At 42.4% G+C, this 100,932-nt stretch overlaps 2 protein-coding genes and 1 long non-coding RNA gene across 5 annotated transcripts; 1 reads left to right on the plus strand and 2 right to left on the minus strand.

Annotated features, from left to right (window-relative positions):
• Positions 1-8,975: 8,975 nt before the first annotated feature.
• FECH (ferrochelatase) lies at positions 8,976-45,025 on the minus strand. 2 transcript variants are annotated; one of them, XM_047765581.1, is made up of 11 exons: positions 44,841-45,025; positions 38,770-38,890; positions 31,110-31,229; positions 28,825-28,973; positions 24,806-24,940; positions 21,515-21,621; positions 17,705-17,803; positions 14,205-14,312; positions 13,607-13,771; positions 10,748-10,807; positions 8,976-10,279 (listed from the first exon to the last, which is right to left on the minus strand). In XM_047765581.1, exons 1-11 carry the CDS (start codon positions 45,022-45,024, stop codon positions 10,145-10,147), a joined length of 1,383 nt encoding a protein of 460 aa, XP_047621537.1. In that variant the 5' UTR covers position 45,025; the 3' UTR covers positions 8,976-10,144. The 2 variants fall into 2 exon arrangements, with proteins under 2 accessions (XP_047621537.1, XP_047621546.1); XM_047765590.1 differs by lacking the exon at positions 38,770-38,890 and having other exon boundaries at positions 44,841-45,024.
• Positions 45,026-45,139: 114 nt separating this feature from the next.
• On the plus strand, positions 45,140-48,704 carry LOC125121150 (uncharacterized). The gene is made up of 3 exons (XR_007133390.1): positions 45,140-45,378; positions 45,480-45,626; positions 48,406-48,704. It is a non-coding gene; the product is annotated as an uncharacterized LOC125121150 (long non-coding RNA).
• Positions 48,705-58,205: 9,501 nt separating this feature from the next.
• NARS1 (asparaginyl-tRNA synthetase 1) lies at positions 58,206-74,495 on the minus strand. Of its 2 annotated transcripts, none has more exons than XM_047765601.1 (15): positions 74,310-74,495; positions 73,204-73,283; positions 71,062-71,127; positions 70,873-70,965; positions 70,690-70,779; positions 69,642-69,720; positions 68,071-68,141; positions 66,479-66,565; positions 64,804-65,025; positions 64,513-64,712; positions 64,139-64,274; positions 63,110-63,223; positions 60,537-60,668; positions 60,106-60,237; positions 58,206-59,335 (listed from the first exon to the last, which is right to left on the minus strand). In XM_047765601.1, exons 1-15 carry the CDS (start codon positions 74,350-74,352, stop codon positions 59,204-59,206), a joined length of 1,677 nt encoding a protein of 558 aa, XP_047621557.1. In that variant the 5' UTR covers positions 74,353-74,495; the 3' UTR covers positions 58,206-59,203. The 2 variants fall into 2 exon arrangements, with proteins under 2 accessions (XP_047621557.1, XP_047621563.1); XM_047765607.1 differs by having other exon boundaries at positions 73,204-73,286.
• Between the last annotated feature and the right edge of the window lie 26,437 nt (positions 74,496-100,932).

Genomic DNA, 100,932 nt, shown 5'->3' on the forward strand with positions numbered 1-100,932 from the left:
CTGCCAAGTTACAGATGAATAAGGATTGACAGCTTTATAGCCTGTCTCTTCTCCCTCTGCCTGTGACCTTCTCAGGGCAAGTGACCAAGAGTAAAAGCTGCAAAGAACATAAAAGCCTGGACCAGAGAATTGATCCCTGATTCCCGGAGGCTCTGTCAGGGCTCTGAACCTGGAGGATAACATCCGTTTTGCCATCACACTCTCTCTGTGGGGAAAAAAAAAAAAAAAAAAGGCAGTAAAATTCCATCTCCCAGAATAAAGTCACACTAAGAATGAGACAGCAATTGTCTGCTAACCAAGTGAATAACTCAAGTCAATAACAGCTACCATTTACTGGGCCTTCAACACACACATTGCACCTTACTAAATACGTTATCCATGTGATCTCATTTAATCTTTAAAAAAATCTGCAAAAATACACTTTGATCCAGAAAATTCTAGGAATTTTTCCAAAGGCAATGATTGAGGATATCCAAAGATTTTGGTCTATAAAGACGTTTATCAAATATAAGCAAAAAACAAACATTTCCAATTATAAAGAGGTGGTAAACAAATTAGAATATAGCCATACATCATAATTGTGTTTACCCATTTAAAACTACACCATAAAAGAATATATAATGACAGATAAAATAGGTCCATGAGGTAGTATTCAATAAGCAACACAGAGCATAGAAGAGCAGGAACATTATACTTTTACAAATTTAGTGTGTGTGATATATGTGCATAAAATACATGAGATGAGATTCATCAAAGATTATGGGTGATTCTTAAGTTCCCTTCATTTTATTTATCTTACTTTTGAATTTCTTATAATAGGAAATAACTTTTAATATGATGACTTAATTAGTATGTTCAAATATTCATAGAAGTTAGTTAAATAATAGCCCACTACACACACAGACCCCTTCCGAGTTGACCACGCGGTTTTACACATATTGTCTCAGCTGACTCTCACAGAAGCCTTTTTGGGTGGGCAGAGCGGGTATTCAAGAAATTCTGGGGGTTTTCAAACATACAAAGAAATGAGAGAGAATGATACAAAGAAGCCAGAGCCTCCCTAAGCCCCTTGGCAGGCAGCACATAGGTCTCCCTGGAGAAGGGCTGCCCAGGCTGTGGTCCACAGACCTGCTGCCCCAAGCCCTCCCCATCCACAGCTGCATCCGAAGGCTCTCAAAGTAACCTGCCTCATTCCTGGTTTGGCTTTTTCCTCCATGAGTGCTTGGATTCTCCAGAATTCTGGTCTGCTCAGAATAGGTAAGGTGTATATGGTGGGGGAACATTCCAGAATACATGGTAAGCAAAGTCTAAGAGAAGGAACAGAATCAGGAGTGTGATGGAACTGGCTCATGCTGGCTCAAAAGCCAATTATTGGCATCTCTGCCCAACTCAACCATCAGTGATATTACAAAGGTAGCTTGGGAATTGACTGAGGTGGGGAGTATTTACACCATGGAAATGGGCAATATACAGGGCCTCCCCCACCCCCAGAGAGCCAGTTAATTAACTATTAATACAGTTTCTAGCACATCACTGGATAGTCTCAGAGATAGAAATCCATATATTGAAATGAAGGTCAACTATCCAGACTTGCTTTAAACAAGATTATGCCTACAGAGACTACAGCAAGATGTAAATGTTGTTTTGAGATGATGTGACATTATTTTGAAAACTATTTCAATATTTACAAACTTGCCAGTTTGCTGACTCTCCACCCTCCTTGCAGCCACTTAAATTTGTTTCCTATAAAGAAAGGCCCTCTAGTGTCGTGTCCTTTTTAAATTTCTAAATGTGATGGTCCCAAATGATGGCGGAAACAAGGAGAGCGTCCTCCTCACCACTTAGATGCCATGTCTGGGACAGCTCCATGGCCTTGGCCCTGAGACTCCCTGAGGGGCCCATAAGTGTGACGGCTTGCTGGCCTCTGCTCTAGCTCCCAGTCCACGGGCCACCTCCACTGGCACTTCATGAACAGACTCTGCTCTTTCTGCACTTGGGAGTGAAACTTGATCAGGAAATAATTTGGTCCAGATGGTGCTGATGCAGACAGAGATAACAGGCAGAAGCATTCGGTGAGGCGCATCCTTAGTCTGGGGGAATCCATTTAAATTTCTTTGCAAAGTGGCTATGCAAAGAGCTGCCACATTCCCTCCAAATGCTACCTCGTGTTGCACAGCTGCCATCACACATCTGAGCATGCTCCCAAAGGGACAGTTTGTCCCCACGAAGGCAGGGCTGGGCTGACCTTCTCTGTCAGGGAGCATTGCCACGGCTCAGCTGGATACTTGCTTGGGTAGGGAGGTAGAACAGATCAGGCATAAAACCCTGAAGACGTCCCACCTCCTGGGGATGGAGGGATTGCAGCAAAGGATAACACAGGACTGGGTTGGCAAAAGAGAGCATCCCAGACAGGCAGGAGGGTGAAGTGACTGCCAGAGCAACTGATTCTATCTTGATCTAGTTCTGAGGCATAGAAGAGGTTGGAATTCACCATTTGATAGTCTTTTTTTCTTTTGTGTCACAGACTCAACATAAGAAACACAAATGAGGTGTTCCCATCCTGGATCAGCAGAAATGAATCTGACTAGTATCCGTGAGGATGCAGGTTCTATCCCTGGCCTCATTCAGTGGGTTAAGGATCCAGCATTGCCATGAGCTGTGGTGTAGGTTGCAGATGAGGCTCGGATGTGGTGCTGCTGTGGCTGTGGCATAGGCCAGAAGCAACAGCTCTGATTCGACCCCTTGCCCAGGAACCTCCATGTGCCGAGGGTGTGGCCCTGAAAAAGAAAAAAAGGAAGAAAGAAAAGAAAGAAAGAGACACAAATGAAAGCCCAGCCCCGAGAAAAGATCACTTTGCTTCAGGAAAATGGGATGCATGAAACAAGAGGCCCTATGGGTGTGACGCCAGCACTGTGGGGAAAGGGCAGCCTTGGGCTCAGAGAATCAGCACTTGCCTGGTCCTCTCCACTATCATGGTCCTCGTGGGGTGGGGGAAGGGATGCACAGAAAGGCCCCCGTGAAACAAGGGCAGCTCTCAGAGCCACTGCCCACCCTGAATCTGCTACAGCCCGAGGTCCGAGCTCCAGACAATTCCCTGGGGCTGAGTGAGACTCAGAGTGGAACAAAGCCCCAGTCTCCAGGCCTTTGCCTCTGGAAAGCCTCCTCCACCCAGCCCACCAGCGGCTACTGATCCAGAGAGAGACACTTTCCTGTTTCAGGGCCCCTGTTAGTAAAGAGCCCATGGGATTTTGTTGGAGACAATTGGAATCTTCCCGAAAAGATTAAAATACCTAGTCACTGTGGGGTAGCCTCCACTGTAGAGACAGTGACCTACAGAGCAAACTGCCTCTCTTTCTCTAAGAACAACACGAGTGTGCCATCCACAGAGACCATCTCCATCCTCCCAGAAAGTTGTTCCCTTTTAGGCAACAGTGTTTTGGTAAATGGCCACCAACCAGTTCTCTGAAAAGACAGTCTCTGTATAGGTGTGTGTGCTTATTGTAAATTTTACCAGCATAAAAGATAGAGATATACAACTTGTCAGTCATAATAAAATACACAATACTCTACTGTAAATTCCTCATAGTCAACTGATTCTCAAAGAAAGCTTTCGTTGATTTTTTTACCAAGTTCTTGTATCTGTAGTCAACCTATGTAGTTCTGACATGGATGCTGATGTTTTTATTTACAGTAATGGGTAATACAAATGTGAAATAACCTCAATGTATGTCAAAACTTCACTGGGATAAACCAGACAACAGTTTCCACATAATGGGAAGATATTTCCTTGAGCTTTCGCACTAGTCACAGTAGAATGGCTGCAGACATGACAACTTTCACCATTTTCCCCATCACTTCCTTAATCAAGGTAATCAACAATATAGTCAGGCTAGTGTTTGCTGATTTCCAGTATAAATGGCCCTACTATAGCCAATTTCAAGCTACCAAAACAATGTTACTGAACAAAGCTGGAAAACAGGGTATAATAGCTCATCATTATATAGTATTTTCACCACACAGGCATCATGGATATAAATAACCTCTAGAATAAATAAGATAAAATGCAATAAAATAATTGAGAAATGATTTTTGAATATGCATTACTTTTGTTTTTATTTTAATCACAAGGTATAACATTTTTAATGATTGTTATGTTTAACAACCTGAAATTTTAACAATTGGCCAGGAAATCCCTGCTTGTATGCCTGTGCAATTAATCCCCTCCCAAATATAAATTTCTTTTTAATGGCTGCACCTGCAGCATATGGAAGTTCCCAGGCTAGGGGTCAAATTGGAGCTGCAGCTGCCGGCCAGCCTATGCCACAGCCACAGCAACACCAGATCCAAGCCATATCTGTGACCTCCACTGCAGCTCACGGCAACATGGGATCCTCAACCCACTGAGGGAGGCCAGGAATTGAATCTGTATCCCTCACAGAGGCAATATCGTGAACTTAGCCAGCTGAGCCCCAATAGGAACTCCTATAATTTTTTTTATAAGGAAAAAGCAAAAATATAGACTACCTTGGCAAAAATTAACACAACACTGTGTAAATCAACTATACTTCAATAAAATGTTTAAAATTATAGAGAATACCTCATGAATTCTTGGGGTAAAAACCTCTTGTTTCTTAACATGAGAGGAAAGTAAAGCTTCATCCCACTGGGGAGAGGGGAAGAAGAAAAGCCAGCCTGTGTATCTTCATTTCAGGAGCATGTACTGAGAGGGCACCTGGACATCAGAGTGACAGCTGTCAAATAGCCTGGAACAGGACCCAGCGATTCCTGCCCAAGGGCTTTTGATAAAGGTTCCAACCGGGCTTTTTTCCAAAAATGTTTTTAATTCCAACATCCCTTCTAATGGCTTACTGCAGACTAATTTAGCCAGTAGCTGTTATGCTAAAAATGGAAGCTAATGATTTCAGCTAAAAACAACAAAGCCGGTACTATTGGAGTATATTGTAAGAAACTGATTATCACGGCTGCATTTGTTTTCCACTTCCTTTTCCCTGTAGAAGGGCTTAATGAGACTCCCGCAGCAAAAGCAAAAGCTTCTCTTCCTCTCCTGGAAGCCTCGATCACAGATGTGTTCTCTGGAGGGCACCCACGGCCCACAGCCCTTCTCAGCCTCCTCTCACACTGGGAGCTGCGGTTCCACTAAAGGGCACCCACTGCTGTTGCTCATCATATTAGTGCCATTCAGCAAATATGGACAGAATCAGCTTATTTCTCTTGAGTGCCCACCAGTACCCGCTATTCAGCTCAGTGCCATACAGATCGGCCCACTTTATACTTTCCAAAATAAGTGCCTTGCAAAAAGAAGCATGCCTTTTAAGGCAAAGGTCAGCTAACAGACCCACACAGCTGTCCAGGTGGAAGAAATCCAACACACAAAAAAGAAAGTTTTCAGGTGCCACCATTTAAATTAATCAAGAATGTTAGAAAGTAAGCACATAAAACTTCAACAGAATTATGATATGATTAAATATTTCAACCAGCAATGATTTAAGCAGAACTCAGGTTTCTTGAGCAATCTGATATTCAGATTTAATCCACTGAATGTATGTACCCCGAAATCTTATGATGCTAGTTCTAGCTTCTATAAAAAGGAATCTGAGTGTGACAGAAAGCCGCCTGGACTGGGAGAGGTTACTGAAGGGGCTTCCTTACAAAGGAATCTTAATTATTAGGCAATTAGAACAAAACTGCTAGGAATGATATACACAAAGTCTGGGACATGATCTAGATGAAATGTTTTTAATTTTTTAAATTTTAGAAATAATGAAAAATGATAGCTTTTTTCTTCCTCTGAGGAGTCCCATATTAAGACCAAGAAACTTGAATGATATTATCTAAGGACACATGTTTTAGGGTCAACTCAGAATTTTTTTTCCAGCTTGTAACATCTCAATGAATTTCCCATTTCTACCCAATGTTGGGAAGCATGTTCCTGGGCCATCTTCAGGATCCTGATAGAAAGGGTTCTGCAGCTCGGGTAAAGAGCTTAGTGATGCAGCCAAGGATGCAGTCAAGGGCTCCAGGCTTACACCAGGGCAAACACATGTGCACACCGGTGTCAATTTTTTCTTAGGGCCACCAGCTTTTAATTCTGCCCCCCAGCTCTAGCTACACAAGCTGTCTCCTTACCCCATCCGCCCTCAACCCCACAATGGAGGAGTGAACACAGCAGAGTTCCTGGGGCCACAGACCCATGGGGTTTCCTCCACTGTGGGATGGAGAGAGGTCTTATCGCTGCTCCAAATCAGTGGTGCACACTTACCCTCATAGTATAATAGCCTATGTGGGAAAAATACAATGGTATTGGGTGGACCAAATGATCTCCCCTGCATACCTTAAGTGGGGGGAGGGGGGCTTATCGAATTAAATACCCAATTTATCAGATTAGCTGAGGGGAAAAAAAATGCAGTGACTAGTCAGACTCAACCCACCAAATCAATCACTGTATTTTGCCCCCTGAGAGAAATCAAGAAGAAAAATCTATTTTTTTTTTCTTCTCCTTTTAAGGCAGCACCAACGGCTTATGGAAGATCCCAGGCTAGGGGTCGAATCAGAGCTGCAGATGCTGGTCTACACCACAGCCAGAGCAACGCCCAATCCAAGCTGTGTCTGTGACCTACACCACAGCTCATGGCAACACCGGACCCTTACCCCACTGAGTGAGGCCAGGGATCAAACCCACATCCTCATGGACACTATGTCAGGTTCTTAACCTGCTGAGCCACAATAGGAACTCCAAGAAAAGTCTATTTTTAAGATCAGCTGAAGGCGTAAATGACATCACGTAAATTTACAACTGTTAATACATTGCACCTTCTGACAGACTTAGTTTGAGATGCTTGATGCAGAAAACTCACTTTCTCGTCATACCTACATAACCATCATTTTCTCAATAATTTCAGCCATAAAGAAAAATTTGACAGAACCCTAGAGAAATGTTACATTCTATTTATGGGATTCCTTGCACAAGGATGTGTACTCTGCAGTACTGCCAAGAAAAGTCATGGGTTTTTACCAGTCAGCATCAACAAGCCACAGATGTACACGTAAGGGCTTTTAGGGAGTTCCCTGGTAGCTCAGTGGGTTCAGGATCCAGCATTGTCACTGCTGGGCATGGGTTTGATCCCTGGCCCTAGAACTTCTACATGCTGCAGGCCTGGCCAAAAAAAGAAATACAAAATAAAATAATGGGTTTTTAAATTTTAACAATGAATTTCATTTCTTCTGATATAAAGCAAATTTTCTTTGAGTGGATAAATTTCTTTTAATTTTAAAAGGTAGTTCCAAGTTCCCGCCGTGGCTCAGTGGTTAACAAATCTGACTAGCAACCATGATGTTGCAGGTTCAATCCCTGGCCTCGCTCAGTTGGTTAAGGATCTGGAGTTGCCGTGAGCTGTGGTGTAGGTCGCAGACATGGCTCAGATCCTGCATTGCTGTGGCTGTGGTGTAGGCTGGCAGCTATAGCTCCGATCAGACCCCTAGCCTGGGAACCTCCATATGCCGCAGGTGCAGCCCTGGAAAAGACACAAAGACAAAAAATAAAAAATAAAAAAATAAAAATAAAAGTAGTTCCAGAATGCACATTCTGTAGTTCCCTCCTTCTGTGCTAAATATACAGGGATCTGAGCTTTATAACAACCCTAGCAAGCTCAACTGCCTCACAGTCAGACCTCCTGCAAGTCTGCTATAGAAGTTGATTCATCATTTAAAGCCAAGCCTGTATGTAAGCCGTAGCTTATAGAAACTGCCAGCAGTGCGTTGCTTATTACCAGGGCAAATGTTTGTATTTTAAAGTTGACAAATAAGATAACAATTCTCAAAGACCATTAGCTCTAAAAATAGCAACTGTTGATTTCAACCTCCAGAATGCTACCACAGGTACTTACCCATCTTTGGTTAATTACAGTCAGAGGTAACACTTCTTAGAACAACATATGCCCTGGGCAGTGATCCCCATGAGTAAATCCCCCTTGAAAGATATTACTGCAGAGAGCCCAGGCACTGCTGATTCAGAAGTTTCCTTAGCAGTGGGAGGTTTCAGATACCCCAGCAAAGAGCTCCTGAATTGGGGAACTCTTGCAACATCTCCAAGATAACATATATTCAACTCTACAGCAGTCAGAGTAAGCAGGCCCTCAGCAAATTTCCTGAAAAAGGATGAAAGTTTGCAAGAACAACCAGCCTTTTGGTGCCAACCCAGAGTCCTTTCACTGAGGGACAGTCGCTCAGAGTCTAACTTGAATCTAGTCTCCCCACAAAGAGGATGGTAACAGATGGGGAAAATTCTAAACAACTGTCTATGTCCTGTACCCTCTTCTAGAAACCCAATCTACTAATAAGAAAGCCAATTTAGGAAAAAAAAAATATAGATGCTACTCAAATTTCAGAGCTGTTATCAGCGTGGAAAAATTATTAACTAAAGTGAATGGAATGTTTCTTTTCTTGTATTACTCTTTTGTATTAACTTCCTCTTATTTAATAATTTTGATTATTAACTGATTTGAACTGTTTTCGATTTAAGAGAGCATGAATCAAACTCGTTAAAAACTTAATGGTGTCATAATATCTATTAATATTGTAAATACTGAATATAGACGATCTATGAATCCTCTAATGCTTCCACTTTATGAACTTATTTTTCACTTATTTTTTTTTAGGGCTGCACCTGCAGCATATGGAAGTTCCCAGACTAGGGGTCAAATCGGAGGGGTAGCCGCAGAGGCCCACGCCACAGCAACACAGGATCCAAGCCGTACTGCAACCTACACCACAGCTCGCAGCGATGCCAGATCCTTAACTCACTGAGCAAGGCCAGGGATCGAACCCACATCCTCGTAGATACTAGTTAGCCACAACAGGAACTCATATGAACTGGGTTTAAAAAAAAATCAGAGAAACACTCTGAAGAACAAAGTTGTAAGGCTTAAAGGAAAGAGAAAGTAATCATTACAAATTCATTATGGATCCATCAGAGATTTTTAACTCCATTTAATCCAGGTGTAGAAGATGCAAGTCTGATCTTATATGATTTCTACATTCTTAGAACAACTTTTCACTCACAAAGTTACAATGGCATTTAACACATCCACAGGAAAAGACGGATATGAAATACAATAATATGATTAATAGTTGTTGCATTAGAGTGGTTATTTTCCTTTATTTCCAGATTTCCTATAGCATGGTTATATAAATTTTATAATAAAAATTAAAATTAAGAAATAATTTGACGTTACAAAACAGAGTTGACTTTAAAAAATAATTCTTCAAACGAATACGCAGAAGGGGATATTCAACCAAGACAAAGAAGATGCTCAAGGTCCTTAAAGTCCTGGGACAAAGGGCTTTGAACACGAAGCCCTTTGTCAGCGTTTTCAGCTTCGTCGTCCTTGCAGGCGGGAAGATGGGGCGGGGGGACACCCCTCCTGTGGCACCGCCCATTCCCACTAAGCGGGGAGGCCAGCCGGTGACAAACGCAGGATTGCCGAGTAATCCGCCCTGAGGGTCTGTGGAATCTCAGAGCGCTTTTGGAATCTACACTTGATTCCATCTGATGGTGAGGAAACTGAGGTTCACACGAAAGGACCAAAATGAACAGTGACATCACTGGCAAAGCAGCCACCTTAGGAACCACATCACCTGACCAGCAATCTGTAACCACAGGCTCAGGGAAAGATTAGGTATCCTTTCTTTTTTCAAATTATAGTTCGTTTACCCAACTATGTTCACTTCAAAAAAATACGTGTGAGACTGTAAATAGATCTCATTCACACTGACAGCCACAGAGGTGGGGGCTCTCCATACCCCTGCAGGGTGTTTTGGGCGTAATAAAACCAAAACATGAAAATACATGCATGCCTCATAAAATAAATTTTTTCAAACTCCTTTTAAAAATAGCCTCATGGACACCGCAAACAAATAACTTTACCCAGAACGTGGGAGTATAAATTCATATTGTATTGGCCTATAAAAATAGAAAGCCCTCAATAAGGATTTCTGAGTCCCTTCCTCAAGAAATCAGACAATTGCGGCAAAGGCCGTACCTACACTAATGTAACTTTCTCCCTTGATGGCTAAACGCGTCCTCCTCCACCGGGGACGTGTCTGACCCCGGCGGTGCTCTGGCGGGTCACAGCTGCTGGCTGGTGAAGAAGGATTTGGTCTCCCTGCAGACGGGGTTCACGCAAAGGGGACAGCTCAGAGTCAGCTGCGTGGAGCACCGCTCATTGGACTGGATGTGGGAGTGCACCAGGTCGGCCAGGGCCTGCGGGGCGGACAGAGGAGCAAAGACCGGTTAGAAGCTGGACCCCACAGCTCCAAACCCGCCCCGCCCTCGGCCCACACAAGCACTACGATGGGGAGTATTTTCCTTCGATTTATGAACCCTCTGAACCAAATTCTACAATCTTTTCCTTCCCTAAGGATTCTCTGCTCAGAGAAAAGTTTCAAATCAGGTTTTAGGAAATGAAACCTTCTTACCCCACCTACTGACCCTTGTCTCTGAAAGGCACTCTATAGCAGCCACGGTTAGAGGTATAGAAATGAGAAAACGGGGGCTCTCTCAAGGAAAAAAAAAAAAAAAAAGCAAGAGGATAAGGACTTCACTTTTATTTTTGTAATTAATTGGAACTCGAAATGTTCCAATATGTGAGAAAACCAATATTCTGTAAGAGTTTCTCAGAGGACTGCTCTCCGACATGTTCTACTAAAATGGTTGTAACACGAGAGATACCTTGGAGAACAGCGGGTTTCCGTTAAGAGACTCTGCTCTTCTGATGTTTTCAGCTCCACACTGAATCAAATGAGAAAAGGGAGGAAAAACACACACGTCTTATTTTTCTTTTTTTTTCTTTTAAGAAACTGACTGCTACAAAAAACAAATAGACATGCACAGAGATGCACACACAACACAAGTCTTCCTACCAAAGCATTCCCAGACTGCTCTCAGAAATGAAAACTGGCCCTGGGACTGGGCATAGATGTTGATTTTCACCTCTTTATCATAAAACTGCTCTTCAATTTCTATTTCTTCCCCATCCCATTACCTTCCCATGGTGCTTTGTTTCCAAGCCATTTTTGAGGTTGTATCTGATAGAATACTCAACTAATTGAAATCTGCTTACCATTCTCTTTTTATTCTACCCTTCAGACGCATACTTTTACAGCATCTACCTAAGCAGAATGTTGCTTTAATTACGCAAATTTTTATACATGTTTTGATTCCAAGTGCCCAAAGAGGTAAATTAATGTATACTGAACCTAGATTGGATCCAATGCAGAGCTGGTTTTCTAGATATATTCTTACATAGAAAAATCTAAATTAAACAAAATTGTTCCACAACCGTTCCTGCTCCCCTCTCCAAAGATATCCAGTTAATTCCAGCTAATTATGCCCCTAAGTGAGAAATATCTAATTATCATTTACTCAGGTCACTTTCCCGCTCTGAAACGTTGAAGGCTTTTCAGTTGTTTTATCTTTTAAGTAGCACTAATGTCAGAAGACTGGAAAGGGGAAAATGGTGAGATTCAGCAAACACATGGTTCTCAACCTGAAAGGAGACGGTATTCTAAAACTTCAGGTAGAAATAACAGCAGAATCACAAGTGCTGGCCAGTATTCTCCAACACTGTCAATGGGAGAGTTAAAGGATATATTCCTGTAGGACAAGACAATAAAACATGCAGTGACATTTATACTGCATTTCTAGGAATTTTTCCTAAGACAAAAATTGGGAAAATAAAAAAGTAAGTGACGTTTATTACAAAGCAGTTTATGAAAGCAAAAAATTAGAAACATCTTAAATGTATACCAATCAAAGGTTTGTCACAAATAATTATATAGATCTAGTTATATTTGGATCCATAATATATTTTTAGAAAAATTATAAAACAGTTTGAATAAAATATTGTTTTTACTAAATGGGTAGAAGCATACCATTTTCATTAAGATACACATACTCAGAGGGAAAGAGGGTCTTATTTTTATCAGAATACTAACATATCTCACAGGGCTAAGATTCTGAGTGAATTCTTCTATGTCATACTTTTCTGAATTGAGGTCTTTATTACTATTTTTTGGCTGCACCTGTGGCATGCAGAAGTTCCCGGGTCACGGACTGAACACAAGCCACAGCTGTGACAACACCAGATCCTTAACCTACTGAGCCACAATAGAACTCCTCTTTATTATTTCATTATTATTTTTATAATCAAAAAGCGATAATTTCTATTTTGGGCAAAAAATCTCAAACTACCTTTTAGAGATAGTAGTTTTAAACACAGTATAGTCTCCCATCAAAATAACGAAATTAATTGTGGCTAGAAGGCTTTCTCTGACCTCTATAGGGACTAATGTATTAGTCACTAATAATCCATTTGATTACTATGGAATGACCTCAGTTTAGTAATATGAACGAATGTCAACTATCATGCAATACAAATAAAAATTTGTTTTCCAAATACACTGGTATGAACTCTACTTGCACTTCAGTCTTTTTAGCAAGGTCTCCATTACAGAAGGTCATGCTGGGATACAGAAGGTATTATTAAGTGAAATCCACAGACAACCCTACAATCTCATTTTAGCCATTACAACTTGCCCATAAATTCCTTATCCGAAGTACTGACAAGTAACTTAGGTACCTTCTACCTTCATCAATGTGACTGATGACTAGCACTATATACAAAACACCTAGGTAGGGTTTGGTGCTGCTAAAGCTCTCCCCCTGCCCATGCTCCCCCCTGCCCTGCCCCTGCCACCAGGTTCTGGAGAGGGTGAGGTGTCTTTGAGGCCAGGCCCCCATCCATCACAAATCAGATGACCAGGACCAGGAGTTCTGGTCAAAGATGAGTGAGAAGGGCTCCTGGGACCCAAGGCTTCCACAATTCCCACGGAAACCAAGCTATGAAGTGGACTCAGGTTTCAGGCCAGCCCTCAGAAGCCATAAGATGGGTCAACAATAGTTTTTCTCCACTCTGAGTGACAATTAAATCCATCTTACATTATAAGACTCTCGGGATGGTATTTGCTATTTCAATAATCAGATTGATCACAACACAGTAGCAAACCACTAATTAAGAGAGGCCATGAAAGAGATGGAGAAAATGACAACACACACAGCTCCCGTGTTCATCTCGTGCGCTCCTCTTAAATGGCAATGGCTCCTATGTGCCTCGAAACCCAACCAGAAGCAATGTAACCGCCTGAGTGATGGGCACCATTTGGTGAAAAAAAGAGTTCTAGAACAATAAAATTCTCTTCCTCCAAACTGGTGAGAAGGACAATTATTTTTCCTTGCAGTTTTTAACACTTTCAAGGAGTACAGTAGCTCAAACTAAACAAAACGATGCTGCCTGCAGTGATCCCTGAGCCCCCTGGTTTCACAGAGGCACCAAAGTGCTTTCCCACTACTAACACGGAATTAAGCTGATGTGTTCAGATCATTACTCAGATGAAGTATTATTCAGAACAGTGAGGCCACAGTATATGCAAACATATATTCCACACAATATTTTTGAATGACACAATCAGATCATTACGGAGCGAGTTTCCTTTTCAGACAAATCACAATGGGATTAATGACTACACTCACCTCACTGCCTAGAACTTGAGAGTACTCGATGTCCAGCTCATACAGCGTTTCAATGTGGTCACTGGTAAATGCGATCGGAACCAAGAGGATATTCTTCCTCCCCCTCTCACAGAGCCCTTTGATGGCCTCTCTTGTCTGAGGACCCAGCCAGGGCATCGGACCAACCTATGAGAAAGCAGGATGCATGCAGACAGGGACCCCATCTCCCTGTGCCTATGGCACAGCACAGCCCACCGCCCCGGGCACGCACACCCCTCCCTGTAAGAGCAAGGGCAGTGTTTTACACTTGCTCTAATGGGTTTTGATATTTCCAGTATGAAGCTGGAATCCTCCTAGAAGGTGGAAAAACCTAAAAACAATTTCTGTGACTACAACTAAAAATAACCTATTGTTTCAACGGAATCAATGGAATTCAACTAGTCACTTGATTTCCCTTCCATCTTATCTGCTTGCAGAGTTCTTTGTGCTCATGTGAGCAGTCAGGTCACAAAACATTCTGGCTATATGAAAGGGCCAAATCTCATTGTCTTATAACTCAGTCCTAAAATTGACATCCTCAACATTGCTGACTGCTGACAGGCGTGAGAAAGCCACCTACCTTGGACTGCCAAACCAGTCGGTAAGGGTTGGAGTAACCCAGCTTATCCATGACTCTCTGGACAGTGGCACCCACCTCCTGAGGATAGGGGTCCCCTCTGTTGACCACCTGTAGCAGAGACACGGGTGTCCAGTCACCAAGACTGAAGGCCTTGGGCTATGTGGTGAGATGGCATGAGCCCTGAACTGGAGCCGACCCCTTGTCTTCTGCACTAATGACCACGCCACTGGAGTTCAATGCAGAACTTCCCTGGAGCAAGTTCACGCCCAAAGGACAACGCTGTACTCAATCATCTCTAAGGTACTTAGGAATATGTCAAATTCTACTTCCATGCTGTTCATGGGAGATTGACAACGCCTGTCAATGGAGGATGGGTTTCTTTGATCCCCCACCTGAAACAGGGCAAATGACACAGAAAAGCTGGGAAGGAAGAGGCAACACGGGATGAGACTTCACTCTTGGTAGTCCCCTGAGGGGCTGACTTTAGAAATGGATTTGAAAGAGTGTTGTACAGGCTGTGTATAGAACTCCTGAGTCTATGGGGACCACTGAGTCAGAAGGGTAAATACTCGTGGGATAAGAGAGAGCAGCACGTGGGTCCAGGCTCCTTGAGAGTATGATCTGTGCCTTCTAGTTCTTTCTTTGCAGACTCAGTGGACTGCACACCATGCTTTGTACACAGCTGGTATATGAGAGATGCTATTCATAGTCAGGACAGCTTATTCCCTTTGAAAGTGTTGAACAGATATTCTACTTTTACTGCTTTAATATTTAGTAGTGTACTAACTCCCTAACCCCCTTATCCTGCTTTATTTCTTCCCATAATACTTACTACCTCCTAATATCTGATGCCATTTTCTTATGGATTATGTTAATTATCAGTCCCTCCAGCCCTACATTCTGTGGAGGCAAAGATTTTTGTCTATTTTGTTCACTCCCATATTTTGTGAGAAAGGATAGAACAGTACTTGGAATATAGGTGTCCAATAAGCATTGTTGAAATGAAATGATGAGCTATGCTATGAAATTACTACAAGTTAGTTAAGCTATTAGGAACAGAAATATGGAAGGGATGAGGGGACTATAAAGTCACAATTAGAGCAACACAGAGATATCCGCAGATGGAGGCTAAAATTCATGGGCAAGAGTTTGAGGAACAAGATATTTGCACAGTTCCAAAGTAGCTCACCTAAGATATTTTTACTTACAAAGAGAAAAATAGTAGCTTTATAATGGATAAATCTGGCAGCCACCACCTTAGACTAAAGATCAGGGCTCACATCATGAGTAGTAGGACGTGCTGCCACCACGTGGCCCCGATATGACACACTGAGCATCCCAGGGGGGTATTCTTCCTCCATGATACACAACCTCAGTCTAATCACAAGAAAATTCCAAATGGAGGCGTGTGCTACAAAATAACTAACATTCTACAAAATCACTCTTCAGAAATGTCAAGGTCACAAAAGATAAAGAAGGTATGAGGAACTGTCACAGAGTGGATGAACCTGAGGAGATGTGACAAGTGCCACTGAAGATCCTGGATTGGATCCAGAGCATAAAAGGGGCCATGGAAGGATAAGCGGTGAACTCCAGGCGACGTCTTTGGGCAAAAGCATTGCCCCACTGTCCGGCTCTGGGTTTCAATCACTGGACTCTGGTCATGTGAGATATCAACATTAGGAGAAGCTAAGGGAACTGTATTATTTTTGCAAATTTTCTGTAAGTCTAAAGAGATTTTATGTCTTTTTTTTTTTTTTTTTTTTTTTTTTTTTGCTATTTCTTTGGGCCGCTCCTGCGGCATATGGAGGTTCCCAGGCTAGGGGTCGAATTGGAGCTGTAGCCATTGGCCTACGCCAGAGCCATAGCAACGCGGGATCCGAGACGCGTCTGCAACCTACACCATAGCTCACGGCAACACCGGATCCTCAACCCACTTAGCAAGGCCAGGGATCAAACCCACAACCTCACAGTTCCTAGTCGGATTCGTTAACCACTGTGCCACGACGGGAACTCCTAAAATAATATTTTTTAAAAGAAGTCATTAAAGGGGAAAAGTCATTAGAAGCAAATGCAGGGGAAAAGAGCACTCAAGTTTTCTTGCTCGAAAATCACACTATGTTCCCTACCCCGTTCTTATCCTCCCGACTTCCTGGTGTTCCTCAGTACCACCCAGGACCCTGGGCAGCAAAAAACCCCTAAGAGCAGCGTGCTTGGTCCCTGAGGGGACAGGAGAAGAGAAAGCAGCATGCGGAATCGTTCACATACAAAAATGTTTCCTCCTTTCTCAGCTCAAGAGCTTCCTTTCCGGCACTTGAGCCTCAGCCTCATCACACACAGGATGGTTAGAAAAAGGATGAGGGCGGAGCAAGAGGATGGACCTGTGAAGAGGACTGGCGTGGTCCCAGAAAAGAGAATATGGACCTGTTAAAATACAAGAGAGGCAGGCTTTCAGAAGAGAGAAATTTCTCTCCAGAGCTACCTGCCGCTAAATCAGCTGTGGCTTAGGTGAGATGGAGAGGAAAAGCTGCAAGGGGCTCGCCCCTGATGACCACCAGGTGGCAGCACAGACCAAGCAGAAGAGCGGGCCCCAAAATTTGGGTTTACTCTATCAACCTTGGAGTCAAAATCTTAAGAACCCCTAAGAAAATGTAATTCTCCACCTCTCCAGCTTTGAAGGCAATGTTTTTAGGATACAATGACAGTTCTGAGCGGATGAAACTGGCCGCTTATCCCAAGCACTTCTTTGTATCATATGGCGCACCAGCTCCATCATCCTTGTCTCCAAAATTGCACCAGCTATGGCACAGATGCAGTTTTTGTTTTTGTTTTTGTTTTAATGGCCACACCCACAGGACGTGGAAGTTTCTGGGCCAAAGCCACACCACAGCTGTAACCAGAGCCACAGTCGTGACAATGCCAGATCCTTAACCTGCTGAGCCACCAGGGAACTCCCAGAGGCCATATTTTAATGGCTACCCAGTGTAATGTGAGAAACTATGGAGCAAGCCGATCATAACTGGATACACTCTATATTCGCCTGCCAAAATGTGGTCCCAAATCTTGGCAAATTAAAAACCTAATCACTTGCTGATATTCAGACAGCCCCTGTCAAGTCTTCAGGACAAAGGAATGGGGCTGAGAGTCTGAATATGGAGGTGCACATTCCGACACCCTGAAACATGAGGCGAAGCTCCTCCAACAGGGCAGGCAAAAGCAGTCTTCTTTTAACTGGCCCACTTATTAAAATTCTCATATAGGAACATATCTTCAGGTTATCATTTTAAAGGGATTTATTAAGACAACGTCTATACACAATATCATCGTCTGAATTGTTATTAGGTTTCAAGAAATGAGTCTAGTTAAATTAGCACCAAGTTCAGTTTGAGAAATTAAGAATTCCTCCTTGCACTAGGCTTAGGCTGAATGGAAGCTGGGTCCATGTTGCACATTTCAAAATCCTCTACCACTGGGTCATCCAACAAAATGTTCTTACTTACAGACATTGGCAGCGAGTGTGCGGAAAAGAGGATGACCACCTCGCGTCTCTTCTCCGCTGGAAAATGTTCCAGTTCTTTGAGAATGTGGTCTGTGAAGCACTGCAGAAACACCAAGAAAGGGGGATAAAGAGGAAGTGGGAAGGAAAAGAAAATAGTTTAGAAATGAGAGCAACACCAAAAATCTCAAGAGAGGCTTTCAAACACCAGAACTGTCTCTGTAAAAAAAAAAAAAAAAACTGCAAACTATACAGTCTCTCTTGCTTTGGTTCAACATCAAAATGGCTCATAACAGTTTCAGGGGCCTAGGGAATTTGATGGGAAACTTCTAAAGCTCGCTAATGGCTCACTGAAAATGAACGCTCTGGATCTGCTGCCCCTCGGGAGGCACAGGGCACACTTCCAGATGGAAAGGAAACACAGATGGGAAGGAGAAGTTGTTTTAAGGCCTCTCACTTGCTCCGTTAGCAGGAAAACAGCTTACAGGGTCTTTCTAAATCTCCCTTAGTTTGGCTTTCAGGCGTCTCGCATTAAAATACATTAGACAGAAATAGGAGAATAAGAAAATACCATTCTATTTTTACAACCTTTTCTTTTCTTCAGTGAGTTGGACTTCCTAACAACCTTCATAACAACAGATGAGAGGTTGTACAATTCTCATTCAATTCCTGGGGTGGGGGGGAGGGGGAGGAGGCGGCGGCCAACTGGGGGGCCCTTCAGTCACATCTGTAACACCTGGGCTAGAACGCAGGTCCTGGCTCCTCCCTCAGTTAATTCCCTTTGTCTAGTTGGCACTTTCCGAGTCGCATCAATAGGTGCTGAAATACCAGATCTGAAGAGGCTTTCTTTCATCTCACTCTTTAATCATTCTGTCATTTAAGTTATAAAGCAAATGCTACAGAGGACATTAATGGGTCAATGGACAAAACTGGAATATGAATGTTAGATGTGCTGAAGTTGAATATTGTATCATCATTACGGAAAAGAATACCCCTACTGTTTAGGTGTAAAGGGTGGTTTTATGTGTGTATGTGTGTGTGTGAGTATATATATCTCTCAAAAAGTTCAGGAAAAAATTATGTATACATAGACACACATACATATGCATACCCTTACAGAGAGCATGCAGATGATAAAGCAACTGGGATAAATGTTAATAATATGTGGATCTAAATAAAGAGACAAGAGTTCTTTATATACTATTCTTAGTCTTACAACTTTTCTGCATGCTTAAAATTATTTCCAAGTAAAAAGGTTTTAAAAACATTATAAGAGACAAATTTACCAGAACCATGTAAATTTGTATTTGTTGGTATTTTGATATATCCAGTGGTTGATACTATAGGATGAGCAAATTATTCCCTATTGAATATTGAGATATTATTTACCTTTCCAGAACCTTCAAAATTTGATAAATTAACACTTTAAGGCATGAGACAGTGCCTAGAGAGTTAGCTCCCTTTTCAAAATGTATAATTTACCTATACAGTCAATATGACTGGACTAAATACAAACAAAAACATTTTCTGGTGGTCTCTGCAGTGTTTGGAGACTAAGGATGCTCAGAAAAGATTATCTGGAGACAAAAGCTTAGATAAGGAGGCCACTACAAAGTTTACATAGGAGCCTAGAACATGCATTTACTCCAAATAGTCCAACAGCTAGATAACAGCAGTAAAAGGACTATTTTGAGTAATTGCTACCGATGATAAGTAGAAATGTAGACTAAAATCACAACTTTTAGTTTTAGTTTTTAACTACAGTTTGAATTTACTTTGGGTTTTTTTCCATTTCTGCTAAACATCAAATCTTCTTTTCATGTAATCTACATAATATTAATAAAATCTAACTAGAAATTTCTGTTGTCCCCAAATTTCAGTAGTATTTTTTCCTTTTCTCATCTTGCAAAACTGTAAGAAGAAACACAATTTGTCACGGCTTACAACAGACTCTAAGCCAACGTCAAAACCGAGGAGCCGTGGGTGAGCAGAAGTGCTCCTTGAACCATCTAAAATCCATCTGCGGTCTTTTCTGTGCGCAGTCCCTCTGCAGAATGAAAGAGGCAGGCGGCTCTCAGAGCCTTCAATCACACATCCAGGAGGTCAGATAAATGCCTCTAAAATTCCCTTTCATTTTATGAAGGGAGACTTCCTCAGTTAAGAGACCTTTCCATCTTTCTGCTTCCCCCCCTTTCAAAGGGCTGAATTTTAATGCAAATCTAATTACTCACTCGATCAGGGCAGGCAGATGCTGTGCAGATCCCTCCGTTCTCTGCTGCCACATGTCAGTGCTGACCTCCTTTCCAATCGCAGGCCCCCAGAGCAGAGCAGGCAGGCCAGGCTGGGCCTGGACCCAGCAAGGAGCAGACCAGCGGGGGAAACCCGCTAAAGCTACACCCAACCCTAAGGGGTGCACCTTCCTTTCACGTCTCACTTTTTACTTAAAACTGGATTTCAACCGAAGCGTTAACCCTAGACAACACCTACGTGCCTAAGGAAAAACACGGTCTACTCAGGGGCAAGCTGCCCAGCTTTTAATGATGTCTAGCGCCACTTAGTGGTTATTTATTTTAAGTGCTCCAGGCTTCAAAATTTGACAGAGAATGCCCAAGTAATGGATTATAAACTGGATGCGATCTAAATCTCTGATTATTTCCCTTACCTAAACTAACTCAAAGGGAGAAACTTCCACAAACAGAATCAAATAATAGTTGTATGATTGAGGACAATAAGAAATAGCACTCCCATATTCAAAGGGTAAAAAAATATATACCACCACCAATTTAAAGCTTTAGAATTGTAGGGGGTTTTTTTGTTTGTTTTGTCTTTTTGCTATTTCTTTGGGCCGCTCCTGCGGCATATGGAGGTTCCCAGGCTAGGGGTCGAATTGGAGCTGTAGCCACCGGCCTACGCCAGAGCCACAGCAACGCAGGATCCGAGCCGCGTCTGCAACCTACACCACAGCTCACGGCAACGCCGGATCGTTAACCCACTGAGCAAGGGCAGGGACCAAACCCGCAACCTCATGGTTCCTAGTCGTTAACCACTGCGCCACGACGGGAACTCCTAGAATTGTAGTTTTAATGTATTCTCGTAAAATCAAGCATCTATTACTATAAATATTGTAAATATAAACTATGTAGCGGAAATTTGGATTTTTTTTAATGGCCACACCCACAGTATGTGGAAGCTCCCAGGCTAGAGATCGAATCCAAGCCACAGCTGTGGGCAAGGTGTGATCCTTTAACCCACTGCACCGGTGGATGGAACCTGCACCCAGCAGAGTCCCAAGCCACTGCAGTCACCTTGTTAGCCCACTGCACCACAGTGGGAACTCTGGAAATTTCTTTTAATATATGAAATTTTTCTCAATTGAAATGTTAAATTTATTCTGTCTGAGAACATGTAGTTTTATTACCTTTTGATATTTTAAAGGATTTAGAAAACAGAGGATCTATTTGTCAGTTATTCTATCTATGAACAGAGATTAGATGAAACACCTTGCATAATCTTTTTTTTTCCCTTGCATAATCTTTAACAGTTCTTTGGGTCATTGTGAAACCCAAAGCTCAAAACATAATTCTGCTATGGTCTGTAACTAATGCTATTAATCCAAAGAGTTTAACCTTTAATCTTTAAATTATTGTCTCTTGTCATATTAAATCAAGACTAATATCTTTTTTTAATCCCCAGCACACAATGTAAGTAAGAGAACAGTAAAGCTCAGAAACACGCCCGCTAACCAGGCAGGGCTAAGACCCTGACCCACTGCAGAAGCCGGGGTGACAGGGACAGCAGGCAGTGGCTGACTTACCTGAATGAGGAGGGGGTGTGTGGGCCACCTGTCAATCGTGCTCCACTTCATTGTGGGCTTCTTTCCCACTTCATTATAGTATCTGTAAATGGCATTCAAGCTGCTGCCTGAAATATACAGGGACCACTTAGTACATGCATGAGGATTACGGTGAAAATAAAAAACTGACTAGTAAAGGCAGTAATTACAAGTTCAAAGTAGGTAACTGCTTCTATACTGAATCAGTTTAATTACAATCATTTCAATACCCGAAAAGGCATATAGATTTAACTACCTTGCAAATGAAGATCACTAAAAAAGCAATCAATTCCAACGGCCTTCAAGGATTATCAAGGCCACTTCTCTAGAGAAGCACAATGGCAGCAGTTATGAAATAGAAGCAGTGGTTATTTGCAAGGACCAATTCTTACAACTGAAAGCATGCTAAATTTTGCTTCCCATTAGGAAGGTAATCAACCCCATTTACAGAAAATGAAGGGAGTGGGAAAGAAAGGAAAAAAGACACTGGCCAGGACTCCAGGATGCTAATACAGTCATTGTTTCATCCTAATGCAGCGCTTTCCAATTATTTTTCTTTACAACTGTTTTGTTTTACACAGTTGTAATTTTGGTATATGTGCAATTTTGCATCCTGAGTATTTAGGGCATCATTTTTATTAATGTTGTCAGATGAATATTTTCCACATTACAATAAAAGCTTTATAACCATCCTTTTTAATGGCTTGTTGATAGGGAGAGCAACTTAGCAAGGTTTCTATGAGCATTCTCTATTTTTACCTGCTTTATAAAATTATCATCATTCCCTGGAATAAGTTAAATGGATACCAAATCCTTGCAGGTGATCTAACAAAACTATTGTATTTCTAAGCAAGGGATGGAAATCATGAAAATTCAAAGATTAAAGGAAAGCAGATGGTGTCAACCTAGTGCATCCCTCCCCCCCTCGCCAGCCTAAAGGAGCTGGCACCAGAGCCAAATCTTAACCCTATGACTCTAACCCTAACACGGGGCCCTTTCTTCAGTCTTCGCAGAGAGCAGATGCTCCAAAACACTGCCATGCTTCCCAACAACACTGCTTTCTCTAATATGAGCACCATTAATCAGCTAGGTCTCCAACTTAAAATGCTAACCAGGACAAAGCCATATTTAAATCAAATGTACTCTCAGGCTAAGACTCAATTTTCAAAAAACTAAATTGAGTTCCATCTTGCTGAGTAGAATACAATGAATCAGATAAATCCAAATTGAGTCCATTCCAGGTTCAAAATTCATCTCTCCAGAAATTGCAAAGGAGTTGCCACCACCTTCACTTTGCAAACCTTATTTTACAGGCAAATATCATTTTTAGATATACAAATGAACTTCAGGAAGCCACAGCAGGTCTCCTGGATCACTCAGAAACATTCAACAAACTACTGAAAGTGGCAATTAAGGGGAAAATATAACTAAAAAACTGCCTGATTTAAAAAAAAAAAAGTGGGAGTTCCCATCCTACTCAGCGGTAACCCAACTAGTATCCATGAGGATGTGGGTTGGATCTCTGGCTTCGCTCAATGGCTTAAGGATCTGGCATTGCCATAAGCTATAGCGTAGGTTGCAGACGAGGCTCAGATGTGGTGTTGCTGTGGCTGTGGTGTTGGCTGGCACCTGCAGCTCTGATTCAACCCCTAGCCTGGGAACTTCCACATGCTTCAGGTGTAGCCCTAAAAAGCAAAAAAAAAAAAAAAGTGATTGATACATAGAGTATACTGTCTCTGCCACAATGTGTCTAAGTAAACAACAGATAAGTGACACTCTAGAGGCCTCAAAGAATGAGCTTGCCTCCCAAAGGCTTTCACGTCTCTCAAGTGAAAATGTACCTGCCCTCCAACCAGATGTACTAGAGAAAAACTGCACAGACATTGGTGTTTTAAACACATCAGTAGAGTCAGCTATGAAAGGATACCCTAGTCAATCTTTTGTCATATAAATAACCATCTTCTTAATTTTGATTAAGAAGTTTGATCCTGAGAGCAGACATTTACATGTTGAGGTATATTTTTTTAAAGCTGGGCAAAGCTATAACTTAGAAATTTATAAAATCTGTTTTTATTCTTCAATAACACATTATCAGATATTTTAAAGTGGGAGAGGCACATTTCCAAAAGAAATCACAATTTGAACTCTTGAGGGTGTCTGAGAACTCGGGCATTTTCACAGGTGCTCTGAACAAATATTTAAGGCACACACCAGGCTTACAAGATTTCTTCCAGTAGCCTTTGGTTTTCTCCTTATAGTCATAAAAATAATATGTACTAGGAGTTCCCGTTGTGGAGCAGTGGTTAACAAATCCAACTAGGAATCATGAGGTTGCGGGTTCAGTCCCGGCCTTGCTCAGTGGGTTGAGGATCCAGAGTTGCCGTGAGCTGTGGTGTATGTTGCAGATGTGGCTTGGATCCTGCGTTGCTGTGGCTCTGGCATAGGCCGGTGGCTACAGCTCCGATTCAACCCCTCGCCTGGGAACCTCCATATGCCGTGGGAACGGCCCAAGAAATGGCAAAAAGACTAAAAAAATTTTTTTAAAAAAAGGTACTAATGTCCAAAAGCAATAAAATGAATAAAAATGAATAAAAATGTCCTGACCGCAATCCTTGACAAAGATTGCAAACAAATGTATTTGTGGGTGACAGTGGAAAACTTACCAAATGGTACAGAGATTGGCAAAACAGATTATTCACCAGCTTCAGTTAAATATATAGGAAACAACACCTAGTAATATTTTCCAAAATCTAGACTACTGAGAGAGGTGTGCAAAGGAAACCCCAAACTGGGCTTTGGTTTAACTGGGAACCAATCCATAACTGAAGCAGAACCAGAGTTCATACCAACACTTCCAGTGTCATATGTGCACCTCTGCCTGGCCAATGGAAATAGCAATCACCTGTGGTACGTTAGTAAGAATAACAGGGTAGCCATAAAAATAAGGTTTATTACACAAACGTAGAAAGTGGCTGAAGGTTGATCACTGATCCATTATACAGCTGCACTGAAGCACTAACGCTAGAAGGCACCGCTTTTCACCCACCATTTGTGATTCTCAGCTGACTGGCCAATAACTCAAGGGCCAGGTAAACCATGAGATTTCAAATGGACTGAACTGAACTCTTCTGTTTCAAAGACAGGCTGGATGTGCCATTCAAATCAAAAATGATTTATGCTTTCCTCCATACCGAGGTTCCTTGGTTATTCTTGCCGGGCCCATATCCACCCCCACCCACCCCACCACCTCCTGCCGTCGGAGAGAAGCCTTACCTGTGGTGGCACAGCTGTACTGTGGATACTGTGTGAAAGCAATCGCCCTTTCAAGCCCATCCCTCTCCATCTCTTGAATTGCTTCTTCCGTTAAAGGGTGGACATACCGGAATCCAATATAGTATTTGTGAGGGGCTATTAGGAAGCATGCGTAGAAGGAGAGAGTATTCATCTTTATATAGACTCCAAACATAATGCAGTGCCCAGAACAAAGAACAGTTAACCTAATTTCCTAGGATGCTGATAATGTGGGAAAGTTTAGAATATGCCTTGGATCTTAACCAGTCTTCTGCTAGTATATGGATTTTTAATCACTATTTTCTGTGACCAACCTCCCCCGGCCCACCGCCCCCAACACACACACATACAAACACCTTTGCTTAGCACATGGTTTTTAAAACTTAAACTTTTGGGAGTTTCCTGGTGGTCTTGTGGTTAGGACTTGGTGCTTTCACTGCTGCAGCCAGGGTTCAATCCCTGCTCTGGGAATTGAGATCCCACATCAAGCTGCTGTACATCACAGCCAAAAAGAAATTAGTTAATTTTGAAAATAACCCTCAAACTTCTGTGTCTTTCTCTCTGCTCTTGGCTGAGATGAGAGATACTCCAGAGAAGGGAGGAAAGAACTCGCATTTATTCATAAAGTATAACCTCATTTTAGGTACCAGGTACCACAGTAGACATTGGGAGGTTTTATTCTCATTTAAATTCCATTTTTCAGATAAGGAAACAGACTCTGAAAGGTTAATGAACCTGCCCAAAGTCACACCTAGCAGATGTTCCAGATGAGATTATAACATGGGTCTCCCCACCCTAAAGCCTGTGCTCCTTCCACGCTCCCCCCACCTCTTCCAGCACCCAAGACCCCTCCTCTTGTTCCCTCGGACCCCAGGCCACCTAGTTTATATAAAAGCTCTGGGATACTCAATAAGAATTCACTGATAACAAATGACTGAAATGATTCTCTTCACTTAGATGAAAAAACAACAAACACTTAAACTGATGGCACTCAGTGGATTTTAAAATCATTGTTCTGACACCTAAATGGCCCAAGGTAAGGGCACGTCTTTGTGTTCCTTCTCCCATCATTTCACCAGTTCCTTCTCTTACTTCCTCTTTATCCTCCTCTATTTTAAATGCATCCACAACCACACAACTTCTTAGGCATTTATAAAATAATAAAACAGGGAGTTCTCGTCATGGCTCAGTGGTTGGAAACTAGTATCCAAGAAGAAGCAGGCTTGATCCCTGGCCTCACGAAGGGGGTTAAGGATCCAGCATTGCTGTGAGCTGTGGTGTAGGGCACAGACAAGACTTGAATCTGGCATCGCTGGGGCTGTGGCAGAGGCTGGCGGCTACAGCTCTGATTGGAGCCCTAGCCTTGGAACCTCCATAAGCCACAGGTGCAGCCCTAAAAGGACAAATAAAATAAAATTGTAAAACAGAAAGTTTCCTAAAGTTACCCAGTCTTGTTTCCTTATCTTTCCATACAATTACACCCAATTTATACTCAGGGACGAAGTTGAAACTACACTGTTATAAACACTTAGTAATCGTAAACCCAAGATGATGCTACTTGTCCAGGCATTAGCAGGGGCTGCAATTAAGAACATGAAATAAAACTGCCACAAGAAACATTAAGGTTAAAGTGAAGGAAAAGATAATACATTTACTGTGTGCATCTCTATATATGTCTATGTATCATTAGTTTATATGTATGTATGTATACATGTGAGTGCTTTATATATCTGTAGATAACCTGACCCTGGGGACTGAATCAATGGAGCACGTTGCCAAGAAGAGAAGCAGAATGCTGGCAGGGAGAGAAGCAAGTCTGTGCATGGCAAGGACAGTCTGGTTCGATGCTCTCCAGTTGGGGACCACAAAAAGAGGAAGGAAGGGGCACAGATGAAATCATTTTCAGTTGTCTGTCCCTTCCAAGCTACCAATTTTCCAGTCTCTTGCATAAAATATGGTGAACTACTGTTAAAACACACCAGAGGGCCTGGCCCTGTAAACAAACTCCAAATGACTGATTGAACTGTTCAAAGATCACACACACAGTTCATGATAATCCTGCCAACTACCATGATATCATCAAGTCCATCTTTAAGGAGCTCTTGGTGCTCTGAGCTGAGGCTGAAGTGGAATTTGCTTTCTCATCTATTTGGAGACATGACAATGGTCAGATTGACACAGTCAACCAGCTTCTCATGTTTTCATAGCTGCCCAGTAGTTGAAAGTTGCAGCCTAAATACCTGGGATCTGGGAGTTCCTCAAATGCTACAGACTCAGAGAGGTGCAGATGCTGCCCTCACAGATAAAGGCAGGGCGGTGACCACTCTTGGAAGTGAGAGAGAGTAAAATACTCTGGAATGAAGAGATAATGCTTTCTGAACTGTCCAACTTCAGATGGCCTGCAAAAGCATATTTTAGAAAAAGTGAACAATGCACTGTTTCCAACTTAGTCTACCCTGAGGAGCTAACAAGTGTTCACAAAGGTTCCTGGCTACCCCTGCAGCAGCACAGGGAGAGGAAGGGGTTACCTGGCTATCAACCAGCAGCACATCTGGTGGGCACCACCCCTGGACAGTGTGAGCCCCACACACAGGACTCTCTGGCCCAGCCTTGTCTCCTCCCAGAGCCACTGCCCAGTGGAACACACTTTGTGAGAACGGAGAGGGAAGAAATAGGTACAAATGGGAAAATTAGATTTTTAAATTATTCTCCAGTCCATTCATTTAGCACATGTGATAGTTCAAATGCCTGATCTGTACATTTGAGACGAAGGTGTGAAGTGTATTAATGCTTTTTAATTTGTATCAGATCACGAACCCTATTCCAGCAATGAATAATAAAAGCTCACATTTCCTGAATTTTTATCCTGTCCCACACACCAGGTATGAGCGGAGGTCAGCCAAGTTTCCCTTGCCCACTATTTTTAAAGATACATTGTGTCCTGTGTGGCTGAACCATAAGAAATGCCCTGCAGCCATGAGTGAAGGTAGAGAGCAAACCTAACATTCAAAAGCACAAATGGAACAATTTTCCAAGTGAGAGGATCTGCCAAGGGCTGGAGCCCTTAGTTCCGTGTGCCACGCAAACAGGGGGCCCTCAGAGTCACTAGAGCTGATGCTCAATGAAACGCTTTGGTCCTGCCTTGTGGGGCTGCTCTCCTTGAGGGTCCCCACTGTGTCACACTCCTGTCCTGATCCTGAACCCCTGCACATTTTTTGTTTGTTTGTTTTACCACCTTATGCTGGTCCACAACAGACTCTGTCTTAAAAGTAACTGGCAGAGCTTTTGTGTCTTCGTGATACATAAAAACCATGGGACTTCCTACAATCAATGGTGTCTTCAATGCAATCAAATATGGCACTTAGAGTTCCTTCATGTAGTTAATACTTCATTGTGCACATTATAATTTGTGTTAGAGGTTCTCAGAGAACCGTCACCAGATGTGTGCGATGCTCTGTTTAGTGCCATGCCTGATGAGGCCCTTAAATGCCTCTTGATGATGGTATTGCCAAGGGCTGAAAGCAGTTGCTGGAAGTTGCTTAGAGCCTCATGGCTATGATGACATCTAGCTAATCCTGCTCTAAGTGCTGAGCCAAACAGCATCCACACAGAAAGAAACAGCAGTCAGACCAGGCTCCACCCATTACCCAAAGGCGTCCTCCCAGGACAATGACATACACATCTTTTTCCATGGTATGCCACCTTTTCCGTATAATCCAGCTCAATTTAACACACACAGGCAACTTCCTTTGGAGACTAATCTGCCAAAAATTAAGTTTTTAAAATTTGTAACGTAAGGAAATCACAGAAAAGGCTGTGCAGCCTAGGACAAAGGATAACACCACAGGAACTGAGCACAGTGGCTGGGCATCACAGAGGAACCCCCGCAGATGGAGAGCTGCTGGTACCCAGGAATGTATTTGGTATCCAGTGGTGTTGTGAATTTCATAACCACTTCAAAAGGACAAACCCAGTGGGATGTCAGCAGAGAAACATCATACCTGTGTGCGGGGACAACTCATCCAGCAGCTTCACCATGCCCTCCGCTTGCTTTCGAGTCCACATCCTGATGGGGGACCCGCCTCCAATTCTGCGGTACTGCTCCTGAATTTTGGGGGTGCGGCGTTTGGCGATGAATGGCCCCAGCTTACTAAATCATTGAACACATAGGTAGGTAAGTGGATTTTTGTTTGTTTGTTGCTTTTTAGGGCTGCACCTGTGGCATACATAAGTTCCTAGGCTAGGGGTCAAATCAGAGCTATGGCTGCCGGCCTACACCACAGCTCACAGCAACACCGGATCCTTTAACCAACTGATTGAGGCCAGGGATCAAACCCACATCCTTATGGATATTAGTAGGGTTCGTTACTGCTGAGCCATGATGGGAATTCCAGTAAGTGGATTTTATTCCAGTTAAGCAACCTCAGAAACATTTTCTACTCAGTAAAAAAAGGAGATAAGCAAAATCTTAAGAAGAGCCTATATAATATCAAGCTTTAAAAACAGAAGGTCAAAGTCATTGACACCAGCCTGCTCTTTTGGTCCAGATTAGAGAGAAAACCAGACAGTCTCTAAGAAGCAGCAACCTCTGCCCCACAAGTTGTTCTAGCAGTAGGCCCTGAAGATTCAGGACCCCCAAAACCCATGCAGAGCCCCTGGCTGTGTGCTAACTCCTATCTAACACCTCTTGATCCTGTATCTAATACGAAGTAGGACATATAAGACATTAGGACGTGTAAGGTCCTTTTAAGTAAATGCGTATTAATCTTGTAATACACTTGCCCACATGAGCAAAGATGTGTGCAAGAACATTCACTGCAATGCTGTAAACAATCTACATGTCCATCGGTGGGCACTAGTTCAATAAATTAAGGCATGACCATACAATGCAATTTGGTACAATTCTGAAAAAAAAAAAGAATGAGCCAGAGTATTACCTTTTATGGCATAATCTCCAAAATATTGTTAAGCTTAAAAAAAAAAAAAAAAAAAAGCAAAGACCCAAATAATGTAAGTACATTCACATCTGTGTAAAAATGGGTTGGCTAGAGAGTTCCCTGATGGCCTAGCAGTTAAGGATCCAGTGGCTAGGGTTTGATCTCTGGCCAGGGAAATCCCACATGCCACAGGCACAGCCACACAATAAATAAATAAGTAAAAACGAAAAAGAAAAGTAAAAAGGAGGAGCTGTATATAAGTGTATGGAAGTTCACACATACATACACTATTTCCAGATGTAACAGTGCTGACTTCCAGGGAGTGGAGGCAGGAGTCCAAAGAGAAAGGGAAACCTGTTTTTTCACTATAAACACTTTTTAAATATTTGCATTTTTTTATCATGTACCTGTATAAATTTTATTTTAAAAAACCTATTTTAAACAGAAAGGAGGGAGTTCCCATCGTGGCTCAGTGGTTAAGGAACCCAACTAGTATCCATGAGGATGCAGTTCCATCCCTGGCCTCACTCAGTGGGTTAAGGATCTCGAGTTGCAGTGAGCTGTGGTGTGGGTCGCAGATGTGGCTTGGATCCCGCGTTGCTGTGGCTGTGGTGTAGGCCGGTGGCTACAGCTCTAATTAGACCCCTAGACTGGGCACTTCCATATGCCGTGGGTGTGGCCCCCAAAAAGATAAAAATAAATAAATAGCAGTTCCTGTTGTGGCGCAGTGGAAACAAATCCGACTAGGAACCATGAGGTTTCAGGTTTGATCCCTGGCCTCGCTCAGTGGGTTAAAGATCCGGTGTTGCTGTGAGCTGTGGTGTAGGTTGCAGATGCGGCTCGAATCTGGCATTGCTGTGGCTGTGGTGTAGGCCAGCAGCAACAGCTCCGATTGGACCCCTAACCTGAGAACCTCCATATCCTGCAGGTGCAGCCCTAAAAAGACCAAAAAAAAGACAAAAATAAATAAATACATAGATACATAAATAAGTAAATAGAAAGGAGGAGGGAGGGAGGGAAGAATGAAAGGAAGAGAAGGACAGCAGGAGTCCATGTCACAGCACGAATGAATAATACTCATTGTTTCCCCGAGGGCCAAGTACAAATCCGCTGCAGCTTCCAGAGCTGTGGGGAGGAAGGGGCCCAATGGGAATCCCCACTGACTTCTTTTTCTCTTCCCCACGATTCCTCTGATATCATGGCCTTCTTATATCTAATAGAAAAGAATAATGCCCTACCAGATATGAACTAAAACCTTCATTTTTTTGAAACTATAGAACTGAGATACATGTAAGGCAAAATGCACTGCACAGGTTACAAGGCAGTACCAGCATTTACATGCATCTTACTTTTGAATAGGAAGTGACATGAGATCTTGGTCCAAGAAGAGCCTCCGAAGGAAGTCTTGAACTTCTCCGACGGTTTCGGGGCCTCCCATGTTGAGCATTAATATTCCAGTTTTCGGCTTCCTACATAAAACAAGAGGTAACGGTTGATTCATTAACACTTTTCATTTTCCTCTGGGGTAGATCTTGGTTCAACTAGCAAACTCTTATCTAATCTGTCTGGTGCAAAGTTTAAAAACTTACACATCTTTTCACTGCCATCACATGGACATCGATTTGAAAACACACAAGGTCTCTAGCTCCGCACGGTCGAAGAATCAGACCTTTACCTCCAAGCTCCATCTCTGGCACTAGACTTCCCTGAACTCCAAATGTAATTCTTATTAAACTGTCAGCCCTGAACAAAGACCCCCATTCTTTGGGGACTGAGAATCAAGGTATAAATCTAAAATTGTCCTGAGGCTGAAAGCACCTGTTCACATGACTGCCTCATGAATACATAGGTTACCTGAATCTCTCCAAGCTTTGGTTTCCTCATCTGTAAAATAAAGAGTCCACCAACTACTTCAAAAGGTTATTTTGGGACCCAAGTGGATAAATGTACTTAGTCATTAGCCTGAGCTGGCACAAACAGTAAGTTCTAGTCCACATAGAGAAGCCGTGGGTTTCCCTGTAATTCTCCTAAACCTCCACAGGAAAACACAGCCCAGCTCTCACTGTCTTATTTACTCCCTTGTCTTTAGCTAATTATTAAATTATTACTGACTTGAATTATTTTTTTGCTATTCTGCTTCCTCCTCCAGAGCCTGCCTTCATTCCTTCTCAGGGTCTACTGCTGTGCTAAAGGACAGTTCTCACTTTACACTCACCTCTCCACCCTTCGGCTAAAATCCAGGGTTTAGGTAATTCCTGAAAAACATTGTTCTAAATTATTCAAATTAGTCCCAGGCTAAAGAATCAAGCATTGAATGAACAATAAAGAAACAAAAAGAAGAGTTCCCATCGTGGCTCAATTGTTAAGAAATCCAACTAGGAACCATGAGGTTGCAGGTTCGATCCTGGTCTTGTTCAGTGAGTTAAGTATCCTGTGTTGCCGTGGGGCCGTGGTGTAGGCTGGCAGCTACACCTCCGATTAAACCCCTAGCTTGGGAACCTCCATATGCCGCAGGTGCGGCTCTAGAAAAGACAAAAAAAAAAAAAAGAAAGTCAAGCAGCTTCTGGGAAAATTTAAAAACAAAAGGCCTAATCAAAAATGTAAACCTCTAATACCCAGAGCCTCTGTTCCTGAATCGGCCAGGGGGCAAGATGGAGCCAGGGCAGGACTGGGTATTACCCTTGTGCTTCTGGGAGCCACCAGAAAACCAGGACTCTAGAGAGAACCATGAGGTCAAAACCTGAGACAAAACCAGGGCGAACTAGGGGCTTATGTATTCCTGAAGAGCTGGCCATGTGACAGCAGTGAAAGAGACTGCAGCTGGGGCAAGTTAAGGACAAGGAGTGTTTCTTCCATTTATTTTATTTTATTTTTTTTGCATTTGTAAACATTACATATCATAAAATTTGCCATTTTAAACTGTACAACTCAGTGGTTTTTAATACACACAAGTTAGGCAACCATTACAACTATCTAATTCCTAAACATTTTCATCACCCCAAAAACCCTTATGCTCATTAGAGCCAATCTCTCTTCTCCCTCCCCCTCACCCCTGGCAACCACGAATCTACCTTCTGGATCTGCCTATTCATAGAAAAAAGAATCAGAATGTGTGGCCTTTTGTGTCTGGTTTCTTTTACTTAGCATAAAATTTTCATTTATGCTAAGTTCACCCAGGTTGTACTTTGAATCAGTACTTTTTTCCTTTATATGGCTGAATAATATTCCCTTGTATGGATATGCTTTCCATTCACTCTTGATAAAGCAGCTGAGAAATAAGCAGGCAGAGGTTTATTTAAAACACCATTACAGGGGAGTTCCTGTCATCACTCAGCAGTTAAGGAATCTGACTAGCATCCATGAGGATGCAGGTTCGACCCCTGGCCTTGCTCCTTGGGTTAAGGATCTGGCGTTGCTGTGAGCTGTGGTGTAGGCCGGTGGCTACAGCTCCAATTTGACCCCTAGCCTGAGATCCGAGCCGTGTCTGTGACCTACACCACAGCTCACGGCAATGCTAGATCCTCAAGGCCAGGGAACAAACTCGCATTCTCATAGATACTAGCTGTATTCACTTCCCCTGCGCCATGATAGGAACGGGCAAAAATATTTTGATTCTTGGGATTATAGCATGGCTAAAGCAAAAATGAAGAACAAGCAGCTTCCTCCCACAGCCCCGGATAAGACAGAGGTCACTGGTGACCACATTCCCACTCCAGAGGCCCTTCCTCAAGGGAAACCATCCATCTCTTGTTGCTAGCAAGCTAGCTGGCTGATTAAAAGAGCTGAACTGCATGAATCTTCTAATCCCATGATTTTCCCTTAATATGTTACTTCTCAGCTTTTTATTTCCCCTCATTCACTAAATCATTTAAGAGTGATGGCTTTGCAGGTAGCAGTAGTGTGTGCTACTACTGAAAGGAATATACACGTGTAGAGTTTTGATTAGTTTAATGGTACACTGATGAGAAGAACAGGTTAAGAGCAACATAAAGTAATCTACTTGAAAATAATTGCATATATTATGTAACTCCTAGTGTAAGGCTGTTCCAACAAGTAACAAGCAAGTTTTATAGTTTTAATGTTTTGGCTTCCTTTAATTCATCTGAAGTATAGCTTTATATGTTACTCTTATTTAATGTAACCTCTATTGTATTGATTTCTTCTGTGGTTTCCTTTTGAATTTTGTAAAACACGTTTAAGACCACAAGTTAGAAGAAGGTGACCTATTTCAAACACAAATAGATGGGGCTCCAAAAGATTTGTACCCTGTGCTTGAACTTGAATGGCCTTAAATCTGTTTCAGCTTTAACAATAGAGTTTTACTTGGGCCATATTTGCCCATTCTGGTGTAACTTGGGTGATTTTCATACTTAACAGCTGCTGTCGAAGTGAGCATTCTGACTCAGTTCTGTAGCGTTAGAAGACCTTTTGTTGTTGAAGATGTGAATGAAGTGTGCCTGTGCATCGACTGTTGAATTCACTTGTATGCCATTCTTGTAAATACAGTAGTTTTGCACAATCTCTCAAAAAAAAAAAAGAAAAAAAAAGATTAACAGAGTTCACTTTTCATATCACTGTCTTAGACCAGTGTTTCTCAAGCTCTGCACTGCTGACACTGGGGCGGACGATCCTTTGTTGTGGGCCTGTCTTGTGCATTGTAGGAGGTTTATCAGCAACCCTGGCCTCCACTTACTAGATGGCAACGGCACACACCCAACCCCAGCTGTGACAACCAAAATATCACTGGGCATTGCCAAATATGTCTCAGGGGACAAGAATGGAACCCCCCCTCCCCCTCCCCCATCAGAACCACTGTTAAAGGAAGAAATTTAATCGTCCTTTCACTAAACCAAGTAACTACTTTGAAATTATTTTTCCATAACCTTTCCAACCCCTCTGGCCTGAAGTCCTATCAATGAATTAATAAACTGGTATTTAGTTTTCTTGTTTTGATACCTGAGAATTCCAGGTTCATTATGTTGTGAAATTGTAATATTCCTTAATCTTTCTACGAGGCCACCAGTGTTCTCCCAGGATTTAGCCTTTCATCCTCAAAAGCTGTGACTCACAATAAATTAAGTGCATTTTTCCATGGATTGCTGCCAGTTAACAGATTACTGGTTAAGAAACCCCACGCTAAGAGACTTACCTAAGCCATAGAGGGTATCAATGTGCAAACGGGATTTAGAGCTGCTTTTCATCTATAACACCTGAGCTCATAACAAGAGTCCCTTTAAATGGGACATGACTCTACCCTGCAAACCCACATTTTGCAAACCATGTTGATCTCACACATGAGAGAGACACACACAATTTGAAAATACCTAAATACATGTGCACTTAATTCAAAACTGTGTGGTGCATGATGAATGGTGCATTAGTAAGCCCTAGGCCGACACCCCTCTATTCTCTACTGTGAAGTGCAAAGCTTTAGTCAAGGGTCGCTGTCTCATCTCCCCTCCAGACAGAGCACATCTGAGACCAAGGTCTGAACGGTCAAGTTCCCTTTGTCTGAGCATAAAAGTGTAAACAGCAAACATACTGAAAACTCATTCGAAAAGGTTACAACATTTTGTCATTTATAGTCTTAGACTCTCAAAATATGAGGTTCTTCCTTTGAACCATGAATTGTCCATAACTGAAACTTGAGCTCATAAATTAATGATTCTATTCTACTATATATATCAGCATCAAGATAAGAAACAAATTCCAGCTCTTCATTAAACCTCCAAGAGGTAATTGGCCAGAGGATCGATGCTGCCTGTAGAACGGGGTTTGGCAAACTCCAGCCCATGGGCCAAATTTGCATGTGCACACACACACTTTGGGCTGTTTTTGTAAATAAAGTTTTATTGGAACTGAGTTCCACTTGTCTGTTTACATATCACCTACGGCTGCTCTCACACTAAGATGGAAAAGGTGAATAGCAGCAAAAGAGACCGAATGGCCCACAAAGCCTGAAACTGTACCATCCAGCCCTTGGTAGACAAATTTGTTGTAAGCATTGTCTGGTCTAATCTAGTCTGAGCACTGAGCAGCACAATGCTTTCATCAAGTCTGGCATCAGAATGACTCACAGACACACTCACCACTTCATCACCTCTAATATTTAAAAACTAGAAATAACTGACTTATCCCATAGCATGAGACTGGGATAAAGAAATTATGATTTAATGAAATACTCAGGCTAGTAAAAACATAGACTTTCTATGTTTATGCAGTAGACATAGTATTAAATAAAAAGAAGTTATGAAAATAATATACACAGTATTGTCACATTATGGTAAACAAATACTGAGTAAATATTAAATACTCGGTGGTGAGATTTTCATTTTTTTTCTTATTTATATTTTCTAAAATGAACCAATTTCTTTTGTATAAATATGATATAAAGTTACTAGAATTTGGGGAGCTTTTTACATTTTAATTCAATCTTAATAATTTAATTTTTTAAGTGTTTATTATAGTTGATTTACAATGTTCTGTCAATTTCTGCTGCACAGCAAAGTGTCCCGGTCATATATATATTTATATATATACACACACACACACATACATACATATATATATATATATACAGTCTTTTTCTCACATTATCCTCCATCATGTTCCATCACAAGTGTCTAGATAGAGTTCCCTGTGTTATATAACAGGATCTCATTGCTTATGCTAGTAATTTAATCTTAAGGCTATTTATATTATTGACTTTAGCCACTAGGATAACATAGTAATGAAATCATTTTTCTCCAGGGTTCTACATCCAAGCAGTTCTTCAGGTTACACCAAATACTCTAAACCCTAAGTACTTAAAGCACTCTGTACTGTGGCTGAGGTGAGAAGAGAGGGGCTGTGGGGAGCACGGAGAAATGGCATCCTGCTGGGCACGCCCCAGAACATAGATAGCATCTGTTCCTCCTGTCTTCCTCCCACGGGTGATCTTTTAGGAGGCCCGAGAGTCGAAAGGAGATGATTTGGGATCCCACCCTAGGGCCCTACACTCAACAAGCCTGTTTGCTAAGTCCTCAATCATCACTCCCAGGATTACACAATGAAAAGTAGCAAATACAAAATAAGCCTATTTTCATGGAGCTGTAATTCTCAGAGAACATCAGGTCTACCAGAAAGGTCAAGGCATTAATGGTTCACAGCCATTCTCTTTCTTTCACTCTGCCCAGTGTTACAGTGCGCTACTCCTGTCTGTGTGCTCATCTAAAAAGGCCCTTTAGAGTCTTCTGTTGCCTCTGTACCAGAGGAAGACTTGAGAACAGCTATAGCTTCTGATATTAAAGAGGGCACCTAGCAGCAACGCCATACCTACTGAGGTCCACCTGCAAACAGCAGAGGTGAGGCAGGGAATGTTCTTTGTTCCTTCAATAAACTATAAATCATATTATGTCATTTACAATTATGTTCACTGGGTTAACAGTTTACCACAGAAATTCTTGGTAGATTCGTTATCCTTTTTCCTGCATAGGACATGTATTTCATAAGTATAATTATGTTAGGTTTATAAACACATTTCTAGCATACACATAATTTGTATTATATGACATATTCCAGAACCAAATTCCCACATAATTTACAGACTGTTTGTACCCAATTCTGTGTCCTTTAATAATAGCCCTGTGGGATTTTTATTTATCAGACCTCAAGAAAGCCAGAAAAAAAATTTTCATCAAAAATTTTTAAATGTGGGAGTTCCCGTCGTGGCGCAGTGGTTCACGAATCCGACTAGGAACCATGAGGTTGCGGGTTCAGTCCCTGCCCTTGCTCAGTGGATTAAGGATCTGGCGTTGCTGTGAGCTGTGGTGTAGGTCGCAGATGCGGCTCAGATCCCGAGTTGCTGTGGCTCTGGTGTAGGCTAGTGGCTACAGCTCCGATTAGACCCCTAGCCTGGGAACATCCATATGCTGCGGAAGTGGCCCAAGAAATAGCAAAAAAAGACAAAAAAAAATTTTAATGTGGAGCTCCCATTGTGACTCAGTAAGTTAAAAACTTACTGTGAGGATACAGGTTTAATCCCTGGTCTCACTCAGTGTGTTAAGCATCCAGCATTGCCACAAGCTATGGCATAGGTCACAGATGTGGCTTGGATCCAGTGTTGCTCTAACTGTTGTGGAGGCTGCAGCTGCAGCTCAGACTCGACCCTTGGCCTGGGAACTTCCAATATACTGTAGGTGTGGTGTAAAAAGAAAAAAAATAAATTTTTTTAATGTGTCAAAATTCGGAGCTCTCTTGTGGCTCCATGGGTTAAGGATCCAGTGTTGTCACTGCAGTGGCTTGGGTCACTGCTGTGGCTCAGGTTTTATCCCTGGCTCGGGAATTTCTGAATGCCATGGGTGCAGCCAAAAGGGGGGAAAAAAAAATAGTGTCAAAAAAATTAATTTCTTAAAAAAAATTTTTTTTTAATTTAAAAAATAGTAAAATAAAAATAAAAGGAGTTCCCATCATGGCACAGGGGAAATGAATGCAACTAGGAACCATGAGGATGCAGGTTCAATCCCTGGCCTCGCTCAGTGGGTTAAGGATCTGGCGTTGCCGTGAGCTGTGGTATGGGTCGCAGACACGGCTCAGATCCTGTGTTGCTGTGGCTGTGGTGTAGACTGGCAACTATAGGTCCGGATTTGACCCCTAGCCTGGGAACCACTATATGCTGCGGGTGCGGCCCTAAAAAGCAAAAAAAAAAAAAAATTAAAGGGAGTTCCTTGGTGGCCTAGCAGTTAAGGATCCAATATTGTCACTGCTGTGGCTCAGGTCACTTCTGTGGTGCAGGTTTGATCCCTGGCCCAGAACTTCCGCATGCTTTGGGCGCAGCCAAAAAGAAAATTACAGCTTTAATCGGGAGTAAAATCTGTGGTTTAACCGCTATTGAAAGGAAGCCAAGAAAATAACATACCATTCCTTACATACTGGGTTTTCCCAGAACCTCTCTTCCTAGGTAGCTGGTATCCACTGGTATTTGCGTCAAGAAAGAGAAAACCTTATTAGTACCTAAAATTAGACTCATACCTGTTCCCTGTTTGAACTTGAGGTTTGGGGCTTCTGGCATGCTGGACTGCTTCTGCGGCGGCGGCGGCCATACCCGACTGGCACCTCCATGGCTGACAGGCCCTTGAGCCGCCATATACCACTGTGACAAAATTAAAGTGGGAGCATGAAATCTAGCTGGAAAGTAATTTCTTTTGAAGAGGTACTCAGCGCATAATTCCTGGATTTAAAATTTAAAGAGATGCTATCGCAGAGGTGATTTCCCCAGCATTTCTCTGCAGGTGGGTGAAGGCTCTTAAGACCACTCTGAGGGGATGGGGTAGTGTCCCCTAGGATGGCTTATCAGCACCTGCCTGGACCCTTTTTAGAAGCCACAGACATCTCCTCTCCCTGCTCTGGCCGCTGATTTTGACAGTTCCTCATGAGAATCATTGTGTATTACGAAAGTTACTGATGGCAGCATCGCATTCATATGAAAGGGGAAGAGGCTGTAGAAAAGGTTAAGGCCACTGATTTCAGGAGTGGAAAGTAGGCCAGTGAATTTGCAGCAGTTGCAAAGATCTTCTATCTGCCTACAAAACTTCTCCAATAAGGCACCAATGCCGAGAACCCCAGCACTGCCCTTGGACCCTGACAAGGGGGGACTCTGCTTTAGAGGACCAATTCTGGCCCTCTTCCTACTGCACCCTGCCCCTCAGGATAGGCCATCTGCACAGCCAAAGATTCATGGACCCCCAGAGTCCATGCTTCTTCAGGCTCCCAGTACCCAAGACCCCAGAAATCCCTGGCCCAGAAGCCTCACACCCACTTCCAAGGTCTGAGTAGGCCTCTTTCCTGGATCCATCCTCCTGAGGGCAGATTGTACCATAGTATAAGCAATTTTGACCTGAAGGATTGTCATTGGGTGGCTATTCATGGGGTAAGAAGAGAACTTGGGCATACACACTGGAGTATGTACCAGACTCTTCATGCAGAGCAGGCCAGGAGTAGGAAGAGAAGCAGGGAAGTTTGCTGGCCTGAGGCGACTTTCTCAGGGCCGCAGTGTTCCTGGAGGAACTATGAAGAGTTCAAGAGTTCACCCTTCCAGGCCACTAGAAAGGTCTATTTATCAGCATAGGAGAAGAGAACATATCTCACAGCCTGTTAGCTTGCTCTACGCAGATCTCTGTTTGCCCTCTTGTCCTGGGCCCCACGAGAGTTGGCTGCGTTCTTAGAGCCTATGTGAGCTGAGGAGTCTGTGGGCCACACCCAGGCGTAGCACGAAGAGTACTCATCCTTAACACAGAATAAAAGGGAACTGAAGCCACAGAGAAGACAACAGTGTGGGACAGAAGTTCCTACAGTACTCACAGTATATACATGACCTCTGTTTCCCATTCTCAAACCAGCAGGTCTGAAACCAGTTTAAGAACAGTCTCCATCTACCCTCCTCCTATCTGTGAGTCAAAGGTGTTCTGGTAAGGGACTCAGGCTGTGGACAAGCTGATCTGACTCTGAATCCAGTTCTGCCACTTACTAGTAATGAGACTGGAGCTGGGTTACAATCTTTCTGAGCCTTAGTTTCCCCAGATGTAAAATGGTGAAACCTGCTATCTGCCTCCTTGTAAAGATTACAGGAGATAAGACCAGTGAAGCACTCACTCTACACAGGGCCTACCACATGTAATTAGTGCCGGTATCATTTTCCTTTGTAAGCGTCTAGAGCATAGGGACTATTGCTTTGATTTTTTTTTTTATCACCTGGCATAAATATAGGCGGATGTTTCCAGGCCACTTAGATTTCCAACTATCCAGATTGTGCACATTCCCAACAGAGCCAATTACGTGAGCTTGAGCTAAATAATCCTTATTAACTCAAAGCGGAAGAGCAAAGATTGACATAAAGAAGTTCAATTCCACTCAAATGAAGTTTCAAACCAACCCACATCTCCTTGTTTTAGACGAGTTCAATTCTGAACTGCATGATGTGATCTAGCCAGGTTCTCCATCAGATCATGCTGCAGTGTCTGCAATTCTTTACATCGATGAGATTATATCAGATTCCATGGGGGATCAGAATAGAACTTTGGCATTAAATAATTTGACTGCTGGTGATATAATAAGACTTTGTCTTGCAAACCTTAAAAGGGGGTGCAGGGGGGGCAATAAGAATGAGACTAAAGGAGTTCCTGTCATGGCTCAGTGGTAATGAACCTGACTAGTACCCATGAGGACTCGGGTTTGCTCCCTGGCTTTGCTCAGTGGGTTAAGGATCCACCTGAGGAGACCCAGTTGCCATGAGCTGTGGTGTAGGTCACAGATGCCACTCATATCCCTAGCTGCTGTGGCTGTGGTATAGGCTGGCAGCTATAGCTCCGATTGGACCCCTAGCCCAGGAACTTCCATATGCTGCGGGTATAGCCCTAAAAAGACAAAAAAAAAAAAAAGAATGAGACTAGAGTCTCCAACTAGTACATTAGTATTTCCTAGTATAACTTGGGAGCTTGTAGCTTTTCAAGCTTCTGAACTATTGCTATACCCTCTACTTACAAGGTTCTCTTCTCTGAGGTTAAAAAAATTCTCAAAGGAGGGTAATGCTGTTAATAATGGGTCCTTTATGCTAAGGACATAGGGTTAACACACCCACCTCTCAAAGGCTTTTCTAGACCACTCCTCTCCCTGATCTGAAGACTCTAGAGAAAGAGTATCTCCTACCAAATGATCAGTATTAATCTAGCTAAAGGAGTTTAAAATACTATTCAAAGAAACAACTGAGACTTCTGAATATACCCAGATCACAGCTAAAGAGAAATTCAAACACATAGGCAGCAATGTCTGGTATAGACAGTATGTGTTCTAGAGCCAAGGAGAACTGAGCAGAAATTCCAGATAGGACCAAATAAGCATGTGACAGTTCTTAGGCCACTCACCGAGTTATTCCAAGCCTCACTTTTCTCATGTGTAAAACAGTGATAAGGCCAAAGGTGCAGAGCTGTTGTAAAGATTAGGAAAATTAAAAAAAAAAAAAAGGAGTTCCCGTCGTGGCACAGTGGTTAACAAATCCGACTAGGAACCATGAGGTTTCGGGGTCGATCCCTGCCCTTGCTCAGTGGGTTAAGGATCCAGCGTTGCCATGAGCTCTGGTATAGGTAGCAGACGCGGCTCGGATCCTGAGTTGCTATGGCTGTGGCGTAGGCCGGCAGCTACAGCTCTGATTAGACCCCTAGCCTGGGAACCTCCATATGCCGTGGGAGCGGCCCAAAAAATGGCAAAAAAGACAAAAAAAAAATCTATGTCCAGCCCAAAGAACACTGCCTGGCACAATGTATATGGTTAAGCAAGAAGTAAGAATACTCAAAAATAAGGACTTGCCCACTTACAATCTAAGACCAGGTCATTCTAACCCTACTTTTGACACAGACAACTGGTCTACCTTTGGTAGGCCTACAAACAATAAAAGCTATAAAACTGAGAGATACCCAGATGAATAGAAGATAACCTAAGAAAACAAAACTTCATTAATTCCTGGAGAAACCCAATAGGTGAATCAGTCAAAAATATACCCGTGACTTAAGAAGTTCATGGGAATAACTGGTTCTCCAAAACCAAATTATTTAATATTTCGGATGCTTGGGGGTGGTACAACAGAGAGTAGAAAACAAGGTACACAAGTACCTAATAGAGCCTTTTTCTATTATGTAGGAGGTGACTATTTCAAAAGATTCTCACAAAAATATGCGCCATTTTAAAAATTAACAGAAATAGGAGTTCCTTTTGTGGCTCAGTGGTTACCGAATCTGACTAGGATCCATGAGGTTTCAGGTTCGATCCCTGGCCTCACTCAGTGGGTTAAGGATCTGGCGTTGCCATGACCTGCGGTGTAGGTCGCAAACACAGCTCAGATCCCTCGTTGATATGGCTGTGGCGTAGGCTGGCAGCTGTAGCTCTGATTCGACCCTAGCCTGGGAACTTCCATGTGCTGTGAATGCGGCTCTAAAAAGCAAAGAAATGAAATAAGAAAATGAACAGAAATAAGATCCTATATTATAACTATTAATAAACACTTGGGGAGAGGAGGCTTCAAGAAAAGAATTGCTATTTTGCTGTTATGGAGCCAAAATATTGTCATTAATTTAAACACTGATTTTCTTTTTTATTATTCTAGATTTATTTTTTCTAATTACAAAAGACATATGTGCCTAATGTAGAAAATTTGGAAAGAAAAAGGCACAAAGAAACAAAAATTGATTACTCTACCAACTCTCTAAAAGTACAATGGCACAATGTATGTGGTTAAGCAAGAAGTAAGAATACTCAAAAATAAGGACTATATACATTTATACTGGGGAGCTTCTTATAATTTTCTAATATGCAAAAAAAAACAGCGCAAAATTTTGCTTTTCTACTGCAAGAATTCAAGAAATACTACTCAATTTTTTATAACCCAGTCTAGAAATTAATTATTTATTTATTTATTTTTTGTCTTTTTGCCATTTCTTTGGGCCGCTCTCGCGGCATATGGAGGTTCCCAGGCTAGGGGTCGAATCGGAGCTGTAGCCACCGGCCTACGCCAGAGCCACAGCAACGAGGGATCCGAGCCACATGTGCAACCTACACCACAGCTCACGGCAACGCCGGATCGTTAACTCACTGAGCAAGGGCAGGGACCGAACCCACAACCTCATGGTTCCTAGTCGGATTCATTAACCACTGCGCCACGACGGGAACTCCCCAGTCTAGAAATTAATTAGAAGTTAAGTCCTTCATATAAAACAAGATAATTTCAGTACTATAACTACATCTTAAAATCAGAGTCCATAATTCAGTTGAACTCTAAATCTACTTCCACTATGGTTTCTGAATCCTTTCGCTTAGTTACTTATAACCCGGACAACAAATCCTTTAAAGTTTCTCATATTGTTGTACAACCTCAACTCTAAAGCCTGTCCAGACTTTCTTTGCTACAGGAAGGATGGATGAAAGAAAAGACTAACTGGATACCTCTTTCAGCTCCATTACTGGCACTGTGCTTCCTCTTCTTAAAAGACAATGTCTTTTGTCTCCCACTACCCTTAGCAACTGGATCCTCAATGTACACTAGGACCTTATTATTTTCCTAACAAAGGCACCTGTAATAAGATATGGAGGTTTAGAACGGATGCCTTCTCAGAAGGTGCCAGACGGATGATTTAGGGAGTTTAGAAAAATAAGTCAGATCTGTGTCCAGTAACCATTCAAAGGTACTAATTTAGCATCTTAGCAGGTGGCAGCATTTACATAACAAAACTGAACACTTTGAGGGTATCTATATATCTACTGTGTGCCTGTCACGGTGCTATAGGCTTTATCTGTATTCAGCTAATCTTCATGGCAAGCTTATGAGGTATTACCTTCTCCTTTTACGTTTAACAAAGTTCAAGCTACACTGAATCCCTTGCTCAGGGGGTCACAGGAATGCTGCAGGGCTAGTATCCCAGCCAGGAGTGTCTGAACTAGAGTTCTGTCAGCAAAGTACGTTCACGTCTGTATCAGATATGTGCAGGATTGTCACTGGGGCTTTTTCTCCAAATACCTGTATAAAACACTAGGCCCAGCTGCCCCGCAGTGGGTCCTGCTGCAAAAGTAAGCACTGCGTGATGCCAGGGGCTAGGGAGAGGAGCAGTGGACCCAGTGTGACTTCCACCACCAGGGAGGGAACCTCAGGGTAGATGTCTATGGTGATGGTGATGGTGACGTTGCCATCGTTACCATTTCTGTGTCTGGCCCTTAACGCACTCTGCCTCCCGTAATCCTCACAACTCTGTGACTATTATTATTCTTATTTTACAGAAAAGAACTAAGGCTCTGAGAAATTCAGCCACTCCTCACGGCCACCCAACTGACCAATAGGACTCCAGGACCCCTCCCCACGGCCTCCGAGGGCCGTCAAGTAAGCCCCACGGGAGGGTCCCTTTCCGGATCCCTTCTCCGCCCCTTGCCCCACAACCCAGCTTCCTGTGCAGCCGCCGTCGTTCCTGGAAGTTCCCAGGCCCGGGGGCCTGCAGCCAGCTGCCTGCTGTCCCCGCCGTCACCGGGTCCCCAGCCTAGGCGGCGGCCGCGACAACCCCACTTACGCAGATCGCGGAGCAGGACGCCCCCAGATCGCAGGGCCGCAGCCATGTTTGTGCCGACTGAAAGCATTCCCGGGGCAGCCTCGGCCCGGGGCCTGGGTTCCTCCCGCAGCAGCACAGCCAGGCACGGGCTCCGACAACGACCAGTCGCAGAGCGCAACACCAGCCACCCACGCTGCCTTATCATGCGCCGCCACTCCCTGCGCCCAGGCTGCGCGCCCGCTCATTCGCTGCCGAACCGGGGCGGGGATCGAGGGCGGGGCCAGGAGGAGGCACGCCCCTCACCGGGGCCTGCCCTGCCGTAAGGCAGTCTCCAGGGTAAGAAACGGCTCAGGACTGTACTATCCGCCCTTTCCATTTCTTCCACCAAAAATACGTGCGTTGGCGCCCAGCTTCACTCTGTGTCTCCCTGGTTGCACGTAGCCACCTGACCAAGGCAGGAACTGCAACCACAACTCAGCAAAGAACTTTCTTGACATTACCGTTACTATCGCATAGAATGAGAATGCTTTTGCCTCAATTCTCCACTTTCGTTGCCTAGGTACAGAACAACTGTGCTGACTCTTTTGCTTTGTTTTCAGAATGAGAAAAGGAATTCTTTCATATAAGACACTCATGAATAATTATCCAATTTTTCTGCAGCAGATTTTGACAGCTGTGACCAGAAAGCCAACATTATACAGCTAACGTGAGCGTGTTAAGAAAAGTGAAGGCCAGCCCAGCAAATCAACTTCTTGGAAGGCTAGTGTGGTGAAGTTTATCAGTATGATGTCTGCGCACCTTGGCAAGGTAGTCACCTGGCCCCAAACGGCCCACGGGACAGCCCCCGCCCCCTTCATTTTTAGCCTTTCCTACATCCCTACACCTGAACCCCTACATCCCGCCCACCTGACCCATAAATTCAGTGCGTCTCAGAGTACAAGACCAATCTTTAGAACAGAAAGGTGTCAGGCATCATTCTTTCATTCACTGAACAAGCATTGAGCATCTATCGTGTGCACTTGGAAAACAGCAATGAATAGAACAGAGGAGGGGCTTACATGGGGATTAAGGGAGAGTCAGAAAATAATCACAATATGTACTATTTAGGGTGATGATGAGCGTTAGAAAGAAAGAAGCGATGTAACAGAGATGAGAGAGAGGAGGCTAATGCAATTTGAAATAAAGAGGTCAGAGAAGTCCTCACTGCCATTTGTGAAAGACCTGAGGAAGTAGGGGGCATGCCATGTGGAACATTCCAGGAAGATGAAGTCTAGATTGGGTTGGAAAAGTTTTCTGTATTCTCTTGATTAAATTAGTTTATTTATTATTAAAGTTAGTCCTCCTTGGTTATAAGCTCAGTGTAAATATGTCAAATTAAATGGATTACCTTTCATATTATCTACATGATCTTCAAATCAACTCAGAATGAAAATTATATTAGTTTAATTTGCCCTTTAAGGAGGTGATCTTCAGGAGTTCCCTGGTAGCCTAGAGCTGTGGCATGGCTTCAAGCCCTGGTTCAGGGAATTTCCTCATGCCATGGGCATGGCCAAAAAATAAATAAAAAAGAGAGGTGATCTTCATAGATAATATATTCCTCTACCTAAAACCTAAACCCATTGCTTTTTTTTTTTTTTTGCTTTTTTTTCTTTTTAGGGCCACACCTGTGGCATATGGAAGTTCCCAGGCTAGGGGTTGAATCAGAGCTGCAGCTGCTGGCCCATGCCATAGCCACAACAATGCCAGATCCAAGCTGCATCTGTGACCTACACAGTAGTTTGTGGCAACGTAATCCTTAACCCACTAAGTGAGGCCAGGGATCGAACCTGAACCCACAACCTCATGGGTACTAGTTGGATTTTTACCCACTGAGCCACAATGAGAACTCCTGAAACCCACTGCTTTTAAATAAACTACACAAAAAGACTCTACATTTTGAAATGTTCTGCTGGAAAAAGTGGACAAGGCGAGAGAACTAGAAAAGGCCAAGAGTTTGTAATGGCTGAGCTATGTGGGCTCTCCTCAGCTACCTCTGGGAGCCTCTGGAAATGTTACCGCTCCATCCCGGGTGCTGTGCCCCTCCTGCTAAGTGGAGATAACAGGAGTGTTCTGGCCCCTCCCAGGGAAATGCTGATGATTAGTGACAAGGCAGAAAGGTGCAAAGCCCACATAATCAGCACTGAAACGGGTTAAATTTGTAGCTGGCCAGAAAGAAAGAAGGGAACTAGCAAAACATGCTTTATTAAGTATATCAATATAATAAAATTAAAAAATGAATTAGCACCATGCCATACATTTTCCTCACACCTGTATTTTTATTTTTACTGACTTTTTAAAAACTCATTCAAAACTACACTCTTGATGTACATATGAAGACTCAGGTTACAAATGTAAACAGAACTTTATGCTTTTTCCCCAAAGAGAGTTTCATGACATTTGTGATTTCTAATCTAAGACTTATTTCTTACAAACATCATATATAACAGCTTTTCAATGAGTACATTTTATGTTCTTTTGAAGTGGAAGCAGCTATAATGTGGTTTATAGGAGTCCTTTTCAAAACCCTTTGGAGATGCCTAGCCTGGAAACTTCCATATGTCACATGTGTGTCCCTAAAAAGCAAAAAAAAGAGGAGTTCCCGTTGTGGCGCAGTGGTTAGCGAATCCGACTAGGAACCATGAGGTTGCGGATTCGGTCCCCACCCTTGCTCAGTGGGTTAAGGATCCGGCGTTGCCGTGAGCTGTGGTGTAGGTTGCAGATGCGGCTCGGATCCCGCGTTGCTGTGGCTCTGGCGTAGGCCGGTGGCTACAGCTCCGATTCGACCCCTAGCCCGGGAACCTCCATATGCCATGGGAGCGGCCCAAAGAAATAGATAAAAAAAAAAAAAAAGACAAAAAAAAGAAAAAAGAAGAACTGATCAGAAAACACAGTCTTTAAACCAGAAATTGTGAGTTCTAAATATGGGTTTACTAAGAAATCCAGAAAGCCCTTCAAGGCTGAAGAAATTTATAAAAATTTAAATTATGAAATTTAATTTAAATTTAACATTTTAATTTATGAAATTTATATATATATACATATATGATGGTATATATATATACCTAAGTGTGTGTATATAAATGTGTTTTTTTCTGGCTTAAATATTTGTATCAAAACTATCACCACTTCCCTTAATCAGAAGGCACAGTCTCTAGGCCAGTTCAGATAAGTGGTACCCACACCACACAGGCGAGGGTTTGTCTGACCCCAGGTGGCTTAATTAGTGAAGAAAGCACTCTTGTCACACACAGCACTCAGAGTTCGGCCTGTGGTTCTCAAGAAAATGAATTTGTTGGTTTCAGCTCAATGCTTCAGGAAAGAGGGAGAGGGAAAGATCCTCTAATTCATTATTTGCCATGATTGGCACCTCTGAGCTAAGCAAACTAAATTTAAATTCCTCAATTCTGTCTCCTTAATCAGAAAAACAACAGGGCAAGGGGGATGGGAGTGTTCAGTGAAAGAGCAGCAGTGGCTGCGTGTGGCAGACAACAGTGAGCTCTGATTACTCAGGGAAATCTGATCAATGTTCACTGTAATTGTTTTACAGCTAAGAGGCCACCAAATCCAGACAATGCAATGTGCGTGTTGACTGCCCCTCTTAACCACGCAGAACCTCAAGTCCACCCTCAATCATGCACTTATTCATCTGAACATATTTGCTGAGTCTAGAATGAGTAAAGCATTGTATCAGGCAATGTGAAGGATAAAAAAGTAAAACACAAGGCATGCTCTCCAGTACTTCATTCATTTATGAAACAACTATGCCTGGAGATAACTGTTGAAAAGAAATAGGGCTTTGCGGAGTTCCCATCGTGGCTCAGCAGGTTAAGAACTGGACATAGTATCTGCGAGGATGCGGGTTTGATCCCTGGCCTCGCTCAGTGGGTTAAGGATCTAACGTTGCCATACTCTGTGGCATAAGTCACAGGTGCAGCTCGGATCTGGCGCTGCTGTGGCTGTGGTGTAGGCCAGCAGCTGCAGCTCCAATTTGACCCCCAACCTGGGAACTTGGATGTGCTGTGTATTCAGCCCTAGAAAAGAAAAGTGAAGGAGAGAAGGGGAAGGGGGGAATGGGAGGAAGGAAGAAAGGAAGAAAGAAATAGGGGTTTGGGAAAGGCTGTCCTTTTTATTGCAATTATATTGATACATGGTTGACATCACAACAATGTTATACATGGACTTATGATTGTAAAAACTGGGCAGTGGTGGATATATTAATGTGTTTGATTTCAAAAAGTGTCCAGAGAAAATGTTAATCCTTTTTAATGTGTACTTAAAAGATCCACAAAATTAAAATAATAATGATATAAGACCAAAAAAAAATGTGTATGGAGAGCCTACCTATGGTGAGCACGTGGTGGGTGCTGGGCATTACAGCAGTGAATTGGAGACTATCTAAGCTTTCATGGAACTTACATTCTAGAAGGCAAGGCAGACAATAAACAAAAGAGAGATCACATACATAACATGTCAGGTATGACTCGGAGCCATGAAGAAAAATAAAAGAGGCAAAGGAACGGAGAGAAGCAGGAACTGTGAGTGTCTGTGGTGAGTGGGACAACGCCTCTCTGCCAAGGTGGCGGGTGAGCAGGTGGTGGGCTGTGAGAGAGGCTCTCTGTGGAAGAGCTTTGCACGCAGAGGGAGAAGCAAGTGCTGCCACACCTTGGAGGCTTGTTATTCATTTCCCAGGGCTGCTGTGATGAAAGACCACAGAGCAGGTGGCTTAAAAGAACAGAAATGTAGGAGTTCCCGTCGTGGCTCAGTGGTTAACGAATCCAACTAGGAACCATGAGGTTTCGGGTTCGATCCCTGCCCTTGCTCAGTGGGTTAAGGATCCGGCGTTGCCATGAGCTGTGGTGTAGGTCGCAGACATGGCTCGGATCCCGTGTTGCTGTGGCTCTGGCTTAGGCCGGTGGCTACAACTCCAATTAGACCCCTAGCCTGAGAACCTCCATATGCTGCGGGATCGGCCCTAGAAAAGGCAAAAAGACCAAAAAAAAAAAAAAAGAACTGAAATGTATTGTCCTCCAGTTCGGAGGCTAGAGAGCCAAGTCAAGGTGAAAACAGGGTGGTGCTCTCTCTGAAATCTGTGGGGGAGAATCCTTCTCCATCTCTTCCTAGCTTTGGCCTTCCTTGCCTGGCAGCTGCATCTCTCTGATCGCTGCCTCTGTGATCACATGACCGTCTACTTGGCCCCCCTTTCATATAACAGTATCTTCCCTTCGAGAAGGACCCCAGTTACATTGGATGATGAAGTCCCCCCTCTTGACCTCATCTAAACATGGTTACATGTGCAAAGAATCTATTGTTCACTAAGGTCCCATTTTCAAGTCCCAGCAGTAAGGATGTCAATATAGAGTTTTGGGGGGTAGAGGGAACAGTTCACCCTAGAACAAGGCCTGGATGAGCAGTGAAAATAAAAAACTTTGTCTTGATCAGAGTGTGCAGAGTGGAGTGGGAAGGAGTTTCGGCAGATTGATGTAAGACTTTGTAGGCGATGAAAGACTTCATCTTATCAAGCGATCAGCCTCTAAAAGAGTGATCCATACTTAGGGTTCAAAAGGTTCACTTTGCCTGAGGTGGAGAGAAAAGCGGAGCTCTTGCGCCAGTATTAGGACACATATCACATGACTAAATGTGTTCACTTTCTCCTAAGGGTTCTAATTTTTTTCTGTGTGAGGTCATACTGGGAAAGTGTTTTTTCCCAGAGGAGTTCTGCCCCCAGGGTGGTGGGAGGGTCTCTGCAGAGCCTTTCTGGCCTGCTTGTGCCAGGATTCCAGGGTCCTGATTGTCTTACATGGGGTTTGTATTCCTTTCTCAGCTTAGTAGTCCTGCTCCTTGCAGGTACAAACAAACCAAGGCAGTTGCCTTTTTCCAACAAGTTCTCATTCCCTGTCCAGATGGCAGACTTCCTTGTCTTTCTCTGGGCCCCATGGCTGGAGATTTCTCACAAAGGCCAGCCCCCAAGGCCCCACTTCCTGCAGGGAGGGGATCTAGCCCTTGGTTCATCTTCCTTTCTGGGCATGGGGTGGGCATTCTAGAAGCTGGGTACAGGATGATGAAAATGTGTGGTCTTGTACACTTATAACATATGGCCCTTTTTGAATGGTATACCTTTTTTTTTTTTTTTTTTTAGGGCCACACCCGAGGTGTATGGACGTTCCCAGGCTAAGGGTTGAGTTGGAGCTGCAGCCGCCAGCCTACACCACAGCCACAGCAACATGGGATCTGAGCTACATCTGTGACCTACACCACATCTCTTGGCAACACTGGTTCCTTAACTCACTGAGTGAGGCCGGAGATACTAGTTGGGTTTGTAACCCACTGAGACACAGTGGGAACTCTTGAATGGTATACTTTAATCAAACTTTTAAAAAGGCCCCCAAGTGCCTTTATCTGGGTTCAAGTCTCCAACTCCCATCCTTAACCTCACAGCTCTGGCTTTAAGACCCTCTCTCCTCCTTCCTCCCCAGTTCTGGTGCCCAGAGATGTTCCTTTCATGCTGAGCTAAGGGATGGGTGTGTGTAGGGAATTATTCTATTTATCCAGTAAAGTTACCTGTTTATAGTCAGGGAGGAAGAGGTGAGCAGAAGTTTCCCTGATAAAGGTGAAGGATGATTTCAGGCCAAGAAGACACAGAAATGCTTTTTCATCAAGGTGGTATTCTAACTTACAAGCAAAGGAGGCTTGTTAGGTAGTGAAGATGGGGGAACACACTGGAAGCAGAAGAGCACACAATAACCAAGGCCAGGTGTTCTCTTGGCCACCGCACAGGGTCTGGGAAACATTCATACCTGAGGGTGGGAGAGAAGGCTGAGGACTTGGACCTTTGTTGGCCAGCAAAAAGGATCACTGATGGTCATGACAGTCACAGAGGCGAGTAGCCTTTGGGGGGCTGTGATCTGAGGAGAGTAATTGAGCAAGCAGGGGCCAGGCTAGAGTTTGTAAGGGGAGCTGATAGGAGACAGTGGCTGCAGTTCATGGGAGAGGTGTTGAGGGGTATGGCCAAGGAAAATGAGGAAGAAAGAGCGGACAGCAAAAGGCAGGTAACCTTGATCTAACCCTGCTCTAACACTGGAGATCAGAGCTTGATAACTAAATATTTTCAGCAGCAGTAAGGCCAAAAAAAGAAACATTAGTGAGCACGGCAGCCGGTTTGAGACAAAGATGAGTGTTCCTTTTCACTGATGCTGTTTTCAGAGTCTTGTTTGTTTTTGCCTGAGTATGCTTTACGTTGCAGGAAGGACAAACAAATACAGCTATCCAGCAGGAAGTTGTAGTGGTCATCTACATAGAAAGAAATTTAAAACTGACTTTTCTCTTTCTTTCCTTTTTTTTTTTTTTTTTTTTCTTTTTAGGGCCACACTTGCAGCATATGGAGGTTGCCAGGCTACGAGTCAAATCAGAACTACAGCTGCCAGCCTGACCACAGCCCCAGCAATGCAGGATCCCAGCCACAACTGCAACCTACACCACAGTTCACAGCAACACTGGATCCTCAACCCACTGAGCAAGGCCAGGGATCAAACCCGCGTCCTCATGGATACTAGTCAGGTTCGTTACCACTGAGCCATGACAGGAACTCCCAGGAAAACTGAATCTTAAGACAGCCATCCAGGAGTTTGCATTGTTTGCCATCTCTTAGCTCAGCATGAAAGGAACACCTCTGGGCACCAGAACTGGAGAGGAAGGAGGAGAGAAGGTCTTAAAGCCAGAGCTGTGAGGTTAAGGATGGGAGTTGGAGACTTGAACCCAGATAAAGGCACTTGGGGGTCTTTTTAAAAGTTTGATTAAAGTATACCATTCAAGAGTTCCCACTGTGTAAAACCCAACTAGGGAACTCCTGGATGGCCATCTTAAGATTCAGTTTTCCTGGGTTAAGGTATTGCCATAAGTTGTGGGGCAGGTTGTAGAGGCAGCTCAGATCTGGCATTGCTGTGGTCGTGGCAGAGGCCCACAGCTATAGCTCTGATTTGACCCTAAGCCTGGGAACTTCCATATGCCACAGGTGGGGCCCTAAAAAGACAGGCAATTTAAAAAAAAAAAAAAAAAAGATGGCCATCCAGAGACAGGAACCACCGAGGTTTACATGATAGCATGTTCCCTCGTGGTTCAGCGAATTAAGAATACAGTGTTTTTACTGTAGGCTCAGGTGGCTGTTCTGGCCTGGGTTTGTTCCCTGGCCTAGGAACTTCCAAGTGCTACAGGTGCAGCCAAAACCAAAACAAAACCGATTTATGTGAGAGAATACCTTGTAGGTTCCTGATTGGCAATAGCAGGTACCTCTGGGGGTGGGATGAAAGAGAGATGCTAGAATGAGACAGATTCCGCAGGGAACTAGAGTTACTGAAGTTGTAGACACATAGCCCTCTTCACCCCTTTCCCTCCACAGGAGATGGGAAAAGTCTGGAATCTTTCCCAAGAGGAAAGACTTAAGGAGACTGACATCAGGGACTCCCATACTCAACAGCTTAGGAGGCTCACCTTACAGTAGGGCTCACATTTCCTGCCCACACACCTCAAGCATTTTATCTCCTACTTGGAATTCTTGGCAGCAAATCAAATATCACCTGACATCTGAGGAAAACCTCTAAGAGAAAAGATGGACCCAAACAAACAGAAGAAAACACGGAGGAAACTGGGATGATACAGGAAGAAGAAAACTTGGATAGAAGACTAAAAAAAGATGGAACGTTCTGAGTTCAGAGTAATATTTTTTTCCCTTAAATTTACTATGCTAACAGGGATGGCGAAAGTTGAGGAAAACTATTCAGAAAATAGCAAGCCCCCCTCCCCCCAAAAAAAGATAAAATTTAAAAGGAAGTCTAGGAGTTCTCTTGTGACACAGTGGGTTAAGGATCTGGTGTTGTCATTGCAACAGCTTGAGTCGCTGCTATGGCGCAGGCTTGATCCCTGGCCTGGGAATTACAACATGCCATTGGGCACTGTCAAAAAATAAATAAGTAAATAAATAAAAGGAGGTCTACTATCTGATTACTAGCAGTTGTAAAAAGAAAGGGACAAACAAAAAAGGAAATACTTTCAATAAAACAATTTAAGGGAGTTCCCATGATGGCTCAGTGGTAACAAACCCAACTTGTATCCATGAGGATGCAGGTTTGATCCCTGGCCTCCCTCATTGGGTTAAGGATCCGGCGTTGCCATGAGCTGTGGTGTAGGTTGCAGTCGTGGCTTGGATCCCAGGTTGCTATGGCTGTGGTGTAGGCCAGCGGCTATAGCTCCAATTCAGCCCCTTGTCTAGGAACCTCCCTATGCCACTGGTGTGGCCCTAAAAAGAAAAAAAAACAAAAAACCAAGCAATTTAAGAACCTTTTTCACAAGTGAAGGTCATGATTTTCTGAGTTTAAAGAGCCTATCAATTGCCCAACGCACTGGATGAATGTCTCCAAAAATATCATCATGATACTTCAGAATACATGTACAAGCTTCTAGAATAGACAGGTCTTGTGTAAAGGACCAGGTATGAGAATGCTTGGGAATTCTCAACAGCAACATTGGAAGCTAAAAAGAATAACACTGGAAGCTAGGATTTCAAAATTCTGAGGAAAAAAATGCTTTCTAACCCATTATTTTATATGGAGACTTTATATGTTGAAGGGTGATGACAGATGAAGAACATTTTTTGGATAGGCAAGTTCTCAATGAACTACCTTCTGGTCCTTGCACCCTTTCTCAGGAAACTGCTGATGGGGTAAGATCCCAGGATGACAACCCATTTCAAGATGAGTATGGCTGGTTCAGACTAAAGTACACAGGGCCTGAGAGCAGCTTCTAAGGTAAGATGTAACCAAGGACCACCCGAGGTGTCTCGAGTATCACCGGGGATTGAATTAATGATTAAGAAAAAAATAAGGTGGAGTTCCCGTCGTGGCGCAGTGGTTAACGAATCCAGCTAGGAACCATGAGGTTTCGGGTTCGGTCCCTGCCCTTGCTCAGTGGGTTAACGATCCGGCGTTGCCATGAGCTGTGGTGTAGGTTGCAGATGCGGCTCAGATCCCTCGTTGCTGTGGCTCTGGCGTAGGCCGGTGGCTACAGCTCCGATTCGACCCCTAGCCTGGGAACCTCCATATGCCGTGGGAGCAGCCCAAGAAATAGAAAAAAGACAAAAAAAAACAACAACAACAAAAAAAACAAAACCCAAGATGACTATTAATTATGGGAAAAATGAAAAGTTGGTGAGAAAATGGAAAAGCCATGGGACCTAATCAAACTGAAAAGCTTTTGCACAGCAAAGGAAACCCAAAAGAAAACAAAAAGACAACTTTCAGAATGGGAGAAAATAGTTTCAAATGATACAACTGACAAGGGCTTAATCTCTAGAATATATAAGCAACTTATACAACTCAACAGCAAAAAAGCCAATCAATCAATGGAAAAATGGGCAAAAGACCTGAATAGACATTTCTCCAAGGAAGATATACAGATGGCCAGCAAACACATGAAAAAATGCTCAACATCGCTGATTATAAGAGAAATGCAAATCAAAACTACCATGAGATACCACCTCACACCAGTCAGAATGGCCATCATTAATAAATCCACAAATAACAAGTGCTGGAGGGGCTGTGGAGAAAAGGGAACCCTCCTACACTGTTGGTGGGAATGTAAACTGGTACAGCCACTATGGAGAACAGTTTGGAGATACCTTAGAAATCTAAACATAGAACTTCCATATGACCCCACAATCCCACTCTTGGGCATCTATCCGGACAAAACTCTACTTAAAAGAGACACATGCACCTGCATGTTCATTGCAGCACTATTCACAATAGCCAGGACATGGAAACAACCCAAATGTTTCAACAGATGATTGGATTCGGAAGATGTGGTGTATATACACAATGGAATACTACTCAGCCATAAAAAAGAATGACATAATGCCATTTGCAGCAACATGGATGGAACTAGAGAATCTCATATTGAGTGAAATGAGCCAGAAAGACAAATACCATATGATATCACTTATAACTGGAATCTAATATCCAGCACAAATGAACATCTCCACAGAAAAGAAAATCATGGACTTGGAAAACAGACTTGTGGCTGCCTGATGGGAGAGGGAGGAAGTGGGAGGGATTGGGAGTTTGGGATTATCAGACACAATTTAGAATAGATTTATAAGGAGATCCTGCTGAGTAGCATTGAGAACTATGTCTAGATACTCATGTTGCAACAGAACAAAGGGTAGGGAAAAAAATGTAATTGTAATGTATACATGTAAGGATAACTTGATCCCCTTGCTGTACAGTGGGAAAATAAAATAATAAAAAAAAAAGGAAAAGCCATTGTAATATACAACACGGTGAGCCAAAGTCATGTTTTAACTAAGCTGGAAAGATGGGGAGATGAGAAAGGTACACATGAATGGTGGGGCAGGGAAAGGAAGAAGCAAAATCTTCCAGAGAAGAGCAGTAGAGAATGTCTAAAACAGAAAGATCAATAAAGTGATATAAGCATGGTTTTTTTAGTGACATAGAGTTACACTGAACACCAACATTTCTGTGAGCCAGAGCACTAAACTGTATTAAATACAAACAATTTTGATACTAGAAACCAGCATCCTTGAACTTCAGAGTATATCCATGTCTTTTCCATACTGTTCTTCAAGTAATCATTACATTAGTGACAATCCATGAGGTAAAAGGAAACTTTTCAGCAGAAGAAACTGAATCATTTAATTGACCAGCAATTACCAAATACTATGAATGACCGGATCAGTACAACATAACTTCTTTTCTTTTCTCCTTATAAGGACTGAATGAAATAATGATTCTAAGTTTAAAATAATTCAAGCTTTGGAGTTTAATCCTTCTTTCTGTCATTTGAAATGCATCTTTGTGGAGTTCCTGATGTGGTGCAGTGGTTAATGAATCTGACTAGGAACCACGAGGTTGTGGGTTTGATCCCTGGCCTTGCTCAAGGGGTTAAGGATCTGGCGTTGCCGTGAGCTGTGGCGTAGGTCACAGACATGACTCAGATCTGGCATTGCTGTGGCTCTGGGGTAGGCCGGCAGCTATTGCTCTGATTCGACCCCTAGCCTGGGAACCTCCATGTGCTGCGGGTGGAGCCCTAAAAAGCAAAAAAAAAAAAAGTGGGAAGGAGCCACTCAGTGACTGCCAACCTAACTGCCACAGCCTCACCTGAGCAGGCTTTTAAAATACATCCTGGGCCCATCCCTGAAACTCCAGTTCTATTGGTTTGAGATGAAGTGCAGGCACCAGTATTTTCATAATCCTCAAGTGATGTGCAGGAAGGTTTTTTTTTGGGGGGGGGGGGTGCTTTGTTCTGTCTTTTTGGCTGCACCGATGGCATGCAGAAGTTCCTAGGCCAGGGATCAGACCCAAGCCACAGCAAAAGGCATGAGACAGACAATCCCAAATCCTTAACCTCTAGGCTACCAGGGAACTCCAGGAAGGTGATTCTGATAGAGTTGTATTGCTCTAGATACTAAACAAGAAATTTTTAGGAAGTGCTAGAGGCAGCCAAGTGGTGGGGAGCTAGGTGGCCATAAATGGCTGCAGGACACTGACAACTCTAGAGGGGAGGTTAAGTCATTTGAACCATTGCAGCGTTAGTACCCATCTTATCCAAAACTGTGAAGAGGTCAGCCACGCAAGTACCAAAGGTAAAGGGGGTTGCTGGTGTGAGTACCACACATCAGGAAGAGGCTGCAGGCAGGAAAGAGCTGAGATGGGTCCCATGAGAGCAGGAACTCAGAACCGGGGTGTCTGAGCTTGACCCTGGCAGGGACGTGGGACTGGTTGTGACACCAGGACTACAGTGACAATCAGAGTGAGGGGAATGAAACTCCACATGCATGAGGGTTGCTGCTCAGATTCTTGGGTGATGTCACTACAACCCTGTCCCACTCTCCCCACCTAACCCCACATCTCTCCCTCAGTATTTAAAACTCTCAATCCATCTATAAAATTAAAATTAAAGCTGAGTTCAACCTCTTCACCTAAATTCTGATCAAACGAATTGCCTAGGTAAATCCAATTAGAGCTCATTCCTATTCTTACAAGTATTTTAAACTTAGATATAGGCTGAATATACTACACATGCCCCATTTCCATCGACCATTCCACCTGACTGCAAAATAGGATATAATCGAATTTTCCCAAAATAACACAAAAAGATTATAAAAATTATGTAACTAAGACCCATATCTAATTTTAAAAAATCATTCATTACCAAGTATTTTAGTAATAGCTATTAAAGTCAGTAATATCTAATTTCACATATACAAATTGTGAAAAATAAAGATATAAAAAAAAGCAAAAGGCATGAGAGAGATGTTTGGTTTAAAAAAATTAAGTCAGCAGAGAGTTTTTATGTGTGTTCATTTATTGATTGCTGGGAATCAGCCTATTGAGAATACATGACATGCATTTTGGGGGAGAAATTAATCAAATCTGAAATGAAGCCATTCAAAAAGCCTGAGAGTTAAAAAGGTAGCAGAGATTAGCTCTAAAGACACTGTGTGGGGTGACTCAAACAGCCATGTACAGTTGACATTAAGACTCCAGCTGCAAATACTTTTGGAACTTATTTATTCTTAATTACTTAGGAACTACCAGGGAAGAGTGAGGATCACTCTGCCTCTCTAGCCTAAACTAATGCCAGGAAAAATGCTGTTCGATGAAGTACCAAAAACCAAAAATTTGCTCTCAAATTGTTCAAGGCGATTATATTTTTACAAATTCTTCCAAATCAATTCATGTGTCTTGGAATTATAAGTGGCCATCAGATTTAGAAAAGACATCAATTGATGTGAAAGACTGTATTCATTTCATTCCAGCATGATTTACTAATGATTTATAGTCTGTCCTAATACTAGCAGATTTTTACAGCATAGTGTCAATTTTTCCCCAAAGTGTTTGTTTTGACTCACTGATACAATAAAATGATAAAGTTAAAGAATTCCAGTTACACTTAAAAGGGCAGAAAGATTAAGTTACTGGAATGTCTCAGACTGTAATTGAAAACTATTTAATTATAGATGTGGTATGTATGACAAAGATTATAACCTAAAACTGGATAAAATGTTGAAACGTATTCATAACGGCAGAGCTACATGCCACATATTTCCCCCAAACTTTGTTATGGGTATTTTTTCTTAAACGGACATCAACGTCACCTGATATTCCAATGATTTGGATTGCTTTTCGTGGTAGCAGGAAGAAAAAACAAAGGGAAAACAGAAATGGATATAACTCGGTGGAATAAAAAGGGGAAGATTTTGGCTTTTTGTTTTTGTTTAAAGAGGCAGTTTGTTCCTTCCATCAACTGTGTTCTTCTCTTAATGTCTCAGGGGGAGCTGGTTACGGCTTGCAGCGCTGGACAAATCGAGGGTATAAGCATACATCTCGGATGTGATACCTATCCAGAATCCAGGTTAGGAATCGTTCTAAGCCCAGGCCATACCCTCCATGTGGACAGGTGCCATATTTTCGCTGTTAAAAAAAAAGAGAGGAATAAATGCTTAGTTCAAAACATTGTCTAAAAAGGAGTTCCCATTGTGGCGCAGCAAAAATGAACCCGACTGATACCCATGAGGACGTGGGTTCCAACCCTGGCCTCACTTAGTAGGTTAAGGATCAGGCGTTGCCGTGAGCTGTGGTGTAAGCTGCAGACACAGCTCTAATCTGGCATTGCTGTGGCTGTGTCACAGCCTGGCGGCTACAGCTCCTGATTCGACCCCAGCCTGCAAACTTCCATATGCCATGGATGTGGCCCTAAAAAGCAAAACAAACAAACAAACAAAAAATCTTGTCTAAAATAGTTTAAAATTTCCTACTGTCAGCTTATCATGGTTAAAAAGTCAACCCTTAAGCTATATACCTTCATGGACCACATATGAAAAAATAATTTGGTATGAAAGGTAAACCAGGGATTTGCCACACTGGAAAGTAGATTTCAAACTTATAAATTAAGCCAATGTCTCTGTTTATCAGAAGAAAATAAAATATAGGCCAGCTATTGGTAGGATCTAATGACACAGTTCTAAAAACTCAGTAGCGACAAGCAACGCCAGCAGTTACTTAGGTTTCCAAATTAAGTTACCATATGGCCACAGACAAAACCAGCAATACTCATGACATATTATTATAACCAAGAAACTGAATACAGTTCATTCAAGTGCCAAAGTACCACCCTTTTTAAAAATTTAAACTTATACAGATTATAATGAAAAAAATTTAGTGTTTAAAAAATTTTTATATACCTGATCTGTATACCAGTAATAGGGAGTGGGGTCAATTTCTTCTCTTTTATAACCTGCCAGTAATTCTTCATTATCCCAGATACGCATTGAGCCTCCCACAATCTCACCAACATTGGGCATCAACACGTCAACCTTTAAAAATGAGGAAATAAAATGCAGTTACTAGCAGGCTCTCAGTCATGGCACTGCTCTAGAGTTTAAATGAAAGTCACGTATTTTAGAACTAACGGAGTACTGTGATCATGCAAAATTCAAATATTACTCCAATTCTATAATTTAACAAGGTAGGTTACATCCACTCAGAGGACAAAAACTACTTCTTTAAATATTGCAGATTTATAATGCAATATTGCCATGAGCTGTATCTTATTCCAAGGACAGTCCCCACCCCATTCAAAAGCAAAACCACAAATACTGTGTCACAAACGGACAGATTCGGTGAGGCGAGAATCCTCGGGACACCGCTGCATGTAGAAGGACTTGATCTCCACGGGAAACCGACACAGCAGGATCGGCTCATTAATGGTATCCGTCATGAGTCTCTCAGGAGCTTCTGGGATATCCTGAGGTTAAATGAGACTTCATTAACATTTGCAGCTCAAAAGGCAACGACTGAAGCAGCTCTGTGACCCACTGGCAGCCCTTCATCTTGCTCATGCCATGGAGTCCAGAATACACACCCACATGATGTAAGGGACAGTTTCTCTAAGGTAAACTGTGAACAGAACCGTCTCCTCCTGTATCTGTGCCATGCTGCCTGAGGAATGGATAAAGACCCACACAAAGCAAACCAAAGTCCCCCCCGCCATGATTAGGTTCTGCTCAGTCCCTTTTCCCCCACTCCCACACCCAGCAGTGGCCAGCTTTTTTTGGGGGGGCAGGCTGCTGCATCCGTAGCATGTGGAAGTTCCCACGCCAGGGAATGAACCTGTTGCAGTGACAGTGCCAGCCTGCTGTGCCACAAAGGAACTCCTCAGTGGCCAGTTTTATCTAGGTCGAAGCAAATGTGGTCCACTCAGTCCCACAAGGCATAAGATAACCAGTGAATGCTCCACAGCATCAATGATCGACACACAGAGTATATTATTAATAACACCAGCCTTTAAACTCTCCTGTTATCTCTGCTTCTTTCCTATTATAATAAATCTGCATGCTTTCAATGGTAGTTAAGTCACAGTCCTAAGACAAATAAGCAATGTCAAATTTTAAGTGTCACCACACCTGGAGGAGTTAGCCAATGGAAATTAGATGACGATGAATCAAGTTCTGCTTCCCTCTCAAACATCCTTCAGTAAACCACACAGAAATTCAAGTTAAAGCCAAAAACTCCTGTCCTAGTAAAAACTGACTGAGAGAACTGGACAAGACCCACTGATTTGTTTAATATGAAAACAAGAGGGAGCTTATTTAGCAATCACTTGGCACAGGTGGTTTCAAGCTCTAGTCCCTGGAGCCCTGTGCCCTCCTGAGATTCAGAGAGGAAACGGGAGGCGAGTGAGAGCTCTGTCTCTCAGCTTGTCACTGCTTCACATACTAGAGTCCTGTACACGATTTAACAGGGAGAAAGGGGCCTTACTGTATGTTCCAAAAGATCTGAGGACCTCTTACTACTCTAGCAGCCTTCCCGTATGAGACGACATCAATACAGTAAATGACTAGCCCAGAGGGCTTTCTGTGCCTCAGCCCCTGCTGGGCACTGAGCTCATTAAGTCCTTGCAGCTTTGCATGGTGCCTCCAGGGCAGAGATAGGGAAGGGGTGGGGGGTGGAGTGATCACTGGCCTTCAGCTACTCCCTCCACTTGGGAGGGCCTCTTACTCCAAAGCTTGAGTTTTTTCCACTCAGTCATATTACTTGGCTGAGTACTCAGTAACAACAGTTCTCAAGTTTTCAGCACCGAATTTGGTAATTATATGTCCTCAACTGAACTCATGAAACAACAAAATTTATATAGGCCTAGTATACTGTCTGTCCTCTCTGTAAATTCTTTCTAAAAACAAAACAAAATTCTAGTTTTTCTCTAAAAGATTTGCAAATACTATGTAAGGAGAGATTAAATGCACAGAGAAGGGGGCTGAAAGTAATGTTAGCAATCTTTACCTCAAAACATGCTGGAAGGGTGGTGGCTGGCAAGACAGACAAGCTCAACGTCTCTGGGGCACCTGCCACCTTCCCCACCAAGCCTTTCCCGGCTTTGCATTTTAACGGAAGGCTATTTTCCTCTTTGTATCATCTCCATAGGAAGGAGTTTTAATTCACTGTTTTGGGGGAAGGAATACTTTTTGAAAGAAAAGGATTTTCTTTTTCTCCAGAAAAACAAAACAAAATATATATACATGCCAATGCTTGGCATGTGATTTCAAAGTTCACAACTAAAACAAACAAACGAACAAAAAAAATGGAGTTCCCGTTGTGGCTCAGTGGTTAACGAACCCGACTAGTATCCATGAGGACACAGGTTAAATCCCTGGCCTCGATCAGTGAGTTAAGGATCCAGCGCTGCCATGAGCTGTAGTGTATGTAGGTCACAGATGCAGCTCGGATATGGCGTTGCTGTGGCTCTGGCGTAGGCTGGTGGCTACAGCTTCGATCAGACCCCTAGCCTGGGGAACCGCCATATGCCGTGGGTGAGGCCCTAAAAAGACAAAAAGAAAAAAAAAAAGTTCACAATTGTCTGAAGCATCCAGCCGTCTAGAGAATTGCAATTAGACCTTGTAAGTCAAGACCAGGGATTGGTCATGGAAGAGGCGAGACAAAGGATGAGATGTGAAATTTACTGAAGGATGAGATGCTAAAATTTACTGAAGATTGTAAATAAAAGGCACTGCTCTAAGGCATATTCTACATCTATTAAGCCATGGATCCTAAGACAAACCCAAGAAGGTTCCATGGTTATCATTTATTTGATGACAAGCCGATGCCTCCTGCAATACTGGTTAATTAACTAGAAGTAGCAATCCACTTGAGCACAAGACCAGCATGGAAACAATGACTGGAAAGAAATACCTCTCCAAATTCGTAGAAAGTTCCATCTTCTTTCTTTATATTGTGTTCTTTTAGCCACACAATAGCATCTGAATAGTTCATCCGTCTGAAAGGCCGTTTGGGGGGCTTGAAGTTCTACAGGAGAAAGGAAAAATACAGTGTATATAAAGAAACCATTAACATTTTAAGAAACACTATTTGCCATTATTGTAAAATATTACTGCAGGCTAAAAAACAATATGGACATTCCTAAAAATGGAAAATACATACAAAGTTTCTCCTATGTAAATTAAATTGTGAAATTATTGGCAATGACTAATATCCAGTCGCAGTCTTCAAAACAGTAGCCCAGAAATGAGTGAAGGGGGTCAAAAGGTACCAACTTCCAATTATAAAACAGGCACGTCCTGGGGATGAAATGTACACAGCATGGTGACTACAGTTAATAATACTGCATTGTAAATCAGAAGTTGCCAAGAGTAGATCTGAAAAGGTTGCGTCACAAGAAAAAAAAGTTGCAACTCTGGTGTGGTGAACATTTTCCAGTATATACATATATCAAATCATTATGTTGCACACCTGAAACCAATGTTATATATCAATTATATCTCAAAAAACACACATTTTTAAATTTTATTTATTTTTTATCTTTTGTCATTTTCTGGCTGCACCTGCAGCATATGGAGATTCCCAGGCTAAGGGCCTAACCAGAGCTGTAGCTGCTGGCCTACACCACAGCCACAGCAATGCCAGATCCGAGGCACGTCTGCAACCTACACCACAGTTCAGGGCAACGCCATATCCTTAACCCACTGAGTGAGGCCAGGGATTGAACCTGCAACCTCAGGGTTCCTAGACGGATTCGTTAACCACTGATCCATGATGGGAACTCCTCAAGAAATACATATACAAATATATATACATTAGTCACTTATTTAAAAGCTCACCAAGCTATTATATCTCTAAAAAACGAAGGTGTGAGAGCACAGACTTCGCTGCCTTCCAAATCAGTATCATAAGTTTTGTGTTTTCATAAAACGGCAGACCTACCGGGTTGAGCTCTCGCACTATGCCTGCTGCGGACGATTTCATGACTCTTTCTACCACGTCACAAACCAAGTCCTCCAATCGGTTCAGGAGCTCCTCAAAGGTCAGGAAAGGGCACTCTGCTTCCACGTGAGTGTATCTGAGGAACAAGGCACTAGCTCAGAGTTCCCAGGCTAGGGATCGCATCGGAGCCACAGACCAGCCTACACCACAGCCACAGCAATGCCAGATCCTTAACCCACTGAGTGAGGCCAGGGATCAAACCTGTGTCCTGGTGGATACTAGTCAGATTCGTTACTGCTGAGGCACAAGGGGAACTCCCTAAACATATTTTCTTCAAAAAAATTAAAAACAAAAACAAAAATACTATTTCGTACTCAGCCAGATGCCTTCGTGTTCTGGACTGTTCTGCCCTGTATGACTGTGCGATACAAAAAACATCTCCCAGAGCTGGAATGCAGGTCTCCAGGTACAGCTGAGAGGACTGTGTCAGGTATGCCTCTTCTCCAAAATAATCCAGCTTGAAGAGTGTGGCCCCGCCTTCCACCTGTGTTTGCACTAATGTTGGAGGAGTGACCTGTTCAAACAGAGAGGAGGAGTGAGTAAAGCACCACTGTTCAAAACCTGCACAAGGCATTGTTTGCAAAAGATGAGGAAGGCACACTTACTTCGTAGTACCCCCTATCGAAGAAGTGCTCTCTAAAGCACCTGGTGATCACGGAACGTGCTTTTAGGATTTTGGACATGTTTTCTCCCCGGATCATCATGTGTCTGTTGTTGAGCTGGACGTCAACATCAGACTCCTCATTGATCAAGTTATCAGCACCTCCAGCAGGGGCCAATCCAATCAGTTCCCAGAAGTCACAACTCAGCTCATGGCCCCCTGGAGCCTACATTTTTAAAAAGGGTGGGGGGGGGGAGGAAACACAAAATTTTCAGTTTTAAAGACTTTTATTTATATCAAAGTTTTTAGTAAGCTAATTTTCTAAGAACCTGATGATTATTAGCTTATTCTTCGAAAAAGAGACCTAAGGATTGAAGTTATATTGACATATTTAATATTTCCTTCACAGTAAGTAAACACAATTTTTTTAAAATAGAAAAGCACAAACTAGAAAATAAAGTATAATCCCATGACTAACTATTGTTAAAACTCTGGTAGGTGTCTAGCCTTTGCCCAATAATTTAAAAGTAATACACACATAGAAAAACTCCTTAAATGCAAACCTTTTATACTAAAAGCTCTTTCTCTTTGGAACACACATATAGTAAAAATTCAAATTCTCCCTAGTAATTCCATTGAAAGCATTTTAGAAGCCATGTTATGGAATACATAGTTACCTTGGTGCAACTGGACAGCAAGTAACAATCATGAAAACCATTCCATTTTGCAATCAAATTACTTCCAAGGAAAATTCAGTGAACTTGAATCAGATATTCATATTTTTTTTTCTTTTTAGGGCTGCACTTGCGGCATATGGAGGTTCCCAGGCTAGGGGTCCAATCAGAGCTACAGCTGCCGGCCTTCACTACAGCCACAGCAATGCCAGATTCAAGCCGCATCTGCAACCTACACCACAGCTCATGGCAACACCTGATCCTTAACCCACTGAGTGAGGCCAGGGATCGAGCCCGCATCCTCATGAATCCTAGTCAGGTTTGTTAACCACTGAGCCACGATGGGAACTCCAGATATTCACTCTTAATATAGGTTCTTTACATGAACTCTGGGAGATTCTCTTTTATCAATATTTCTAGTGTATTAGGAGGACCCTATGGACTCCCTCTGGTGGTTAATATGTCATGTTTGCTTTCTTCAGTAAACAAATATAACCACAGTTGTAATTTGGACTATAATTACCATCAAGTAACTATAACTGGGATAGGTTACATGTCTGTTGGCTGGGGAACAAACAACTCTCTAAATAAGTGTTTTATATATATATATATATATATGTGTGTATATATATATATATATATATAAAATATATACATATTTTTTTAAAGAGGCTTTCAAATTCTATTCAAAAGTTTCAGAGTTAGATTACTGTTCTTTCCTGAAAAACTTGGGCAGACTTTTTATTTCTGCCTAGCGACACAAGCAAATCATTCTAGGCCATGGAGATTATTCAGAAGCTCTTTGTGTTGAAAATCCCTGAGATTGTTACATCATATGAGCTGTACAGCAAACACATTTAGCCAGAAAAGGAATAAGCCTACCAAATTTAGCAAGTGCATCACATCTCTATAGTTACATAGCAAATGCCAAAAGTACCAATGAAGACAGTAGAAGACAAACAAGCACACAACCTATTCACCCAGTGAGGAACTCAAGGCACTCACCTGCTTGCCCTTTGGGGTGAGCTTTAGCATGCCATACACTGCAACACTACTCTCAGTGGACAAGACTACTCCATTGTAACACTGACACTATAAAAAGATCAAGTTCAAATTTAGTTATTCCCATTTACATTAAAATACAGAAAAGCACAAAGGGAATTATTTAAAAACAAGTTATCCAAAACTAGTAAAACAAGAAGATGGCCATTTTTTAATATTAATAAAGAACAGCTATTTTTGTGGGAGAAAGATTTATCGATATATAGATATACACATATATTGTAAATACATACTTTACACACATACATATGCATAAACAATACTAGCCCACATCTCTTACAAGTGTCTGGAAAGTTCGTTTCTCTTTTTCTTTAAAATGTAGACTGTTAAAAGAGCACACAGAGTCCATTTAGGCTATGATCATCAGTGCTTACAAAAATCATTAGGAGAAATGTTTTGGGGAACTTTATAAAGGAGTGATCAGGCCGTCAATACCTGAACCGCTAATCATAAAGACAAATGAAATTATGAGTGCTTTGTGATGCGATGTAGTTGGAAGAATATGACTTTGTTCATGAAGTAGTTGCATCAAAAAAAAAAAAAAGAAGACGATGAATCCAACCAGAACTAACCTCCAGTTTATAACAGAGAAGTTAGAGGAACATATTAATTGACCCTTAGGATACAATCAACCAAATCCAGAATGTGAGAAGTTTCACAGGAAAAATGACCATGTTTTTTCCAATAAATGGCAAGGTGGGTGGGAGGAAGAAAATGAAAAGGGAAAACTGCTATAAACTAAGAGAGATTTTAGACACATAAGATGTAGATCTTGTCTGGATCCTCATTCAAAGGAACCAACTGTAAATAGGCATGAATCAATTGGGAGAATGTGACAGGGTATTTAAGTTGTGTTAACTCTGGAGTGTGTGTGTGTGAGAGAGAGAGAGATAATGGTAATGTGGTTACATTAAAAATATTTCTTCTTGGATATGCATATGTAAGTATGATTGTATGATATATGATGTCTGGGAGGTAAAAGGGGGGAGCAGTAAACCAGAAATTATCTTAGTTGTTACTTGTTAGGAACTTAATGTGTGTGCAAGTGCCCTCCAAATTCACACGTTGAAATGCTTCCCTGCAACGTGATGGTATTAGGAGGTGGGTAGGCGAGGGCAAGAGGGTGGAGCCCTCGTGAATGGGATTATACTCTCAGGACAGACAGTCAGGAGAGAGCCTGCCTTGCCTCTCTGCTCTGCTATGTGAGGATGAGGACGCAAAGGAACTGGGCCCTCACCAGAACTCAGCAGTGCCAGCAACCTGATCTGGACTTCCAACCACTAGAACGGTGAAAAAGAAATTTCCGTTGTTCAGTTTATGGTACTTAGTTACAGCTGCTCAACTAAGACGTTACTGAAGCTGAGTGATGAGCATTCGAGGTTTCTTCCTACTGTTCCATTTTTTAGATGTTGGAAATTTTCCACAATAACAGTAAAAATAAGTATACAGATCCTAAAATTCCCCAAACCAACAATGAAAGAACCTATTGAAAAAAATCTAATTTTCATCCATCATAAATATGAGAAAATGTTTACCAGATCATCTGACAAGACGCACTGAAGATAACCTGTACCATCTCGCAACACAAGAAACATTAAATTCTTTCCTAAAATGAGAAAGAGATACTTAGCCAGACTGTTCACAAGGCACTTGAAAGTACCTTCTCATAATTTAGATAAAGAAACCACCAAGGTTAAATGTTGAAAGTTCAAACCTCCCACATGTCCTTGTTCCTCTAAAGCGTCCATGAATAATATCACTACTTGGCTTTTTTTTTTTTTTTTTTTAAATTGCTTTTCAGGGCCACACCCATGGCACATGGAAGTTCCCAGGCCAGGGGTCAAATCAGAGCTGTAGCTGCCAGCAAGCCACAGCAACGCCAGATCTGAGCTGCATCTGTGACCTACACCACAGCTCACGGCAACGCTGGATCCTTAACCCACTGATCCCTTAACCCACTGATCGAGGGCAGGGACCGAACCTGTGTCCTTATGGATACTAGTTGGGTTCCTTACCACTGAGCCACAATGGGAACTCCACTACTCAGTATTTGTAAAGCATTTTAACTTCATTGTATTTTCAAACCCTGTGTGAGCCTCCTGACCCACATGATCATGGGAAAGCCAGACAGTAAGCACGTGAGCTGAGGGATTCAGTCTTATTCACCACCGATCCCTGCAATGCGTAGTACAGTACATTCAGCGGGAAGTGCATATACACTGCTGCAGAGAATCACTCTTTTGGTTTTTTAAGCCCCATTTCTTTTTACAAAGGATTTGATAACCACTTATAATAAAAGACATGAAATAAAATAATAAAAAGAGGAGTTTCCGTCATGGCACAGCAAAAATGAATCCCGACTAGGAATTATGAGGCTGTGGGTTCGATCCCTGACCTTGCTCAGTGGGTTAAGGATCCTGCACTGCTGTGGCTGTGGCGTAGGCAGGCAGCTATGGCTGATTTGACCCCTAGCCTGGGAACCTCCATATGCCGTGGGTGCGGCCCTAAAAAGACAAAAAGACAAGTAAATAAATAAATAAATAATTTTAAAAGTTTTAACAGTCATAATAAATAAGAACAAATCTGGGGGTTCCTATGGGGTGCAGTGGGTTAAGGATCTGGTGTTGTCACCGCAGTGGCTAAGGTCGTGGCTGTGGCACAGGTTTGATCCCTGGCCTGGGAACTTCCACATCCTGTGGGTATAGCCAAAAAACCAAAAATCAATTAAAAAAAAATTCTTTTTAAAAAGAACAAATTTAGAATATAAATCACTATTTCCTTTAAACAGCTAGCATTCCCAAACTACTATATATAGACTGGATAAACAGTAAGGTCCTACTGTACAACACAGGGAACAATATTCAATATCCTGTGATAAATCAACATGGGGAAGAATATGAAAAAGAATGTATATATGTATAATTGAATCACTCTGCTATATAGCAGAAATTAACACAACATTATAAATCAATTATACTTCAACTTAAAAAACAAAGAAAAGCTAGCATTCCCAAACAAAAAACCAACTAAATTTTTTTTTTAAGTTCTTCACATAAGACCAGAGATATTGAAAATTAAAGAGACACAAGACAGCTACTTCAGTTACCTTGCCTACGCAGCCTGTGGACCCAGCCAAATACCTTCACTCTTTGACCTCGATACCCTTCTAATGCACAAATCTTCACCTGTCAAGTTAAAAGACATAACAATTGATCCAGCATGTCATTTATCACAGGTCAACTTTTTCACAAATGTTAGATGGATGGCGGGAAAGTGTTAAAAATTCACAAATGGTGTGAAACTGCAGACAGCTGCTCCATGGCAGGTCAGAGCCAAAAAATTTCCTTGGACTAGAGGAGCTGAAAAAAAAAAATCCAAGTCTTCTTTCTCTTGGTACAAAACTGGCGATAAGAACCACCCAGAATTTCAGATATTTCTGTATCGAATCAATGAATAACAGAATTCACACTAGCGAGGACTTGCAGAACCCTTTCCCCGACCTCAGTGACCCCCCAGCTCCTATGAGTGGTGGAAACTCCAAGGCTGGCCTTTTGTCTGGTGGGTGACAGACAGAGGTGAGGAGAGGGAGGGGTTGGGAGGGATGTGGCCAAGAAAACAGCTTCACCACTAAGGAAGCAAGAAAAATAGGACAATCCAGCAGCAGTAAGAACTGATCGAAATCTAACCGTGTCCATTCACAGCCCAGTGCTCTGTTCTAGAAAGAATATAGATGTAATCCACTTTCCAAAAAAAAAAAAAAATTCACAAAAAAACTTTTTCTCTGTTTGAGAAATCATGAAAATCACGGCTATCCATTTCTTCCTTTTCTGGTGAAGAAACTGCTACCAAGGCAAGGTAAAATCACTTGACCGATACCACACAGCCCGGCCAGGCCTGGATCCCAGGGCTGCTAGCTTTTAGTTGGGATAGAACTCATTCAACACGCAATTACTAAGTTTTATTTAAAAATAAGCCCCATAATAGCCAGCCTCATAACCCTCAAACATTATTTCCCTCTCTCCCTTCTGAAAGAAGAGACAAACAGTGCAAAAAAAAAACACCTCCCCACAGCACGCAGCATACCCTTCAGACACAGAAAGAACAGTCCCAAGTGGCAAGTCTACAATATTTGAAATGACAGATGTCGCACTTACACATTTTGGCTCTGGGAGACTTGCATCATTTTTTATGGTAATCTTCTTTGCTTCTTCCAGGTTCTTCTCTCTTCGCAGATTGTCTTCCGCCTAGTATTAATAATCAGGCAATTATTAAAATGGTTAACACAGCTTCTGGTGTCCAAATCTGAAAAATGCTCACAGAGCAAACCCACTACTCACCTCTTTCTTTTCTCGGGATTCACTCTTCATCTGTTCCCTGTGCCACATTTTTCTAATGTTCTTCATCTGTGATTTAGAAATAACATCCCACCTCTAGAGGGATAAATAGATATTGTTTTCAACACCTCTGTCTTCTTATGAAAATTTCATCACAAAATATAATTCTATAGAGTTTTGGGTTCATCCTACCTCATTTTCTTTTTGTGAATCTACGTAAATGGTAGGAAAAGGTTCTTTTCCAGCTGTCATCAAAGCCTTGGGGAGGGAGGGAGGAAAAGGACATTTCTTTAACATTGCACAGTGTTCAAAATCAAAATATCACTTGAATTATGACATAACTTCGATCATTTAGAACATAATCAACAGCCAAGAAGAAAGCATAAAGACCCCACCAGCCCAGGGTCAATGTTGGTAGAAGGAATGGCTGAACATACTAGGAATATTTTGCTTAAAGTAGAACAGTCCTTTCCCAAATAATTCTAGTAAGTTTGGTTACATAGTATATAGTTTCCCATACTAGAAGACTAGGAGCAACAGATTTTTTTTTTTTGGCCACACCCAAGGCATATGGAAGTTCCCGGGCCAAGGATTGAATCCAAGCCACAGCTGCAACAATGCTAGATCCTTAATCCACTGAGCCACAGTGGAAACTCCCAGGAGCAAAAGATTTTAGGTGGCTGTGGGGACCAATGGGAGGTACACTAACAACAACAGAAGAGAGAGTTAACAGCACATCCAGATGGTTAATCCTCACTGAGAAACCAGGGAAGTCATTTCTTTCTTTCTTTCCTTCTTTTTTTGGTCTTTTTAGGCCACACCCACGGCATATGGAGGTTCCCAGGCTACGGAGCTACAGCTGCAGGCCTATGCCACGGCCACAGCAACGCCAGATCTGAGCCGCATCTGCGAACTACACTACAGCTCATGGCAACGCCAGATCCTTAATCCACTGAGTGAGGACAGGGATTGAACCCACAACCTCATGGTTCCTAGTGGGATCCGTTTAGCCACGAGAGGAACTCCTCCACTTCTCCTTTTAACAATTAGACTTTGTAAGGATATTTGTAAACCATTGAGAATTCATTTATCACCTGCCAGTCTGTACTGACTCTTTCTTTGTTATTATTGAAAGTCAAAGAACCTAACTGTAATTCTCCAAATCAGAAGGACACACTTTTGCAAGCAGCGACATTTGGCAAGCATCCATCTAAACAGTTCTGAGGAGCCAGAGGAATCACCCCAACAATCCAAAAAGAGATTTCTAAAAATTAAAAATAAGACCCAGGTTTGACACACCAAAACATAACCACAGAATAGGAGCTAAACAAGGGGAGAATGGTCCCAGGACAGGAACACTCGACAATAACCTAAACAAATACTGTAACAGTTCACAAGGAGGTGGACTGGCCAGACATGGCCACACAGCAAAAAGAGTGTCAGCTCCCTGGTGGCTTCCTGCTATGGCATGGGTTTGATCCCTGGCCTAGGAACTTCTGCATGCTGTGGGCACAGCCAAAAAATAAAAAAAGGGTGTCAGGGCAGTGGTCTTCCTAGTGCTGTCCTGGGAGAAGGCTTTAACCATCTTCCTCATGTGGCAGCTGCAGCCATTACAGTCAACAGGCAAGGCCATGACTACTTTCAGAGGAACGTCTGGGCCCACAATGTTGCAATCAGTTACCCACTCATGTCCCAAGTCGCTCTCTCCAAGAACCCATCTGAAACATCTTTGGCTTTCCATGTAAGTCTCCTTAGGTAGAATATACTAAACTCACTGGAGGCTTCTATGCCCTGAGAAATAATAGTTCATTAATAAATTAGCACCCTGGTTTCAGGCTCATAACTCATGAGTTCCTGAGTGTCTGCTCTGAGAAATGGGTCCTTTCTTGGTAGACAGATGTAAATCTGGTCTTGAGTCATCTCAAGGCTCAGGATCACACCTGGAGTTGAGTGGTAAATTCACTGAGAGAATCCTTAGAGTCAGTTTGGAAGAAATGTGGACAGGAACTCAGTATGACTGAGGGAAGCTGACTTCTAGTTCTATAAGAATTTAAAAAACAGCTATCTGACTAATTGTAGAGAAAAATTCCAAGATGCAGTGCCTCATGGTAGGGAAGAAAAGAAGACACCTATTAAAAGTGCTCACATAAGCTTAGACTTAGCTCATCTAATACCCTAAAACTTCATTTTCTGTATCCAGTCTTTACTTGCCGTTTTCTGAAAATTCTCTTCCAAACCTAGTGCATGAAATAACACTCCTGACAAGTCACATAACGATTGACATGAGTCATTAATAAATGCAAAGTCTTTTTCCTAATGAGAAAGAGACTCTACCTTAAGACCTGTTTTAAAAGGTTTCTCCTTGGTTCCATCACCAGTAGCATCACTTCCCTCTCGGTCCGAGACATAAAGCTCTGCTGTTTTACAAAATGAGAATAAGTCACTCGTTTGGCCAATAATTATCAGTCCCCTCACACTGCAGCTACTTTATTCATTCTTTATAAAGAAAACAAGCATCTGATTGGTAAAAATTATCAAGGTCCAAAATAAATTATAATTACTTTCCCATTCCCCTATTCAATGGCATCCATCTTGTAAAATGAGATTATTAATTCGGCTTTTCAAAATGAACTTTGATCATTTTAATTTGTGATACTGCTATCGGGAGTCCTCAATAACAAAGCAAGGGCTGTAAAATTGGCCAGACCAGACCAGAATCTTGGATGTCGTACCTCAAAAGCCAGTGACCCTGGAGAATTCAATTAACCTTTCTGGGCTTATAAGATGAGGAAAACAATACCCATCTTGAAGTACTGAGAATGAAACATAAATCAGATATCCTAGTGCTAGAAGACAGATATTAAATAAATACCAGTTTTCTCTGGTATTTAAAGGAAACCAAAGCTCTGAGGTTAAACAAATCGCAGAAGGCCTCTCAACTAATTAAATGAGCCATAACAAATTCAGGTCCTCTAAATCTCTACTTTTTTCTACTGCACCATATGGTCTCCCAGAAAATCTCAATATAAACAAGTGTATATGAAAGATAATTCACATTCCAAAATCATTTCCTGATTATCTCTTGGAAGAGTCACATATTTGGGGGCTGCCCTATGGTCTGGCCATGCCCCGCCGTGCCTAAATCTCAGCTGAATTAAGGGATTTCTCCCAATGGCGCAAGACCCGGAGCGGCCGCCACCCCAGCACGAGGAACCCAGATCTCTAGGAGGGGAGAAGGGACCCGCCTGCCCCGCGAGAGTGGACTCAGGGCAGGTCCAGGCCCCTTCCCTCTCCCGTCATTCGCGTAAACGGTGGCGGGGCGCCCACTCTGCGCCAGACTTTAATAAGAGTATGAGTTGTACTCAGCCAGAACAAGGTTCCTGCCACAGGCAGGGAGCTCCGCGCCACTTACACACCCCGGGGTCCCCGAGCTCACTCACCAAGCACCATCCCCGCGGTTGCCCTGGTCACCTCCAAGGACATCACCTCCAACAAGCAGCCGCCTTACCACCCGCAACGTGCCGCCGCGACTTCCTCAACTCGGATGTTGCATCATGTAACGTCGTGCAGAAGTCGTCGCAGTAAGTCACCGAAGGGTCGCTGCTCCATTGGTTACAGGAGGTTTCGGGATGTGGGCGATCGACGCCGCGGCCTCCATCTTTGGGCCGGGCAGAAGCTATTTCCGGATCCTGCGCCCCGCCCCTTCCCTTATCCCCCACCCGGCTCCCCACCGCGTCCGCTAGCTCTTGAACCTCCCAGGGACAACCCACCCTGCAGCGGATTAACTGGATCCTGACGGCCGGGAATGGGCGGTGCAGTCGTGCTCCCTCGGGCCTTCCTCTCTCCATCTTTCCTGCTGAATCTTCAAGGTCCGCCCTCCACCTTCTGTCCCTGTGGACTCAGCAGAGCCCTCCTGAAAACCAGACTGAGGATTTCGTTCCAGATCCCAGATAGTAGAATGCTGGTGGAATTAATGTCATCATCAAATATATCGAGCGCCAGCAACGAGCTGAGATGGAGGTAGGGCTAAGAGTCACAGCTAAGTCCTATTTCCCATTCATTGCCTGCTTTGAAATATGAAGATGCTTTAACTTTCTAACTTCAATGAATGAATGTACTTCTGTATTTGTCACTTGTACTATAGAGTTTATTTTTATTTAAAGTTACAAGACATCACTATTAGGGAGGCCATGATAACAATGTGGAAAGAACTAGGGCTTCAAACCGTGTTAATTCTGGTTCTGCCTTTTATTGTGGGTCTTGGGATAATTAAGTTAACCTGTCTGAGCTTAAATTTCCCTATTTGTGAGAGATGATTAAATTCACTGTCCAGCAGTCATAGCCACTAAACAAAGGGCGGCTAACATCATCATTCTCAACTTAGTGGAATACCAGTTTGTCAAAGAAACATATTTTTGTAATTAAAGAAACTCTAAACTCTGTACATAACTTCAGAGTCTATCAAAAATATGAACCCGATACTTTAAGAGAATTTCACCCTGTTTCATAGATTTTCCTCTTTTCCTCTTTGCTGAATGGCTTCTGTCTGCCCACGTATTAGTTATCTACTGCTGCAAAGCAAATGTATTGCCTCACATGGTTTCTAAGGGCCAGGAATTTGGGAGCGGCTAAGCTGGGGGTTCTGACACAGGGTCTCTCCTGAACCAGGTTGTAGGCAGGGGCTGCAGTCAGCTGATGGCGTGACTGGGAGAGGATCAGGCTCACTCTTGGCTCTTGGCAGAAGGTTGTGGTTCCTGCCAGCTGGGCCCCCTATCAGGCTGCCAACCACAGGGAAGCCATGGTCCTTCATATCCCACCACTTTCCCCACATTCTGTTCATTATATTCAAGTCACTTGCTTCAACTTCTACTCACAGAAGGGGTTTTACACCAGGGCTTAAACCAGGAGGTGAGGATTCCAGGGCCATCTTGGGAAGCTGCCTGCCATAGCAACTAAAACCTAAGCTGTAATGCCTTTTAATAACCTAAGTAATGAATGACATTTCATCATTTCTGCTATATTTTTCTGGTGGCCCAGACCAGCCCTGGTGCAGTATGGGAGAGGGCTATACAAGGGTAAATACAGGAGGTGGGGCTTGAGGCGGCCTTATTGGGAGCTGCATACCACAGCCTGTCCAGACAAAAATCGCCTCTTCATCCTGCTCAGAGCTCCCAGAAGCTGACATACGTGGACACATGGATGGGCTGTCTGGCTTCTGGTCAGATATAGCCCAGGAGGAGCACCTGGAGGGATGGAGTGAGGTCAGGGTACTTATTCCTCCAGCTCCCTCATGGCAGGCTGGCTGCACCTTCAACTGAAGGTCACAGGACCTGTCAGGGGGCACGAACAGACCATCATCTGAACTGCCCTTCGTGAATTTAGTTTTACCTGATTCATTAAATTATATGTACAGAGAAACAGTCTGTGGTGAAAAGGAAGATGTGTATATAGGATGGGGCCTAAGCAGGTCTGGACGACTAGAGAAAGGTACACAAGAATTCCCATAGCACCTGCCTCCACTGCTTTGCTGCCACTTCCTCTCTCCACACTTACAGACTCGGATTCTTTTTGTCCAGCTCCTGACATCTGCATGATATCCTGGGACAAGCCAGATGTGGGCAGCTCTTTTATTACAGCCTCACTTGGGTGTGGCTCTGAAAAGATAGTGGCAAAGGGAAATCTCAGTTGCTACAACATTGATGGATGGATGATTTTCTGCTTCCTCCATGAATAGAGATGACCTGAGGGGCTGATGGACACTGGCTAAAAGGTTGACCCATTGGTCAGGGACTTGGAGGAGAATAAGACTGGAGATTAGGTGCAGTCTGGGCAGGGGAAGTATGTGGGTGGACTCCTCTGGACAGGCACAGAATGTGAAGATGTCTTGCTCCTGTAAATGCCCATTAGAAGGCATTAGGTACGGAGGAGGTGTTTGTAAACCGTGAAGGTTGGCCTTGCCCCCCCAGACCTCCCAGAGCTTCTTGGTCCAAGAGACCATTTAGCAATGGGATGGTGGCTATGCGTGGGTTCAGCTGCATGGACTGCCCTTCACTGAGGCCGATCTGGCTGGCTGACTACCACCGCTGAAGACCCAGGCTGACAGCAGCAGAAGCCAATTTTGAGGACCAAAGATTAAGATACTAATCTTTGGGGGGGACCAGGTGGCCAGCTGGTAGCTGGCAGATTACATTTGCTCCCTGGAGGAGGCAGCAATATGCCTCTCAACTGTAGAGGCATTGTCCACCTAAGGATGTGCCCCTTTTGCCTGTAGCACCAGCATCTGTGGACTTACAGAATGCTGTGCCCATCTCCACAGTACATAACATCTGCTCTAATCAGGGAACACATTTTCAATGAAAGAAATGTCTGTGGTGTTCACTGTGTAACCATGGGCTTTGCGTCAAGTTAGATTACTGCTTAAAATATTCACATGTGTGTCCTTTTCCTGTGTGGGAAAAATGTACTTCCCTGCTTAAATCATGTTGGGCTTGGCTGTGTGGATTTTTTCTGACTGTGGGAGATGGGCAGATGTGATGAAAGTGTGAAGTGGAGATTGGTACTTGCCACCTGCCTCGACACAGACTGAATCATGAGTCACTGCAGGCTGCCAACCCTCAACACCCCCTGAAAGACTCCAGGGTGGAGATCAGGAGTGAGGCATTCTGTGCTCTGGGAGAACTGGCAGAACAGGTCTTCAGACAGTTAAATATTTTCAGGAGAGGATTTATGAGCCCAATTCTTACATCTCATATCTAGAAAAGCACTTCATGGTGACGTCTGCTCCTGGTAACTAGCAGTAACCTTCACAAGGCTAGCAGCTAACTTATATAAAATGTGTGTGTGTGGCTGCACGTACTTCCCCTCCAAAATCACATGTGTACTGACATTCCCTCCTACTTCTTTGGAGCAGAATTTCAAAGTTATCTGAAATGCTGCCTCCTGGGCTGTAGTCTTCATTTTGTCCCCAGTAAAACAACTTTCAACTTGTAAGTCATCCATAGTTTTTAAGCTGACAAAAGCGAAGGTTTAAAGTGTGCTTGTATTTTTTAAATTTATTTTTTATTTTTTAATTTTATTACTCAATGAATTTATTGCATTTATATAAAAGTAAAAATAATAATTAAAAATTTTTTTTAAATTTAAAGGAAAAAAATTTTTTTTAAATGTGCTTGTACAGTTGAGTGTGTTTTCTTGCCCCTGCCATTATCAGGAGAAGAGTTTACTGGTCCAAGGAAGGTGACAGAAGTGTGACCTGGATCCAGTCTAATCTTGGAACTAAACCCACCTGAACTTGGTCCAGATCAGCTGACTCCTAGATAGACCAGTGAGAATAAATGATTGTTGTGTTGCCTCTGAGTTTTGGAACATTTTGTTACACAGCTTTATCAAGACAGTAGTGACCGATAAAAGCCCCGTTACCCAGAAGCAGCTGGCTTAAAAGAAGAGCTGAATAGCCTATTGGGAAGCAGTTAAAACACACTGCAAGGTGTCAGACAATGTTTGATGCAATCTCTCACACAGTGGAATGTATATTATTATGATTATTTTGTGTGTCTTTTGGTTTCAAACAGTTCTCCAGGTATTTTCATTTCTGTGAAGCACTTGAAATGTCTATGACCCACACTGAAGCCAGAAGGCAGAAATCTTTACTATTCTTTTTTTTTTTTTGTCTTTTTGTCTTTTTGCTATTTCTTTGGGCCGCTCCCGCAGCATATGGAGGTTCCCAGGCTAGGGGTTGAATCGGAGCTGTAGCCGCCAGCATGCGCCACAGCCACAGCAACGCGGGATCCGAGCCGCGTCTGCAGCCTACACCACAGCTCAAGGCAACACCGGATCGTTAACCCACTGAGCAAGGGCAGGGACCGAACCCGCAACCTCATGGTTCCTAGTCGGATTCGTTAACCACTGCGCCACGACGGGAACTCCAATCTTTACTGTTCTTTGCCCAAAGGAAGGACAAACTCTCCTAACACCAGTGAGGACCACATGAAATGGAAGTGAGAGAAGGGACGACAGCGCCAGGGCTACTGCAGACAAGACCCTCTGCCTGCCTCCTGCAGTTTCTACCCCCAGTAATAAAAACAAAGCAGTCAACCTCTTTCCTAGAGTGGTTTGCTCCTCATCTACCCACAGCCCGTACTGAACTTGCCCCTGCCCCCTGTGTCTGGTCCCTGGCCCGTACATGTCACTACCAGAATGTAGGTAAGATGCCATGCTGGCATCCTTCCAGGGCACTCAGCACAGCTTGCACTCAGTAAGCGTTTGCTAATTATCTGTTGGGCAGACAGTTTAGTCTAACCTCCTTCCGGAAGCAGAACTTTACTTACAGCATCGTGGAAACAATCACTTCCAAGAACAAATTGAAATTTGTCGGTGCTTATAGTGAATGAATGAATGCATGCAGTGAATGGTACTGTTTTTCTCTCCTCCTCAGACCGCCCAGCTGGGGGCGCCCTCTTCTTGCAGTCCTCGATATTTCGCCCCCGCCCATCAGGGTTGTTCTAGTCTCTGAGTAGAAGCCTCTTCCGCTTCACCGGGAGCCAGAAGCGAATCGCGGTCCTAACCCTGTTATGGCCCCCGCGGGCCACCGTAGCAGGCCGCTGACTGGGGCCCAAGGCCCGCAACTTCCGTGTTGCCATGTTGTCTCCGGGCGCTTTTGCCTTTCCACACGTGGTCTTAACATTTCCGGTTTTGCGGGGCACCTCCCCTGTGAGTAAGGGAGGCTGGATCTCAGGCTTGTTGTGTGAGCACAGCTTTCCGTGCGTTATCTTGGAGCAAGCGCGCAGGCTTCTTTAGCGCTTTTTTATGCACTAAAGTTATTTGCTCCTCAAGACGTTTCGAAGAGAGAAGAGGCAAAAATTACTGTAAGCGTTTCTAGGACACTTTTCCCCAACCCAGGGCCGGGAACGGGGGCTGGGGTGTGGGGAGGGGAAGCTTAGTGTTTGCCTAGTTAGCGAAGCGGTCAAGCAATGGAAGAAAATCTCAGTAATATTTAAAATCTATTTGACACTGCAAACAAAAAGTGGGAATTATCATTACAGTGACACTATTAACTTAGAAAACTGGAAATGTAACTCTTTTTGCTTGTAGAGTTAAATTTAAGCACTTAGGTTTGCTCGTTAATTTATTTTGGTGGCCCCCAGGCTCTTTCGTGTTTGTAAATTGCTAGCTTTGTCTTTAATCTCTTCCTGAAAAGTTAAAATGAAGGACACTATAAAGTCTTGCTTTTCTTGAAGGCGGGTGACTAATGGGGCACTGAAGCCAGATATCCTAGGACACAGGGCTCTTACTTTCTGCCTCAGTGACTCTGCTCTGGTTCCTTAATCTCTCTGAGCCACAGGTTTTTCAACTGTAAAGTGATGATAATCTTCTGGAAAGGCTGCCTTTGGAGGTTAATGTGAGATACAGAAATGCCTAGTGTGTGCTTGGCATCTAGTGAACTTTCTGAATTAGGGTGTAAATAGTATTGCTAGTTAATCATTGTTCTTTTGTTCCATGATCCTGCTTAAATCAAATCTTCAGGCCTTCAAACTGCTGAGGGATGCTGGTGGGACGGACCCATCCCCCACTCCTAATGAATTCTGGCCAGTTTTCAAAGTATCTCAGACTCTGCAGATCTTTTCCACTGCCCCATCTCTCTCAAGAAATGACCCATCTCTTGCTTCACGCTGTTGAATAGGAGCTCTGATGGCCCTCCTTCAAAACTCTCAACACCTCAGCACCTGTCCTTACCTTCTGGTACAATGTAACCACAGCTGACCCTTGAACAACACAAATTTGAATTGATGGGTGGGTTTTTTCCCCAGTAAATACCTAGTGCAGTAGTACAGGATCTGCAGTTGGTTGATTCCACCGATGGTCAGTTATAATGTTATAATCTGATTTTCGGCTACATGAGGATTTGTGCCCTAACCCCTGAGTTGTTCAGGGCTCAGCTGTTGTATCCTTCCTCCTGTCTTCTCAGTCCTCCTTATTTCTCCAGTCTAATCTCTATACTCCAGCCAGGGCGAACAGTTGGAAACATAAACTCTATCATTCTCCAGCTGGCAACCCTCCCTGACTTCTTTTGCTCTTAGGATCCATGCCAAACCCCCCCTGTAGGCTCACCAGGCTGTATGCTCTCAAGCTTTCTAAATGCACAATTCGTATCACCCTGGACTCCTTTCTTTGAATTGACCTGGGTACAATGTGGGATTTGAGATAGTCTTGAAAGTTGAAGGTAGAGTCAAATGGAGGGGGGAGTGGGGAGTGGGAAGCTTTCAGAACACAAGGAATTGTGTTCTCTGAAAGCAATGAGGGAGAACTCCCCCAGGTTATTTTGAAGAGCAATCATGGTATTAGTTTAGCAGGAGTTGAGGCTCCTGTGGGGTCTCTGGGGATCTCAGAGGCCCAGTGGATTTCTTGGTTTATGGTTGTGTATTTTGTTTTTGTTGTTGTTGGAGCAGGTCGTGAAAGTATTTTCACCCCAAGCCACAAAATCCTAAGAAATAGTCCGGTCTTGGACAAACCCAATAAATTGAAAAGAGCTCTTCTAGGTTCACATTTACTCAAGATGTTGGCAGTGATGAAATCCTGAGGCAAGTTTCCCAAAAAGTTGAACCATAAATGTACCTTTAGAAAGAGTCCTTAGTGTCACCTCTGTTAAACTCTTCACTAATGATGCATGTTTATGTTGGTCACACAAAATTTAAATGAGGAATCTGAAGGTAGGTGAGAGTTCCCAAGTGGGTGGTAACAAGAAACTCTGTATAGGACTCCATAGGCTGGCTTACTCATTATGAAACTTGGCTCAGCACCCATTTTGTAATGACCCTACAAGATGATTCTCATTTGGCAAATTGACCTCTAATCTAAAGGTTGGTTCTTAACACTTGAGAGAATTGATTCCTGATGAGAAATGCTAGGCTCTGGAACCCTCTCACTTTGGCTTCACAATCCAGATCTAATATCTTGAATCCCCTGGCGGGAAGAAGCAGAAACATTCTTGGGCTTGTGACAATACCTTGAGAAGGACTACTGTTTTTTTAACAGCATCAGGGGCCAAAGGAACATTGACAGTCTTTCCAACTGGAGATCCTAAATAGGTTATCTGGAGTGAGTAACCTATATCCTGAATTTGGCAGGAGTACACTGGTGTTTTAACCACCGTATTTGGTCGGGAGGTTTGGATTTCTCTTCATGTTAGAATTTCTCTTCCTTTTATATTTATTGTAAACAGCTATATTATAATTTGATTCAGTTCTGAGGCCAAATTTTTGATAATTTAAAAACTATGAGTTATTTTTTTCCTATGCATCTTACTCCGGAGGTAATAATTACTTAGCTGAAATTGATAGGATAGCATAGAAGCAAATCTGTACTGGTCTCTGAATCTAGAACATTCTCTCACACTTCATTGGCGTTCCCACTTATTTATCATGACCTTAAGATGTTAGATTCTGAGGTCAAAGAAAACGTGTGTATGTGAGTGGCCTAACAAAACACTGCTCTCAGTCTATAACCATGAACAAAAAGCCACCATGTCATTGGATTCCCAGTCACCCAAGAGGGCAAAGTAAAGAGCTAAGGATTGCTGATCTAATGAATTTGTGGGCTAGGGAAGTCCTTTGAGAGGATTTGTAGCTTAGGAAGAATATCAACGCATACTACCCTTTTTCTGGCTTAAACATTATTTCTATTTTTGTTACTTAATTCTTGAAGTAGATAATATATATTCATATGGCGCAGAACTTTTAAAAAATGTTGAAAAAGTGAAGAAATAATTCATTTTTGTCTTCCCACTTTTTTGCTTTTTGCTTTAAAACAGCTTCTTTTGAGGTATAAAAGATATACAAATTGCATGTATTTAAAATGTGCAATTCACTATGTTTTTTTGGTTTTTTTTGTCTTTTGTTGTTGCTATTTCTTGGGCCGCTCCCGCAGCATATGGAGGTTCCCAGGCTAGGGGTTGAATCGGAGCTGTAGCCACCGGCCTACGCCAGAGCCACAGCGACGCGGGATCCGAGCCGCGTCTGCAACCTACACCACAGCTCACGGCAACAACGCCGGATCGTTAACCCACTGAACAAGGGCAGGGACCGAACCTGCAACCTCATGGTTCCTAGTCGGATTCGTTAACCACTGCGCCACGACGGGAACTCCCCAATTCACTATGTTTTAACATATGTTATATCTCTATTAAACCATCACCACAATCAAGATATTAAACATAATCATCACCCAAAAATGTTTTTTCATGCTCGTTTTTAATGCTTCCTCAAGCATTTCCCTGGTGACTAATGATTTGAGCATCTTTTCATGTGCTCTTTTGCTGTATGTGTATCTCCTTCCCCCAATATTTTGAGATGTAATTGACATACAGTACTGTGTACAGCAAATTTTTGTTTCTGTTTTTTTTTTTTTTTTTTTAAATGCCCGAACCCAAGGCACATGGAAGTTCCTGACCAAGTCAGGGGTCCAGTTTGAGCCACAGCTGTGGCTAACACCTAATCGTTTATCCCACTGCTCTGGGCTGGGGATCACACCTCATGCCTCAGCAGCAACCCAAGCTGCTACAGTTGGATTTTTAGCCCCCTGCGCTACAGCGGGAACTCCAGATGTACAGCAGGTTTAAAGTGTACAGTATAATGACTTGACTTATATATTTGACTTACTGATTACTGCAGTAAGTTTAGATAACGTCCATTGTGTCATATGGATATAAAATAAGTGAAAAAGAATTTTTCCCCTTGTGATGAGAATTCTTAGGATTTATGCTCTCAACTTACACAGCAGTGTTAACCATAATCACCATGCGTCCCTAGTTCTTCTTTATCTTGTAACTGGAAGCTCGTGCCTTTTGACCTCCTTGATCCAATTCCTCTCCCCTGCCCACCTCTGATAACCACAGTATCTCTTTTTCCATGATTTTTTTTTTTTTTTGAGGTTCCACATATGAGTGAAAGCATCTGACAGTGTCTTTCTCTGCCTGCCTTATTTCACTTTAGCATAATACCCTCAAGGGCCATTCATGTTGTCACAGATGGCAGCATTTCCTCCTTTCTTGGGGCTGAATAATACTGCACTGTGTATATGTAGCACAACTTCGTTTTTCATTGGTCCATTTGGTGGACACCTAGGTAGTTTCCCTGCCTTGGCTACCTACTGTAAATAACCCTCTTGTGAACATGGAGATGAAAATATCGCTTCCACATATTTTTGTTTTCTTTGGACCTATTTCCTGAAGTGGGATTGGTAGTTATTTAGTTATTTATTTTGCCCCATCTGAGGCATGTGGAAGTTCCTGGGCCAGAGATCAAACTGAACTGCACTTGCAGCTTGTGCCACAGCTGTGACAACACCGGATCCTTAACCCGCTGCACCACAAGGGAATTTCCTGATAATTCTATTTTTATTTCACTTCATTTTTTATTTTATTTTATTTTTTTGCTTTTTAGGGCCTCACCTGTGGCATATGGAGGTTCCCAGGCTAGGGGTCAAATTGGAGCTGCAGCTGCCGGCCTACACCACAGCCATAGCAATGCTGAATCAGAGCCATGTCTGTGAACTACACCACAGCTCACAGCAACACCGGATTCCCCACCCACTGAGAGAGGTCAAGAATCAAACTAGTCAGATACTAGTATCCTCGTGGATACTAATCGGATTCATTCCCACTGTGCCACAACGGGAACTCCTTTTAATGTTTTGAGGAATCTTCCATACTATTTTCCACAGTAGCTGAAACAATTTGTAATCTCACCAAGTGTGCTCAAAGATTCCTTTTTCTTCATATCTTGGCAACATCTATTATCTTTTGACTTGTTGATGCTGGTTGTCCTAACAGGCATGAGGTGATACCTCATTGTGGTTTTGGTTTGGATTCCCCTAATGCTTAGGATGCTGAGCATCATCGTGTACCTGTGGGTCATTCCTATATTTTGGACAAATCGTATTCTGGTTTTTTGCCTATTTTTAATTGGGTTTTTTTTGTGTGTGTGCTATTGAGTTATGCAAGTTTCCTGTGTATTCTGAATATTAATGCCTTATCAGATAGATTGCAAATACTTCTTTTCCAATCCAAAAGCTATGTTTTCATTTTGTGGATTTTCTTTTGCTGTGAAGAAGCTTTCTGCTTTGATGCAGTCCCACTTGTTAATCTTTTATTTCGTTGCTTGATGTTTTGGTGTCATTTCAAAAAATCATTGTCAAAACTCATGTCAAGAAGCTTTTTCCTGTGTTTTCTGGTAGGAGTTTTATGATTTCAGATCATGCAGTTGAGTCTTTGATCCATTATGAGTTAATTTTTTAAAAATTAAAGTATAGGGAGTTCCTGTTGTGGCTCAGTGGTTAACGAACCTGACTAGGATCCATGAGGATGCAGGCTTGATCCCTGGCCTTGTTCAGTGGGTTAAGGATCTGGTGTTGCCATGAGCTGTGGTGTAGGTTGCAGACAAGGCTCGGATCCCGAGTTGCTGTGGCTCTGGCTACAGCTCTGATTCGACCCCTAGCCTGGCAAAGTGACCCAGTCACACATCTATATACATTCTCTTTTTCATATTATCTTTCATCATGTTCTGTCACAAGTGATTGAACATAGTTCACTGTGCAACAGGACCTCATTGTCTATCCATTCTGACTATAACAGTTTGCATTTATTAGCCTGAATTCCCAGTCCATCCCACTCTTTTCCCCTCCCCCTTGCTGCTAGACTCATTGCTGTCCATGTTGTGATTCTTTTTCTGTTCTGTAGGTAGGTTCATCTGTGCCATATTTTAGATTCCACATATAAGTGATATTATATGGTATCTATCTTTCTCTTTCTGACTTCACTTAGTATGAAAATTTCTAGTTCCATTCATGTTTTGCTGCAAATGGCATGATTTTGTTCTTTTTCTGAATTACTTCACTTAGTATGAGAGACTCTAGTTGCATCCATGTTGCTGCAGATGACATTATTTCATTCTTTCATTATTTCATTCTTTTTTTGTGGCTGAGTAATATTCCATTGTGTATATGTACCATATTTTCTTAATCCATTCATCTGTCAATGGACATTTGGTTGTTTCCATGTCTTGGCTATTGTGAATAGTGCTGCTGTGAACATATGGGTGCATGTATCTTTTTATTTACTTATTTTTTGTCTTTTTAGGGCTGCACCTATGGCATATGGAGGTTCCCAAGCTATGGGTCAAATCAGAGCTGCAGCTGCCAGCCTACACCACAGCCACAGCAATGCAGGATCTGAGCCAAGTCTGCGACCTACACCACAGCTCATGGCAAAGCTGAATCCTTAACCCATTGAGTGGGGCCAGGGATCAAACCCACATCCTCATGGATACTAGTCAGATTTGTAACCTGCCAAGCCACAACATGAGCTCCCTTCTAGAGAATTTTTGCATCTGTATTCATCAAAGATGTTGGCCTAGGGAATTCCCATTGTGGCTCAGTGGTGATGAACCCAACTAGTAACTGTGAGAATGCGGGTTCGATCCCTGGCCCCGCTCAGTGGGTTAAGTGTCCAGCATTGCTGTCAACTATGGTGTAGGTCACAGACTTGACTCAGATCCTGCATTTCTGTGGCTGTGGTGCAGGCTGGCAGCTGCAACTTGGATTGGAACCCTAGCCGGAGAACTTCCATATGCCACATGTGAGGCCCTAAAAAAGGAAGAAAAATTAAAAGATATTGGCCTATAGTTTTCTTTTTTGGTAGTATCTTTGTCTGGTTTTGGCATTAGGGTGATGATGGCTTCATAGAATGTCTTTGGGAGTGTTCCTTCCTCTTCAGTCTTTTGGAAAAGTTTAAGAAGGATGGGTATAAATTCTTTGTATATTTGGTAGAATTTGCCTGTGAAGCCATCTGGTACTGGACTTCTGTTTGTAGGGAGTTTTTAAATTGCTTATTGAATTTCATTTCTAGTGATCAGTCTGTTCAGATTATATGTTTCTTCTTGGTTCAGTTTTGGTGGGTTGTATTTCTGTAGAAAGTTGTCCATTTCTTCTAGGTTGTCAAATTTGTTGGCATATAATTGTTCCTACTATTCTCATATGGTTTTCTGTATTTCTGCAGTATCTGTTGAGATTTCTTTTTTCATTTCTTAATTTGTTTATTTAGTTTTCCTCTCTCTCCTTGGTGAGTCTGGTCAGAAATTTGTTAATTCATTTACCGTTTCAAAGAACCAGCTCTTAGTTTATTGATTTTTTTCTATTTTTTAATCTATTATATTGATTTCCTCTCTGATCTTTATTATTTCCTTCCTTCTGCTGACTTTAGGTTTTGTTCATTCTTTTTCTAATTCTTTTTGGTGGTAGGTTAGGTTTTCGATTTGAGATTTTTTCTTGTTTTTTGAGAAAGGCTTTCATTGCTATGAACTTCCCTCTAAGAACTACTTTTGTGGCATGCCATAGATTTTGTATGGTTGTGTTTTCATTGTTGTTTGTCTCAAGGTATTTTTTTAATTTCCTTTTTGATTTCCTCATTGACCTGTTGGTTTTTTAGTAGCATGTTGTTTAGTCTTCTTATAGTCAGTTTTTTCTCATTTCTTTCCCTGTGGTTGATTTCTAGTTTCATGCCATTGTGGTCAGGGAAGATGCTTGAAATAATTTCTATACTCTTAAATTGGTTGAGGTTAGTTTTGTGCCCCAGTATGTGGTCAGTCCCAGAGGATATTCCATGTGCACTTGAAAAGAATGTATATTCTGGGGTTTTTGGGTGTAATGTCCTGAAAATATCAATTAAGTCTCACTGCTTTATTGTGTCATTTAGGATCTCTGTTGCCTTGTTGATTTTCTTTCTAGAGCATCTATTCATTGATGTGAATAGGGTATTAAATTCTCCTACTATTATTGTATTCCTGTCAATTTCTCCTTTTATGTCTGTCAGTATTTGTTGTATGTATTTGGGTGCTCCTATATATATTGATGAGTGTAATTCCTCCTGAATTGATCCTTTTATCATTAAATAATGTTCTTCTCTATCTTTCTTTATGGGCTTTGTTTTCAAGTGGCTGCTTGCTTTAGACTGATAGTCATCTAGGCTCAAACACATTCTTAAAAAAGTCTAGATTTCCTTAATCTCCTTTCCCACATTTTATGATTTCGATGTCCTTTTTCATATCTGCTTGTTTATCCTTTTGCTATTCCTTCTGTTTATCATTGTGTTCACAGATAGTTTTTTTTTTTCCTTTTTGATCTATATACTGGCTTATTTAAGTGATTACTTTTCAATTATGATTTCCTCCATCCTATATCTTTTTGCTTCTTTCCTATTTAGAGGAGACCTTTCAATATTTATTTTAGAATGGGTTTAGTATTGCTTTATTCCTTTAGATTTGTCTGAGAAATTCTTTATTTCTCCAATTTTAGATGATAATCTTGCTGGATAGAGTATTCTAGTATGCAAATTTTTCCATTTTAGAGCTTTGAACTTACCTTGCCACTCTCTTCTGGTCTGTAGTGTTACTGTAGAGAGATCAACTGATAGCCTTATGGGGGTTCCTTTATAATCAGTTCTTTGTTTTTCTCTTGCTGCCTTTAGAATCCTCTCATCTTTAACTTTTGTCATTTTTATTATAGTATGTCTTTGTGTTAGGTCTATTTGGTTCAACTTGTTTGGGACCCTCTGTGCTTCCAGTATCTGAGTATCTGTTTTCTTCTTTAGATTTGGAAAGTTTTCAGCCATAATTTCTTCAAATATATTTTCAATCCCATTTTCTTTTTCTTCTCCTTCTGAAATCCCTATTATGCATAGATTGGCACACTTTATATTAACAAGTAGGTTTTTTATATTACTTTCGTTTTTTTTTTTTTAATTTGGGTTTCTGTCTGCTGTCCTGATAGTGTGATTTCCATTATTCCATCTTCCAAGTCACTTTTTCATTCCTCTGCATTATTCATTCTGCTGTTCAATGCCTTTAACTCAGCTTTCATCTCTTCAAATGAACTTTCTAATTTTTCTTGCCTCCTCCTTATAGTGGCTAGTTCCTTTTTAAAGTAATCTGGGAGTTCCTGTCATGGCGCAGTGGTTAGCAAATCCAACTAGGAACCATGAGGTTGCGGGTTCGGTCCCTGCCCTTGCTCAGTGGGTTAACGATCCGGTGTTGCCGTGAGCTGTGGTGTAGGTTGCAGATGTGGCTCGGATCCCGAGTTGCTGTGGCTCTGGCGTAGGCCGGTGGCTACAGCTCCGATTCAACCCCTAGCCTGGGAATCTCCATATGCCGAGAGAGCGGCCCAAGAAATAGCAAAAAAAAGTAATCTGCATTACTGTTGATATCTTTTTTTAAATTAAATTTCTTTTTTAATTAGGATATAGTTGATTTACAGTGTTGAGTCAGTTTCTGTCCAATAGCATAGTAAGTCTTATATATATATGTGTATATATATATATTTTTTTTTTCTTTTTCTCATATTATCGTATCTTATGGTCTATCCCAAGAGACTGGATATGGTTCCCTGTGCTGTACAGTATGACCTCATTGCTTATCCATATGTAATACTTTGCATCTACCAACCCCAAATGCCCCATCCATCCCATTTCTTCCCCCCTTCCCCTTGGCAGCCACAAGTCCGTACTCTATGTTCATGAGTATGCTTCTGTTTTGTAGATAGGTTTGTTTGTAGATAGATTATTTTAGATTTCTCATCTAAGTGGATAGACATTTTTAATTCCTTCACTATTTTCATTACCTCTTTTTTGAGCTCTGTGCTGCTAGACTGCAAATGTCTGTTTTGCTTTTTGCCCCTTCAGGATAGTTGTCTTCTTTTAACTAGGAATTGTTCCTGTACTTCTTCACATTGCTTATGTTTTTCTTATTCTGTGAGTTTAGGGGAAAAAATACTTACTATAGTCTTGAAGGGCTTTTTTTTTTTTCTTTTTCTTTCTTTTTTTTTGGTATGAGGGCTTACTTTTGGCTTGGATGCTTGCTGTCTTTTTCCTTAGTCTGTGCAGGCTCTTATCTCCTTGATAAGGGGTGTGCAGTTGTATGGCCTGCATGTGCTTCCAGGGAAGTGGGGGCAATAGGCAGCATCTGTAGGTGCCTGGTTGCTGGGCCCTTGGCAATGGCGAGGACCCATGGGGAGGTGGGGGTGGCAGGCTGCTCCTGGTTTCAGGGCCCCGGATTGTGGCAGTGACCCTCAGGGAGGTGGAGCTTGTTCCTAGAGCCTTTGGCAGTGTCAGTAGCTGGGCGTATGCGTTCCTGGGGGGTGGGGGTGAGGGCAGTGGGTGGCACTCAGTTGCAATACCCTCTGCAGTGGTGACCCCTGAGGTGACTGGGGCCATAGCTTGTGCCTGTTCATGAGACCTTTAGTGGTGGCAGGCTGCACCCACTTAAGGAGTCTGAGATTCCTGTGGCCGTTTGCACCCGCCCCCACCCCCATAGCCCATGCAAAAGGCACCCTGCTGTCCAAGACCCTGTGCATGTGCAGAGAAAGATGTTCCTATGTCAGTCCTGCCCCTCCTCCTCACTCCATCCCCACCAGTGGCACCTTGCTTCTCCTGTGGCCCCAGGCCTCCTCCTACCTCTCTCAGCTATGGGGCACTGCTCCCCAGCCCATGGCACACTGCTCCCTATCCTCTTCAGGCTGTTTCCACACAGCCAACCGTAGTCCTCTTCCTGGAAGTGACCTCTATGGATAAAGTCTCAGTGCCCAGTCCCCACCCAAGTATCTTAGGCTGTGATGTCCCAGACAGTTGTACCAATGGTGTGGCTCACTCTCTGCTTTGCCCTCCTCTGATTGTCTGTTACACTTTTCTCTGAGGTGTTGAGGATCCTGCTTTGTCCTGGATGATCTCCCTGACAGTTAGGTGGTCTTTTAGGATGAGGATTCCTTTCCTCTTTCACAGCTCCCTCTTGGGAGTGCTGGTCCCACCCTGATTCCTTTTTTCTCTTCTTTTTCTTTTTTAAATTCTTTTTGTTCTACCCAATTATGAGGAGGGTTTCTTGCCCTTTTTTGGAGGTCTGAGGTCTTCTGCCATCCTTCAGTAGATGTTAAGTGTGAATCATTGAACATGTAGATGGTTGTGTGTTTTTTTGTTTTTTTGTTTTTTTTTTTTGATGTGTTTATGGGAGAAGGTGAGCACCACATCTTACTTCTCTGCCATCTTGATCCCTTTCCTTTTTGAATTAATTTTTGCGAGTGGTGTAGGATAGCAGTATAATTTAATTCTTTTTCCATGTGGACCTCAATTTTTACAGCACCATTTATTGAGGAAGTAGTGTTTTCTCCCATTGAGTATTACTGGCTTTCTTGTCAGATATTATCTGACTACATATGCTTGGGCTTATTTCTAGGGCTTTTGATTTTGTACCATTGGTGCATGTTATCTGTTTTTTTGCTAGCACCATACTGTTTTGATTACTATAGCTTTATAAGGATAGCTTAACATCAGAAAGTGTGATACTTCCCACTTCGCCCTTTTTTCTTGGGAATACCTTGGCTATTCAGAGTCTGTTTTTTTATTATTATTATTTTATTTATTTATTTATATATTTTTTTGGTCTTTTTTGCTATTTCTTGGGCCGCTCCCGCGGCATATGGAGGTTCCCAGGCTAGGGGTCTAATCGGAGCTGTAGCCACTGGCCTACGCCAGAGCCACAGCAACGTGGGGTCCGAGCCGCGTCTGCAACCTACACCACAGCTCACGGCAACGCCGGATCATTAACCCACTGAGCAAGGGCAGGGATGGAACCCGCAACCTCATGGTTCCTAGTCGGATTCGTTAACCACTGGGCCACGGCGGGAACTCCTATTCAGAGTCTTTTGTGCTTGCATATACATTTTAGGATTTTTTTTTCACTTCCATAAGAGATACTGTTGGAATCTTGATAGGGATTTCCTCAAATCTACAGATGGTTTTTTGATAGTATTGACATTTTAACAATATTAGGGAGCTCCTGTCATGGCTCAGCAGTAACAAACCTGACTAGGATCCATGAGGACGCAGGTTCAATCCCTGGCCTTGCTCAGTGGGTCAAGGATCCAGCGTTGCTGTGAGCTGTGGTGTAGGTCACAGATGCAGCTCAGATCCTGTGTTGCTGTGGCGTAGGCCAACAGCTACAGCTCCAATTTGACTCCTGCCAAGACCAGCTCAGCAGGTGAGGGTTAAAGAAGAGGTGCTATGGAACTTAGGAAAAAGTTAGCATGAAATAAGACACAGAGATATTTATCTTGATTAAAAGTGGGAACTGGGGGGGACTCAAGGTCTCAGGGACCAAGAGTGGCACCTCAGGAAACCACACTGCTGTTATTGTGCTCTTTAGGATTTCATCAAGTGAGGAGGGGGTTGCAGGTGCAGGGTATGGTTCTTTTTATTATTTTTAAAAGTTCTTTTATTATTTTAAAAGTCACATAGATGGTTTAGCTTTTATTCTGACCTTGCCTAGGTTTGCACCTCATTCCCCTTGCTGATGCACAGTCTGCTAACGACTGCTTATAAACCACTGGGGGCCATGAGGTTCCTCTTTCTCTTATTTTAACAGGACATACCGTGCTGTGCAAATGGTGTGCCAGTCTGCACAGGTCCGGCATGCCTAGACCAACACGTTATGTCCCCATTCAGCTGACCATATGAATAACTTATGCCTTCAGGTCTTTGTTCTTAAGCTTAAGTCTTTTGCCAGCACTGCGACTGTTTTTCAAGCAGGAATATAGGGTAAAGGTAAAGCAGGACAAGGTGGAGTTTTTAGCGTAGAAAATAGAAACAGAGAGGCTAAGAAAAGATTGTAGAAACCTGTCTCCTGACAGACCCCTAGCTTGGGAACTTCAGTATGCTGTGGGTGTGCCCATAAAAAGACAAAAAAAAGAAATTACAATATTAATTCTTCCAATCCATAAACACAAAGTGTCTTCTTTGATTTCTTTCATCAGCGTTTCATAGTTTTCAAAGTAGAGATTTGTTCACCTCCTTGGTTAAATTTAATCCTAAATATTCTGTTGTTTTTGATGCTATTGTATATTTAATAATTTTCCTTATTTTTAGAGATAGAAATGCTACTACTGATTTTTGAATGTTTAATTTTGAATCCTACAACTTTACTGAATTCATTAATTAGATACAACTTTTTCTGTGGAGTCTTTAGGATTTTCTATAGAGAAAATTTTACTTCTTCCTTTCCATTTCTGATGCCTTTTATTTCTTTTTCTTCCCTGATTGTTCTGGCTAGAACTTTTAATAATAAGTTGAATAGGAGTGGAGAGAGTGGACATCCTTGTCTTATTCCTGGTCTTAGAGGATAACCTTTAACCTTTCACCATTGAGTATGATGTTATCTGTAGGCTTGTCATACATAGTTTTTATTATGTTGAGGAGTATCTGTTTCTTTTAAGAGTTTTTATTATGAACAATGTTGAATATTGTTCGATGTCTTTCCTGCATCTATCAAGATGGTCATACAAGTTTTTTCTTTCAATTAATGTATGTTAGTGATTGGTTTGCATGTGTTGAACTATTCTTGATCCCAGTGGTAAATCGCACTTGATTATGGTGAATGATCTTTTTAATGTGCTGCTGAATTTAGGTTTTGTTAATTGAAAAATTTTACACCTCTATATGCCAGGAATATTGGCCTATAGTTTTCCGTTCTTGTAGTCCTTTTTAAATTTTGTTATCAGGGTAATGCTGGCCTCATAAAATGAGTTTGTGATTGCTTCCTCCTCTTACAGTTTTTGGAAAGGACTGAGAAGGATTGGCATTAATCCTTCTTTAAATGTTAGGTAAAATTCACCAGTGAAACTATCTGGTCTTGAGCTTTTCTTCATCAGGAGATTTTTGATTACTGATTCAATCTCTAGTAATTGGTCTGTTCAGATTTTTCTTTCTCTCTCTTTTTTAAAATCCAGGCTTGGCAGGTTGTATATTTCTTTTTTTTTTTTTTTTTGCCATTTTCTTGGGCCGCTCCCGTGGCATATGGAGGTTCCCAGGCTAGGGGTCGAATCAGAGCTGCAGCCACTGGCCTACGCCAGAGCCAAGCAACTCGGGATCTGAGCCGCATCTGCAACCTACACCACAGTTCAGGGCAACGCCGGATCCTTAACCCACTGAGCAAGGCCAGGGACCGAACCCGCAACCTCATGGTTCCTAGTCGGATTCGTTAACCACTGAGCCATGACGGGAACTCCAAGGTTGTATATTTCTAAGAATTTTTCCATTTCTAGGTTGTACAGTTTTTCAAAATAAAATTTTCATAGTAGACTCTTAATGATTCTTTTTATTTCTGGGTTATCAGTTGTAGTGTCTCCTTTTTCATTTATAATTTTGTTATTGGGTCCTCTCTTTACATAAAATCTCTTAAAACCATAACACCCTTATAAAAGTTGATGACAATTTAGCATCAATAGCACTCCTAAACTTTAAAGTTTTACTTTTCTTCTCCCTCACAATTTAGGCTGTTGATGTTACAGTTGACATATTTTTTATATTGTGTGACCAACAGCAGATTATTGTACTCATGGTTATTTTTACTATGTTTGCTTTTTAACTATGAAACTAAAATTGTAAGTAAAGTATGCACCACCATTACTATATTATAGGATCTGACTTTGGTTTTGCATGTCTATGTGTGTGTTTGTGTGTGTATAGTTATACCATTACCAGTGAGTTTTATGCTACCTTTTTATGTTTTTTGTTTTTTTGGGGGGGGGTTGTTTGTTTGTTTTTTGTCTTTTTGTTATTTCTTTGGGCCGCTTCCGCGGCATATGGAGGTTCCCAGGCTAGGGGTCGAATCGGAGCTGTAGCCGCTGGCCTACACCAGAGCCACAGCAACTCGGGATCCGAGCCGCGTCTGCGACCTACACCACAGCTCATGGCAACGCCGGGTCGTTAACCCACTGAGCAAGGGCAGGGACCGAACCTGCAACCTCATGGTTCCTAGTCGGATTCGTTAACCACTGCGCCACGACGGGAACTCCTTGTTTGCTTTTTATAATGGCCACACTCATAGCATATGGAAGTTTTTGGCCAGGGATTGACTCTGAGCTGCACCTGTGCCCTATACCACAGCTGTAGCAATCCTAGATCCTTTAACTGACTGCACTGGGCCTGGTATTGAAACCGCATCTCTGCAGTGACCTGAGCTGCTATAGTCTGATTCTTTTGTTTTGTTTTTGTTTTTTTGCTTTTTAGGTCTGCATGCACAGCATGTGGAAGTTCACAGGCTAGGGGTTGAATGGGAGCTGCAGCTGCCACCCTGCACCACAGACATAGCAACATAGGATCTGAGCCACATCTGCAACCTGCACCACAGCTCGCACAATGCTGGATCCCCAACCCACTGAGCGAGGCCAGGGATGGAACTGGCATCCTCACGGATACTAGTAGATTTGTTTCTGTTGCATCACAACAGGAACTCCCTGTAGTCAGATCCTTAATCTGCTGCACCACCAGAGGACTCCTATTTTTAATTTTTTGGTTTGATTTTAAAAGGGACTGTTTGTTTACATCCCCTTTCTGATATTTTGCTGTTAGTATAAAGAAATGCAAATGATTTCTGTATGTTAATCTTGTATTCTGCTATCTTGCTGAATTCATTTATCTGTTCTAGTAGTTTTTGTGTGGGGTCTTTAGGGTTTAGATATAGTAGCATGTCATCTGCATATAGAGGCAGTTTTACCTCTTTCCTACCAGTATGAATATATTTTTATTTCTTTTTCTTGTCCAATTACTGTGGCAAGGACTTCCAGTACTATTTTGAAGAGAAGTGGTCAGAGTGGCATCCTTGTCATGTTCTGGATTTTAGCAAGAAGACTTTTGGTTTTTTACTACTGGGTATTATATTAGCCATGGGTTTGTCATAAATAGCTTTTATATTGTGATATATTCTCTCTATACCCACTTTTGTAAGGGCTTTATCATGAATGGATATTGAAATTATCAAATGCATTTTCTGCATCTATTGCGAAGGTGATGTGATTTTTTTGTTTTGTTTTTTGTTTTTGGTCTTTTTGCCATTTCTTGGGCTGCTCCCACGGCATATGGAGGTTCCCAGGCTAGGGGTTGAATGGGAGCTGTAGCCGCCGGCCTACACCAGAGCCATAGCAAAGTGGGTTCCGAGCTGCATCTGCAACCTACACCACAGCTCATGGCAATGCCAGATCCTTAACCCACTGAGCAAGGCCAGGGATCCAACCCGCAACCTCATGGTTCCTAGTCGGATTCGTTAACCACTGAGCTACGACGGGCACTCCACCCCCTCTCTGATCTTTATTATCTCCTTCCTACTGCTGACTTTAGGTTTTGCTTTTAGTACTTTTTCTAATTCTTGTAGGTGGTGGGTTAGGCTACTTACTTGAGATTTTTCTTTTTTCTTAAAGAAGGCCCGCATTGTCATGAATTTCCTTCTAAGAACTGCTTTTGCTGCAGTTTGCCACAGATTTTGTGTGGTTGTGTTCTCACACTTAATCTTTGACAAAGGAGGCAAAAATGAACAGTGGCAAAGAGACAGTCTCCTCAGTAAGTGGTGTTGGGAAAGTGGGATAGCCACATGTACATCAGTGATGTTTACATAAACATCACACCACATATAAAAATATATTCAAAATGGCTTGAAGGCTTAAATGTAAGACAAGATACCATAAAACTCATAGAGGAGAACATAGGCAAAATATTCTGTGACATAAATCATATTAGTGTTTTCTTAAGTCAGTCTCCCAAAGCAATTTAAGTAAAAGCAAAAGTAAGCAAATGGGCTATAATCAAACTTAAAAACTTTTGCACAGCAAAGGAAACCATAAACAAAACAAAAAGACAACCTATGGACTGGGAGAAAATATTTGCAAATGATGCAACCAACAAGGCCTAAATTTCCAAAATATGCAAATAGCTCATGCAATTCAATAACAAAACAACCTAATTGAAAAATAGGCAGGTCTAAAAAGACATTTCTCCAAAGATGACCAAAAGATGGACAATAGGCTGTCTTACATTGTTGGTGGGAAACAGTATGGAGGTTCCTTAAAAAAGTAGAAAGAGAGTTACGATATGATCCAGCAATCCCATTCATGTATATGTACCTAGACAAAACTATCATTGGAAAAGATGCATGCTCCTCTGTGTTCATAGCAGCACTGTTTATGAAATCCAAGACATGGGAACAACCTAAATGTCCATGGACGGATGAATGGATAAAATAGATGTATTATATACAATAGAATACTACTTAGTCATTAAAAAGAAAATATTGCTGTTTGCAGCAACATGGGTGGATCTAGGGGTTATAATATTTGAAGTAAGAAAGAGAAAGGCAAATAATATATGATATTTTATGTGGAACCTAAAGTACGACACAACTCTACATATCTATGAAACAAAAACAGACTTAACAGATACAGAGAACAGACTTGTGGTTGCCAAGGGGAAGAAGCGGGGTGGTAGGGGAGAGGAAGTTTGGGAGTTTGGGATTAGCAGAGGCAAACTATTATATATAAGATGAATTTTTAAAAACCCACAAAATATTGAGTAGAGTTCCCTGTGCTATACAATTGGACTTTTTTATTTATACATAGCAGTTTCTGTTAATATCAGATTCTTTATCCCTCCCCTTCTCCTTTTCCTCTTTATCACTGAAGTTTTCTTGGTCTGTAAGTCTCTTTCTATTTTGTAAATAATTTCATTTGTATCCTATTTTAGGTTCTACATATAAGTGATATCATATGATACCTGTTGTTCTTTCCCTGCCTCCCCTCCCCCACCACACTTGTGGTATATGATAGTTCCCAAGCTAGGGGTTGAATTGGAGCTGCTGCAGGCCTGTGCCCACAGCCATGGCAACACCAGATCCAAACCACATCTGCAACCTGTGCCGCAGCTTGCAGCTACACCAGATCCTTAACCCACTGAGTGAGGCCAGAGATCAAACCCAAACCTCATGGTTCCTAGTCGGATTCGTTTCTGCTGTGCCACAACCGGAACTCCCTGATTCCCCTTCATTTCTAATGGACAGCTTTGTCAGATATATAATTCTTGGTTGATAGTTTTTTTCTTATGATATTTTGAATATATCACTCCATTCTCTTCTGGCCTGAAAAATTTCTATTTACTGTAGGTATAGCGATTCACCTAGTCTTATGAGGGTTTCCTTTTATGTAACTTTTCCTTTGCTTCTTTTTTGTCTTTGATCTTTGATGATTTAATTATAATACACGTCAGTGTAGCCTTGTTCAGTTCAGAATATTTTGGTTCCTTTGGGTTTCATGGATCTAGATGTCCATTTCTCTCCTCAGTTTTGGTAAGTTTTTCAGCCATTATTGCATTAAATTTACTTTTTTACGCTTTCTATTTCTCTTCTCCTTCTGGAATTCCCATCATACAGTTATTGTTTTGATTGTTTCTCATTTGTCCCATAGGCTTTCTTCAGTTTGTAAAATTCTTTTTTCTTTTGGTCCTCTGACTGGACACTTTCAAATGTCCTGTTTTCTAGAACATTGATTCTTTCTTCTGCATGCTCTTCTGCATACTTTTGAAGCTCTCTATTGAATTCTTCAGTTCAGTCACTGTATTTTTCATCTCTAGGGTTTGTTTGTGTTTGTTGAGGGTTTCTGTTTCCTTGTTGAACTTCTTGTTGTTCATGCAATGTTTTCCTAATTTCATTTAGTTGTCTGTGTGTTCTTGTAGTTCGCTAAGCTTCTTTAAGAGGACTATTTTGAAATCTTTCAAAATCTCCATTTCTTTAGGATCAGTTATTATAACTTTATTAGTTTTCTTTGTTGATGTCATGTTTACCTTATTTTTTGTGGTCCTTGACTCCTCATGTTATTATCTGCTCACTTGAATTAACTGTTCCCTCTTCCTGATTTTACAGTTTTCACTTCACTTGAGACAGTTCTTCACTAGTCAGCTCAGTTTGGGTTTCTAGGTGTGTTTGTTGGTAATAGACAGATGGGGTTTACCATCAGGGTTTATTTTTGTGTGAGGCTGCTGCCTGAGCTTTGGGGTTGAGGAAGGGGAGATGCCCTTGGCTGAGAATACTTGGATAAGAGTGATGGCTTGGTTCCCTACCCAAGCAAGGCTATGGGATAGGCTCTACATTTGCCTGGGTTCTCTATCCAGGCTTACTAGATGATCAGCGTGGGTACTCAGCAGTAGATGGCACTGTGAATTAACCCCTTTTTGGCAGCAGGACAGGCTCCAGGGATTTCACAACTTGTTTGGGAACCCAAATCCAGCAGACTGCACTGAATTCTTGGCCAGATGAGGCTACCATTTTGCCCTGCAGATGAGGCAAAGACAGGCTGTGCTCTCTATTCCAGTATACCTGTAGGGAGAGCTATAGGATGCTCTACCCTATTTCCTATGTGCTGTGGTTAGGTTCCCTGATCAAGTGGGCTGAAGGCTGTACGCAGCACTGGGTGGGGCTGTGATTTAGCACTGTCCAGGCTAGTTCCAAGCAGCCTCACAGTTGAACCAGATCAGTCTTTCTTGTATGGATGGACTGGGACCTACAGTCAGCATGCTAGCTATGACTCAGCACCCCTGCCCCTCTGGGGAAGGTTAGTTTGCATAGGGCTATAAAGCTCTTTGAGGACCCAAGCCATACAGATCTGAATTCCCTGGTCAGGCTACACCACTGTCCTGGCCCTGCAGATGAGCAAAGCCACTGGTTGTGACTGTCCTTTTGGTGTTTAGGAGGAACTCATCAGTTAGGATCTGAGTGCTGATTGCAATCCTCCTCCTTCTCCACCACAGTCACTTTGCATTAGTACAAGCCCCATAGATTCCCCCAAATACCTGTGGGGCAAGGTTAAAGTGGAAACTCAAGAAACAACTCACAATCCTCAAGGAACTAAATGTCCACCCTGCTCTCTTTTTCCCACAGAAGGGACTGTAGGCTGATAGAGACCCCTCGGGGTAGTGCTTTGGTGAAAAGCAAAGCAGTCAGCAGGTTACTGTTCCTCTCACCCTTCTAATGAGGTAGTCTTGGTCTCTGTGTTGCAGCAGGTGCCTCAGTCTCTCCCAGCATCTAGGATCCTCTCAGTGGAGTCTTGTTCATGGATTGTAAGTTGATCTACTAAAAAAATTTTTTTATTTTTATTTTTAAAATTATGGTTGATATACAACGTTGTGCTGGTTTCTACTCTACAACAAAGTTTCAGTAATACATAAATAGACATTCCTTTTTAATATTCCATTCCATCATGATCTATCCCATGAGAATGGATATAGTTCCATGTGCTATATAATAGGACATTATTGTGTATCCACTCTAAATGTAATAGTTTGCACCTGCTAATCTCAAACTACCAGTCTATCCCACACCCTCTCCCCTCCTTGGAAGCATAAGTCCATTGTATGTCTGTTGTCTCTGTCTGTGAGTCCATTATTGCTTTGTAGATAGGTTCATTTGTGCCATACTTAATTTTTTTTATTTTTTTAGGGCCGCACCCATGGCATATGGAAATTCCCAGGCTAGGGGTCTAATCCAAGCTGTAGCTGCTGGCCTACTCCATAGCAACACAGGATCTGAGCCGCATCTGCAACCTACACCTCAGCTCATGGCAACACTGATCCTTACCCACTGAGCAAGGCCAGAGATTGAACCCACAACCTCATGGTTTCTAGTCGGATTCGTTAACCACTGCACCACGACGGAAACTCCTGTATCATATTTTAGATTCCACATGTAAGTGATATCATACAGTATTTGTCTTTCACTTTGTCTTACTTCACTTATTGTGATAATCTCTGGTTGCATCCATGTTGCTGCAAATGACATTATTTCATTCTTTTTTTATGGCTGAATAGTATTCTATTGTATATATGTACATCTTCTTTATCCATTCTTCCGTTGATGGACATTTAGGTTGCTTCCAGGTCTTGGCTATTGTAAATAGTGCTGCAGTGAACATTGGGGGGTATGTATCAAATTATGGTTTTTCTCCAGATAGATGCCCAGGAATGGCATTGCTGGATCATACGTTCTATTTTTAGTTTTCTGAGGAACCTCCATAGTGGTTGTACCAATTTACATTATTTCGGCAGTGCAAGAAGTTTCCATTTTCTTTGCGCCCTCTCCAGCATTTATTGTTTGTAGACTCTTTGATGATGGCCATTCTGGCTGGTATAAGGTAGTACCTCACTGTAGTTTTGAATTGCAT

Source organism: Phacochoerus africanus, chromosome 2, assembly GCF_016906955.1.
Source record: "Phacochoerus africanus isolate WHEZ1 chromosome 2, ROS_Pafr_v1, whole genome shotgun sequence".
Lineage (NCBI taxonomy): Eukaryota > Metazoa > Chordata > Mammalia > Artiodactyla > Suidae > Phacochoerus > Phacochoerus africanus.

Excerpts from the sequence above, each read along its gene's own strand:
- FECH (XM_047765581.1), bottom strand. The coding sequence starts at position 45,024 with ATGATAAGGCAGCGTGGGTGGCTGGTGTTGCGCTCTGCGACTGGTCGT. Across the intron at positions 28,974-31,109 it reads ATGTCACTTCCTATTCAAAA|TAAGCTGGGGCCATTCATCG; the intron begins GTAAGATGCATG and ends TCAATGATTTAG. Across the intron at positions 13,772-14,204 it reads GACTGGTTTGGCAGTCCAAG|GTTGGTCCGATGCCCTGGCT; the intron begins GTAGGTGGCTTT and ends GCTTTCTCATAG.
- NARS1 (XM_047765607.1), bottom strand. The coding sequence starts at position 74,352 with ATGTCCTTGGAGGTGACCAGGGCAACCGCGGGGATGGTGCTTG. Across the intron at positions 71,128-73,203 it reads CTTTTAAAACAGGTCTTAAG|GCTTTGATGACAGCTGGAAA; the intron begins GTAGAGTCTCTT and ends TCCCTCCCCAAG. Across the intron at positions 70,780-70,872 it reads AATCCCGAGAAAAGAAAGAG|GCGGAAGACAATCTGCGAAG; the intron begins GTGAGTAGTGGG and ends TATTAATACTAG.